We start from the raw sequence: 103958 nt of genomic DNA on the forward strand, positions 1-103958 counted from the left end.
GGAGTTAGCCTCAGGGGGGTGTGTGTGTGTGTGTGTGTGTGAGAGAGAGAGAGAGAGAGAGAGACAGAGACAGACAGAGACAGACAGAGAGGATGAGAATATCCCAGTGAGCTATAGGGGAGCATTAGGTAAAAGTAACAGTAACGACTATAGTTTGGCCGGATGTGGTGGCTCACACCTGTAATCCCAGCACTTTGGGAAGCCAAGGTGGGTGGATCACCTGAGGTCAGGAGTTCCAGACCAGCCTGGCCAACATGCCAAAACTCCATCTCTACTAAAAATACAAAAAAGAATTAGCCAGGCGTGGTGGTGTGTGCCTGTAATCCCAGCTACTCAGGAGGCTGAGGTGGGAGAATCGCTTGAACCCGGGAGGTGGAGGTTGTAATGAGCCAAGATTGTGCCATTGTACTCCAGCCTGGGTGACAAAAATGAAACTCATCTCAAAAAAACAAAAAACAAAACAACAACAACAAAAGCTTTAGCTATGCCAGGCATAGTGCTAAGCAATTTCCTAATATCTCATTTAATCCTCTCAACAACCTTACAAGGTAAATACTATTATCCTCCTTCTGCAAATAAACAATCGAAGCCAAGTTAAATGGTTAAATGACAGTAAGTGAGGGCTGATCATTGATTCTAACACAAGACAGTCTGACGTCAGAGCCCAAGCACTGGATGGAGGGCGAGTTGCAGGAGAAGGGAGGTGGGATTTGCGTGGTGCGTGCAGAGTCTGAGTGTGAGTGAGTGTGACCGCATGCTTTGTATGCTATGGGGCGTATCCCTGCCATTCCCCTCACTCTTCCCACCCCCAGCCCCAGCTCCATCTCACCCCAGACACAGTCCAGACAGGTTGGAGTGAAAAGAGGGCCTTGAAGGCCGGGCGCGGTGGCTCAAGCCTGTAATCCCAGCACTTTGGGAGGCCGAGACGGGCGGATCACAAGGTCAGGAGATCGAGACCATGCTGGCTAACACGGTGAAACCCCGTCTCTACTAAAAAATACAAAAAACTAGCCGGGCGCGGTGGCAGGCGCCTGTAGTCCCAACTACTCGGGAGGCTGAGGCAGGAGAATGGCGTAAACCCGGGAGGCGGAGCTTGCAGTGAGCTGAGATCCGGCCACTGCACTCCAGCCTGGGCGACACAGCGAGACTCCGTCTCAGAAAAGAGGGCCTTGGAATGATAAGAATGTCCATGCCTGTTGGAGCAGAGAGCCCCAGACAAGGGCTGGCCACCACACGGGTCCCAGAGCTGACTTCCCATAGGGTCAGCACTGCTCCCCCACCCCCTGCTGGCTATGTCTATAAGCACCTAGAAATGGCATCTGGGCTCAACCCTGGGGGTCCTTACCGGCTTCCGAGATGTACAGGATAGGCAGAGGGAAATGCTGATAGACACACTTCCAGGTCTAATCCCAGCTCACCTGCTGGCCACCGCTGGTCTAGGCAGGCCCCTCTGACTCCCTGGGTCTCAGTTTCTCCATTTCTGTAAGGAGAATTGGATGTGTTTGGGAACAGGAGAATAATGCAGAGAAACAAAGTGAGCTGTGTGTGTATATGGAGTGATGGGCATGGAGAACTGCAGACAACCTCCAGGCCAGGCAACTTCACCCCTTCCTGCTTCACTCGTTGGAAGCATTTTTGAATTCTGCTGTGGAGACACTGGGATCCTGAGCCAGCCACTTAACCTTTCAGTGTCCGTTTGAACCCTTCCCCTCTTTTGGGGGTTAACCTAATGTTTTGATTTGAATGATGTCAAAAGTGTTAGTTCTAAAGTGAAGAGAATCAGAATCGCAGAATGAGGAGGTCAGATGGTGGAGGAGTGGATGAGAAATAGCCTGTGGTGAGGGCAAGTCCAGGGCAGAGCCCCTCTGACCAGCGGCTGAGAGGATGGGTAAGAACAATCACTGGACAGCCCTTCACACCTACCGCCCTGACGGCACCTGAGCCTAGCACTCTGCTCGCCAGGCCTGGACTCAGCCCTGGGCCCTGGACTAGGCCTTATCCTCAAGAGACTTTGAACCTCTAGATGATAAGGTCGTTTAAAGACCGCTTGTGCTTGGGAGTGTTTTACTTTTGTCAGGTTGTAATTGGTGCCTTACAATGAACACAGTCAAAGGGAAAATGAACTAATTGACATTTATTTGTAGAAGCTGTCATCTTCTCTATGTGAGGATTTTGTAGATCTTTTGGCCTTCATTCCTGTTCTCTTAGTCAAGCTAAATGGTCCAGGGACTGAAGATTCCAGTTTAGCCACAACTTGGTTCTTTTGCAAGGTAAGGGGATCTCCTGTGGGTAGGCCAAAGCTTCATTTTCTCTTCTGCACAATGTGGGTGAAAAAAATCTCAGCTGTGTCTACCTCTCAGGGTTGCTGTGGGGCACTGAGGAATTGATGTGCAGAATGAGAAAGTCCTTCCTTTCCTTCTCTTTCCTCTTTTCTTTCCTTCCTTCCTTCCTTCCTTCCTTCCTTCCTTCCTTCCTTCCTTCCTTTCCTTCTTTCCTTCTTTCCTTCTTTCCTTCTTTCTTTTCTTTCTTTCTTGTCTCGCTCTCTTGCCCAGGCTAGAGTGCAGTGGCACAATCTTGGCTCACTGCAACCTCCGCCTCCCGGGTTCAGGCTATTCTCCTGCCTCATCCTCCCAAGTAGCTGAGACTAAAGGTGCCCGCCACCATGCCCAGCTAATTTTTGTATTTTTAGTAGAGATGGGGTTTCACCATATTGGTCAGGCTGGTCTTGAACTCCTGACCTCATCATCCACCCACCTCGGCCTCCCAAAGTGCTGGGATTACAGGCATGAGCCACTGTGCCTGGCTTCTTCCTGGTTTTTAGAAAAACCACTTTCTGTCCAGGCACTGTGGCTCACGCCTGTAATCCTAGCACTTTGGGAGGCCAAGGCTGGCAGATCACCTGAGGTCAGGAGTTCGAGACCAGCCTGGCCAACGTGGTGAAACCTGTGTCTACCCCCCGCCAAAAAAAACAAAAAAACTAGCTGGGCGTGGTAGTGCGTGCCTGCAATACCAGCTACTCAGGAGGCGAAGGCAGGATAACTGCTTCAACCCGGGAGGCTGAGGTTGCAGTGAGCTGAGATTGCACCACTGTACTCCAGCCTGGGCAACGAGAGTGAAACTTCGTCACAAAAAACAACAGAAAAACCAGGAAGAAAGTGCTCATGTGAAATGGATTGTGCTAGCAGCTCCCAGGAGTGAGGGATGTAGGTCTGGGGAAGGCATGACATGCATCTTTAGGCTCTGCCTGAAACAGGAAACCTGGACCCCAAGACAGCACTGCTTTGGGAACCCACTGGAAGTGCTCTTCAAACAGGAGCGGCGCTGATGAAAGTGGTGTGTAGAAGGAAAGGGCATGAGGGAATCTCGTGGAAGTGAGGGAGGAGGCACAAAGACCAGGTAGTCTTGGCCAGTTTGGGGGCTTATGGCCCCTGGGTACTGGGAGGTAGCATAAGTAGTGACAAGCACTTCATCTTTTAGTTGGATGGACCCAGATTTGAAATGTCTTCTGCCACCCCTGCCTGTGTGTCCTGGGAGAAGTTGCTGTACCTCTCTGGGTTGCTGAAGTAACAGATACAAGAAAGCAGGTGGCATGCATCAGAGTCAGTAATTAATTGCTGTGAATTACCCACATCCCCTATATCAGATAGTCTTCGGTTTCCACATTTTATATCCATTGTGTGGCTGAAGCATGGCCTGCCCATTTTACAGAATTTCTCTGCTGTTTAACAGATATCAAGGTCTGCCAGGAAGCAAATAGTCCTAGCACTTGAAAAGTTCACTGTATGTGTGTGTTGGGGGAAGGGCGGGCACAGTGGGGGGCGGAGGGAAAGAGAGAGGAAACTGTTACAGCATGTGGTCAATGCTGTAATTATGGTGACCATGTTCTCCAAACCACAGATCAGGTCACGTGGTCTGACAGAGGCTATTTTCTGCCTCCGCTGAAGTCCAAACATGAAATCACATGTAGTTACACATTCATTGAATCACCTTTTCTTTTTTTAAAGAAGCAAATGACATGAAATTTGGATTGTCCTTGACAAATCCTGCTATATTCCCAGAAAATCACTAGAGCTGTGACCGGGGCCCATACAGACCTCTAGCAGGAGCAAGAAGGTTTCCTGGACCAAGTGCTACTTAAGTAGCACCTTGAAGGCTGAATAGGTTTCCAGGCAGAGAAAAAGGTGTTGGCCTGGATGCCCCTGGGACAGGACTTACTCTTCCTGCTCTAAAGACAGCCCTGGCCGGGTGTGGTGGCTCACACCTATAATCCCAGCACTTTGGGAGGCTGAGGTAGGAGGATCACTTGAGCTCGGGAGCTCAAGACCGGCCTGGGCAACATAGGGAGACCCTGTATCTATAATTCTTTTCTTTTTTTTTTTTTGAGACAGAGTTTTGCTCTTGTTGTCCAGGCTGGAGTGCAGCAGCGTGAATTTGGCTCACTGCAACCTCCGCCTCCCGGGTTCAAGCGATTCTCCTGCCTCAACCTCCAAAGTAGCTGGGATTACAGGCACCCACCACCATGCCTGGCTGATTTTTTTGTGTGTTTTTAGTAGAGACAGGGTTTCACCATGTTGGCCAGGCTGGTCTTGAACTCCTGACCTCATGATCTGCCCACCTCAGCCTCCCAAAGAGCTGGGATTATGGGCGTGAGCCACCGCACCTGGGTTTTTTTTTTTTTTTTTTTTTTTTTTTTTGGAGATGGACGGAGTCTTGCTCTGTCACCAAGGCTAGAGTGCAGTGGCGTAATCTCAGCTCACCACAACCTCCTCTTCCTAGGTTCAAGCGATCCTCTTGCCTCAGCCTCCCGAGTAGCTGGGATTACATACGTGCATCACCACGACCGGCTAATTTTTGTATTTTTAATAGAGAACAGGTTTCACCATGTTGACCAGGCTGGTCTTGACCTCCTGACTTCATGTCATCCACCCGCCTTGTCCTCCCAAAGTTCTGGGATTACAGGCATGAGTCACTGCGCCTGGCAATTTTTTTTTTTTTTTAAAAGACAAGATCTCACCCTGTTACCCAGGCTAGAGTGCAGTGGTGTCATCATGGCTCACTTTAGCCTCGATCTCCCAGGCTCAGGTGATCCTCCTACCTCAGCATCTCAAGTATGTGGGACTACAGGTACACAACACTATGCTTAGAGTATGTATGTATGAAGAGACAGGATCTCCCTATGTTACCCAGGCTGGTCTTGAACTCCTGGACTCAAGTGATCCTCTCGCCTCACATGAGCCACTGTGCCCAGCCTCTGCAAAATTTTTCTTTTTAAATTAGGTGGCATGTGCCTGTAGTTCCAGCTACTCAGAAGGCTGAATTGGGAGGATTGCTTGAGCCTGGGATGTCAAGGCTGCGGTGGGCCATGATCACTCCACTGCACTCCAACCTTGGCCACAGAATAAGACCCTGTTAAAAAAGAAAGAAAGGGACCAGGCATGGTGGCTCATGCCTGTAATTCCAGCACTTTGGGAGGCCAAGATGGATGGATCATGAGGTCAGGAGTTCGAGACCAGCCTGACCAACATGGTGAAACGCCGTTTCTACTAAAAATACAAAAATTAGCCAGGCCTGGTGGCACACCTGTAATCCCAGCTACTTGGGAGGCTGAGACAGGAGAATCGCTTGAACCTGGGAGGTGGAGGTTGCAGGAATAGAGATGGCCCCATTGCACTCCAGCCTGGGCAACAGAGTGGGACTCCATCTCAAAAAAACAAAAAAACAAAAAAAAAAAAAAAAAGGAAGAAGGGAGGGAGGGAGGGAAGGAGGGAGAGAGACAGAAAAGTAGCATGCTGGGAACTGGTGGTGCTGGCTAAAGCAGGAAACAGTATTTGTTTTCGGTTACTTTTCACTTTCACTGTTCCAAAGACCAGCCCCAGCCTCCTAGGAAACAAAATTGTTATAGACTAAAACAATGTGGCTGCACTGCACTGTATCTTCCTATGTATTACAGCACCTTCTCACAGTGGACTGTAGCGTCTTTGAGGACAGGAACCACATCTGTCTTATTCATCTCTGTGTTTCCCTATTTCCCTTCTGCCACCAGGATGGTGTGAGGAAGACTATAGAAGAGGCACTAATAATTGTTGAATGAATGAGTGAAGTACCATTGATGGGCATTTTGTTAGGTAGACAGTGTCCTCTGTTTCATGATGAACCTGTGAACTTTCACTTCATCTGTTTATTCAGCAAGTATGTGCTGGTTGCCTACAATGTGCCTGGTGCTGTTTGGGGCACTGGGGCTCAGGGCGTCTGAGAGAAGCACAGTTCTGCCCACGTGGAGCTCACAATCTAGAGGGAGAGAGTGGCAGCTGACAGGTAACTATGAGGGTGATAAAGAGGAAAATGTGAAGTGTATACAGGAAGCCTGGTTTGGATTAGGGTCTGAGGGAAAGCCCAGGAGGAAATTAAGTTTACTCTGAGACCTACAGCTGGGTATGGTGGCATGCACCTGTAGTCCCAGCTACTAGGGATGTTGAGATGGGAGGAATGCTTGAATGCAAGAGTTCGAGGCTGCAGCAAGCTGTGATCTTGCTCACTGTACTTCAGTCCGGATGACAGAGCGAGACCTCGACACATTAAAAAGAAAAAAAAAAGGCTGGTAATCCCAGCACTTCGGGAGGCTGAGGCAGGCAGAGACAGGCAGATTGCTTGAGCCCAGGAGTTCAAGACCAGCCTGGGCAATATGGTGAAACTCTGTCTCTATACAAAATTTAAAAATTAGCTGGGCTTGGTGGCATATGCCTGAAGTCCCAGCTACTTGGGAGGCTGAGGTGGGAGGATTGCTTGAGCCTGGAAGGTAAGGCTGCAGGGAGCCGTGATCATACCACTGCACTCCAGCCTGCAGGAAAAAAAGAAAAAAAGATATCAGACCTAAAGGATCACAATGAATCATTCATCTAACATTTAAACAGTCAACCCTCTGTACCCACAGATTCTGCATCTGTGGATTCAACCGACCATGGATCGAAAATCTATTTTAAAAAATTGTATTGAACATGTACAGACTTTTTTTGGGTCATTATTCTCTAAACAATATAGCAACTCTTTGCATACAATTTACATTGTATTAGGTATTATAAGTAATCTAGAGATGATCTATAGTATATGGGAGGATGTGCATAGGTTATATGAAAATACTAAGCCATTCTATATCAGGGATATCCATGCATTTTGATATCCATGAAAGGTCCTGGAATCATTCCCCCATGGATACTGAGGGATAACTGTAACTGTACAGTGCTTGTCCTGTAACAGATAACACACTGAGGGCTTTACATATTTAACTCATTTAATTCTCATAACAGCCCTGGGAGGTATGTTGTACTATTACTATCCACACTTTAGAGAGGAGGACTGAGCACAGAAAGCTTGAAAAACTGACCCAAGGTCACATAGTTTATATGTGGCAGAGTCGGGATTCAAACCCAGGAAGACTAGCTTGAGTCCATACTCTATTTTATTTATTTATTTTTATTTTAAACTCTAATCTTATGGCATATTATGGCATCCATACTCTACATGGGAAATTAGGTAAAGGGGAAGGTAGAGTATATTTCTGAGAGTGGTGGAGCCAATAAGGCAGGACAAGGCAGATAATTTATCCTGGGAACTATGGGCCATTCTTGTGGTTTTAATTAGGAAATGGTCATGATGAGGTTGCAATAGAGTCAGAGAGAGGGACAGACACAGTGAGGAGGCTGTAAATATGGTCAGGGCAGACACCTGTGCAGCTTGGACTAGGGTGGTAGTGATAAACAAAAGGGCCGGGTGTGGTGACTCACACCTGTAATCCCAGCACTTTGGGAGGCCGAGGAGGATGGATCACGAGGTAAGGAGTTCAAGACCAGCCTGGCTAAGATGGTGAAACTCCATCTCTACTAAAAATATAAACAAATTAGCTGGGCGTGATGGCAGGCGCCTATAGTCCCAGCTACTCGGGAGGCTGAAGCAGAGAATTGCTTGAACTCAGGAGGCGGAGGTTGCAGTGAATTGAGATCACAGCACTGCACTCCAGCCTGGGCAACAGAGCAAGACTTCATCTCAAAAGAAAAGAAAAGATGGGGTTGGGTTAGAGAAAAAAACTGGACACAGGACCTATGGGACTGGCTCATGGATGGGATGTGGGGACGAGTGGAGTGTCAGGTTTTAGGACTGAACATGTGAATTGGACACACTGGGGAAGAGGAGAAGCAGGTTGGTGAGTTCAGCCTTTGACTTATTGGGTTGGAGCTGACTTTGGGACAGCCCCAGCGGGGGTGTAAGTGGGTAGTGGGAGCCACCTGGGGTCGAGGATGGAGTCTAGGCAGGGGATGGTCCTATGGAGAGGGAGGAGCCAGGCCCTCAAGAGCAGTCTTCCTCAGAACCTCCCAGGGTGTGGCTAGAAATGTACGTCCCACGCTTCACCTGGACCCGTGGCAACCAGCTCCCTGGGTGGGGCCTGGGCCTTGCCTCCTTATAGGCTCTCCGGGTGACAGCGAGTTGGAAGGATTTGGGCCCAGCTCAGTGATGAGCAACTCAGAAGTCCTGAGAAGAGGAGCAAGGGCTGCCAGAGACATGAAGTCACCCCAACTCACAGGCTGCCTCCAAAAGCTGTGGATCTGCCCCTCCCCTAGTGAGCCAGGGAGCTCGGCTCCCTGACCTGACTGACCTGTTGGCTTCCAGCCCTTCCCTTCCCCTCTACATTCCCACAGGTTACTCTTATCACCTCTTTCACCTGCCCACAGTCTGCTCATTCTGCCAGGCCCTCAGGATAAGGTCCAGTCCGTGGACCTTGTCACACACAAGGTCACCCATCATCTGCTCCTGACCACCTCTCCAGTTTTCTTGCTCATTTTTTTCCTTCCTGTTTCCTTCATCCCCTTCCCCCATGCAACACTCTGCTTTTCCTGAGCCTTCCACGTGGCCTTTGTACAAATTGTTCCTTGTGCTGGGAATGTCCATCTCCCCACCCTGATCCCATCCATTCTTGCTGACCCTGCTCAGAAGCTGCCTCCCGTAAAAATCTCCCTCAATATGCTCCCCTCTGGCCAGGCACAGTGGCTCCTGCTTGTAATCCCAGCACTTTGGAAGGCCGAGGTGGGTGGATCACTTGAGGTCAGGAGTTTGAGACCAGCCTGACCAACATGGTGAAACCCTGTCTCTACTGAAAAACAAACAAACAAAAAAACAAAAATTAGCCAGGTGTGGAGGTACATGCCTATAATTCCAGCCATTTAGGAGGCTGAGGCAGGAGAATTGCTTGAACTCAGGAGGCAGAGGTTGCAGTGAGCTGAGACCATGCCATTGCACTCCAGCCTGGGGGACAAGAGCAAAACTCCATTTAAAAAAAAAAAGGAAGGCCAGGTGCGGTGGCTCATGCCTGTAATCCCAGCACTTTGGGAGGCTGAGGCAGGTGGATTGCTTGAGGTCAGGAGTTCAAGACCAGCCTGACCAACATGGTGAAACCCCATCTCTAATAAAAATACAAAAATTAGCCAGTCCTGGTGGCAGGCATCTGTGATCCCACCTACTCTGGAGGCTGAGGCAGGAGAATCACTTGAACCTGGGAGGCAGATGTTGCAGTAAGCTGAGATCTCATCATTGCACTCCAACCTGGGTGACCAAGTGAGACTCTGTCTCAAAAAAAACCAAAAAACAAAAAACAAAAAACAGGGCTCCCCTCTTTTCCCTAAGCCACAGCATTGCACTGTATCTCACCAGCAGGCACTCAGCTCCCCCAGCCTCTGGACATAAGGAGGGACATGCAGGTCATCTCCAAACAAATATGGACAGTTACTGAGAGTGCAAGCTCCTGTCTCTTTCAACTCTGCATCCGCCTTACCAGGATCACAGTGCCTGGCACAGAGAAGATGCTCAGAGGGCCTCAAGCAGCTGGAAGGGGCCCTCTAAGGCAGAAATTAGCATGAGAAAGACCCAGGCCATCTTCAAGGATTTTAGACTGCTGAGCACAGGAACACAGATCACCAAGGAGAATTTGCTGGTCTATGCTAATTTCCCTCACCAAACTGGTAGAGTGACAGGACCACGTTCTAGGAAGTCACAAGCATATCTCTGTATGTGGCCTGCAGTTTGGGTTCATGGCCATCACCATCAGGTCCAGTCCTATCTGACTATACCCAGTCCAAAGGTGTCACATGGTCACATATGGAAGTCAGAAGCTTGGTCCCATCCCCCAGCATCTCACTTTGTTAAGGCCTCCACTTCTTTCCCTCTCTGAGATATGAGTAGGCTGACAGAAAGCCCTTTTCCTCAACACAAGGAGGTTGGCTTTTGGAGGAAACAGGAGTCTGTCCCACCTTCACGTGTCTGACGTGGCTTCTCTGTCCTCCTCTGCTTTGCTCTGGTGGCTTGTATATTTTTTCAGCTTTGTTCCTACAATTAGATAATCTTTTTTTTTTTTTTTTTTGACAGAGTCTCACTCTGTCGCCCAGGCGGGAGTGCAGTGGCCGGATCTCAGCTCACTGCAAGCTCCGCCTCCCGGGTTCACGCCATTCTCCTGCCTCAGCCTCCCGAGTAGCTGGGACTATAGGCACCCGCCGCCTTGCCCGGCTAGTTTTTTGTATTTTTTAGCAGAGACGGGGTTTCACCGTGTTAGCCAGGATGGTCTCGATCTCCTGACCTCGTGATCCGCCCGTCTCGGCCTCCCAAAGTGCTGGGATTACAGGCTTGAGCCACCGCGCCCGGCCATAATTAGATAATCTTGAGCCTCTGAAGGTCCTTAGGATTCCACCGATACACTGTTTTCCAAATTTGCCCCAGCCTTACCTCAGACCCAGAGACTCAGGGACTCCAGGGACCTGGCGATCTGCATCCTTAGCAAGCCCCTTAAGGGATTCACTCATCCAACCCCACCCAGTCTTTTTTTTGAGACGGAGTCTCACTCTGTCACACAGGCTGGAGTGCAGTAGTGTGATCTCAGCTCACTGCAACTGCAAGCTCGCCTCCTGGTTTCACACCATTCTCCTGTCTCAGCCTCCCGAGCAGCTGGGACTACAGGCGCCCGCCACCACACCCGGCTAATTTTTTGTATTTTTAGTAGAGACGAGGTTTCACTGTGTTAGCCAGGATGCTCTCAATCTCCTGACCTCGTGATCCGCCCGCCTCGGCCTCCCAAAGTGCTGGGATTACAGGTGTGGGCCACCGTGCCCGGCCTTTTTTTTTTTTTGAGATGGAGTCTCACTCTGTTGCCCAGGCTGGAGTGCAATGGCGTGATCTCTGCCCACTGCAACTTCTGCCCACTGCGACCTCTGCCTCCCAGGTTCAAGTGATTCTCCTGCCTCAGGCTCCTGAGTGGCTGGGATTACAGGTATGTATCACCACACCTGGCTAATGTTTGTATTTTTAGTAGAAACAGAGTTTCACCATGTTGGCCAGGCTAGTCTCGAACTCCTGACCTCGTGATCCACCCACCTTGGCCTCCCAAAGTGCTGGGATTACAGGCGTGAGCCACCACACCCAGACTTTTTTTTTTTTTTTTTTTGAGACAGAGTCTTGCTCTGTCACCCAGGATGGAGTGCTGTGGCACGGCTCACTGCAACCTACACCTCCTGGGTTCAAGCGATTCTCTTGCTTCAGCCTCCAGAGTAGCTGGGATTACAGGCACCTGCCACCATGCCCAGCTAATTTTTTTTTTTTTTTTTTTGAGACGGAGTCTCGCTCTGTCGCCCAGGCTGGAGTGCAGTGGCCGGATCTCAGCTCACTGCAAGCTCCGCCTCCTGGGTTTATGCCATTCTCCTGCCTCAGTCTCCCCAGTAGCTGGAACTACAGACGCCTGCCACCTCGCCCGGCTAGTTTTTTGTATTAGTAGAGATGGGGTTTCACCGTGTTAGCCAGGATGGTCTCGATCTCCTGACCTCGTGATCCGCCTGTCTCGGCCTCCCAAAGTGCTGGGATTACAGGCTTGAGCCACCACGCCCGGCCTTTTTTTTTTTTGTATTTTTAGTAGAGACAGGTTTCACCATGTTGGCCAGGTTGGTCTCCAACTCCTGACCTCAAGTGATCCGCCCACCTCAACCTCCCGAAGTGTTGGGGTTACAGGCATAAGCCACCACACCCGGCCTTGTATATTTTTTGAGCTTTGTTCCTACAGTTGGATGATCTAAAATTTTTTTTTTTTCTTGCTCTGTCACCCAGGCTGGGGTGCAGTGGCACGATCTCAGCTCACTGCAACCTCCACCTCCAGGGTTCAAGCGATTTTCTCCTGCCTCAGCCTCCTGAGTACCTGGGATTATGGACGTGCGCCACCACCCCCAGCTAATTTTTGTATTTTTAGTAGAGAGGAGGTTTCACCATGTTGGTCAGGCTGGTCTTGAACTCCTGACCTTGTGATCTGCCCAAGTCAGCCTCCCAAAGTGCTGGGATTACAGGCGTGAGCCACCGCACCTGGCCCAGTTGGATAATCTTGAGCCTCTAAAGGTCCTTAGGAATCCACCAATCCATTGTTTCCCAGATCAGGATCTCCAGGGGCCTGGTGATCTGCATCCTTAGCAAGCTCCTTAAGGGATTCACTCATCCAACCCCACCCTGCTCATTTTACAGGCTGGCTCATGGGATGGCAGAAAGCCATCCACTGGGAGCAGGCCGATCCGAGTGCCAGCCTAGGCTCTCATTAACCTGCCAAGCCATCTCATCTCTCTGAGCCTCATTGTTCCCATCTGTTTAATGGAGACAACCACTGTCATCCTGCCTAATTTGCAGAGTCCTTGGGATGGTTAGAATAACAGGGGGGGTGGGAGACAGGCTCGGCGGGAGAAGAGATTAGCACAAGGTCATTTACCTCTTCATCTGCTTGTTTTGTGCCAGGAGAGGGGATTCTGCTGGGAACAACTTGTTGGGAGAGATGACATTCTAGTAAACAATGAAACCAGTAAATGAACCAGATAATCACGATAAAGGGGTTTTCGAGAGTCAGGGCAAAGGTATGTGTTGAGGGAGGGAGGGTCTGCCCAAGAGGGGTCACTCTGGCAGAGCACTGGTGGTCCGGGAGCTGTCCCAGGAGGTCCTGGAGAGCTGTCACAAGCCCAGCGGTGGAAGAGCCTGGAGGCCCTCTCGAGCCTAGCCAGAGCGCTCCCAGGGCCCTCGGAGCCGCGGCGGGCGCGGGTCTTTGTCTCCCACATTCTCTCTGCCGCCTCTCCCGACCCCCAGCGCTGTTTCGTCTCTGACCCCGAATAACTTGTTGGTTTCCCCCCGGGCTTTGTTTCCCGGGGTCACCACCTCGGGGACGCCGGACAGCCGCCCCGGCCCTCGTGGGTCCTTCATCTGACACCCCCTCCGGCCCCCGCCCCCTACCCGCTCGGAGATAGGGGTCAAAGGCAGCCCGCGTCACGTGGTCGCCGAGCAGCACCGAATCGGCCGGGAGGGCCGAGGGAGAATCCGGGTGGAAGTCGAGAAATCCAGCCCCGATAGCAGCGCCCGGTCCCGCCCCAGCCCCCGCCCCGGGGCGCTCACCGCACGCCCGCCGGCCGTCCCGGCCCCCGGAACCCTTCTCTGGCCGGCACCCACGCGGCATCACGGAATCGAACCCCGCTCTCAGAGGCCGCGATTCGGGGAGGTAGGCGCTGGGCCGAGGAGGTAAGGGGAGACGGGCTGGGGGGGCTCTCGGCGCACGGGTACGCCCCTCTGGGCTAGGGGGCGAGGCAGCGCGCCCCAACCTCCAGTCTCCAGGGAGACCCCTCCCCGCCGCGGGACGAGGGGGAGGCTGCGAGCTGCCCCGGCGCAGCGCCGGGCCGGGACTGGGGGCTGGGCACCGGGAGGGAGCGGGAGCGGGAGGGGGAGGAGAGCGGGCGGGAGGAGGAGGCGGAGGCGGCAGCGTGGAGCGGGGGTGGGAGCGGCAGGAGGCGGCCGCGAAGGGGTTAACCCTGGCCCGGGCCGGAGCCCGGAGGCGCACGCACGGCCCAGGGGAACCAGGCGTCCCGCTCTTCTCCGGGAGCGCCCCTTCCCCCGAGTGGCGCCCCAGCCGTGGCAGGTAAGAGGCCAGGAGGGCCCGGGCCTGCCAGCCCCTGTCGCCGAGCCGGCGGGGCCCGAGCCCGGCGTGCAGGCCGCGCGGGGCCCCAGCGGCCGCCGGCGCAAGTTTGGTGCGGGCGGGCGCCGGGCGGGCACCGGGCGGGCGGGTGGAGTCGGCCGGGCCCCGCGCGCGGGGGTGGGAGGACAAAGGGGTGGGGGGCCGCGCGGGGCCGAGGGCAGGCTGGGGTGCGGGCGAGGGCAGCGCGGCAGCTGTAGGTCACGGATAATGTCACTCACGAGGAATGCCCCCTCCCCCTCCCCTGCTTCCGAACAGGGGAAACTTTTGTCTAGCGAGGGAGGGGGTTAGAGGCCGGGTCCTGCTTCGCGAAGGCTAAGGCAGCCGGACCGGTTTTCTGCGGTCTCTGAGCGGCCTGGTCTCTAACTCCCCTCCTTCCTCAGGGTCTCGGGAGCAAGAAGTTCTCCCTTTGCACGCAGCTCTTTAACGCCCTGGGACAGGGGTGAGGAGGGGGCACCCGTGGGACGGGTGGGCTCTGGGACCGGCCGGGAATCCGGGGACTGGCCACTTGGCTCTTTGCAGACTCGAGCACCCCAGTGTGCCCTGTGAGGCTCAGGGAATACAGAGCCCCACCCCCTGAACGCCCCATTGTCGCCCTCCCCACCTGGAGAGCTTTCAGAATGGCCTGCAGGCGGTTTTGCCCCCTGGTCTGTTCAGAGCAACCTGGCTGTTTGTCAAGTTTCCAGCGGTGTGACCTTGAGTGGGTTCCCTACCTTCCCCTAGCCTCAGTTTCTTCACCTGTAAAATGGGGAGAATAGTATTTGCTAGAGTAAGGATGAGAGGAGTGTGTGGTACCTCAGCAAATGGTGGCATGCTTATATTCAACAAGTACATTTCACGTTTACCGTGTGTTAGGCGCTGGACGAATTCATTGCTTTACGTACATTCGCATTTAATTCTCCCACATTACTGTTAACCACATTTTATGGAGGGGGAAACTGAGGCACAGGGTTGTAAAGGTCACACAGATAGAAAGTGGTGGAGCTAGGATTTTACCTCCGTCTCTCAGCCTGTGTCTCAACCACAGATCCCTACAATGTCTTGCTGTGACAGCTCACAGTTTATTTCTCCCTTTTTTTTTTTTTTGACTTTGACCTTGTACAGTTTCATTTTCAGTTGAAATTATGGGGACATCTGTCCTCTTCACCATTTCCCCCACCCGCAGGTAATGCTCCCTTCTGCCTGGTACTTGTTCCAAGTGAGGTCTTATGCCCTGGCTCTTGTTAGCATAGGCAGCTGGAGCAGGAGGGAGGTCAGTTGGAGACTGGGCCTGGAGCTCCGTAATGGTCCAAGTGCTGTTGCTGGCTACTGGGTCTATGGTAGTGCCAGTGGTGCAGGGAGAAGCCGGTCTCCCTGGCTCTGACTGGAGACAGCTGGTGGCTTTGTCAACAGGCCTCTCTCCCTAGCACCCAGGGACAGCCGAATCTTTACTTTTCATTCAGATCAGGTTACTTTCAGATCAGCGGGGGGCAGAGGTGGGGCAAGGGTGTTCTTGTGTAACTTGGCCATGGCAGGGGTCCTCACTGCTAACTAATGGATGCCCCAGCCCCAAAGTCCTTGAGGGTAGTAATAGTGTCAGGATTGCAGAACCCTAATGGAGAATGCATGTGTGTACAGGTTCCTGAGCCTAGCTAGCTCAGTACTGGGCACCCTGCAGGCCCTCAGTAAATATCCCACAAGTGAATGTGTGAGGTGGCTTAGACTTCTGCTGGCTTTCACACCCTGGGCTGGCCCAATCATTTGGTGAGGGTGACATCTTATGAGTACTGATCAGGCTCTGATTGAGGTCCTTGAGTAATTACTTTAAAAATGGAAAACAAATTGCAATTTAATTAACAACATCTTAAATCTAGGGCTGAGAGACAGTGTGGTGGGTGGGGGTAGATAATGAGAGAAGTTCTTGGGGAAGGGAAGTTTGTGCATTTCAGCCTGCTCCGAGCGGTGTTCCGGCACTGTGTCTGGTTTTGCAGGGTTTGTAGGCTTTTTGAGGGCCCTGGGAATAGGGAACCCTGCTGGGCCGATAGCTTGTAGGAATAAATGTGGAAATTCCGTTGCTTTGCTGGACATTGAGGGGACTCAGAAAAGCAGGGCATTGAATGGAGGAGTTGGAAGGCTGACTTGTCATATGGTCAGACTGTCCCTTTCATAGTGGTCAGAGCAAGAAGAAAGGCCTCTGGGGGAACCAACAAGTAAAGGGAGGACCCCGGCAAGCAAGAGAAAATGGATAGTGAGCCTCCTGTCACAAGGAGGTATGTGAGGAACAGTTTTGTAATCACAAGTTGAGGATGTGGTCAAGAATTTAAGATCATAGACTGGGGGTTGGCATCTGAGAAACTCACAAATGGGCTCTGGTCTAGGCAGCCCAGAGCTCTCTCTGCCCTGGGCTTTGGACCTGCTTGGCTGGGCTTTTTCCACCCTTCCATGCTTCGGGACCAAAGCCAGGCCTGCAAGTCTCTAGAGGCTGGGCAGACTTCTACTGGCCTGGAATTTGGATTTGAATATGGCTTGAAATATCTGGACTGTTTGGAGGACTTGGACATTCTTTACTTGAAATGGAACATTAGGGTAATTTGTGAAATGTGTATGGAAAATGTCTGTGGCTGAGGGTGACAGGGGACATGAAATGGGGTACAGTCCTGCTGGATTCTGGAGAGGCTGTTCTGATGGGGGACAGAAGACAAGGATTCAAATGATGGCTATGGGGCAGGATCTGATCAGTTATAGATGGGTTTTGGAAGGCGAGTGGAAGGAAACGCTCTCTGCTTATTCATGTCAGCAAGGCTTCCTGGAGGAGGAAGTATTTTCGAGGGTGCAGACTGTGGGAAATGGGACAATAGGAGACAAGATTAGGTCATGGGGAGCCTGCAGTGCCCTGCTCAGGAGTTTGGGTTTTACTCTGGAGCCTATAGAGAGGACAGAGGGTTGTAAGTAGCTCATTGACTCGATGCCTGTTCCTGTGCCTTGTGTCAGGCACCATGCCAGGCTCTTTACAGACACCCCATTGAAATCTCACAATACCCTGCAAAGTAGCTGCTGCTGCTCCTGCTGCTGCTGGTAACCCCTACCCCTGTCCCATTTTCAGATGGGGAAATAGAGGCTCAGACGGGTAGAGTCACTTGTAGAGCTGGAATTTGAACCCAGGCCTGAATTATTTCTGCCTTGCTGTGTTGCTTCTCAGGGGTCTTTTGACCCAAGATGGTAGCAAGACTGGCAGGGTTAAGACCAGGCCAGAGATGGCACTCATCATGGTCCTGCAGAAAGCTGACCACAGGCTGACTCAGGCAGTGGACTGAGAGGAAAGGAGGGGGAAGCTGCAGGACTTTGTAGCTGTCTTGGCGTTTGGGGTCGTCACAGGTCGTCTTAAGGTTTGGTGAATAACCCTTAAGGGGCAGTATTACTGCTTTCAAATCCCTGAAAGGCCCTCTACAGGTAGGGGCCATAGTCTTGTCCTTCAGGGTTCCTGAGGATGGAGAAAGCAACAAGGGTGACAGCTCCAAGGAAGTTAGCCAGGAAGTAAGCTGCCCAGAAAGAAGGCGAGAACAGCATGGCTGAAGGTATGCAAAGAGCCTGGAGAGCTGCAGAGGTGGCAGCAGGATGCACCAGCAGGGGCAGGCCTGGGTGGCTACTCTCAGTTCCCTTTTCACCCAAGAATCTCAGCATTTGAATGGTGCCCGGCCCACTTCCACCCCCTGCTTTTCTCATAGCTTTGGAGCTGCCCTTCCTGCACGTCCTGGGGAGTTCCATTTGGCCTGGCCTGCAGAGCTCCACTGGGAGAGTCCTTGCCCTTTGGAATACACTCAGTCCAGCTGACTGTCAAGGGGCCCCTTGGGGATGTCTGGAGCAGTGGCCAGAGCTAGGCTAAGGACTGTGCTTTCACAGAGGATTTGAACCCTCTGCTTCCATTTCTCATCTGTGAAATGGGGTCAGTCTCTCTTTCCTCACCTGTGAAGAAATAAGGCTACGTCATGAATCAGGCTGAATCAGTAGGGCTTAGGGCAAAAGGGCTGGTGAGTTTGTGGATTTGAAAGTGAAGACGGGGCGGAGGGGAGGGGTTGTTCCCCTCCTTCCCTGCAGTGAAGGTTAAAGGAGGCTCTCTTGGTTTCTGGGGGTCACCAGCAAAGCTGCTTTCTGTGTCTGTGGGGCTCTTACAAAGCTCTGCCTAGCAGCTTCTGTCTTGGAGATGTGGAGCGCAGTGGAAGGGGTGGATGTTTGGGGCGCAGAGGTCCTGGACCCTGTGGCCTCAGGGCTAAAGCCAATTTGCCGTCAAAATCCTTATCTAGATGGAGGAGAGTTTGTGCTAAGTTGCCTTCTGGCCCTTTTTATTTCTACTCACCTTACTTCTTTAATACAGATTGGATTAATCTAATTTTAAAATGTGCATGAATGAGCATTTGTTTATTTGAGGGCAATGTATGGGAAGTGCCTGCTGTGTGACTGCAGTGCCCCCTCTCCCACTCCTCCTCAACCCTCAAGCAGAACTGGCCTCTTTCCCTCTCCCTGGCTATGCTCCTGGCCCCTCCTGCCTCTACACATCTGCTCATGGTGAACATGCTGCACTCCAGTCACTTCCCCTTGCTCACCCCAAAACCCTCCCTACCAGTACCCAGCTCCAGGGTTACCTCTTCCATGCAGCCATCCCTAATTCTCCAGAGCCGGCATTGCCTGCTCCCTCCTTTACATGTGCAGAACCTGTTACCTGGACCTCTCATGGGCCCTTCGGCTCCTAGCTTTGAACTCTAGCTTCCTAAAGACAGTCTCCTCTCCTCTGGGCTCTGTGCTCTGGAGGCAGGGGCGACACGTGACTGATTTCCAATGGGGGTGGGCATTGTTGTAGAGTGGAATCAAAAGTCCTGGGTTCAAATCCCCATTCTGTCACTATTAACTGCATGATCTGGGGTAAATTACCTAAATCTCCATGGACATCAGTTTCCTTAACTTCACAATGGGGGTAATAATAGTTCTGTTTTGTTAGGGAGGTTACGGAAATCAGTGCTTTGACATAGTAAGTGTGCAGTAAGTAGAAGCTGTTCAAAGATAACAGTTGTTGTGATCATCGTTTGTAGCTAGAGGGGATCTGTCCTTTTAGAGGTGAGAGAAAGAATCCCTGAAATTTGAGTTTCTGAACTTTCTGCCTAATGGCCCGAGATGGCATGTGCAGATGAAGAAACTGAGGCCTGGAGAGAGAGAGCAATTTGCATGGCATGTGGGAACATCTGGTCTTGTCTAGGAAGCTGGACAGGATTTTTTTGTTATGCCTCTGTTTTTCCTCTTCCTTCCTGTCATCAAGCCTAAGGTGCTCAAATTCCACGGGCTCAATCTCCTCCCTGGTGACCATGTTGAAGGATGTCTAAAGCTTACACCAGATAAATTGGTCTGGCTGGGAAGGTGCCACGGGGCTGGCAGCCCTGTGGCTGTCCTTGTAACCAGGGAACCGTGCCCCAGACTGCATGGGCTGGAGCTTTTTGAGGCCTCCCACCCAGTCTCACTTTGCTTGGGAAGGGGAAGAGGATGGTGGCAGAGACAGGTGACATGGGCTTGGTCTTGGGGCAGGTGACTAGGAGATCCAGACAGAGCAAAGGTTGAGAGCCAGGCTCTGGAGCCAGGTGGCCTCTGTTCAGGTCCCTGCTGGGCTGCTTCCTATGTGTGAGAACGTGGGCAAGCTGTTTAGCTCTTCCTCTGTACAAAGGGGATGATAATTGTCCCCATCTGACAGCATTTAGAAAGATAACACACTGTGAGCCCAATCTATGTGAGTTATCATTATTATTGTAGTTGATATTATTGACTAAAGAGCTCATTTAATCCTCACGACAGCAGTAAGAGATAGGCACTATTATTATTCCCTTTTAGCAGATGTAACAACCAAGGCTAAGAGAGGTAGGTGGCTAGCCTGGAGCAGTTTAGTCCCAGGGGATGACAGTCAGGGCCCGCTGCTGGGGTTGCTCTGGCCAGAAGAAGTAGACTTGTTGTATGAGGTGCTGGAAGGCGTATCCAGTGGGTAGATGGGCCAGGAGAGGCTGACTTCAACTCAGTGTAATGAGAAGACTTAAAAAAAAAAAAAAAAAATTAGAGCAAGCCAAGATGGAAGGGATTGTGTCTGCAGGGAGCGAGCTCCCTGTTTCTGGAGGTGGGAGCAGAATCCTGGAGCTCATGTGATTAAGATGTGGTGAGGATTCTGGCCTCGTTCAGACCTGAGGTCTGGCTTCACGAGGGAGGACTTGGATTCTTATCATCCCAGTCTGTCCAAGGGATTGGCCTGTCTGGGCAGGTCCCAGGGTGGCATTAGGCGGAGGTTTGCTATAGTCATTGCTGCACGGCAGCCACCTCTGGTTTATACTACCAGCCTTGCAAATATGACCTGCCCAGGCAGAGGCCAGATGAGGAGAAGTGAGTGTTGTCATAGCAGGGCCTTTACTCATGCTGCATGCTCTGCCTGCATTCATTCCCTCCCCCTCTCCTTATGCCTGGGCAGCTCCTGTTCATGCTTCTATGAGTGTAAGCACCATCTATTCACGGAAGCTCTCCCTGATCCACCTGCAGGCTAAGTCAGTGGTTCTGAAAGTTTGTTTCTGGACCAGTAGCATCAGCATTACCTGGGAACTTGTTAGAAGTGCGAATTATCTAGCTCTATACTGGACCTACTGAATTAGATACCCTGGAGGGTGGGATTCAGCAATCTGTTTTAGGAACCCTCCCAGTGATTCTAATGCATGCTGTGTGGTTTTTTTTTTTTTTTTTTTTTAGGCAGAGTTTCGTTCTTGTTACCCAGGCTGGGGTGCAGTGGTGCGATCTCAGCTCACTGCAACCTCCACCTCCCGGGTTCAAGTGATTCTCCCGTCTCAGCCTCCCAAGTAACTGGGATTACAGGTGCCTGCCACATGCCCGTCTAATTTTTGAATTTTTAGTTGAGACAGGGTTCCACCATGTTGGCCAGGCTGGTTTTGAACTCCTAACCTCAGGTGATCCGCCCACCTCAGCCTCCCAAAGTGCTGGGATTATAGGTGTGAGCCACCGCGCCTTGCTGCATGCTGAATTTCGAGAAACACTAGGATAGGTCATTAAAAAAAAAACTGATGCCTGTTTCCTTGGGCTCTCTTGTTTTCAGCATATTCAGTCACCCAGCGGATGTGGGGGACCCAGAGTAAAGCCTAGCTTCTCACCACCCTGTCTTCAAGGAGCCCCCATCTTGTAACAGCTCCCTATCCCCCAGGAAACAATCTCGTGACACAATGATGGGATACAACAGAACCCCAGCATGATTACAGGAGCCAGTGCTGGGGCAACATGAGGAAGGCAGGATTGGGGAGCTGGAAGAGCAGGGGAGATTTTGTGGGTGGCAAGCATGGGTGCCAGGGCAGCTGTTTTCTGGGGCTGGGGCCAGGGCAGGGGTTGGGCAGAGAGCATGGGCTCTGCCTTAAAGAATAGTGTGCTTAGAGCCAGGCGTGATGGCTCATGCCTGTAATCCCAGCACTTTGGGAGGCTGAGATGGGTGGATCACCTGAGGTCAGGAGTTTGAGACCAGCCTGGCCGACATGGTGAAACCCCATCTCTACTAAAATACAAAAATTAGCTGGGCGTGGTGATGGGTGCCTGTTATCCCAGCTACTTGGGAAGCTGAGGCAGGAGAATCGCTTGAACCCACAAGGCGGAGGTTGCAGTGAGCCGTGATTGTGCCACTGCACTCCAGCCTGGGCAACAGAGCAAGACTCCATCTAAAAAAAAAAAAAATAGTGTGCTTAGGTGTATATATGCAAACGTGTGTGTGTGGGATGCACACATGTGCGATTACAATGGTCATATGTGGTCTGAGAGGGCTGAGGGGACTTAGCTGCTATCAATCCATTGGTTTTAAGCATCTCAATAATTTTTTTCCTTTTTTTTTCGAGACAGGGTTTCACTCTGTCACTGAGGCTGGAATGCAGTGGCGCGATCTTGGCTTGCTGCAACCTCTGCCTCCCAGGTTCAAGGGATCCTCCCACTTCAGCCTACTGAGTAGCTGGGATTATAGGTGTGCACCACCAGGCTCAGCTATTTATTTGTGTGCATTTTTTGTAGAGATGGGGTTTTACCATGTGCAGGCTGGTCTCCAACTCCTGAGCTCGAGTGATCCTCCCACCTGGGCCTCCCAAAGTGTTGGGATTACAGGCATGAGCCACCATATCCGGTCAGCATCTCAATAATTTCTTTCTTTCTTTCCTCCCCTCCCCTCCCCTCCCCTCCCCTCCCCTCCCCTCCCCTTCCCTCCCCTCCCCTCCCCTCCCCTCCCCTCCCCTCCCCTCTCCTCCCCTCCCCTTCTTTTTTGACAGTCTCACTCTGTTGCCCAGGCTGGAGTGCAGTGGTATGATCTTGGCTCACTACAACCTCTGCCTCTCTGGTTCAGGCGATTCTCCTGCCTCGGCCTCACGAGTAGCTGATATTACAGATGTGTGCCACCACACCTGGCTAATTTTTGTATTTTTAGTAGAGATGGGGTTTCACCATGTTGGCCAGGCTGGTCTCAAACTCCTGATCTCAAGTGATCCACCTGCTTTGGCCTCCCAAAGTGCTGGGATTATGTGAGCTACTGCACCTGGCCTCAATAATTTTTTTTTTTTTTGAGATGGAGTCTTGCTCTGTCTCTGTAGAGTGCAGTGGCGTGATCTCAGCTCACTGCAATCTCTGCCTACTGGGTTCAAGTGATTCTTCTGTCTCAGCCTCCCGAGTAGCTGGGATTATAGGCACATGCCACCACGCCCAGCTAATTTTTGTATGTTTACTATAGACAGCGTTTCATCGTATTGACCAGGCTGGTCTCGAACTCCTGACCTCATGATCCACCCGCCTCGGCCTCCCAAAGTGTTGGGATTACAGGCGTGAGCCACCACGCCCAGCCTAATAATTTTAATCATGATGATCATAATTGCTGCTCACATTTATTGACAACTTATAAATGCTTGCTAGACACTTCCATGTCACCTTATCGGAAGTAATCCCCAGGATAATCCTATAGGTAGGCTCTATTATCACCATTATTGTCCCCGCTTAATAGATGAAAATACTGAGGCCACACAAGAGGGTAGATCTAAGAATTCTATGGAGATATATAGAGGTGCTTAAAGGCATGATCTCATTGGAAGGAGAGCAGTAGGGGATTGTCATGGAGTGTTTGTATCGCAGGCACAACTTATGGCGGTTTTCTAAAGATGTCTCCAAATGTGTGTGTTGTCAAATGAGTGAGTCAGCCTTTGGAGGAAGGTGGATGGGATTGTGTTGGGTGGTTAGGGCTCCAGCCTCCAAGCTGGGGCTTCCACTGCTGATGTTGTTCTCCTGTTTTGTGGATGGGCTATCTGAGGCCCAAAGAGATTCAGTGGTGAGTTCAAGGTTCCGCTTCTAGGGCAAAAGAACAAATCAGAGAGATAAAAGTAGATCTCTAGCTGGGCATGGTGGCACATGCCAGAAATCCCAGCTACTCGGGAGGCTGAGGTAGGAGGTTCGCTTAAGCCCAGGAGTTCAAGACCAGCCTGGACAACATAGTGAGACTCCATCTCAAACAGCAAAAAGAGTGGATCTCCTTTGGTTCTAACAAGAGGGGGTGTGAGATTCAAGATCAGAGCCCACTGTCCACTCTGCTGTCTTTTCCTGCCTCAGTGTCCCCAAGCTGCTGCCCAGTAGCCCAAGGGTGGGCAGTCTTTCTCTAACACAGGAACCCCTTCACTTCACATTTAGGGGATTGAAGCCTAGTGGAGCAGGGACTCACCCATGGCCACACAGGGGGTCAGAATTACTGTTGAGGCCAGAACCCAGGATTGTCTCGGTTACAACCAGGAAGGGTTTTGTTTCCCAAAACCTGTCCCTTCCCCACCCCTTCTTTGGCAGGCTGAGTAGCCGTTGCCCTCAGGGTGGCCCAGAGCAGTGCTGGGGGTAGAGATGAAGGTGCCTTGTGAAGAGGCTGCCAAGAAGGGGTGGGGCAGCTTCCAAGAGGAAGAGCACTAAGAAGCCCAAACCCCAGACGGAAACCAAATGTATTTTCTGGGCCCTAAGAGGATATTTGGAACAATGGAGGTGGGATGAGGGAAGTTAAAAAGGGCTTCTTGATATCCTTAGAAAAAAAAAATATAGAGGCTTTAGGTTTGACTTTTGTTTCTCTGAAGGATGTTTGTGTAACTTTCTGAAGGCAGGATCCCAGCACTCTGTGAGGCTTGTCAGGTACTGGTTTTTTTTTTTGAGATGGAGTCTCGCTCTGTCGCCCAGGCTGGAGTGCAGTGGTGCAGTCTCGGCTCACTGCAAGCTCCACCTCCCAGGTTCATGCCATTCTCCTGCCTCAGCCTCCCGAGTAGCTGGGACTACGGGCGCCCGCCACCATACCCAGCTAATTTTTTGTATTTTTAGTAGACGGGGATTCACCATGTTAGCCAGGATGGTCTCGATCTCCTGACCTCGTGATCCTCCTGCCTCGGCTTCCCAAACTGCTGGGATTACAGGCGTGAGCCACCGTGCCCAGCCTTTTTTTTCTTTTTTTTTTAATTTTAATTTTTTTTTTGAGACGGAGTCTCATTCTGTCGCCCAGGCTGGAGTGCAGCAGTGCGATCTTGGCTCACTGCAACCTCCATCTCCCGGGTTCAGGTGATTCTCCTGCCTCGGCCTCTCGAATAACTGGGATTACAGGCGTGTGCCACCACACCCAGCTGCATTTTTTTTTTTTTTTCTGAGATGGAGTTTCACTCTTGTTGCCCAGGCTGGAGTGCAATGGCGCGATCTCGGCTCACCGCAACCTCCGCCTCCTGGGTTCAAGCCATTCTCCTGCCTCAGCCTCCCAAGTAGCTGGGATTACAGGCAAGCACTACCATGCCCGGCTGATTTTGTATTTTTAGTAGAGATAGGGTTTCACCATGTTGGTCAGGCTGGTCTCAAACTCCCGACCTCATGTGATTTGCTCGCCTCAGCCTCCCAAAGTGCTGGGATTATAGGTGTGAGCCACTGCGCCCGGCCTTACTTTTTTTTTTTTTTTTTTTTGTATTTTTAGTAGAGATGGGGTTTCACCATGTTGACCAGGCTGGTCTCAAACTCCTGACCTCAGGTGATCCGCCTGCTTTGGGATCCCAAAGTGTTGGGATTACAGGCATGAGCCACCATGCCCAGCCATCAGGTGCTGTTTTTATAGATTCAGGACTTTGGAGCTGGGAAGGACTCAATCAAGTAGTCTGCTCACTTTATAGTTGGTGAAATGGAGGCTAAGAGGTGGGGGGCCTGCTTTAGGTCACACAGTGAGGTAGCCGAGGTCTTGGATCTTCTCATGTGTTGCAAGAGGCTGTCCATCTTGACTTACCACCTCCTGGGACGAGGCTGGCGTGGGGGCTGAGCAGTCGCTGATGAGGGGTTCCCTTTGAAAGGCTCATTGCTGCTGGGGACGGGGTAAGGCCAGGTCTAGTCTTGGGCGAGATGAGCCCACTGGTGGGGAGAAGACTGAGATGGTGCGCCTGGTAATGCCACCCCCGTCCAGATGCCAGGCCCAGCTGTGCACCGTCTGCTCAGCAGCTGGGAGCTGTGAGTCACACCCAGTGTATACAGAGGCGCAGGCCATTGTGTGCCGTGATTCATTCTGTTCTCCCAGCCCCGAAGGGATGACGAGGCCCTGAGCACCGATCCATGCCCACGCCTGTGGATGAAAGTTGATATGGGGAGGCCCAGGGGACCTGAGGGGGTCGGCTCCCTCTGCTACCTCCTGTCTCTTGAGTATCCTGTGATTGTGACCTGTCTATTCCCACCAGTTCAGGGGTCCGTGAGCCCCCAAAGGTGCAGTGTGTTGTAGGCATTTCTGTGCTTTCTTTTTCTAAAGAAAGAGTTTGTTGGTTTCATCAGATCATCAGAAGGCTGGGTGTCCCTGTGGAGTGCTAACAGGGGGCTGTGCGCACTGCAGGCTTGAGAAGCGGTGGCAGGCAGCGTGGTGCAAGGAGAAAGTAGCCTGGTGGAGTGTGGCATCGTGGCTCAGGGTGTGGTCTTGGAGACAGGCTGTTGGCTTCTGAGCTGGCTCCTCCACTTAGGAGCTGTGTGACATTGGGTAAGTTACTTTGTCTGTGCTTCCTCTGTAAAATGGCAATAACAGTATTTATCTCCTGATGTTATAATGAGACTTTTAGATAAGATAATGTGTGTAAAGGACTTACCTCGTGCTTGGTACAAAGTAATCATATGGTAAAAGTTTGCTGTTGGTAGTTCTAGCTCTGCTATGAATTTGCTGAGTGATCTTGTAAGTACCTGATCCTGGGGTCTTAGTCTTCACCCTTGGCTCCGCACTCTGTGTTGGGCTTTCTAGGAGCTGCAGGACCAGCTTGCAGAGCAGGAGTGGGCAGGGGAGGCAGGGGAAACCGTTTCTGCATTCGGGGACTCCCTAGCCCAGGCCCTTCCTGGCTTTGCCCTGAGGTAGGGTTATGTAACCAGCCAGGTCTGGCCAGGCAGGGTGTGATTCTCAGCCTCCTTTTGTCCCTCCATTGTGTCTTCCTCTCCCTTCCCCCCACGGAGCTGTTGTTAGCTGACCTGTTCCTCAAGCTCCGAGGATGAAATTGGACCCTTGCTATTCTGCCACCGATTGATTTAGTTGAGTCCAGAGGTTTGCTGGGCTGGCGGCCCCCTCCTCCCGCTACCTGGGGACAGAACTAAACTGATGCCTCTATGCCTGCTTCATGCCTCCTTTTTGGGGAGGAAACGCAGGAGTCTAGATGGCTTGGGCTCTTGGTCCAGCTTGCCGGGTTGTAGGGCCAGGATGTTCCTGCCCATGGCCTCTGCAGTTCTAGAGGTATGCCCCACACCCTACCCAGAATTCCTTCTCCAGAAGAGCCTTCTCCATCCTTGCAGCCCAGCACCAATGCCTCCTGTTCCAGGAGGCCTTCCCAGGTACCTCAGCTGCAGGGAAGTTGGCCTCTACTGAGCTCCACAGTGTGTTCTCTGTCCATTTTAAGAAAACAGGGGTCACAAACTGGCAGGCCACATTTGCCCTATGGGCAGACTTTGTTTGGCCCATGCCAAATATTGAGCTGGTTGCCAACCAGAGGTTTTACATAAAAACTCAGACTTCTGGCTTTATTTCAAAAATTGGAAGATAGGAAAACCTTGAGCCTATATTCTCCAGGGGTCATTGCTAGAGGTGAGGCGTGTACACTTCACCCCATCCCCAGCCAGCCATTTCATATGCTTACATGATCTTTCTGGTCACCGGAGGCATCTGAGTTTGCAACCCTGTCCTTAAGCCATGAGCCACTTTGTCTCCTACATTGTTCCTTTGTGGGCTCTTCTAAGGCAGGGGGTGAATCACCTTTGTGTCCCTTGAAGCATGAAGCATTGGAGCATCATGCTTAGGCTCAGGACGGTGTCCCCAGTAGGAGCGTAACAAGTGCTTCCTGTGTGAAAGCAGGTGTGGCCATGGTCTGTCCCTGCCAGCTGTGAAGGTTCCATTTGCTAGAGGCCTCTGGGTCAGCCTGCTCTGTGGCCCTCGAACCCTCCCCCAAGATAAGCTCTGCCTGCTTAGCCACTGACCCAGGTGGCTTCTTAAGCTTCGCATAACAGTCCCTGAAAGGGCGGGCCCCAACCTGCAGTGTAACCAAGGAGAGGAGCATCCACCTGCAGCTGTCCCCAGGTCTCACTCTCATGGTGGGCTTGGAGGAGTTTAGGGAAGGGAGGACTGCGCTCAGCAGCCTTCAGAGCGTACCAGGTCCAGACCTCTGTGTGCTGAGGCCAGCAGGGTGAAGAGGGGTGTGGACCAGTTCAGATGTTTACTGGCCTGGGCTTCCTCTCCACTGGGCCTCTCTGTGCTTTCTCCTCCTAGAGTATGTTATTTTATCTGACAGCTCCCTTGTCCAACTGTCTGTCCAGTCAAAGTTTATTTAACTCTTTCAATTGAAAGCTTAAGTATTCCCTAGGGCCTGCTAAGATGACTTCTCCTGGAAGAGGTCTTAGCTGAGAGGTTGCAATTGTTCTGGCTACAAGAAAAACCTGGGAAGCTTGTAGAAATGAATGCAGATTGCTGCCCCCACCCCCTGTCTCCTGCTCTGATTCTTTCATTCTAGGGTGTATCCTTCCCCTCCTGAGAACATTCAGACCAGGGGGTCTATAGACCACTCTTCAAGGACTCTGTCTTAGTGCATGGAGCCCAGGGCAGGTAGGAAGGAGCCCTGGGTGACTGTTGTGCTGGGCGACGTCAATCATGCCCCTTTCTCTCTCTGGGCTACTCTTTTGCCCCCTGTGCCAATGTTCTGGGCTTCCCCAGTTGTCGTGGCTAAGTGCAATGTGAGCTATCCTTGGAGAGGATAACACAGAGTGGATCGGGGCAGGTGCCAGTGTCTGGGTGTGGTGAGGGCTCCCAGTCCTGGCCCCACCCTAGCCAAGCCCAGAGGAGTTTCACATTCACATTAGGGAACAGATCAGGAGAGGAGGCAGGCTGGAAGCCTGGCTGAAAGTGGGCAAGTGCTGTGCCCCTGGTATCAGGCCCCACAGGGAAAGCCTGGCCTGGGTGGCCCAGTGACCTGGCCACAGGCTGAGGGGCTCTCCTGCTATGTGGTCCTGTGGCAGGCAGGCTGAAACATCAAGTGCAGGCATGAACAAGCCATATACAGCTGGGTAAACTGAGGTACATAGCGGGAAGACACTCTCCTAATGTCACATGAGTGGGTGGAAAGCTGGGCTGGGACCCCAGGTCTTCCAATGCCAGGCAAGGCCACACTCTTCCATCTCCACCTCCCTCTGCAGGGCCAGTGGCAGATCACCTAGCTGGGACAATCATCTGATTGTCTATGACGACCTAGTTAGAGCCTGGAAAAATGAACCATCGTCACAGCCACCCCGGAGGCATGAAACCGGTTGAGTGTGCAAATTACCCCTCAAACATCCTCCATCCCATTTTTTTGTTGTTGTTGTTTTGTCTTTCCTTAAACTGTCTGATGGGCCAGCTGCCTCTGTGCCCGCTTCCGCCTGGCACTGGGCTTCATGCTCTTCATTCTGAGAACAAAGCTTCCTTCTGACCGTCCTCCTGCTGACCACAGGAAAAGGGCAGGCGTAGCACCAGCCTCCCTCCTCTGCCTCCTCTTGCTGGGAGCATGAGGTAGGCAGCCTTGGGTGGATGCTGGAAGGGTCCTGAAGGTGGGTGGCGGCAGTCCAGTCCACATTCCCTCTGGCAGCCCAACTCTCAGGACTCAGAAGTTCTCCCTCATGGCCAAAAAGAGAGGCCAAGGCACTGAACAGGGACAGACGTAAAGTCTTGTCGTCCGTTGGTCCAAGCACTCAGTTGAACTAGAACAGGACTGGGGATTTGGCTGGGAACTGGCCAAATTGCTCAGGGTTTTAGCCGGCCCAGGTAGAGTCTCGTATCGGCCTCTAGCCCCTGGTCTATAGGGGCTGTGTAAGCCTAAAGGTGTGTTCAGATGAGGGAGACAATAGTCCCTCATTCAGCATTATTTGTATTAAACATCTGCTTTGGTCCAGGCTCTTTTGTGGAACTCGGATGCAGCGGTGAACCAAACACATGGAGACCCTGTTTTGGACGTGGGGCTGACATTGAAGTGGTGGGATGAAGTGAACAGCCCAGCAAGCTCACTGCCAGGTGGTGGGATGTGCCTGGAAGAAAAATAAAGCTGGCTTGTAGGTCAAGAGTGTGACTTGAGGGAGTGACTTGCCATGTTAGGTGGTCAGGATGGTCCCTTGGTGAGGGGCAGTGGACTCCGGGAGGGCAGCCCACGGGAAATTGAGGGAAGAACTTTCCAGGCAGAGGGAGCTGCAGGGCAAAGGCTCTGGAACTGGAGGGCACAGGTGACCAGAGGCAGGGCTGGAAGAATGAGAGGATGGTGGAGGAGAGGGGCCAGAGGGCGTGTGGAGACAGGTAGGGCCTCTTGGCCATGGGGAAGACTTTGTTGTTTGAGTCTGAGTGGAGGAGAAGCTGCTGGCAGCCCGGTGTGAGGACTGACTGGTTTGGGTACACATTTTAGAGAGACTGCTAGGGGTGAGGGGTGGACACAGGATGACTGGCTGGGCTGGGAGGCTGCTGCATCTTGCCACGAGAGAGGTCGGCCAGGTCAGTGGTGGGTGGGGACGGTGTGGGAGCAACCAGGGGTTGGCTCTGGATTTATTTTGCAGGATGAGCTGATGGGATTTGCTGATGGATTAGATGTGGGGTGTGAGAAGAGAGTGTTGACCACAAGGTTTCTGGCTTGAGGAACTGGAAGGACAGTTGGACAGTATTGCTATTTACCAAGACAGAGAAGGCTGCGGGACAAGCAGGTTTGGGGAGAGCAATTAAGATTTGGGGTCAGCTGTGCTGGGTTGGGGCCTATGCTGGTGGGGGTGGGGCATGGTGCACATGGGTCCTGGGACGTGCATGTTCCTGTTGCTGTCAGGAATAGCAACAGGGGTTGTGTGAGGGGACCCCAACGCTAGGAGTCTGTTCTCTAAGAACAAATGTTTCATGGTCCCTTCACGTCCTTTTCTGTCTCTGCAAACCTCGCTCTGCTTTTCTCTTCCTTTTGGACAGAGGAAAAAGGCAGATTCTGAAGCCTCGTTGTCACTGTGATGGTCCTAGCCTTTCTGCCTGGCACGCCTTCTGGCAGGGAATTCCTTCCTGGGTAGGCGAGGTTGGGGGCGGAAGGTGGGGTAGAGGTTCAGGCCTTATCCTGGCTTTGCTACCAACAGAGCTCTTTACCTTGGTTTCCCCTCCTGTATGGAGAAGGGTTGAGGTGGCCCCAGGGTTCTGAGGGTGGCAGGGAGTATTTGAGGAGGCCACATGGCACAGTGGTTAAAAATCTGGGCTTGGGGTCAGGCAGGCGTGGGCGTGAATCCTTGCCTGCTGCTTGGCTGTGAGACTCTGGACAAGTAACATAACCTCTCTGAGCCTCAATTTTCTCATCTGTAGAAAGGGGCCAATGATAGTACCTGCCTCACAGGGTTACTGTGAGGTTGAATGAGGAAATGTCCATAAAGCACTAAGTGCCGGGTATGGTGGCTCATGCCTGTAATCCCAGCACTTTGGGAGGCTGAGGTGGGCGGATCACCTGAGGTCGGGAGTTCAAGACCAACCTGACCAATATGGAGAAACCCTGTTTCTACTAAAAATACAAATTAGCCAGGCATGGTGGCGCATGCCTATAATCCTGGCTACTCAGGAGGCTGAGGCAGGAGAATCGCTTGAACCTGGGAGGCGGAGGTTGCTTGTGGTGAGCCGAGATCGCGCCATTGCACTCCAGCCTGGGCAACAAGAGCGAAATTCTGTCTCAAAAAAATAAACAAAACAAACAAAAAAAGTAAAGCACTTAGCAAGGCCCTGGCATATAGCACACCTAGTTAACAAAGGCCTCTGCTCACAGTGACCCATGCAGGCAGGCAGGTAAGGAGCTTGGCCTAGTGAGTGGGAGGAACCGTGGGAGGTTATTGAACAGGAGCATGCCAGGCATGTGGTTTGATGGGGCAGTTGTGAGTGTGGAGACTTGGGCTGAGTTTTCTTAGCAAGTCCAAGAGCCCCTTCCATTTTCCAGAGTGAGAGCTGCGGGCCGGCCCTAATGGACCATCTTCCTTTCCCTAGCCAAGGGTCTTCATTGGCTTGGCATAGGCAGCCTCTGTTTTGCACAGGTCCCTTGGGGTGAGGTAGTCATTTTCCTTAAGGCCTCCTATAGGACCCCTTGTCTCTATATCCCAGTGGCCAGACTTGGGGAAATGTGAGGGAAGGGCTTTGCAGGTGAGTGACATCAAAGGGACTTAATTTACATGTAGGTAGGGCTCTGGACAAGGGCTGGTGGGTCAGGCGGGGCCTGGAGTGGCAGCCCACTGGGCACTGGGAGTGACCTCGGTTTCTGATCTGCATCCAGACGGGGTGGTGCTTGCTCCAGCAGAGCTGTGGAGAGGTCGACAATGGGCGGAATGTGGCCCCTTCAGAACCCACACTTCACTGGTGCCCAGGCATGCCAGCCAAGCCCTGTGCTTCTGCAAGCCTGTTTCCCAGCAGTTGAGCTGTGCCAGGACAGCCAAGAACATTTCAGAGTCCCCAGGGCTCATAGCCAGGCTGTCACCGAGCATTGCTTATTTTCCCAGGGCCCAAGAGTCTTCAGGGATGGAGGGGGTTCTGGAGATATTCCAAGCACTTTTCTTAACAGCTTGGTAAATTGAGGTCTGGAGAAAGCAAGGCACTTGACCAAGGTCTCACAAGGCCGCCTCCCTCATATCTGTCACTCCCCTCTGTTCCCATGTCCTCTGCACAGACTCCTGGCCTTCTGCCTGGACGTTTGTAACAACCTCCCTCCTGTGGGCTCCCTGAGAGCTTTGTTTGTCCTCCATTATCATAATCTTGCCATAATCTGCCAGATGCGCACACTATTTGATGTGTCTACCTCCCGTCCCCTGCACTGACAGCCCGTGACAGAGTCTCCCCGACGAGCTGTGCAGCATGAGGTTTAGGCCCCAGGCTCTGGAGCCAGTCTGAACTCTGGATGCCAGCTCTGCCCCTTCCTGGCCTGGTGACCTTGGGCATGATACACTACTTTCCTGAGCCGCTGTCTCTGTGAAATGAAAATAGTAGCAATACTTAGTTTACAGGAATGTCAGGACAGTTAAGTGGAATAACGCGTGAAATACAGAGTACAACACCTGGTACCAAGTAAACTCTCAGAAATGGTCATCATTGTCCCAAAGGCCCATCAACTGGTTGAACAGAAAGTCGTGAGCATGGAGGAGTAGACCCAAGCTTGGACTGGAAGGCAGAGGATGTGGTCTCCAAGTTCACCTCCAACATTGCATTCCTGTGTGCGTGTTGGGAAGCCACTTATCCTCTGGAAACCCCACTTTCCTTTTCTGAGAAAGGGGGAAGAAATCCCTGCTATACTTTTATAAAGTTGGCATGTGATGCCACAGCAACGCCTGTGAAAAAGCTTTGCATCTGTGTAATGATTTAAAAATGGCACAGCAGTGGCTGTGGTATGCTGATGGTGATGAGGGCATTGTAACCAGAGTGGTGGGCAGCTGACCGGGCTGGAGGCTGGTTCATCTGTGGAACGCTCAGTGCCCACACAGACTTCCCCGTCCCTGCCGACCTGCTCCCGGCTGTCCACCAGCCTGCCTTCACATTAGCCCCGGCATTATATGCTAGAAAATGTGGGAGGTGCAAAGAGCTCATGGCATTTCCCCAGCCCTGGTGGGTTTTGTATTATCTGTGGCTGATGCCATGGAATGTGGGGATTAAGAACCAGGCAGACGGTGGTTCGAATCTCAGCTAAGCACTTCCCAACGGGGGCCTTAAGCAAGTTGCCTAATTTCTATGGACCTCAGGCTCCATATTTGTAAAATGAGGCCATGATCAAGTAGAGGCCAAGCATTTAACAAAGATTCTGGAACATGGTGGCATCAGGTGGTTGTATAATGTGTATTCTGCCTGGGACATGGTGACTGACAACGTGGTGACTGACAGGTTATTGATGGCAGGGAGCTGGGGCCACTGTGCCCATTTCTGGGGATTTGCTGCAGAGTTCGGTTATGCTCCCTACAGAATAACCCAGCTTAGATTTAGGAGGGTCTATGGAATCATATGGTATGATTCAATTTTTAAAATTAATTTGTTTTTTAAAATTTTATGTTTTTTAGAGATGGGGTCTTGCTGTTTCTCCCAGGCTGGAGTGCCGTAGTACAGTTGTAGCTCACTGTGGCCTTGAATGCCCGAGTTTCCAGCAGTCCTTCTACCTCAGCCTCCTGAGTAGCTGGGACTACAGGCACATGCCACCATGCCTGGCTTCATGATTCTGTTTTATGTGACCAAACTGAGGCCGAGAAAGGAGCGGTACTTGTCTGAGGTCACAGGCAGGTTGTGTAAGGCTGGGCCTAGGATGAGGCAAGTGAGGCATCTAAGTGTAGTGTCTCAGGAGGTGCCCGCTGTGTGCTTGCACATTGTGGAGAATAAGAGGCTTTGTTTTTGAGAGCGGGTCAGCTGTGTTGCACAGGTTGGAGGGCAGTGGCGCGATCTGGGCTTACTGCAGCCTCAACCTGCTGGCTCAGGTGATCCTCCCACCTCAACCCTCCCATATAACTGACTACAGGCACACGCCACTACGCCTGGCTAATTTTTGTAATTGTTTTTTGTAGAGAAGGGGTTTTGCCATGTTGCCTAGGCTGGTGTTGAACTCCTGGTCTCAAACTCCTGGGTCAACCTGCCTTGACCTCCCGAAGTGTTGGGATGACAGGCGTGAGCTACCACACCTGGCAGTGAGTGCCTTCTTAAGGGCTCCTTGCTGGCCTCACCTGATCCTAGTCCTGGCTGAGTCCCAGATCTAGAACTGGAACCCTGGTCTCCTGGCCTTGTGAACTGTTCTGGACCCCTGCGAGATACTTTCTAGAGTCTCACAGAGGCCCCCTATTCCCCTTTAAAAGGAGCCTCTGTGAAGTAGGTCACCCAGCGCTTTTTGCTCCGTGTTTCTGCTCTCTAGCTGTTGTCTGTGTCCTGGAGAAAGCCAGGCCCACTTACCCCCACCTCTCCCCACCTCCTGCCCCCTCCCCCTGCCAGCTGCGCCTCCATGTAAGTACTTTGAGACCCTTAACACCCCAAGGCGTGTTGGTGGCTAGCTTTTGTCTTGATGACAAGCCCCAGCAAGTCTACAGGGACTGGCTGCTTTCATGTGGGCCCTCAGTGAAGCCTCCTTGGTCTCAGCAGGCCCTGTGTTGTGCCCACCAGGCCTCTAGGAGATTAGGGGGCTTCTGTGGCTCCAGATGGCTCAAAGCTTTTCCCTTCCTCTGTGTTATCCCTAGCCCACCTGGCTTCCGTCCTCACTGGCCACGGGGTTGGGGGATTTTCACTCTCTCCAAGGCTCTGGCATCTTCCAGAGTGGACTAGTCGTGGGGTGTCCATCTGAGCCTTTCTCCCTGTCACCACTGCTGGACCTGCCTGCTGGGCCTTAGGTGACTTCTTGAGAGGTGGCCAAAGCTGCTAATCCCTGGAAGGGGCTCCTAGGATTTCCCTGTGGCTGGCAGGACCCTTGGCCACCCATGTGGTGTGACATGAGGAGCCTGGAAAGCCAGCCCAATCTCCATTCTTAAGCCCCACATATAAACATGCCATGTTTTTTTTTTTAAACTGCAGCTCTCAGAGCCTGCAATTCTACCATTGTCACGTTGCCTTGTGCTCTCCTTGGCATCCTCTAAGAAGGCAAATACCTTTTCAGCTGGGTGCGTTTAAGCATTTGCTGTCAAGAAGCAAGACCTGGCCAGCCTGGCCCTTTTCCAGTGTTCTGTGTGACCGTGGCCAAGTTGCTTCTCCTCTCTGGGTCTTGTCTTTGTAAGACCCTTTTCAGCTCTAGCACTTTGGGGCTCCAGCATGGATTCTCACACCCTCCACACCGTTGCCAGTCACCTTTCTTCCTCCTCTGCAGGGTGGGGCACAGGGAAGGGCCTGGGAGCTGAGCTGGGTGGGGCCAGGGGCCAAAAGCCAGCATCATAGACACTTTTCCCACCAGCTGGGCATACCAGTCCTTCCTTTTCTTCTCAGGACAGGTGGGGAAACTGAGGTCTGAGAGGGAAGGGCCAGGGCTGGAACTGGGACCCAGTTATCCTTATTGCCAGTGAGCGCTCCTCCTGCTGTTGGCTGCTACCTCTCTTGAGAGGGTCAGAAGACCCACTGACATGAGGGTCAGGGACATACTTTTTCCTTTCCCATGGAAGGCTCCTCCAGGCAGGGCTTGGGTGAGACAAGCAAGGTGCCGGTGGTCCCCTGGGCATGGGGCAGAATCGGAGGAGGACATCCTCTTTCTGAGGTTAAGGAGGTAGGGGCTGGAGGCCTTGACAAGGGAGGTGGCATGAAGGGGCGTGGAGGTTTCTAGGAACGTGGTTGGTGGCGCAGGGTGCTCTAGGGCCACCTCCCTCCCTTCTGCCTTCCCTTTCTCCTGGGGAGGGGACTGGGCCAACAGTAATGCCATTTTTCCTGGCCCTGGGATTAGGTGCGGCCGTGTTAAGGAGAGGACGTTCGAGAGGACGTGGCGAAGTGAAGAGGAACCGCATGCCACTGCCTGGAACTCTGGTGGGTCTGGGTCTGGTTCTCTCCCTGGCTCCTGTCCCCTCTGACCACTGTCCCTGGCCCCCTGCCCTGTCCCGTCCTTCCAGGTCCACCTGAGTGTGTGTGTGTGTTTGTGTGTGTGTGTTATGTGTGTGGTATGTGTGTGTGTCCCCCAGGAGGGGCCTGGGGTACAGGTTGGCCCTTGAGCCTGGCACTGGGTCCTACCTTCATTCCAGATCAGAAGCAGCTCCCGGAACTGCCCCAGGGAGAGGTCGAGGCTGACCTGGCAGATTCCTGATGGAGGAGAAGGAGGAGGAGGCTGAGGGATGGGAAGGAAGGGCTCAGTTTCTCTTGTGGCTTCTCTAGACAGCTGGGCACGTCCACAAATCCACCTGAAGCCAGCAGGCCCAAGAGTTAAAGATTTACTTCAGGGCCACGGGGGAAGCTGGAATGGTGAGATCCCGGGGCTCTCTGATGTGTTTGTGGCTTTGGTCCTGTCTAGACTGTGAGAGCCATGGCTTGTCAAAGCCAGAGGGGCCCCTAGAGAATTTCCATGTTCTTAACTTGGCTTTTGATGGGGGCCAGTCACAACCACTCTGAATTTGTGTGTCTGGGGAGAGAATCTGCTGATAGCCATCATTAGATTCTCAAAGGGTTCTGTAACCCCCAGAAAGTCACAGACGTCTCCTCTAGTCCATACCCCTCACTGCAGTTGCCGAAACTGAGGCTCAGAGAAGGGAAGGGACTTGCCCAGAGACTCACAGGCAGCAATGGAGGCTGTGGCACCCCCCGCCTCTGTCTTCCTGGCCACATTCTGCCTGACCTCACAGGCTGGGGGAGCTTGGCTCATTCAGGGGACAATGACCTCTCATCCCCTGAGTGTTCACGGCCTCAGGAAGGACTAGGAGGCTGTTGTGGTTTCCAGGCCCGCATGGATTTTGGCTTCTGCATCCATGAGATGGAGGCCCCTGAGTCTGCCTGTGCCTTGGAATCTCTCAGGGTGTATTTGAGGCCTGGAGTTGGGCATGAGGAGGGTGGGGGCTGGTGGTGACCCACATTTCCCAGCTCCTCTGCAGGGGAGGCAGATAGGGGAGAAGCTCAGGGTGTGATAAAATTGTTTTCACTTCACTGGGCATAAATGACAAATAAGTGAAGTGAGGGTTGAGAGTGCTTGGTAAAGCGCCTGGCATGTGCCAGGCCGTGAGGTGAGGTGCTCGCCATTGTCCTTTGCGGTGCCCTGCTAGCTGAGATCTCCTGCTTCTGACCCTTGCTCTTGTCTCTTCCTTAGCATGAGGCCTCTGCCTGGGGCAGGAGGTGCCCCCCCCGCCTTTTTTTTTTTTGAAATGGAGTTTCGCTCAGGCTAGAGTGCAATGGCGCCATCTCGGCTCGCTGCAATCTCCACCTCCTGGGTTCAAGCGATTTCCTGCCTCAGCCTCTGGAGTTGCTGGGATTACAGGCATGTGCCACACATCTGGCTAATTTTGTATTTATAGTAGAGACGGGGTTTCACGGTGTTAGCCAGGATGGTCTCAATCTCCGGACCTTGTGATCCGCCCTACTCAGCCTCCCAAAGTGCTGGGATTACAGGCAGGGGCCACCGCGCCCAGCCACCCTCCCCCTTTCTTGTATTGGGGTACCTGATGGGGGCGTGAGGACCCTGTGGCTGAAGTCCTGCCTTGCTGGGTCCCATGGTGCACCTCTCTGCAGTGCAGGCTTTCCCAGGAGGCTGAAGCTCAGCTAGAGAAGTGGGGTCAGCAGCCCTGGGGCCGGTCGCCTGCAGGAAGCCTTTCTCCTGGGCTGCAGACCTGACTTGGGAATGGTGTGGAAAGTAGGACTGCAGAGTAGGTCTGGGGTGGGCTGGGAGGGGCATCCTAGCTCCACCTCTGCCCAGCTGTGTGACTTCGAGCAGTTACTTACCCTCTCTGAACCTCCATTTCCTTGTCTGTAAAGTGCTCATAGCAGTGACACCTCTTTCAGGGTGTTAGGATTGAGCGTGCTGGAGCAGGGAAGGCTCCTGGCACAGCCCCAGATGTTCGCAGGAGCTTAATGTTGGCCACCAGTGAGGGAGGTTATGATATGTGTTTGGATATGCTGCTTTGTTCCTTTTGAGTGTCTGTGATCTGAGCCTAAGAAAAAAATAGTTCTGGATGGATTTGACTCTGTCATAGGCAGATTTGGGGATAGGGTGGGCAGAGAGCCCCGTTTTGAGAAGCTTTGTGGCTATTGCATAACATTCTGTGTGAGGGACCTGACAACCTTGGTGTGCGTGAAGAGCCTCAGTAGGACTGTCAGGACTGTCCTGTCCTTGGGAGGGGAGGGTGGCAGGTGACCTGCTGTGTTTCCCACATGGCCCCGCCCCCGGGCTGTCTGGTATGTTTGCTCGGTAAGCCCTTTTTTTCAGAGCTGGTACAAAGGTAAACTTGCAACTCAAGCCCTGTTGGAAGAAGGACACATTCTCAACAAGTGAGGTCTAAGTTCCTGAGGTTTTCTGTTGGGCCTTCCCTGCCAGGTAACCCAGAACAGATTCACAAGTTGAGAACCAGGGAGTGAAACAGTAGTGCTTAATGCTTTGTTTCCTTGTTGATTGATGGGTATCTGTGGGCTACTTCCAAGAAAGATCACTAGAGGCTGCTTGTGATACTAAAACACATATAAAATGGATGAAAACAAACACAGAAAACTATTCAAAGGGAATGGAGAATGGGATGTGCAGGGCATCAGGCAAGTGTTAGCTGTCTTAGGTGATCACAAAGGGGCTGCGGAGATGGGGGATGAGGGGCCCAGGCTCTAGAGCCCAGCAGCTGTGTGCTGAAGTTCCCATTCGCCCTCTTATTAGCTCTGGGGGCTGTAGCAAGTGACTGGCCTCTCTGGGCCTCAGTTTCTCATCCGTATAATGGGGGGAATCTAGGTCATGGTGCTGTGGTAAGGTTGAAATAATGGCACGTAACACAGACATGGCATGTCTCATAAATGGAAGTTAATGTTATTAATGCATTTAGCTTGGAGATGCTGTGTAGCAGATTCGCAGAGGGAAAGGTAATTGGCAAGGGCACAAGGCTCTTGAGCACCTGCTGTGGGTAGGAGACGGCTTGTGCCTTGCAAAGCTTTCAGTGAAGTTGGGAGCCCCGCATTCTAGTTGCAAGGACAACTGATACCTGGTGTTACATGGTGGGATGTGGAGCAGGGGAGCTCAACCAGGACTTTAGAAATCCAGAGCAGGCTTGTTCACTTCCCTGCTGAGGCTAGCATTGGAGGAGGAGGGACAGGGTTTTCCTGGGCAAGAAAATGGACCAAGGTAAATGAGAGTGGGGCACACCAGATGGCACAAGGCCAGGAGGTCCTTTCCTCTCTCTGGGTCTCAGTGTCCCCAGGGGCTTACTGCAGGGCAGACTGTGCTCTCTGTGGCCCTGCGACTCTGAGCCAGACCTCCAACAGCCTCTTTCCTGGTGGTGGTGGTCCTGGACTCTGGGGTGACAGGCGGCAGCTTGGCCCCCAGCCAGGCAGCACTGTGGGAGTGATGGGGGATGGGGCATGCAGCAAATTCCAGCAGAGGAAGAGATTTGCTTCTGGTCTCGGCCTCCCGGGGGTGTAATCACGCGGAGAAACTCCCGCACAGCTGGGAAGCAAAAGTGGAGGATTTTCCTTGCTGGGCTGGATGTGGTGGGTGGGGCAGGCTGTGGTAGGGTGGCTGGTGGAGCTAGGAAGCTGTGGGGTGTGGCTGGGTGGGGGGTGATGATGTGACTGTGCTGGGGCTGTGACCGGCTAGGAGGGGCTGGATCACCTATGGGCAGTGGCCCTGGGTGCATGTGGGGCTACCTGTTCCCAGGCCTGCAGCCACTGCTATGCTCTCCCCTGCTCAAGTCCCTGCCCAAGCCCAGGTACCCATTCACATCCTTCTGAGGCTGCTGGCAGAGTTCTTTCTACACTGACCTCCTCTCAGCCCCCACCCCCTGTGCATGTGGCGCAGATGTCTATGATGATGCCGTTTGAGCCTGTCGTGTGCATGTGAGTGTGGTGTGTGTGTTGAGGGAGTGGGGAGAGGTGTGTGGTCCACAGAGGGCATTGTCAAGAGTGACCTAGGCTGGAAATAAAATGTGGGCTGGGTGAGCATTCAGGGCTGTGGGCATCTTCCCCCATTCACTACAGCCATGTCATACCAGAGACATGAAACCTTGGGTTCCAGATACCTCTAGAAACCCTTGAGGTAAGGTCATGGTCGCCACTGCATTTTCAGTGCCTAGTGGCATGCTTGGCACCTAGTGGTGCTCAATAAATACAGGATGAGGAAACAGGTCCTTTGCTTGTTCCGCACTCCCAGAGAGATCTCAGACCTCCTTCCTGGATCCCATTCTCTTGCTCCTTCCCTCTGGCGTCAGCCTGGCCTCCCTTCCTCTCTCTTTCTCAATTGACTACTAATTTGATATGTGGCCTTGGGCCAGTTCCTTCCTGAGCTTCACTTTCCAAATCTGTTACTGAGTAATCATTTTATTAGCTTATATTACCGTGTGCCAGGCACTGAGCTCAGTGTTTTACATGCCTCATCTCTCTTTGTCTTGGCAGCCGCCCTGCAAGATAGATAAGTAGTATAAACCCCATTTTAGAGTTAGTGAAACTGAGGTTCAGAGAGGTTGAGAGATTTGCTCAAAGGTCATGAGGCTGGTAAACAATGGAGCCAACATTCAAGCCCCAGCTGGGTGCAGTGACTCGTACCTGTAATCCCAGCACTTTGGGAAGCCAGGGTAGGAGGATTGCTTGAGCCCAGGAGTTCAAGACCAGCCTAGGCAACATAGGGATACCTTGTCTGTATTAAAAAATTAGCTGGGCATGGTGGCGCAGGCCTGTAGTCCTAGCTGCTTGGGAGGCTGAGGTAGGAGGATCACTCGAGCATGGGAAGTCAAGGCTGCATTAAGTGTGATGTGCCCCTGCACTCCAGCCTGGGCAACAGAGAAAGACACTGTCTCAAAAAATGAAAATATGCTGGGCACAGTGGCTCATGTCTATAATCCCAGCACTTTGGGAGGCCGAGGCAGGTGGATCACTTGAGGTCAGGAGTTCGAGACCAGCCTGGGCAACTTGGCAAAACCCCGTCTCTGCTAAAAATACAAAAATTAGCTGGGCGTGGTGGCAGACGCCTGTAATCCCAGCTACTCAGGAGGCTGTGGTTCAAAAGTCGCTCGAAGCTTGAACCCAGTAGGAGGAGGCTGGAAGGAGTGTGGGCAACAGAGCAAGACTCTTAAAAAAAGAAAGAGAAGATTCAAAGATTCAAGCTCAGGCAGGCTAGCCCCAGTCTGGGCCTTTAACTGTTATGCTAGCTGTCGCCACTAGAGTGAAATAGAAGGGTGTGCACAGCCGTTCTCAGGAGGCCTGCTGGTGCACAGTAGGTACTGTGTACATGTGAGTTGGGTTACTGGGCACAATTCACCGTGAAAGGCATGGCTTGCTTTGTCTCCATACCTGCTCTTACGGAGCTCTTGGGCTCATTCCTGGAGCCCACGCATTCATCACAGGCCCAAGCTGGACCCCTTTCCCTGGTCCCAGTCTCTCGACAGCTTGCTCCTGTAAGAAGGCCCTTGTACCTCTGCCCCTTTTCTCTTATGGGTCCAGGGGAGCGTTTTCAGGTGGGGATGTTAGATAGAGTGACTTCAACTCCAGAGCAGTGGCCACGGTTACCGTGGTATTTCCCGAAAGTGCAGCGTTGCCATGGCATCTCCATGACAACCAGAGCATCTCATTCATTATCCTCAGCACCTTGGCAGGGAAAGCTGGGGCTAGGGCTAGGGGAGTGCAGTGGGAGCCTGGCTGAGGACTGTGGGCCACTGGCCTTTGTGGCTGAGGTTCCCCTCATGCCCCTGCCTACCCCAAGCCAAGGTTCCTCTGAAGGCTGTGGAGTTATCTCCCCCACCCATGGGGTCTGGGTTCACATTTCAGCTCTGCCACTGACTAGATGTGGGGCAAGTGACTTAACCTCTCTGAGCCTTATTTTACTCAACTGTAAATGTGGATAACAATATTAGTTGTAAGGATTACATGAAATGAGGTATAAAAAGGGCTGGCTGGAGTGGTGGCTCACGCCTGTAATCCTAGCACTTTGGGAAGCCGACATGGGTGGATCATCTGAGGTCAGGAGTTCAAGACCAGCCTGGCCAACATGGCAAAACCCCATATCTACAAAAATACAAAAATTAGCCGGGCATGATGGTGGGTGCCTGTAATCGCAGCTACTCGGGAGGCTGAGGTGGGAGAATTGCTTGAACCTGGGAGGTAGAGGTTGCAGTGAGCCAAGATCATGCCATTGCACTCCAGCCTGGGTGACAGAGTGAGACTCCGTCTCAAAAAAAAAAAAAAATAAGTGCTTAGCACAATGCCAGGCTCACAGTATGTGCTGAAGGTATGGCGGCAGTATTCATAATGATGATAATTATAACGTTGTTGGTGTTACTTTTATTGTAGAAACCCTTGGGTTTCATGGAGGAATGAAAGACCAAACTCAAAGTCAGAAAGGAAACCCATTTGAGTCAAGATTTGGTGGTTTCCATGTGACTGTGGCCAGTCACTTCACCTTGAAGTCTTTGTCTTCTTATCTGTAAATTGGAAATAATAACAGCTGCTCATTCATTCATATCCTGAGTATTCAATAAGGACCTGACCCTGGGAAAAGTGGGAGCTTCCACGATGAATCAGACTTGGTTCCTGCCCTTGAGTGGCACCCGGGCATGGGGGGAGGAAGAAGAAAGGACATGTTTTGTGCTGAGGGCTCTGTGCCGGGTGCCGGTGAGGGCCTGTGCAGAGGTCAGTAAGCCCTGGTCTTGCCCCACAGATCTGCAGGCTACAGGTAGAGCCATGTGTAGGAATGCCCCCAGTTTACTCTGCACAGACCACATGCTCAGGTACACCCAGGGCCTGGGCAGGAAGCCAAATGAAGGGAAGAGGTTGGCTGTGAGACTGTGCATAGAGATGCTGATGGTGTTAACTGCAGGATACACGGCCCATTTGAGGCTGGCACTCTTAAGTGCCTCAGCTGATGGTGGCGGGTGAGGATGTGTGCCCAGTGTCACCAGAACTTGCCCTCTTTAGAGAAAAGTTGGAAGTTCTGACTTTTATGTAAAATCTCCTGATTTAACAATGTTGCTAACAAATCCCAAATTAAAGAAAAATACTGTGCAAGCCAAAGAGCACAGTCTGCATTTTGTTTGGGCTCCACGGTCCTGGTTTTCAGCCTCTGCACTGTGGAGCAGGGATGAGGCGGGAGCCTGAGGAATGAGACTTAGGAGTGGGAGAGGGGGCAGTGGTTGGAGATGACTTCAGAGGGGTCATGACTTTGGAACTGGGATCTTAAAAGATGAGTAAGTGTCCCAAGGGGTCGGGGGAGGCATTCCAGGCAATGGGAATTTCATCAGCAAAAGCCTCGATGCTTGCCCGAGATTGGTGACTGTCTGGGTGAGGCTGGAATTTAGGGGAAACTGCTGGTGATGTCTGTGAGGCCCAGAAGGCCCAGGGTGGTGGGGGTCATTGAGGCCTCAGCCCCAGCTGTCCTTGAGGCCTTGGTGGCTCCGGGGGGATTAGGAGCCCCTCAGTTATTTATCCCTTGAGCCTTGGGAGCTCTGGAGTGCAGGCGGGTGAGGAGGGCCTTGGGTGGAGGGTGGCAGCCTCTGAGTGGGTTGCAGAGGGGCTGTGCTGGAAGTCCTCTTTGCCAGCAGGCTGAGTGGCCAGCACTTGCTACAAAGCAACTGACTTCCCTCCGCCCACCCCCACCCCAGGGTATTTGGCCTTCTCTGAGAACAGGGGCTACCTTGCTCTCCCTCTGCCCTGTGTTTTGCCATGGCCTTATCTTTAGCTTCCTGGCTTCTATCCAGGCAGCCAGCCAGCTCCCAGTAAGGGCCACAGCCCACAAAGATAGGGCTGCTTTTCAGGCATGCTGTGAGAGGAGGACAGCAGCCCTGGCTGCCTGGCCCTCTGTGTAATAAGTGTGTTTGGTGCCTGCCTGCCTCAGCCCTTGCTCTCCCTCTGTGAAATGAGTTGCCCTCCCCTGCCTGAGTCCTAGGGCTGTCAGACTCTCAAGAGAGGGATGAGCTTGAAAGCACTTCGTGAGCTAAGCTGTGATCCGCATCGTGAGGGATTGTCATAAGTATGTTAAATAAGCAACAGGGGTGCGTGATAACAGCAGCTGTGTGCCGGGCATGGTTCTGAGCATCTTCTGTATCAACTCATTTAATGTTCACAACCGTGGGAAGTAGGTAGAATTTCCATTTTACATGCTAGGAAACTGAGGCACTGAGAAGTTAAATAACCCGCCCAAGATTACACAGCTACTAGGTGGTGGAGCTTAGTTTTGAACCGAAGCCACTTGGCTCCAGTCTGCATGTGTAACCAGTAGGGTCCATTAGTCTAGGACTTTAGGTCTGTGGATGGGTGACAGGGAGGCTCTGAACTCCTTGAAATTATTATGATATATATTTTTTTGAGACGGAGTCTTGCTCTATTGCACAGGCTGGAGTACAGTGGCCGGATCTCAGCTCACTGCAAGCTCTGCCTCCCGGGTTCAAGTGATTCTCTTGCCTCAGCCTCCCGAGTAGCTGGGATTACAGATGCCTGCCACCATGCCTAGCTAATTTTTATATTTTTAGTGGAGATGGGGTTTCACCATGTTGGTCAGGCTGGTCTTGAACTCCTAACCTGAAGTGATCCGCCCACCTTAGCCTCCCAAAGTGCTGGGATGACAGGTGAGAGCCACCACACCATTATGACATTTTCTAGCATATGTGTGTGTGTGTATATGTGTGTGTGTGTGTGTGTGTGTGTGTGTGTGTATGACTTTATTGTTTAGATTTTTAGTTTTACATTCACAGCAAAACTGAAAGTAAGGTACAGAGAGTTCCCATATGCCCTCTTCCCCTGTACACACACACACACAGCTTCCCCTATTATCAACATCCCCCACTAAAGTGGTACTTTTTTTTTTTTTTTTTTTTTTTTTTTTTGAGATGGTGTCTTGCTGTGTCGCTCAGGCTGGAATGCAGTGGCACAATTATGGCCACTGTAGTCTTGACCTCATGGGCCCAAGTGATCCTCCTGCCTCAGCCTTCTGAGTAGCTGGGTCTACAGGCACATTCTCTGACACCTGGCTCATGTTTTTTTTTTTTCTTTGTAGAGATGGGGGTCTTGCTATATTGCCCAGACTGGTCTTAAACTCCTAGCCTCAAGTGATCCTCCTGCCTCCACCTCCCAGGGTCAGGGTACTACAGGTGTGAGCCACTGTGTCCAACCCAGAGTGGTAAATTTGTTACAACAGATGACCCTGCACTGACACATCATTATCACCCAGAGTCCATAGTTTACTTTCAGGTTCAGCCCTGGTGGTATGCATTCTGTGGGTTTGGACAAATGTATAATGACATGTATCCACCATCGTCGTCTCATACACATAGTTTCACTGCCAAAAAAATTCTCTTTGCTCCGCTGATTCATACTCTCAACGCCCAACCTCTGGCAACCATGTGCATTTTTTAATGTGCATATTTTTTATGTCTGAAAAATGTCAGATTCCCACAGGGGTTCGTGGCTCCCACATTCCTGAGACTCTGAGCTGCATAATTCACACTCTGGAAGGTTGTTAATCTGATAGAGGGTCACTGACCACCGCACTCAGGCCTGCGAGGAGTGGCTGGTGGCTGCTCTCCCCCGCTTCCGTGGGGTTGGGTGGCCAGCGTGGGCGGGGCACCATCAGGGCATCCCCGCCTCCTCCCCACTGTGCTTCTGTCCTGGCCCTAGGCCAAGAGGTGGGGCTGGGCTGCTGCCACAGGCTGTCCTTATCAGTGGTAAATGGGACACCTGGGTACCCTGAGTATAAACAGGACCAGTCACCCCAGCCTTCCTGGCTCTGCCCAGGACACCTGCTCCTTCTTGCCCTGCTCTCAGCTAGAATTGCAGGGAGTCCCTGGAAAGCGCCACACATGCTCTTATCTCCAAGCTGTGGTATGTGCCATTTCCTCTATCCACCCCTGCCCAACCCTTACTTATTCTGGTCAGCTTAGGTATCCTTCCTCCAGGAAGCCTTCCCTGTCCCCTCCTTCTCCCTGCCAGAAGAGTTAAGGACCCCTGAGTTCTTCCGAATACCCCTTCCATCCCCGCCTGTCACACTTATCCCACTGCATTGCAGGTGCCCATTTTCTTGGCTGCCTCTGGTTCCTCAGGGTACTGGCACTGAAATGTAGAATATCAGAGGTGAAGGAGCCCCCAGAGATCACCTGTCCCAACCCCCTTCTAACATGCAGGAAGCCCAGAGGGGGTCACACAGTGCATCATGGCAGAGCTGAGACCAGACCTGTTATCCTAGTCACCTCCTCATTTCACAAACAAAAAACGGAAATAAAAATCACCCAGAGATAATCACTGTTAATGTTTCTTTTTCTTTTTTTTTTTTTTTTTTTTTTTGCATTTAGCACCGGTTTCTAGCCTATGCACAAAAGTGTTTAACAAAATTGTGACCACACGTACAAACCGTTTTATAAATTTTTTTTTTTTTTTTTTTTTGAGATGGAGCCTCGCTCTGTCGCCCAGGCTGGAGTGCAGTGGCCGGATCTCAGCTCACTGCAAGCTCCGCCTCCCGGGTTCACGCCATTCTCCTGCCTCAGCCTCCCGAGTAGCTGGGACTACAGGTGCCCGCCACCTCACCCAGCTAATTTTTTGTATTTTTTAGTAGAGACGAGGTTTCACCGTGTTAGCCAGGATGGTCTTGATCTCCTGACCTCGTGATCCGCCCATCTCGGCCTCCCAAAGTGCTGGGATTACAGGCTTGAGCCACTGTGCCCGGCCTATGAATGTTTTTGACTTTGACAATATATATGGTAATTATATTTCTATGTCAGTACATGTCCTTCTTCAACATATTGTAAATGGCTGCCTAGGATTTCATCGTGATGCTTGTATTATAATTTCCCTCTTTTGTTTTTTTAGATGGGGTCTCGCTCTGTCACCCAGGCTGGAGTGCAGTGATGTAATCTCGGCTCACTGCACCCTCCGCCTCCCAGGTTCAAGTGATTCCCCTGCCTCAGCCTCCTGAGTAGCTGGGACTACAGGTGTCTGTCACCATGCCTGACTAATTTTTGTATTTTTAGTAGAGATGAGGTTTCACCATTTGCCCAGGCTGGTCTTGAACTCCTGACCTCAAGTGATCCGCCTTCCTCGGCCTCCCAAAATTCTGGGATTACAGGCATGAGCCACCACGCCCGACCCTTGTGTTACAATCTCCCATTGTTTGGGATTTGCTGTTATAAGCAGCACTAGGATTTGTGTTCTTGTGCAGACATCTTTACACACTTGTGCAGTAATACCTCTAGGATAAATTCCTGGAAGTGCAGCTGTTGGGTCTGAGGCATGCTGTACCCATGCCGAGCACATCGTGTGGTCTTGGGGCTGGAAGGGATTTCAAAGATCTTTACCCCCTAGGCTGGGCTCAAACCTTGAAGTCCCCCCGGCCTCTTTAGCCCTGGCTCTTACACCTTCCATCTAGACCCGGGCAACTCTCCTGCTAGCTTTGAGCCGCTGTGACTGATAGAAAGTTGCTCCTTGGGGACCAGGTGTGGTGACTCATGCCTATAATCCCAGCAGTTTGGTAGGCCAAGGCGGGCGAATCACCTGAGGTCAGGAGTTCGAGACCAGCCTGATCAACATGGAGAAACCCCATCTCTACTAAAAATAAAACATTAGCTGAGCGAGGTGGTGCATGCTTGTAATCCCAGCTACTCAGGAGGCTGTGGCAGGAGAATCACTTGAACCCAGGAGGTGGAGGTTGTGGCAAGCCGAGATCACACCATTGTCCAGTCTGGGCAACAAGAGTGAATTCTGCCTAAAAAAAAAAAAAAAAAAAAAAGAAAAGAAAGTTGCTCCTTAGGTTGCTGGGAAATCTCACTTTTTGTGACTTCATTACTATTTAAGGGAGACTGGAAGGCTGTGCTTGGGGTTGCTGTTTGGGATGAGAGAATTGGGGCCTTTGTGTCGTGTATGTGGGTCTTCATTAACTCTTTCCAGTGAGATGAGTCCAGGAGGCATGGCCTGGGTGCGGGGGATTCAGGCTGAGGGGGAGGCTGGAACTGAGAGTTTTGGCTGCCTGGGTGGACAGAAGGTCCAGGGCAGGGGAGGCCTCCCCTCTGCATCCTGTGGCAGTATAGCGATCCTCAGGAAGGCTGTTTGGTCACCTGTTGTCCTAGGCTGTTGTGTGCACCTGTGGGTATGTACCCCGAGGATGAGAGATGCCTGGTTACATGAGGGGCAAATATGACAGCTGTCATGTTTCTTGTGTCAAGCTCCTCAGACACATTTGCTTAACGCTCAGCTATAGCCATGAGCTGCGGGGGTGCTGGTGTTACAGATGAGCTCACTGATGCTCGGACGGTGTAATGGTCACCTGGGGCCTTCTCACACTGATAAGTCACACATGCCCCGCAGCCCGCTAATGAATCCTGGCTTGGCTTCGTTCTGAGCCTTCATTCCTCGGATGGAGACTCAGTCTTTCCATCTATCAGATGGGGCTGCTGGGCTCATTCAAAGAGAGCAACAGGTTAGGAAGGGAATGGAATATGGCGAGGATGTGGTATTCAGTCATGATTTAGAATTCTACCTCTAGTTCCCAGGCTGTGCAAATGTTTATTATCTCTCCCCATCCTTCCTGCTCTTGGATTTTCCTTGGCCTAGTCTTGGGCTCTGATAATGATCAAAAATAGCAACTCCCATTTGTGGATACCATATGCTAGGTACTGCTCTAAGTCATTTACAAACGTTGTTGGACTTAATCCTCCAACCCCTCGTGAGATGGGTTCATATTATTTATTGTCTGCCCCATTTTACAAGTGGGGAAACGGGGGCTCAGAGATATTAAAGAGCTTGCTGCAAATCATGCAACCTTGGTTTAGCAGCCGTACTTGCACTTGGGCACTGTTAGGTCAGCTCCCACGTGTCCACAGTTAGCTGAACCCTGAAGCCCACACTCTGACGCTCCTGTTCTCTCCACTCTCCACAGCCTTAGTCCCGTGGTCCTCACGGAGTGAGCGGCATGCGGCACCCCCAGGCCTGCCCAGTGTCCTCTGGCCTGCTGCCCTGCACCCCCAGAAGGCCCTGACGCCCTGGGGCACTTCTGCTCTGCACAGGACCACGCGGGGGTTTGCCATGGTGACATAAAGGGGCGCGGAGGAAGGAAGGAGCGTGACCAGCCTGTGGACTGCGCCCCTGGCTGGGAGGAAGGACCGGGGGCCCAGATCCTCCACTCCCAGTGCCCCACAAGGGCCTTGCTTCCTAAGTCTCTGTGAATTTGTTGGTCAGTGGACGATTCTCGTGTCTCCTCCTGTGTGGGGCCTTGGGGTAGCCAGGGCAGGCCGGGCCTCCGGTGGCCAAGGTCTCGGAGGCCAGGATGCCTGCCCTGGCATGCCTCCGGAGGCTGTGTCGGCACGTGTCCCCGCAGGCTGTCCTTTTCCTGCTGTTCGTCTTCTGCCTGTTTAGCGTGTTCATCTCGGCCTACTACCTATATGGCTGGAAGCGAGGCCTGGAGCCCTCGGCGGATGCCCCCGAGCCTGACTGCGGGGACCCGCCGCCCGTGGCCCCCAGTCGCCTGCTGCCGCTCAAGCCTGTGCAGGCAGCCACCCCTTCCCGCACGGACCCGTTGGTGCTGGTCTTTGTGGAGAGCCTCTACTCGCAACTGGGCCAGGAGGTGGTGGCCATCCTGGAGTCCAGCCGCTTCAAATACCGCACAGAGATTGCGCCGGGCAAGGGTGACATGCCCACGCTCACTGACAAGGGCCGTGGCCGCTTCGCCCTCATCATCTATGAGAACATCCTCAAGTATGTCAACCTGGACGCCTGGAACCGGGAGCTGCTGGACAAGTACTGTGTGGCCTACGGCGTGGGCATCATTGGCTTCTTCAAGGTACACAAGAAGCAGGGTCCTTGAGCAGTTCGGAGCCCCCTCTCCAGACTGACAGCTCAGTGCCTGACTTCTCATCTGTGAAGTGGGTGTAATGGTAGCACCCGCCTCCCGGGGTTGTTGGGAGGGTTAAATGAGTGAGTATAGGTAAAGCACTGGGAGCCTGTGGTGCCCACTGCCTGGCAAGTGCTTCGTAAGTATTAGGGGAGCGTGCCAGGGGGATCGCCTGCTGTGCATGGGGTCCAGCACACAGCAGGTGCTTGTGTAAAGGAGGCCACAGGGATAAGTGTGAAGTCAGAGGGGCATGCTCTGCTAGGTGCCCCAAAACCTGTCAAGGCAACCTCCCCTAGGGAGGGCGTGTGCACCCATATTTCAGATGAGCGAACCAAGGCTCTGGGGGTTAAGTTACTTATGTAAGGTTATGCAGCCTGTAAGTGGGGAAGCCAAGATTTGAACCTAGACATGGATAGTTTGGGCTCTCTATCCCATGCTCTTTCCTCTTGGTGGTGGTGGAGTACGGCGTTAATGTACCTCCTGACCCAGAGCCATTTTGCATGAGGAGAAAGAGAAGAATGAAATCCCGCTGGGCAGATGGGGAGCTGCTCTGGGCTTTATGGGGCTCCCAGAATGACCGCTGGGATTGGGGTCCTTGTAGAAAGGGTGTCACAGAGAATCTGTCCTTGGGGCGGCGAGGTTGGGAATGGCGGGGGATCCAGAGGCTGTGGTCAGAGAAGTCTGACCTGCAAGATGAAAACAGACACTAGCTGGGACTCTAGTTGAATGCTTTGGAGGTGGCAGGGAATTTGTTCCTTCATTCAACAAATATTTACTGAGCACTCACAGTGTTTGTGGTCCTGTGCTAGCGGTGATCGAAGTAGTCAAAGTCCCTGCTGTCATGCAGCTGGCATTTCAGTGCTGTGGGAGTGGGTGGGTGACAGGCAGTGAGCAAATAAACACAGGATGGGGCAGGTGTGATCAGTACAAAAAGCAACAAAGCAGGGAAAGGACACAGAGGGCAGCGGGGGTGGGAGCTTGACGTTATTTTGGGAAAGTCGTCTTTGATAAAGTGACCTGAAATAAGTGAAGGGAGGAGCTGTGTGGCTTTCTGCGCAAAGAGCCTTCCAGGAAGAAGGGACAGTAAGTGCACAAGTCCTAAAGCAGCCTCTTGCTTGGTGTGAGCCAGGAGAGGAGAAGCGGGAGAGGAGGAGCGGGAGATGGGTCAGAAGTGGCCTGTGTCTGCTGCTGGGTGCCCGTTTGTGCCAGGCCTTCCTGGTGTGCTTGTGCACTGGGCCTTGTCTCCTGCAGGGTTTCTCATGGCATGTTCTTTTACACACTAATACAGCAGGAAGCTCTGCCACTGAAAGGTGTTGTGAGCCAAGAATTTGAAGGCCCTTAGAAGTCCTGCAGTAGAGCAACCAGTGAGATTTGTTCTCAACTGGCTTGATCACAAAACCCTTTCTTTTACAGAGTGCCCTCAGGGGAACGCTGGCCTGATTTATGGCTTTACAATGACATCAAGTCAGACTATCTTCATTGTCTGTTTTTCTCTTTTCTCTTGGACTCTGTACCCTTTCCTGCCATGAACTTCATTAAGTTCTATTCAGAGCCCCAGGCCTGAAAAGCGTCAGGACTGCTGGCGTTTATTGAGTGCTCACTCAGTGCCATGCACCATCTACATGCGTCATGCAGATTCACACACTTCACACCAAGGCAGGTGGCTAGCAGCCTGATTTAAGATAGGAGGAAACTGAGGCAAAGAGAGGATAAGCAGTGTGTCCAGGCTTACGCCTCTGATGAGTATAGGTCTGGTATTTGAACTCAAGCAGTCTGGCCCCAGAGGCCTTAGTCTTAACCACGATGTGACGAGTCCAGGAGCCTCACATGCCATTTATTCAGGAGAAGTGGCATCAGAGGTCACACCCATTGCACAGAGCTCCCACTGTTTCTGGGGACCAGGCAGTGGGCTATGGTCATTGGGCATAATTGGTACAGTGGAGCTGGGTGCTGTCTGGCCCCAATTCCTTGCTCTGCAGAAGGTGAACAGGAGACCCAGGGAGGGGTGGGGACACATTCAGAGTCTCCCTGTGGGGCCAGTGGTAATTCCAGGACTTGGTGCTCTTCCTACCCTGTTGCCTGGGACAAGACTATCCTTGGTTTTGAGCAGAGGCCTGTGATTTTCTGCTCAAATGCATGCCCCCTGGTGGTCAAGGTACATCTCTCCACTCTTTCCTCAAGACCAGCTTCCCCGCTGTGTGCTGAACTTGCCAAGTGGGGAGTGTTTGTGGGCTCCAGGGATCTGGAGACTCATTTTCCAGTTCCCACTGATGCTGGATTCCCAGGGCAGTGTGAGAGCAGGGACTTAAAAGTCCAGACAGGTTCAGATCTCTCTGTCACTTAGAAACAGAGTGACTTTGGGTAAAAATGCTCAACTCATCTGCAAAGCGGGGCCAATTACAGCTCCTGCCTCACTGGTCTGTGTTGAAAACAAGATGGTGGGTGGGGAGCACTGAGCCCATTGTCTGGTACCGGAGCCACTCAATAGATGGCAGCTCTCATGCTTTGTCATCTCCAGGTTCCGCATACAGCGGTGGTAGCGCTGTGTCTGTCTTGTGGTCCTGACCAATGTGTGCCCCTGTGAGATCTTGGAGGGTGGGAATAGGGTCACCCTCATCTGGATCCCTACTTCCTGGCACTGTCATGCCTCATCCTTGAAATTCCAGGTGACCTGGAGCTAAACACACCCTGGCAGGGGTCTGGCAAGGACTACCTCACCTTTTCACTGTTGTGTCCCAGTCACTGAGCTCAGTGCTTTGCAGGCATTTCATGGCTAATTCTCATAGCTATTCTGTGAAGTAGGCATTTTATTTTCAGATAAGGACCTGAGGTTCAAAAAGTTAAATGGTTTGTGCAGAATGACATAGCTACAGGTTGAATGTCTCTTGTCTGAAATACTGGAGACCAGAAGGGTCTCAGATTTTGGAATGCTTGCATTCTACTTACCAGTTGAGCGTCCCTAATCTGACAATCTGAAATCCAGAATGCTGCAATAAGCATTTCCTTTGAGCATGACATTTGGGGGTCACACTGGTGCTCAAAAAGTTTTGGATTTTGGAGCATTTTGGATTTTCAGATTAGGGATGCTCAACCTGTGGTAAGTCATAGAACCAAGATCTGATAGTCAAGCTTGTTGTTTCTAACCCAGCCACAGGAGATAATATAAGAGCAAGTGGACTGACAGGGAGCCTGAGGCTCAGAGAGGAGATGTGGGATTCCCAAGGTCCCCCAGGTAATGGTGAGGTCTGTGCTTGGCCTCCACCTCGGCATTCCCGAATCAGGGCTCCTCCTCCCTCTGCCTGGCGGACCCCATTGGAAGATTTGGTGTCTCCGGAGTGGGTCCTCAGTGGTGAGGAGCAAGAGGGATTTCCAGTGCTGTGGGGTGAGGCCTGCAGTGAGGCCAGCCTCTCGGTGCTGAGGCCCTCCATTCCCTTCTTGGCTGGTTCGTTTCATTGCCAGCGGATAGGCCATCAGTGACTTGGCTTTCTGCCTTCCCGGATGGCTGGGCAGCTGACTGAGCCGCCAGCACCTGGCAGTCAGCTCAGGGTCGGGACTTTGAAATGGGATCCCTCAGCACCCGCGGTCCTGTGTGGCATCCCAGGCCTCAGCAGGCAATGGACAAGGCCTGAAATGTCTCAGGGCCCTACCGCTTTTGTCCCCACGCAGCCCAAGTAGTTCCCATCCTTGGTCGGGGCTGTCTTAGGAGTCGTGAGCAGCCTGGAGCTGGGGAGGTAGCTGAGGATTGGGCTGTGTGCTGGGCCTCAGCACCTGAGGCTGGCTCAAGACAGGGTGGGGAGGTACTCTTGATGTTTGGAGAATCACATGCAGGCTTCTTAATGTGGTTTATGGGGCCAGGGCCCTGCAGAGCCTTTTTGGGAATTAGAGGAGATGAGTGAAAGGCACTCTTCTGGACAAGTGCAGCTCTGCAACGGGCACAGGCTCAGCCGAGACTTTACCCCGTGCCCACCACTGACCTGCACGCCCCTGTGAGTGCCCCCTGAGCAGCTCTCCTCGGGGGCCCACACGTGACCCCATCTCCCCCTCCAAAGTCATTTTGCTTTGCCCTGCGCCACTCACTCTCCACGCAGCAACCACATGGATCTTTTTAAAATGCAAATTGAAACCTATCATCCTTTGATGGAGTCTTTGAGGGCTTCCTGCTGCTGCTTCAAGCCTCCAGCACCCTGCAGGTCTGGCTCCAGCTGACCTAACTGCCTCAGCTCCTCCGTTCCCTCTTGTTCACTCTGCTGCCTTCTTGCTATTCCTTGGCCACGTTAAGTCCTGTCCTACCTCAGGGCCTTTGCACTTGCTATTCTTGGCCTCTACCTTTCCCTTTGTTTGTGCTCATTTGTTCTTTAAATGTTAGCTCAAAAGTCCCTTTCTTCAGGAGACCTCCTGAGCCCACTAACTGTGCCCAGTGGTCTACTGTTCCACAAATATGAACCTCCTCTGTGTAGCATGTGCCACACTGAAGTTTTATATTTATTCCTGTGATTTTGGTGAATGTCTCTCTTCCCTCCTTGATTTTAAGGTTCATGAGAGCAGGGGCCAAGTCTTTGTTTTTCTCACTGTATCACTGGCACTTAAAACAGTGCCTGACACAGTGAATGGTTGTAGAATGAACAGATGAAACCTGTATTGAGCATCTATCATATGCCAGGTACTGGAGAGCTGGCTGTTCCTCTTTTATTCCTTTTAAAAATCCAGTTCTGCATTAAATTGTGTGTGTTCCTGCTGGGTATCAAGCTGGGCACCAGGGATCCAAAGGTGAAACATCATAGCCCCTGAACTTAAGGGGTTGCAGGCTGGTGGGAGATAGAATGCTGAAAATGTAATATTGCCGCTGAGGTGAGAAATGCTGCAGCTGAGGCTTTAACATGGTCTCAGGGAGGCCAGTGCAGAGAAGAGGATATATGCATTGGGTTTGAAGTATGAGCAAGGGTTTGTCAGGCCAAGAAGACAGAATGGAATTGGCACAGGAACAAGGACAAATTGTACCATATTCAGGGGCAGGTAGCTGAGAGGGTGAGGAAGGAACAGGGGCTGTGAGCCTAGGGAAGATGGGACTGGGGCACACTGACTTCAGACTTCCAGGGAGCTGGGCAGCCGCATGCCTTGAGAGAAGGGAGGCAGAGACTTCACCACTGATGGCAATGACCAGGCAGGCACCATGGTGGGGGAGTGGCCTCTGGAGTGCTAGGAGCATGTGGGGCACCCCCAGCAGAAGCCTCCTCTTTGAGCGTCCGCATTGGCATCCACGTGAAGATGTCTCCTGAAGAAAAGGTTGCGTGGCCAGAGCCGGTTTGGAAATCGCAGGCAACCACACCTGGTGGTTAGGTGTGTGAGTGCTAGGGCTCACCTCTTGGCAGTGATTCATAGCTCCTGCCAACCACTGTGCTACTGAGGGCAGCGTGCCCCTCCAAGCCTCGGTTTCCACACCTGTGAAGTGGGATACGCAGGCTGATATGAGGACTGAATGAACAGTTTCTGATCATGCCACAGGCCCTATTCTGAGTACTTTGCTGGTATTGATACTGATCATCCTCTACCATCCCTGGAGTTATTTTCTGTTCTTAGCCACATTTTACAGCAGAAACTGAGGCACAGAGAGGTGATATAACTTGCCCAAAGTCAGGCAGTCTAGCAGGATTCATGTTCTCAACTGCTAGATTTTCTTCTGTGTGGTTTAGCCTCTCTAGGCCCCATCTCCTGTGTGTAAAATGGGTATGAGAGCAGTGTCTCCATCATGGGGTCATTGGAGGATTAACAGCATTCCTGTCTGCAAAGTGCACAGCACCGAGTGCCTGACTTTGGTACGTGAGTCATGTGTGTTTGTGAGTATATTATTGTGCAGGGTGGAGTGCAGGGCCAGGGTGGTGAGCCTTCCATGAATGTTGGTGAATACTGATACCACTGTTATGGTCCACATGTGAGAGTCTGTGTCCTTTAGGTTCTGGATATGACAGTTCTGTTCCCCCTCCTGCCCCCCGTTGACTGCAGGCCAATGAGAACAGCCTGCTGAGCGCGCAGCTCAAGGGCTTCCCCCTGTTCCTGCACTCAAACCTGGGCCTGAAGGACTGCAGCATCAACCCCAAGTCCCCGCTGCTCTACGTGACGCGACCTAGCGAGGTGGAGAAGGGTGTGCTCCCCGGCGAGGACTGGACGGTGTTCCAGTCGAACCACTCCACCTATGAGCCGGTGCTGCTGGCCAAGACGCGCTCATCCGAATCCATTCCACACCTGGGCGCGGACGCCGGCCTGCACGCCGCACTGCACGCCACTGTGGTCCAGGACCTGGGCCTGCACGACGGCATCCAGCGTGTGCTGTTTGGCAACAACCTGAACTTCTGGCTGCACAAGCTTGTCTTCGTGGACGCCGTGGCCTTCCTCACGGGGAAGCGCCTCTCCCTGCCATTGGACCGCTACATCCTGGTGGACATTGATGATATCTTTGTGGGCAAAGAGGGCACACGCATGAAGGTGGAGGACGTGAAGGTATGACCGGGGATGCCAGACTGGGCAAGGCAGGCAGGGCCTGGCAAGCTTCAGCCTTCAGGTGCCCCGTGGTGGATGTGCCCTGTCTGTATCTCCCCTGTGCTGAGAGTTACTTAAAAGACAGTCCCACCCTGCTTCCTATCCTGCCAGTTGGTTTTTATTAATTGTCTTATTCGAAGCAAGTATCATTTAAAACTTGATTGAAGCATTGGCCAGGCGTGGTGGCTCACACCTGTAATCCCAGCACTTTGGGAGCCTGAGGTGGGCGGATCACTTGAGGTCAGGAGTTTGAGACCAGCCTGGCCAACATGGCGAAACCCCATCTCTACTAAAAATACAAAAAGAAGTAGCCAGGTGTGGTGGCGTATGCCTATCATCCTGGCTACTTAGGAGGCTGAGGCAGGAGAATTGCTTGAACCCGGGAGGTGGAGGTTGCAGTGAGCCGAGACTGTGCCACTGCACTCCAGCTTGGGTGACAGAGCGAGACTGTATCAAAAAAATTTAAAAAAATAAACCTTTATTGTATTGGAGTACTGAATATAGAGGAATTTTGCATCTGGAGTGTGGAGTTTAAGTTTGTATAATATCTATGGAAGAAGACGTCCAGACAAAGATGGGAGCTATACAGTGCTGTTTATCCGCCTTTAATTTAAATATGATTTTTAACTCTTAAAAATGTTTATGTTAATGTCAGAGCGCCTACAAAACTCTTAAAATAAGGATGAGAGCTTGAATCATGCATGAGGCAGATTTTAACTGAGATGTAAGTAGACAGTAGAACGCATGTGTTTAATTCAAAAAAGGTTTGCTGGCCGGGTGTGGTGGCTTGTGCTTGTAATCCCAGCACTTTGAGAGGCCCAGGCAGGAGGATTGCTTGAGCCCAGGAGTTTGAGACCAGCTTGAACAACACAGGGAGACCTTGTCTCTACCAAAAGAAAACATTAGCTGGGTGTGGTGGTAGTAGTCCTGTAGCCCTAGCTATCTGGGAGGCTGAGGCAGGAGGATTGGTTGTGCTTGGGAGGTTGACGCTGCAGTGAACCATGATTGTGTGTGGCATTCCAGCCTGGGTCATAGAGCAAGACCCTGTCTCAAAAAAAAAAAAAAAAAAAAGTGTTTACTAAGCAAAACTATGTAAAAGCACTTTGCAGACCACAAGATTTTACACACATGTGAACAGTCATTGTGACAAAGAGCCTACAAATTAAGACCATTAAACAATCTTTAAAATATAGTTTTCAGGCCAGGCGCGGTGGCTCAAGCCTGTAATCCCAGCACTTTGGGAGGCCGAGACGGGCGGATCACGAGGTCAGGAGATCGAGACCATCCTGGCTAACACGGTGAAACCCCGTCTCTACTAAAAAAATACAAAAAACTAGCCGGGCGAGGTGGCGGGCGCCTGTAGTCCCAGCTACTCGGGAGGCTGAGGCAGGAGAATGGCATAAACCCGGGAGGCGGAGCTTGCAGTGAGCTGAGATCCGGCCACTGCACTCTAGCCTGGGCGACAGAGCGAGACTCCGTCTCAAAAAAAAAAAAAACAAAAAACAAAAATAAAATATAGTTTTCATCTACTCACTATTTTACTTAAAGTTATTTGCAAAGGAGATGGCATCCTAGTGTAAATAGGAAATCCGGATCAGTTGCCATAAATAGAGGGCAACCATAACAATAAATCCAGTGAAAACAAAACAGGGGGATTAAATTCTAGAGACATTCTGCTGTCTGCTGATAGCCTGTCCTCTCTTATAGGAGATTAGCAAGTGTTAGAAACCTATTAACACCAAACCCAGGCTTGACTTTGATGTTAGCAGGAGGCTTTAAAAAGAGACTTGTAAGAGGAATACTTTTCTGAGTAATTCCAAAATCTCTGGTAGGGGTTGGCCCTGGGGCCTGGAAGGAAGTTCCTGGTGGCATTCATCCCCCTGCCTTGGTCAGGAGTGAACTCTGCTTCTCCTTACACCTCTAGAGAAGAGCAGAATGGATGGCATTCGGGAGCAGGCACTGTCTGGGGAGTTAAGACCTAATTTGAGTCGAGTCCTAATTTGACCCTAATGGACTAGGTGACTTGGGCAGGTCCCCTCCCATGCCTGAGCCTCAGCAGTAAAATGATGAGATGGGGTGGATGGGAGGTTTTCAGGCTGTTTCCTGGTACCCCAGGGGTCTCCCACAGGTGCCTGGATAAGGGGATGTTTCAGTGCCAGGTTCAGCCCTCCAGGCTTTGCCTCAGTGGCACCAGCAGTGCTGCTTTGGGCTGCTTTTACGCATTGTGTTTCCTCCTGAGATTCTATTCTTTTAAAGGCTGTCCTGTTTAAAGACCATTTTAGCCTTCCCGTCTAAGTCTTCATGCGGTGCCACCACCTGCCTCTGGCAAGGTAGATTGCTCTGCGTTCTACTTGAGGTGTTCTTCCAGTGGCCCAAGCTCGTTTTCTCCTGCAGGAACCTGGGTTCTTGCTGCCTGTCCAGTGGGTTCTGGAGAGACTGTGGTCCAGAGTCAGGTTGAGCCTGAGGAGATCAGGCTCCTGGGCTCACTGTCTTCCTATAAGCCCTGAATAGCTCTCTCTCATTTGTTTTCCCTATTCTAATTTTTTTTTTTTTTTTTTTGAGATAGAGTCTCACTCTGCCACCCAGGCTGGAGTGCAGTGTCAGGATCACAGCTCACTCGAGCGATCTGAGCACAAGCAATCCTCCCACCTCAGCCTCCTGAGTAGCTGGGATTACAGGCACATGCCACCATACCCAGCTAGTTTTTTGCAGAGGGCAGGTTTCGCCATGTTGCCCAGGCCGATCTGGAACTCCCAGAGTCAAGTGCTGCGCCCACCTCGGCCTCCCAAAGTGCTGGGTTTATAAGCATGAGCCATCGCACCTGGCTCTATTTTTTGTATTTTTAAAGTGAGAGGAATGATAGCAGTCTAAGCCATTTCTATAGAACAGTAGAAATAGAAAAATAGAATACAAACCAAAAATACAAATAGAGGCACCGTCTTTCATGCACTCAGCTCAGTTCAGATTGCAAAGTGCTTCTCCAGCCATAATCCTACTTGCCTTAAACATTTTTGTGAGTCAGAAAGGGCAAAGTTTTTTTTTTTTTTTTTAATTCCAAGCACAGCCTACAACAGAGCCCTTCTTTCAGAGACATGAATGTTGCCTCATTAGCTTGTATAGCACAATTTAAATAATACCAATAGCAGCTGCCTATTCAGGGTTTGGTGAGTCCCTGTGCTTAGCCCTTTCTGGGCATTGCTTCATTGGGTCCTTATAGCAGCCCTGTGAAGTGGGTATTGTTCTGAGTCCCATTTTACAGAGGTGGGCACTGAGGCTCAGGGAGCTGAGGTAATTTGCCTAAGGCCACACAGCTGGAGCATGCGTGTCCACCAGGCAGTGCACGGCCCTGGCAAGATGCTGGTGGTGACTGCATTGCCTGGGGAGGGCCAGGACTTTTAGTTTGTAAAGTGCTCTGATAGCTGGCTCTTACAGGTTTCTTTTTTCTTTTCCTTTTCTTTCTTTTTTTTTTTTTGAGGCGGAATTTCTCTCTTGTTGCCCAGGCTGGAGTGCAGTGGCGCGATCTTCGCTCACTGCAACCTCTGCCTCCTGGGTTCAAGCAATTCTTCTGCCTCAGCCTCCCGAGTAGCTGGGATTACAGGCGCCTGCCACTACGCCTGGCTAATTTTGTATTTTTAGTAGAGACGGGGTTTCACCATGTTGGTCAGGCTGGTTTTGAACTCCTGACCTCAGGTGATCTGCCCGCCTCGGCCTCCCAGAGCGCTGGGATTACAGGCATGAGCCACTGCGCCCGGCAGCTCTTACAGGTTTCTGAGCCGCTTTGTGGCTCATGTGTCCTAACCCCAGAGTACACCTGTATGTTTGTTTTATAAGTGTTAGTGTCCCTTCATTGACTTGCAAAGTACTCGGTACGTGGCGCATGGGAGGACTGCATTGCTGGGCGCACAGTGTCCCATCCTTGGAAAGATCATGGCCCTTTTAATGTCAGCCTTGCATTCCATCAGCAAGGAGAAATCCTCCACATTTGATAGATGAAGATACAGGCTCACAGCGGCGGTGACCACAGACATAGCATTGGCCACCATTTTTCGTCACTTACCAGATGTCAGGCAGTTTTACGTACAGTATCTTTTTTATAATTGTTTAATCTTTTTAGAGCAGGGTCTTACAGTTGGACCCATGTTGGATTCTAATTCCTGGGCTCAAGCGATCCTCCTACCTTAGCCTCCCGAATAGCTGGGATACATGCGGTTATCTTACTTGATTCTTCCAAGAACCTTATGAGGGAGATAGTATCATCCCTGTTTTATATTTGACGAAACCGAGACCTAGAGGAGTGTGAAACCTTTTCAAGGACGCATAGCAGAGCTGGGTGGGAGTCTAGGTTTTCCCTTGTCAGAGGCCTGGGGGAAGGCAGCGTAGGGCTGGCTTCAAGGGTATGTGTGATCTGTGCAGCCACACAGAGCCCCATGCTCAGAGGGAGCCCATTACGAGGTTTAATGCCTGCTGTTGCCTTCTTGACATTCTTTTTTTTTGTTGAGGCGGAATCTCGCTCTGTCACCCAGGCTGGAGTGCAGTAGTGTGATCTCGGCTCACTGCAACCTCCGCCTCCCGGGTTCAAGTGATTCTCCTACCTCAGCTTCCCAAATAGCTGGGATTACAGGCTCGTGCCACCATGCCCGGCTAATTTTTGTATTTCTAGTAGAGACTAGGTTTTACCATGTTGGCCAGGCTGGTCTTGAACTCCTGACCTCAAGTGATCCACCCGCCTTGGCCTCCCAAACTGCTGGAATTACAGGCATGAGCCACCACGCCGTCCTTGACATTCTTTTTTTTTTTTTTTTTTTGAGACGGAGTCTCGCTCTGCCGCCCAGGCTGGAGTGCAGTGGCCGGATCTCAGCTCACTGCAAGCTCCGCCTCCCGGGTTCACGCCATTCTCCTGCCTCAGCCTCCCGAGTAGCTGGGACTACAGGCGCCCGCCACCGCGCCCGGCTAGTTTTTTGTATATTTTAGTAGAGACGGGGTTTCACCATGTTAGCCAGGATGGTCTCGATCTCCTGACCTCGTGATCCGCCCGTCTCGGCCTCCCAAAGTGCTGGGATTACAGGCTTGAGCCACCGCGCCCGGCCTGACATTCTTTATAATTTTTGAACAAGGGGCTTCCACATTTTTTCACTACCTTCAGTGGGAGGAGCAGGGAGGTCCTGGCTTTCCCTCACTTCTTCCTTTCTCCCCTGCCTGTCCTAGGCCCTGTTTGACACACAGAACGAACTACGCGCACACATCCCGAACTTCACCTTCAACCTGGGCTACTCAGGGAAATTCTTCCACACAGGTAAGTGGGCCTGCCTCTGCCCTCACTAGCAACTACCAGGATCCTCAGCACCCAAACCCTCAAAGAATCCATCCATGAGGGCAGCAGGTGGGCTTACTGGCCCACATTAGGGGCAGATGTGACCCCTTTGCCCCCCTGGAGCCAACAGCCTACAAGAGCAGTCACAACCCAGGCAGAGGCCATCTGGGGACAACAGCAGCGGCAGCAACAGCAGCTGCTTGTCCCTCCCTGGCCTTTCGGGCTGTGCTGGCCTGGGTGGGGTATCTTCTCCCTCTTACCTCTCCCTCCTATCTTTTAAAATTATGTGTATTATTTCTGCTTATGAAAGAAGCTGGTTGAATTTTAAGAACATTACAGAAACATGTAGCATAGAAAGTGAAGATGCCCTGTAATTGTACCCACCTTAGATGACCAGTGTCCTGGATTTATTTTAGAGTCCTAAGGGTTGAGGGTGAGGGCTATAGGTTGCTTGGTGCACACTTTCCTTCCTCTTTGGGGCTCTCTCACTTACTGTTCTCTCCTCATCTGCTGTCCTTCAGGGACTGGGCAGGAAGGAACAGCCCCTGAGCTGGTCATCTGCAGTGACCGTTTCCCCTAGCTGCCTTCTGCCCAGGCCTCAGTGAGACAGCCTCTCTTGAATTCTAAGAAAACCATTTTAGTCAGTAATTCAGCAGATGGAGGGGTATATGCAACATAGCCCCAAAGCCAAATAGGAGTGATCCTGGGTTGTCTGCATTTTTTATATTCTTTTTAAAAATTTTTATTTATTTTTGGCCAGGCGTGGTGGCTTATCCTGTAATCCCAGCACTTTGGGAGGCTGAGGTGGGCATATTATTTGAGGTCAGGAGTTCAAGACTACCCTGGTCAACATGGCGAAACCCCATCTCTACTAAAAATACGAAAATTAGCCAGGCGTGGTGGCATGCACCTGTAGCACCAGCTACTTGGGAGGCTAAAGCAGGAGGATTGCTTGATCCCAGGAATGCAAGGCTGCATTGAGCTATGATCGCACCACTGTACTCCTGCCTAGGTGACAGAGTAAGACTCTGTCTGAAAAAAAAAGAAATTATTTATTTTTAGAGACAGGACCTCCCTCTGTCACCTAGGCAGGAGTACAGTGGTGCAATCATAGCTCACTGCGGCCTTGAACTCCTGGGATCAAGCAGTCCTCCTGTCTTAGCCTCCCGAGTAGATGGTACTACAGGTGCATGCCACTATGCCTAGCTACTAATATTTTAAAAATTTTTGTAGAGATGGGGCCTCGCACTATGTTGCCTAGGCTGGTCTCAAACTCCTAGGCTCAAACGATCCTCCCACCTTGGCCTTCCAAAGTGCTGGAGTTACAAGTGTGAGCCACTGTGCTTGGTTGTTTTTTATGTTCGTAACCCTTAGCATATCAGAGGTGGTTGTAGTAAAACATCTGAGACAGAGGGTCAAACATCCTGGATATATACAAAGAGCTTCCATAGATCATTAGATAAAAGACAAGTGACCTGATTTGGATCATTGGAATAGAATCAGAGCAGGTATGTCAGAGGTAGAAGAAACCCTTGAGATCATTGACTCCAGACCCCGAATTGTGCAGATGGGCCCAAGGATCTAGAGAGGAGGTAGTTTTGGCGTAGGTACCCCATTGAGTCAAGGGCACACTTTAGACTAGAACTCAGGGCTCTGGGCTGGGGCTCTGTCTGCTTCTGTGCTGTAGCCCAGATAACTCTTCCAGGCAGCTCCTGAGTGGACTGTGGCCATGTGCTCCCATCCCCAGGCACAGGCCCAGGTTAGAGGGCCTCATGGCCCAATGGGCGGGGCTGAGCTGCCTGTGCTGCTGCAGGTACCGATGCTGAGGACGCTGGGGATGATCTGCTGCTGTCGTATGTCAAGGAGTTCTGGTGGTTCCCTCACATGTGGAGCCACATGCAGCCCCACCTTTTCCACAACCAGTCCGTGTTGGCCGAGCAGATGGCCTTGAACAAGAAGTTCGCTGTCGTGAGTAAGATTCCCTACAGGGCAGAGCGGGGTGGGTTAAGGGTTGGGCTGGAGGTCCAGACTGCTGGCCTCTTGCTGCTTTTGCAGTCTGCTGTGATGGATTTTTACTAACACCTGGGCCAGGGCCCAGGGACAGCTGCCTTTATAACCACTGTCTCCTTGAAGCCTCAGGAGAATAACCCCTTCACAGACAAGAAACCAAGACTCAGGGAGGTCACATCAGCTACTAAGAGGTCCAGCTGGGACTTAAACTCAGGCCATTTGTTTCCTGCGCCTAAGCTCTTATTAGAATGGGAGGCTCTGGAAAGCTGGAAGAGGTGCTCAATGAGGAGGGAACGAGCCCTGGGTGCTAGGTAGAATGAAGAGAAGGCAGGAAAGGCCCTCATCCTTGTCCCTTACTACAGGGTACTTGAGTCCTTTGTGCTAGAGGCGTGTGCACCGGACCGAGAGTCGGGAGACCTGGGTTCTAATCCCAGCTCTGCCAGTTGCCCACACTGAGGTTCTGGGCACATTCCTTGCCCTCCCAGGCCTCAGCTTCTCCATCTGTACCATGAAGGCTCAGACCAGCGGCCCTGCTGACCTAGCCTCTGATTTCTCTCTCCCATTCTACAAAGGGGGAATAAGGCCCAAAGGGGAAGGACCCCTATGCTCATCCTGGCCTGGTCATCCTCTCCCTAGGAGCATGGCATTCCCACAGACATGGGGTATGCAGTGGCGCCCCACCACTCGGGCGTGTACCCCGTGCACGTGCAGCTGTACGAGGCTTGGAAGCAGGTGTGGAGCATCCGCGTGACCAGCACGGAGGAGTACCCCCATCTGAAGCCAGCCCGCTACCGCCGTGGCTTCATCCACAATGGCATCATGGTGAGTGGGCCCCTGAAGCCCGGGAGGTGGCAGAATGGAGAGCACACGCTGTCCTGGGAAGCGCGGCTCCGGTTTGCTGGCTTAGGGGTTGCAGATCAGCTTCTGCTGCCTCCTCTGGCACCCGAGGCTCTCTGTCCCAGGGAAGGTGGGCTGCCACTCGGGCCCCTTTCATGAGCTCTTTCTTAGCTTTTGTGACAGAGGATCAAGCAATAGTGAGCATTCTCGAAAGAGGTTTCTGATGAGGACATGGGACAGGGCTCTGTTACAGTCTTTTTGCTGATTAAAAATTTTTTTCTTGACTGGGCGTGGCAGCTCACACCTGTAATCCTAGCACTTTGGGAGGCTAAAGAGGCAGATTGCTTGAGCTCAGGAGTTTCACAGCAGCCTGGGCAACATCGTGAAACCCCATCTCTACTAAAAAAAATACTAAAAAAAAAAAAATACCTGATGATTAGCCAGGTGTGGTGGTGCATGCCTGTAGTCCCAGCTACTTGCAGGGCTCAGGCAGGAGGATCACTTGAACCTGGGAGATCGAGGCTGCAGTGAGCCAAGATTGTGCCAGTGCGCTCCAGCCTAAGTGACAAAGTGAGACTGTCTAAAAAAAAAAAAAAAAAATCCTCCCCCTGGGGCTTCTACCATGCATCTATCCCTTTTTTTTTTGTTCTTTCTTTTTTCTTTTTCTTTCTTTTTTTTTTTTGAGACAGAGTTTTGCTCTTGTTGTCCAGGCTGGAGTGCAATGGTGTGATCTCAGCTTACCACAACCTCCTCCTCCTGGGTTCAAGCAATTCTCCTGCTTCAGCCTCCCGAGTAGCTGGGATGACAGGCATGCACCACCACGCCTGGCTAATTTTGTATTTTTAGTTGAGACAGGGTTTCTCCATGTTGGTCAGGCTGGTCTCGAACTCCTGACCTCAGGGGATCCACCCACCTTGGCCTCCCAAAGTTCTGGGAATTACAGGCGTGAGCCACTGTGCCCAGCCTTGCATCTATCCCTTGGCACTGGGGGCACAGAAATGCACAAAACAGAGGAAAGTTCCTGCCCTTGTAGACCTGACATTCTAGTGGCAGGAGACAGACCATATGCTCATGCGTGTGTAAAGTATACAGTGGTCAGATGGTGATGAGTGCCACGGACAGAGTTAAGCAGGGAATGGAAGGAAGGAATGCTGGCAAGAGGAGAAGCTGGTTTAAATAAGGTGGCTAGGTGGGTCTTCCTGGAATAAGCCACGCTGCCTCATGAGGAAGAGCACTCAAGACAGAGAACAGCAAGTGCAAAGGCCCTGAAGCAGGCTGTGCTGACTGTGTTTGAGGGCCAAATAGGAGGCCAGGATGACTGCAGGGGAGTGAGGGATGGTGGTAAATGAGGTCAGGGGTGGGTGACGGACCAGATCGATAGGGCTATGTAAGGCCAGCCATTGGATGGCCATGGACTTTTAGGCTGAGGTGGGAAGGTTTTGAATGGAGCATGATCTGACTCATCTTTGAAAGGGATTTCTATCATTCTGGCTGTTGTGTGGAGCAGAGACTGTAGGGGTCAAAAGTGGCAGCAGGGAGACCAGTTAGGAGGCACTGCGGTCTTCCAGACCAGAGCGGGCAGCAGCTTGGACCAAGGCCCGGTGTTGGGACTTGGCCATACTCTGGGCTTAGAATAGTTAGGCCCGTGGTTAGATGAGTTGGATGTAGGGTGTGGGAGGAAGAGAGGACTCCAAGATGACTGCAGGGTTTTTAGCCTAAGGTGCTAGAAGGATGAGTGGTCATCAGTTGAGCTGGGGCAGCAGTGGGTAGGCAAGGTTTGTGCATTTGTCTATCAGTCCATCCATCCATCCACCCACTGACCTCAGCACCAGGCCTTTGTGCTAAACTCTAGGCACTCCTTCAGGTCCTTAACCCTGAACTTCAGGGATGAGGTGGTGACAAGGCAGGCACATTCCCTGCTCCCTTGGAGCTCACAGTTTCGTGAGGGGAGACAGATGACAAATGGCTAACCCAGTGTGTGACAACGAGTGTTACCAGGTGAGGTTCTAATATTGCAAGAGGGCTTGCAGAGTGTGTCCGGGAGAGCTGCTTCAGAGAGGGCCAGGCAAGGACCGTGGCTGCAGCAGTCCAAGTTTCCAGAAGCATTCCCACTCTGTTACTTTGAGGTCTGCTCATTTTGTGCAGAGAATAGCAGTGAAGTTTGTAAAATGGCAGGGGCCTGTAGTTCACCGGGGGGAACGCTGTGCTGTAGGCTGCACCCAAGGGTCGGGGCTGTGCAGCCACATGGAGACGGCCTTTCTGAGAAGCAGCTAGGCCTTCTTCTGAGGAAAAGTCCTCCCACCACCATCATGCCAGAAGGCACCATAGCTCCTCTCCCCGACCCCCTCCTCAGGTTCTCCCGCGGCAGACCTGTGGCCTCTTCACACACACCATCTTCTACAACGAGTACCCTGGCGGCTCCAGCGAGCTGGACAAGATCATCAACGGGGGCGAGCTCTTCCTCACCGTGCTCCTCAATCCTGTGAGTGCCCCACAGCCTATGACTGCTGGTGAGAAGGGGCTGCTGCACAGCCCGCCTGCAGCTGGCGCAGTCTTCCTGGAGCCAGGAAAGGGCGGAGAGGCGTGAGTGAGTGCCTGGCAGTTGGGAGATCCACTCACCAGTGCTGGCCCTGTCCTGCCTCGGCTGTGTGACCTTGGCTAAAGTATCCGAGCATGCTTTTTTTTTCCTTTCCTAATCATGTACTTTAATACGGAAGTGTTGGCATTTTTATGCATGTTCCCTTTCAGTCTTTGCTCATGTGTGTATCCACACATACACACACACATACACAGATACACACACATATATAAATGGCATTTGAGTTTTCTAGGTCTCGCTTTCCTTATTTGCAAAATGCAAACAATTACCTCTACTTTAATAATATGAAATAAACTTCAAGTGGTGGTTGTTATTCAGCTCTGTGGGCTGAGTACTCTTCATCCTCCATGCACCCACCCCTAACATTTACAAAACAAAACCCAAATAGCTCCCACATTTGGGTCTGCTTTCCATTTCAGGACTGTAATATTTGGGGTCAGTCAGACCTGGTTTGTCTGTTGCCTCATCTAAATACTCGCAGCAGGTTTGTTGATAGCCCCAGCGTAACTTCCGCTGGTCATCAGGGGCCTTGCAAGCTGAGGCAGGGTCAGAAGGATCAGAGTTGGCGGTGAGGGTGGCTCAGACACTGATGGGCCTTGCCTCTCTCCTCCCTTCCCCTGGAGCAGATCAGCATCTTCATGACGCACCTGTCCAACTATGGGAATGACCGCCTGGGCCTGTACACCTTCAAGCACCTGGTGCGCTTCCTGCACTCCTGGACCAACCTCCGGCTGCAGACGCTGCCCCCTGTGCAGTTGGCCCAGAAGTACTTCCAGATCTTCTCTGAGGAGAAGGACCCACTGTGGCAGGTGGGGGGCTGGGCAGCCTGGGCACCTTGCTGCAGGGATGGAATGCCACCACGCACAGGCATACACTCCAGATATGGACTCAAGGCTCAGCCATCATGCCCTCACACTCTCGCTCGAATGTAAACTCAGGTCTCCATCTACTCACCAGTATGAGTGCATTCACTCCTGTGCCCACATGCATGTTCATACATGTACATACCTCCCCATGCAGACCTACATGCATGCAGTCATACATAGCCTTGGAAAAAACAGTGTTAAAAAAAAAACGAGTGGGCTGGGCGCAGTGGCTCATGCCTGTAATCCCATTACTTTGGGAGGCCAAGGTGGGCGGATTGCTTGAACCCAGGAGTTCAAGATCAGCCTGGGCAATATGGTGAAACCGTGTCTCTACAAAAAATACAAAAATTAACCGGGCATGATGGTGCATGTCTGTAGTCCCAGCTACTCGGGAGGCAGAGGTGGGAGGATCAATCGAGCCTAGAGGTTGAGGCTGCAGTGAGCTGTGATCATACCACTGCACTCCAGCCTGGGCAACAGAGTGACACCCTGTTTCAAAAATAAAAAACAACTCCAAGTGAACACAGTGCAGACAAAGTATAGAAAGTGACTGCCCTGTCTTGGTCAGACTCTTAGATAATCTCTTGTATCTCTTCTAACTCCAGCAGGCTCTGAGTGGGAAAAGGGACTGATGGGAGGGTTTGGGGGCCAGTTTTGGGTAAAATCTGCTCCTATGGGTTGTTAAAAAGTGGAAGCAGAAGCTGGAATTGGTGACAGTCTCATAGTTCAGACCAGGAGTCCACAAACAATGACTCATGGGCCAAATCCAGCCTGAGACCTGTTTTTGTAAAGAAAGTTTTATTGGCAGACAGCCACGCTCATTCTTGTATGTACTGTCTATAGCTGCTTTCATGCTATGACGGCAGAGTCGAGTAGTTGCAATGGAAACTTCCATACCCCAAACCTAAAATATTTACTAAACACTTACCAAAGATTTACTAAACTTTATGGGAAACGTTTATTGACCCCCTGGTTCAGACCCAGCTTGTCCAGTTAAATTCAACAAGTGCTTGTGAGTTCCTGTTACGTGCTAAGGGGCATTTTGCCAGGCTCTTTGGGGGACGTGAAACTGACCAGAAGTGGAGCCTGCCTGTCAGCGGCTCAGTGTCTGGGAGTGGGGATGTGACAAGGACACATGTAGCATGTAGGTATTATGCCTGTTGGGCTGTAAGGGCCACATATCCATGCGCAGTGAGAGTCCGCTGACTGGGTTCTGGGGCGCCCCACACGTCCCTTCCACTGTTGTTTTAGGACCCCTGCGAGGACAAACGTCACAAAGACATCTGGTCCAAGGAGAAGACGTGTGACCGCTTCCCAAAGCTCCTCATCATTGGCCCCCAGAAAACAGGCAGGTTTCTCTGCTCTTGACCCAGCTTCCCCAACTGCCTGCTGTCTCAGCCACAGAATTCTGAGGACTGCCTCGCCCTGGCCCCACTCCCGGATAATTTGCTCCCTCTTTCCCAGGAAGTAAGAGTGAAGTTGGGGTGAACACAAATTGCCTGTCAGTATGGAGTGGAAAGAGGTGGAGGAGGGGCCTGGAGTTCTCCTATTTATCCTGAACCATAGCCTCAGGGAGCTCTCTCTGCATCATCCTGGGAAGTCTCCAAGTCTAGTCAGAGAAGCCCAGATCAGTTGCTCTGTAAGTTTGAGTAGTGCCAAGCAAAACTGGTATAAAGACGACTGTGATCAATTAACCATGTCTGCCAGAGGTGCAGTAGGGAGAAGCAGTGACATGATGGCTAAGCATTTGTCATTCATACAACCCTGCAAGGCACAAATAGGCACTCCCATTTTATGGACAGAAACTCAAGGTTCAGAGAAGTCGTGACTTCCCTTAACACATTCAGTTAGGTAATAATGGCAATTCCTGGTCCTGAACTCTGGTCTCTGTGACCCTGAAACATATACTCTTAATCGCCAAACTCTGTAGCTTCCTTCTCTTCTGGGCTCTCTCATTATAGCATGTAAACTATAGATTCATACCACAGAAAGTGAACGAACTTGCGGAGGAGGAGGTAGGGCAGGGTGCGTGAGTGAGGAGAGGGTATTGGGAAGAGGAGACATGGAAACAAGATTTGTTAGTTCTTTAAGAATTTCACATTAACAGAACTGGAGAGTCACAAACTCCCTTTTCCCTGAGCTCCTACCAAGTGCCAGAGGACAGAGGACCAGAGCTGGAAAGGGCCAGCTCTTCTGGGATGCTGAGGGGACAGCAGTCAGATAAACATGGCTACCAGAGTGCAGTGGTGAGGAGGATTCTGAGGCCAAGTCCTTGTTTAGTGAAGAATGCTGCGATAGATTAGTGATGTCTGCAGTAGATACAGGAGTTGCGGTGTCCACATGCATGCCATATATTTACCACCCTGGATTTAGTAATTCCTTCATTGCACTGATGAAGAAGCTAAGACCCAGAGAAAGGCAGAGACCTTCCCAGGATCCCTCAGTGGGTCATGGGGAGCTAGGCCCAGAACCCAGACTCTATCTTTGGCTGGGGACTGGGCCCTGGGTCTGAGGTGTCTACCCTCCCCACAGGCACCACTGCCCTCTACCTGTTCCTGGGCATGCACCCTGACCTAAGCAGCAACTACCCCAGCTCTGAGACCTTTGAGGAGATCCAGTTTTTTAACGGCCACAACTATCACAAAGGCATCGACTGGTGAGTTGGCCTTTCTGTCCACAGCAGGATGGGAAGGCCATCCTGGGGCCTTCCGGGAGTCTGCTATGGCCACAGCAGGAAGCAGCTGGAGCTTGCTCACACACAGCTGTAGTTCCTGTAAACAGGGACAAAGTGCGGTGACCCTTGAATCATGGTGTGAAAGCGTTGTCATAGAGAGGACACTCGATGAGGAGGCCCTTTGCCCCTTTGCTCTACTGCCTGCAGTCATACGCTGAAGTTGAAGTCCACCCCTCCCTTGCTCGCAGAGAAACATCCTGAGTCTTGGGGAGGAGAAGGGTTTGCCCAGGGTCTTAAGGTCTGAAATCCAAATGTTCTGGCTCTCCTCACTGCGTGTGGCTGACTGTGAAGCAGAGGTGTTCTTGCGCGCCCTTCAGGGACAGGTCCCTGGTCTTCAGGTATCACCTGGGGAAGTCATTAAGATTGCCGCTTCCCACCAGAGCCTGCAGAGGTTACCTTTTAGAGGTTCCCAGCAGAGGGTCCTAGTAGAGGTTCTCTTAAGGGTGTGGGGATCAGAGCAGAGATGGTTTTACTCTCCACCTTTTCAGTTGGCATCTTTCTCTATTTGACTTTTTTTTTCTTTTTTTAAAAATTTTCATGTCAGGCAGGTAATGTGCCAACATCATAACAAGGTTCGAGGTGGGTACACCTCACACGTGTGTGAACACCCAGTCATCACGTGCATGGACTGCAAAGTTTGCCTTTTTAAACCTTGTCCATGTATTACCATTATTGATTATTTTTATGTCAGTGGGTTCCCTGGGTGGAGATGTTATGGGCCTTCTATCTGTTTTTTAGTATTTTTCTGTGCATATTTCTCTTTTTTATCTGTGTATCATCGTTTTGTCTGTCTGCCTTTGTGTCTATTCATCTGTCCATCTGTCCATCCACCTACATTTCTTTCTTTTTTTTTTTTTGAGCTGGAATCTCGCTCTGTCACCCAGGCTGGAGTGCAGTGGCATGATCTCGGCTCACTGCAACCTCCGCTTCCTGGGTTCAAGTGATTCTCCTGCTTCAGCCTCCCAAGTAGCTGGGATTACAGGCGCCCACTACCATGCCTGGCTAATTTTTGTATTTTTAGTAGAGATGAGGTTTTACCATGTTGGTCAGGCTGGTCTTGAACTCTTGACCTCGTGATCCGCCTGCCTTTGCCTCCCAAAGTGCTGGGATGACAGGTGTGAGCCACCGTGCCCGGCCCATCTCCCTGCATTTCTAACATGTCCACAGTCTCTTATCTAAAATCTATTGTGGCCAGATGGATTATTTGAAGTCAACATTTTTCAGATTTTAGAAAGGTAATGTGCGAAACCATATATTTAGTAACATCTTCAGCGATGCCTGGGGCAGTACCCGGTAGCAAATTCATTACTATGTAGCAAAGTATGTGAATATTTACACTAAGTAAGAGGAATAAGTCAGGTTTTGTTGCTACACGGCTTTGCTACAAACCTAGGAAACAAAGCTGTGTTTTCAGAGCTTTCTCAATTGAGATATTGTAAACAAAGGACTGTGGACATGCAAAGAAAATTCAGAAAGATGAGAAAAAGCGTGATTCCTTGGCCTGATTCCCAAGAGCTGGATTTTGTAGGTAGGTCTAAAGTGGGGTGCAAGAATCTAGCAGGCCCCCAGAACGCTCTGATGAAGTGCATCCTTGGGACCACCCTAGAGCAGCCCTACCTCACAGGATAGGATAGGGACCCTGTACCCTTCATGAGAGTGGACTTTGCTTCCCACACGCCCCAGAAGTTGGACTCTGATTTTGCATAGGTAGGTTCCCCTGCGAGGGTCTGGAGTGTTCATTTGGTTTCCAGAGGTTCCTTCATCCGGAGATGGCCATTGCTCTGGTGGGATATGGGCATTAGTCTGGAAAGCCATGCTCACCCACAGCAGACTGGGGAGGGGTTGTGGGTAGCAGGAGGTCCCGGTCCACAGTGATGGCCTAGAAGGTGTTCCCCCAGGTCAGGAAAGAAAGCCCGCCCTCTGGAGGCCTCCTCTGCTCTGTGCCACCCTTCCTGGGGCAGCCCTGGAGCTGTTCTGAGCCCCAGCTCGCCCCCTAGAGGCAGAGAGAGTGACAGCCCTGGGAGTTTAGCCTGGAGCCGCTGAGAGGGCGGGATCCTAGAGTTTAGGGGCATTACCCCCTCCCCATGACCTGCAACTGACGGTGCACCCACAAGTCTTCAGATCCTGCCAACTCCAGAATCTTCTGGAAAAGGAACAAATTTGAAACAGGGAGGCTGCGGAGAGGCCATTCCCCTCCAGAATCCCTACTGGAGGCAAGTCCTTGTTTGGTTGGGAGCAAAGTGTCCTGCTTGCTCTCTGAGGACATTCGACCCCAGTGCCTCGCCCTTGTGCTGCGTTCCCCTAGCCCACTCCTCATGAGTTTTGTCTGTGAGCCCCCTCTCTGGGCTTCCTACAGGTACATGGAGTTCTTCCCCATCCCCTCCAACACCACCTCTGACTTCTACTTTGAGAAAAGCGCCAACTACTTTGATTCAGAAGTGGCGCCCCGGCGGGCAGCAGCCCTCTTGCCCAAAGCCAAGGTCCTGACCATCCTCATCAACCCCGCGGACCGGGCCTATTCCTGGTACCAGGTGAGTGGGACTGGGGTGGAATCCCTGTGTGGGGGATGCAGGGCTACATCTGACACTCAGTTACTCACTCAACAGATGTTAGTAAGCACCTACTGTGTGCTAGCCCTGAGCCAGGTACCTGGAGCATGGTGGTGGCTGAGAATAGAGTCCCTGGTGGAGGAGACAGGCAGAAATGGAAAGCCAGCCACCAGTTAACTGTCCACCCTCCTAGCATCATGCGGCGTCCTGCCTCTGATTCTGACACTGACGAGAGGTGGAGGCTGGTTACACCTTGAGGAAGCTTAGATTTGGTGAACAGCGATGCAGGATCATACTGACTGTAGCTTCCTCGCTGGACACGGGTGGGAGTGGGAGCTCAAGGAAGGACAAGACACAAGACTGCCATTCACAGTGGAGAAGGCGGGCACCTGACCAGGTGAGGCAGTTACCTGGACTGTGATAGATGAAGAGGGTGTGGATCCGAGCCTATCTGGGACATGTATGAACCAGAGCTGTCTTTTTTTTTTTTTTGAGACAGAGTCTTGCTCTGTCGCCCAGGCTGGAGTGCAGTGGCGCGATCTCAACTCACTGCAACATCCGCCTTCCGGTTTGAAGTGATTCTCCTGCCTCAGCCTCCTGAGTAGCTGGAATTTACAGGTGTGCACCAGCACACCAGGCTTATTTTTGTATTTTTAGTAGAGACAGGGTTTTACCATGTTGGCCAGGCTGGTTTCAAACTCCTGACCTCGTGATCTGCCCACCTAGGCCTCTCAAAGTGCTGGGATTACAGAGTGAGCCACCACGCATGGCTGAACCAGAGCTCTCTTTAATGCCTGTGGCCTGACTTAATTTCCTGCATGCCAGCCCACTGAGCCTGCAGGAATGCTTTCAGGCCTTCCCTGGTGGGGTAGGGGGAGTCCCTCCCCTGGCTGCCAGCATTCCTGTGATTATGCCACACAGCCAAGAACTGTGATTCAGAAGTAGTGCCCCAGCAGAAAGCCACCCTGTTGTCCAGGCCAAGGTCCCGAGCATCCTCATTAACCCAGCAGACTAGGCCTGTGCTTGGTGTTGGGGAGGGGGTGGGGCCCAGGGTCTTATAGCCCATGGTTGCCAGAGAAGTGTCCCCTGTCCTGGCTGGGACAGCCTCTTCAGGCCTGGCCTGACCCACCACTTTGAGGCTCTTTTCTCAGCTGTGACAGTGGCTGCCTCCCGCCTGGGACCTCGTGGTCTCCTCCACGAGGCTGGCACCTGCCTCCTCTTTGCTCCCATGGAAGTCTCTCCTCCTGCCACTCGCTGAGGCTGATGGGGAAGCCCCTTCTTACTCTTGTTCTCTAGGGCTTCTGTTTATGCCCTGATGTCTGCTTTCCTGTGGCTTTTTCTTTAGGAGAAGAAAACCGAAAAACCCTCGTCGAGTGTTTCTGTTTTCTGCCGTGCCGTGCCCTCGCCTCCTGGTGCTGTGCAGGGAACGAGCAGTCTGCTTTCATGGGGGAATGTAGGGTGGAGAGGGAGCCGCCACAGGTTGGCTCAGTCCCTGTTCTGCACTGACACTGCTGTACATCTGCCACCTCACTGGAGACGCAGAGGAGGGGTTTCATGTTTGTGTCCCCTTCTCAAAGATGAGAAAACCAAGTTTCAGCAAGTTGCATGTGGTGGCATTTGAATCCAAGTCTTCTAAATCTAAGACCCTATTCCTTTTTCTGTCCATGGTCAAGAGGGGTAAGGGAGAGAGGGAGAAGGGAGACTCATTGTCCCCAGGAGGACCTGGGAAGGTGCTGGAGGAGAGGAAGGGCAGTGGCCTATCTCAGAAGGACGTTGGGATGAGGAGGAGGCTGCTGTGCACCATATTGTCTTGGCCCTGGGCTGTGTGTGATCCTCAGGGGAGGGGATTGGCAGCTGGGGGGTAGTGCCCGTTGCACAGGTGCCCGAGCTCTGGACTTCTGGACTTAGTGAATTCTGCAGATTCTGACCTCCCATGGCATTATTTTAGGTGGTTCAGACCAGCCAGTCTCCCTTTTATAGTTCTTTCCCAATCCTTCTGATTTCCATAAAGGAGAAATGCTCACTTTAGTGCAAGTGGTCTTTTGTCCTTTCTAATACTGCCAACCTCTGCTTTCAACAAAGAAAGCAAGTTCAGGGCCTGTTGCAGACATTTGTGTCTGGCTGGAGTTTGAGAACATTGCTTTGTTTTTATTGCATTTATGAGTGGTTGCCTTCTATATATGACAACAGTGCAGCGGCATGATCTCGGCTCACTGCAACCTCAGCCTCCCGGGTTCAAGCGATTCTCGTGCCTCAGCCTCCCGAGTAGCTGGGACCACAGGCGTGCACCACCATGCCGGCTAATTTCTGTATTTTTAGTAGAGATGGGGTTTTGCCACATTGGCCAGGCTGATCTCGAACTCCTGACCTCAAGTGATCCACCTACCTCAGCCTCCCAAATTTCTGGGATTACAGGCGTGAGCCACCATGCCCAGCCTCAGGAAACCCTGATTTAGTCCAGCTCCCGTATTTCGAAGATGGAGAAATTGGGGCTCTGGGAGCAGTGGCTTCCCCTGACATAGGACACGGTGAGAGGCAGAGCCAGGACTCAGACCCAGAGCTTCTGGGTCCAGCTGAGGATCTTCTGGTCACCTTGCAGGCTGCTGTCCCTCTGAGGCCACTTCCTTTGTGCCCTCCATGTGGCATGCTGACCCTCTTTCCTTGCCTGCAGCACCAGCGAGCCCATGACGACCCAGTAGCCCTAAAGTACACCTTCCATGAGGTGATTACGGCCGGCTCCGACGCATCCTCGAAGCTGCGTGCCCTCCAGAACCGCTGCCTGGTCCCCGGCTGGTACGCCACCCACATCGAGCGCTGGCTCAGTGCCTATCACGCCAACCAGGTAGCTGCCTGTCCCTGACCCTTGTGAGGGCAGTTGCAGTACTGGCTTGCTGTGGTTAGCGGAGAGCCTCCAACTCTTTCTCACCAGCCACGGGGACAGATATGCCCTCCTTGGAGAGCTAGACCCTTGGGTCTATAAAAATATTTTATTATTATTATTTTGAGACAGGGTCTCACTCTCTTGCCCAGGCTGGAGTGCAGTGGTGTGATCTCAGCTCACTGTAGCCTCGATGTCCCGAGCTCATGCAATCCTTCCACCTCAGCCTCCTGAGTAGCTGGGACTACAGGTGTGAGCCACTGTACCCAGCTACTTTTTTTTTTTTCTTTTAAGAAACAAGGTCTTACTATGTTGCCCAGACTGGTCTCAAACTTCTGGGCTCAAGCAATCCTCCCTCGGTCTTCCAAAGTGCTGGGATTACAGACGTGAGCCACTGTATCTGGCCTAAAAAGACGGTAGACCTGTTTACCCCAAGGTTGAGCTCCCCAAGCCTGTGTCCCGTCACCACAGACCCTGTAGCCCTAAAGGGACCCAGAAAGCCCTGAGGCAGGCAGGTGGGAGTGAGGAGCCTGGGCGTGGTGAAGTAGGGAGAGGCTGATTGGAGGGGTGGACAGGAACCCAATCATACCAGCTACGTATGTATTTATTTATTTATTTAGAGACGGAGTCCCGCTCTGTCTCTCAGCCTGGAGTGCAGTGGCATGATCTCGGCTCACTGCAACCTCTGCCTCCCGGGTTCAAGTGTTTCTTCCACCTCAGCCTCCCAAGTAGCTGGGATTACAGGCATGCGCCACCACGCCCAGATAATTTTTGTATTTTTAGTAGAGATGGGAATTCACCATGTTGGCCAGGCTGGTCTTGAACTCCTGACCTCAAGTGATCTGCCCGCCTCAGCATCCCAAAGTGCTGAGATTACAGGTGTGAGCCACCATCCCCGGCCATACCAGGCCTTTTAGGCAAACTTGTGGAGTGTTTGAGCAGGAGAGTGACGTGGACTGGAAGCTCAGAGAGAGGCCAGAGAGGGACGTTTGTAGGGACCTGAGGGGCAGGCAGAGTTTTGGTGAGAGCTTAAACTCTAGGAGAAATGGCATTGGGCAGCAGAAGCTGGTGGAAAGCAGGCATGAGACTACAAGAGGCCTGAGCTTGGGGATACCTCCCCTTCAATGGGGGAGGAGGAGCCCGATTCTAGAGGGTGCAGGGTCCCGTATTTATAAGCAGGCCCGTTCCTGCTGCTGTGGCTGTTGCCCTTGTTTGCCACCGAAGTCAGAGCAGGTCCCGATCCCCTTTCTCCCTTTCCTCCTTTCCAGATTCTGGTCTTGGATGGCAAACTGCTACGAACAGAACCTGCCAAAGTGATGGACATGGTGCAGAAGTTCCTTGGGGTGACCAACACCATTGACTACCACAAAACCTTGGCGTGAGTGTTGCGTTTGCATTTTTGCAGGTTATTTCCCTGATTAGGCACCTGGGCCAAAAAAGCTGAAGGCTTGAATAATTATGAGAGAGGTTAATTAGAATCAGCAAGTATGAAAAGTTATTAATATGACTTAAGTCATATTAATAAAGGTATCACCTTAAGAAAAAGGGAGGTGATGGATCTGTTCTACTCTGGTCAGACCATCCTGGGGTATTCTCTTTGGTCTGGGCTGAACATTTTCAGAGTGTTTTATGTAAGTAAATTAGATCAGTAATGAAGCAGCCCCAGTTCCCACAAGGTTTTCTTAGCATTAGGTTTTTTTTTCTTTTTTTTTTGAGACATGGTCACTCTGTTGCCCAGGCTGGAGTGCAGTGGCATGATTTTGGCTCACTGCAACCTCAACTTCTGAGGCTCAAGTGATCCTCTCGCCTCAGCTTCCCAAGTAGCTTGGGACCCCAGACATGTGCCACCATGCCTGGCTAATTTTTGTATGTTTTGTAGAGAAGGGGTTTCACCGTGTTGCTCAGCCTGGTCTTGAATGATCTGCCTGCTTCAGCCTCCCAAAGTGCTGGGATTATAGACATGAGGCACCGCCCCCGGCCAGCATTAGATTTTGACTTATAATTTCAGGAAAAGGAAACAAATGTTGTTGACGGTTAATAACCTTACTCACTCAGAACGTGGTGCAAGTGCGTTGAGAATGCCCTCCCGCTGTGAGTAAGTGCCTGCCCGCATTGCATGGGCTCAGGGCTGGGAGAGGCTGCTTTCCTGTGCTGTGTCACAGATAAGTGACACACTCAGCTGAATGAGGGGACCCGCAAGAGGAGGAATCAAGTCACACTCCCTGGCTCCATTCTTGGGAAAGTCTTGCAACGAGAATATTCCCTCTTCACTGTCGTGGGAGTTGAAGGTGGAGAAGGGAAGTCAGTCCTTCACCTTGAGGGAGGAAGGGCCACCTGCTGAGGCTGTGGGCCATGGTGTCAGAGATGCCTGGGTTAGGGCCCCACATCCATTTCCTCAGCCTTTCAAGCCTCACTTTCCTCATCTGTAAGTTGGGGATAAAGATAATCCCGGCCTCCTGAAGGTCACTGAATTGAATGAAAGCTTCATGTGGGGCTCTTAGTACATGCTTGGCATGCTCTTAGCTGAGTGCTTGGCACACACTAAGTGCTAAGTAAATGGTAGCTGCTGTTGTTGTCATCATCATCAATATCGTCACCATCATCATCGTCATCGTCTATATCTATCCTGTGACCCATTCAGAGGTCTCTGTTCTCCTCCGCTATTCATGGGAATTCTGTTTTCTTGATGACCTCATGCTCAAGGATCTCCTCATAGTTCCTGATCCGGGGCTAAATTCTGATGTCAGTATTCCTCCCTTCTCATAACAGCTTCGGATCTCATATCCCAAAAATGCCTTTGAAGACAGGATGGTGTTGGCAGTCTTGCTGTGTCATTTCTGAAGTTTACTGCAAAAAATGAAACTCTCCAGTGATAGGCATGCTTAAGTGCAGCTGTGGATACTGCATGTTTTGATAAAGACGAAATTTATTAAAAAGCAAAAGAACCTCCATTAAACGCCCCCCTCCCCCATGGACGCTGGGAGGGGTAAAGAAGGCTTCTTGGGTTAAAAAAAAAAAAAAAAAAAAAGTTACTCAGCATTGAGAATGCTCAGAAAAGATTTCCCAGAACATTGAAGGATGGGAAACTGTTCACGTAGTAGATTGCTGAAGGGACTGTGGCTGCTTGGGCTGGAGAAGAGAAGACTCAGAGTGTGTGAGCTGCCCTTCGCCGGGAAGTAGGGCAGGCACAGTTAGTGTAGCCTAGGACACATTTGGTCCCACTGATGGCACACAGCCACTGACAGTCCTTGTGGGTTCAGGAGCAGTAGATTCCCTGGACTCGGCCATTCCTGGGGTCCATGAACATAGCTTTAAGGTGGGAAGTGGGTGGGCTGAGCCAGCTCCCATCCAGAGACTTTCCCACCTCCACAGGTTTGATCCAAAGAAAGGATTTTGGTGCCAACTGCTCGAAGGAGGAAAGACCAAGTGTCTGGGCAAAAGCAAGGGCCGAAAGTATCCCGAGATGGACTTGGATGTAAGTGATGGACACACTACCTGTGGCACCTGCATAAGCGTAAGGGATCCCTGTATGGGGTTGAGGGGGGTTCTCTTCCCTTTACCATGCACTCAGCACATTCATGGCCTTAGCATTTCTTGGACAGTATTTGTAAGAGGAGGAAACGGGGGCTGAGACATGGTGGGTCAGAACTGATTTCATCAAACAAGTGTTGGTTACCTTCTACTAAGGGCTGAGTGCTGTGGGGTTTTGACAATGAGCCACAGATGTTCTCTGCTTTCAAGGAATTCCTGGCCTTGGAGGGGGATGAGTCGCAACACCAGTAACTAGAATACAGGCAGAGAGTGCTGCGCGCAGTCAGAGAGGGCACACGAGTGCTATGGGAATTCAGAACAGGGGAATGTCACTTAAAGCTGAGAGGGGTAGAAAGGCTCCTTAAAGGAGGGATGGGGGTCTCCGGAGTTGCACCTAGAAGGATGAGATCCATTTTATAGGATTTGGACTTACGGAATGGGAGGCTGGGTAAGAACAGCATGTGTAAAAACATAGGGGAAATTTTAAAAAATATATAGGAAAAAGGTCACAGACTGTGGGTCTTGTTATTTCCTCCTTCTGTTTTTTTTTTTTTTTTTTTGAGACAGAGTCTTGTTCTGTTGCCTAGGCTGTAGTGCAGTGGCGTGATCACGGCTCACTGTAGCCTCGATCCCCTGGGCTCAATCGATCTTCCCGCCTCAGCCTCCCATGGTGCTGGTATTATAGGCGTGAACCACTATGCCTGGCCCTGCCCTGCCTCGGGTTCTGATTATTAATTCTGTCTCCTCTCCCTATCAGAAGAATTTTGACCTGGTGAGATATATTTTGATGCTCCTGCCAACTGGGAGTTCCCGATTGGAGGCTACCATTTAGAAGGATATTGTGGATAAATAAGAGGTGCATAGAGGGTGGTGCCAGAGGCATGGAGTTTTTTTTTTTTCTTTTGAGACAGAGTTTTGCTCTTGTCACTGAGGCTGGAGTGCAATGGCGTGATCTTGGCTCACTGCAGCCTCCACTTCCCGGGTTCAAAAGATTCTCCTGCCTCAGCCTCCCGAGTAGCTGGGATTACAGGTGCCCACCACCTCACCCGGCTAATTTTTGTATTTTTAGTAGAAACGGGGTTTCACCATGTTGGCCAGGCTGGTCTTGAACTCCTGACCTCAGGTGATCCACCCACCTCAGCCTCCCTAAGTGCTGGGATTACAGGCATGAGCCACCGTGCCCTGCCGAGCATGGTGATTTTAAAGAGGAGGTCACTCTTAAGTCAGCACGCAAGGTCTGAGCTTTCCTTCCCGTTACAGTCCCGAGCCTTCCTGAAGGACTATTACCGGGACCACAACATCGAGCTCTCCAAGCTGCTGTACAAGATGGGCCAGACGCTTCCCACTTGGCTGCGAGAGGACCTCCAGAACACCAGGTAGCCGCGGCCACCACAGCCAGACTGAAAGTTTGTGACAGCCGGGACGTCCCGCCACGCGCTGAGCCAGACTGACCTGCAGAGTGCGAAGCTGGGCCCGGGCGGCCACGTACTTACGAGCAATACTCTGTGGAGGCCTGGTGGGGCCGGGGGAGCACCCAGGCGGGTCTGCAAGCGCCTCGGAGCACCCACCGCTGGGTCTGTGGCCTACGGGACCTCCCTTGCCAGCAGAGGTCCATTCCGTTCCCAGCCGCTCCTGGGGAGGCCGCTTCCTGGTAGGAGGGAGTCCACGAGGCTCTTTTCTGTCCCTCACTGTGTTCCGCCGACCGTCCCCTCTCGTCACCCATCACTCCCTGCTTCCGCAGGGCGCCCCTCAGTATTCGCTGCCATATGTCCCTGTCCTCCAGGCTGTAGGGGAGGAGAGCCTGGCGGGGGGAGACAGACTGGACGTTTCTCTTACTGTTTCGAGCCAAGCTCTTCCAAGTGGCCAGCTGGGTCCCCAGAGTCAGTCCTAGGCTGGATGGGAGGGTGGCCACCTCAAGAGGACTCCCAGCCTCCACATCTGGTTCCTACCTTCATATCTCACCCTCCCGTTCTGGGGAAAGAATCTCTGGTTCCTACAGTATCCACCCCATCCTCAAGGCTTCCCATGGGGCCTTGGGGCACTGCCTTGCCATGGGGCCTGGTTCTCTGGGCCCCACCTGCACCCCTTTCTTCCCCCTGGGATATGACATGTGTGGTGTTTCCTGTGGTAAAAGACTGAGGCAGGCCAGGGTTCTGCCAGTAACATGTTCCCATGTACAGACGCGGTCCCCACACCCTCCCAGCCTCAGGCCCAGGCAGACGTGGACGAGCTGGCGAGACTGCCAGCCATGGCTTTGCTCAACCACCTGTGGCGGAGGGCTCCCAGAGACCCCCTTAACCTCCCAAATACTAAGAAGCTAAAGTATTTTAATATTTTGGTTTTTTTTTTCTTGGTGCCAGAGTTTATACCCTGGGTGCTGGGGTCGCACTGTGTTATATATATATATAATGTGTATATATATATATATATATTCTATTTTTTTTGGTTGGGTTTGTTTTTAATTCAGTCATACAAAGTGGTGGTAAGCCCCAGTCTCAGGGGGCGTTCTGTCTTAGAGCTAGAAATAAGGTGGCAGGGAGGGAGGCTGTGTCCTCAGTGGCCTGGGGCCTGAGGAGACAGTAGGAAGGGGCCCTCCCCAGTGCCATGGCTGCTCTGGGGCTACCCCAGGTGAACAGAGGTGGTGAGATGCGCAGGGAAGACCAGCTCTCTCCAGGACATCGGGCTGTGTGAAGTCCGGTGACCCTGAGGGGATTTTGGCCAAAGGAAACAGCCAGTGCTGGGCTAGGAGAGCTGGGGTCAAAAACTGGCCCACCCCCTCTCCCTCACATGGTGCTAGGCTGGGAGCTGCCCTGAGAGCTGGAATGCCCACCAGGGCCCACAGAACTGTCTCCAGGCTCCTTGGAGACAGTGGGATCTCTGGGCTGATTTCTGGTTGGGGTCTGCTCCTACCCCACCCCGTATAACAATGTGAAGTGACTGAGGCTGAGGTGCCTCTCCCTGGCCCCCTCCAACTGCCAAATTCTGCTTCCCTCTGAACCCCAGGAAATACTTTCTAGAGAGCCTTGTCTTATTCAGAAGACTCTAGCATCTTGGGGCTGGAAGGTCTTTTGACGGGTATGAAACAGGTCCAGAAAGCGGAGGTGGCCTGCTTGGCCGATGTCATGGAGCCAGCTGGGAGCAGGGCTGGGCATTGAACCCAAGGCTCCCGGTTCCAAGTCCCGTCGTGCTCTTCCAATGCCACACTGCCTCTGAGCCCATCCTTGGGACCCTACTCTGTGCCAGGTTCCTGTCCCTTCCTCCGTCACACCATGGTCATTCCAGGATATGGGGACAAACCACTCCTTCCCAGCCAGGGTGCCTTTGAGCCTTCTCATTCCGAGGTCTGCGTTTGCATCCCTGTCGTGTTCTCCCGCGAGGGGTCCTTCCCCAGCCTGTGGGGGCCTGGGTCTGTTCTGAGCTGATTCCCTTTTCTCCAGTTCACTGCTGGGATGAAGAAGTTGGACACTCAGTGGGACCAGCTGCAGGTGGTTTCATGGTGTACAGAGCAGTGTCTCCATCATGCCTCTCAATGGGGCCTGCAAGCCTGGGAACCTTGGGCATCGTTGGGCCAGCAGGGATGAGCAGCAAAGGGTCTGAGGACAGGGTGGCGTGTCTGCTTGTACACTCGTGAAGACTTGCCCATGCCATGGAGCCAGGGGCTTCTAGAGAGGGGCAGTGACTTCCAGAGTCCCATCCATCAGTGAGAGGACCGGGCTGCGGGATGGGTGAGGATCTTACAGCTCCCAGGTTCTGAAATCTACCCTCTGGGCCTGGAGGCCTCTGTCGCAGGGCCTGGAGGCCTCTGTCGCAGAGCCTGGAAGGCAGGAGAGGTGGGCTGGCCTGGGGCAGGAGCTCCACTTATCTCTGCCTCTGGCTGTGGGAAGGAGCAGGCAGTTGGAAATCCTGTGACAACAGAGATCTGGATTTTTGCCTGGGCCCTTCTGTGAGCCTGGGGACTGGACCTGCCATGTGTTCTAAGTCTGTCTGCCTGGGTCGCTGCTGCCACCTCCCCTCCCACTAACAGACCTTTCTTGAAGACCCACTAGGCCCAGACACTGCCAGGACTTGCAGGTATGGGGGGGGGGGGGTAGAAGGAGAGGCAGATAAGCTGCCTGAGGGGCTGTCAGCTAATGGGTACACGGACACCCCCTCCCGAGAAGAGAAAGCCACAGATGAGTGGGGGAAGCGAGACCGGTCTTCAGTGTCCACCAATTCACTCTAAGCATTTGGCCAAAAAAAGGGAGAGAAATAGCTGAAATTAATTGTTCAGGTGGCTCCACCATCTATTCTGTGGTCCCCTCCATGAGCCTTTGCCCCAGGGTGGGTGCAAGTGCGAGTGTCACCTGCAGTTGCCTGTCATTCAGGGTTCCGGAGCCTTCTGTGGTGGAGCGTCCTGCTGCTTGGAGGATGAGTCTGAAGTTTAAAAATGGGCCTTTTCTGAGTCCCCCTGATGAGCAATCAGTGCTTCTGGGCCCAGCTAAGGAAGCCATCTGTTCCCAGCAAAGGAGAACTGCTGCGCTGACCTGCAGAGGTTGGTGGTCCCAGCACAGAGCTGTGCCCACTGGCTTTGTTAGTGGCAGGAGCAAGTACAAAAATGTTTTACCAAACATTTAATTATGATTGCCCACTCCCCAGCATCTATATCTAAAATTAACATTTTGCCACATTTGTTTTTCTCTGTCTGTGTACATATATATTTTCTCTGTCCTAATTTAAAAGTACATTGCAAACACCATGAAACTTGAGACCTGAAAGCTTCAGCCTGCATCTCCTAAGCATTAGGTCATTCTCCTACACATTGGCCCAGTATCACAGCCCGGACAAGAAGTCATTTCCCAACGACGTCTGCTATCCAATCTGTGTTCAAATCCCCCTGGTTGTCTCCCAGGTAACTTATGTCTGGTTGTGGAGTCAGCGTCCAGTTGCGGTGCACACTGCATTTTCTAACTATGTTTTAAAAACCCCTTTGAATGCTGAAAGGTCTTCCCTCAGCTCACTTTGAGGTTTTAAATGATATTGTTTTTGAGGCCCTCGGCCTGCTGTCCTGTTGAAGCCCCACATTCTGAATTTGTCAGCTTGTTTGCTCATGGTGTCACATAACCACTTCTTCTATCTCCTGTACTTTCAAGGATAATTTAGGCTATATGAGACTTTGCCTTTTGTGCTGGATTGACAGCTTCACTTCTGCCTAAGGTGCGCCTCCACTGTCACCTGTACCAAGTGCCAAAACAGCAGAGGGGCCAGTTAGAGCAAAAGCTCTGGGGAGGGCCCGGAAAGGCTCCCTGGAGAAGGCCGCAATATCTGGGCCTCGGAAGGAAGGACTCAGGGCTCTGGAAGGAGGAGGCTGCATGCCTGAAGGCTGGGCCTTCGACCCTGGGGATGGGCCGCAGGGCACCAAACACATCATATGTCTCTCTCTTTCTGTTTTGGGGTCCCAGGGTTCTCATTTCCTGGAGGCCCATGGTCTGTGTGCACTGGAGCAGAGCCAGGCTCTGGGACGCAGCAGGGAAAAGCCTACATGGGGAACTGCCTCCCACAAGCTGTGGTGTGAGAAGAGCCCTGGCTGGCAGCAGGAGCTGTGAAATTTCATCCCAGCCGGGTGCATTTAGTGACTGCCTGACCATCTTCCTCCCAGACCCTCAATTTCTTCATCTGTAGAATGAGCAGATAGGGGCCACGGCAGGGGTTTTCACACATCCAAGGAGGCAGCTCTGCTCTACTTGATGTGAGGATGAGGGGGGCCTAGACCCCCTGCTGCCCAGGCCCTTGAGGCAACACTGGGTTCCTGGCTTGACAGCTCTGGGCTGGCTGCCCTTGCCAGCTCAGCCGGCTGGAGAGTTTTCAGCTCCCCCAAGGAACGGGCATAGGGTTTGTGTGGGGTCAATGCCAAGAACCTGGGGGAAACTGGCTGCATTTTATCCTAAGAAGTTCATCCCTCCTGCTCTTCTTCCTCTTTCTGGCCCTGGAGGAGAATGAGGGAGGAGAGGCTTTTCTATGACTGTGTTAGCTTTTATTATTAGCAAGAGGGCTCCTTTTGTAATTTGTGCATGAAATTCATGTCATTTCCTGGGAGAGGAGAGGGCCAACTGGAGAGGGTGGGGGGCACACTGGGGAAGCAGGCAGAGGTTTCCTTCCCTTGTAGGGGGGTGGGGAGAGTAGGGGAGAGGGGGTGCTACCCAGTTCGCCTGATGAGGGCTCTCGAACCAGCCGTTTTGGGTTGTGTTAAAGGTGAGACCTTCCTCCATTAATGTACAATCTCGAACTAACTGCTAATAAAGTGGGGTTCTGTTTGTACACCTTGGTCCTGTCTGTCTGACCTTTTTGCAAGGCCTGCAGGGGAGGGTGGAGTAGGGGTGTTTGCATGCATGGCCAAAGCCACTTGTCCCCGCCACCTCAGGCATGCACACGTGCCCACACGTGTGCACTCACATATGCACATGGTGACTTGGTCAACGCAGATCATTTCCACTGGGTTATGAATGGAAGATTTCCCAGATAGAGCAGAGGCCTATCCTGGGGCAGCCACAGGGGGCATCTCAGATCATGAGCCCTCAGACAAGCTGGATTGCTCAGAAGCCCTGGGGGTCGGGCACTGGACCGAGGGGAGATTTGGGAGGTGGAATCATTTCTGCTACTAATGTATATGGTAGTTGGGGGGCAAGCCACTTTTACTGTTTTATCCCATTTCCCTTACCTTTTAGATGCATGGAGGGAGTTGGACTCTGTGGCCTCTCTTGAAGAACTTGCCTAAAAAATACAGATTCCCAGGTCCACTTTCAGAGATTTAACTGCAGCAGATGTGGGATGGGGCCCAACATCTTTAAGGAGCCCTCCAGTGCACTGAGGAGTTTTTAACGAGCCCTCCAGTACACTGAGGCAGCCCAGTGTAACTCTGGCTCAGAGTGGGAAACTCTGGCTCAGATCCATGGTTCCTGTGGGTTCTGATTAATGTGGAGAGCCCCACTGTTCAGGAAAACGTAGGGTAAAACAGATGACTTCGAAGCCCTCACAGCCTCATTGAGGGCCAGACTCGAGATTTGCCTGGAGAAGGAGAGTTATCACAGGTAGGGGCCCAGGCCAGTGTCTGCAGTGCAGGTGATCAGACCTGCTCCTTCAGAATCCCCTTGGGAATATTAAAACAATATACATTCCTGGGCTCCCCCAATATCTGCTCACTCAGAACCTCTGGGGTGGGACCCAGCACGGTGTACTTTAACCGACTCCTTGGTGTTCAGGGAAGTTTGGGAACGCCGAATCAAGCCACCATGTATGTCAGAGACGGTACCCAGAAATGTGCACAGGTTCTGAGGGGCAGAGGAGGGGCATGCTGGAGACGCAGCTGGGCAGTCCTGCTTCCCAGAACCCAGTATGTTCAAAGTGAATGTACCACAATGGCACAAGGGCAGCACCTGCAGAGCCCTCTTTGGAGTTCGTCAGCTGGGAGCTTGGTTTGGGTCGGGTGGCCCTCACCAGCAAGAACACAGCTGGAGGCTGCATGGGCAAGAGCAGATCAAGAGGCGTGGTGCAGAAGGGTGACTGTGCCAGCTGAGGGGTCAGCCTGCAACGGGGATTTTTGAATTTAAATACAGCTGAGATTCTGTTTTGAAAGAATCACTTAATTGAAAACCAGGTAAAGGTGGGGGTGCTCTCCGGTTGGAGTGGGAGTGAAGCTCTGGACTCTTCCCAGCTCACCTCCTCCCTGTCTCTCAGCCTATCTTGGAACCTTAGGATTTTTTGAAAAACATTGTGAAAACCCAACCCAGTTGCTTCCAGAGGTCCCAAAATTCCTGCAGTTCTAACAGGCTGAATGAATAGCAGCCCATCAGCCCCTCCTCACCCCCCACGGGGATGTCCACCCAGGAAATCTGGTGCCCCAGGAGTGGTTCGGGCTTCTAGAGGTGGGCAGTTCCCTTGGAGAAGCCTGGATTTTGTGTGTAGGGCAGTGTGTTTCATAATAGCAAAATGCTGGGAACAACCTAGATGTCCATCCACAGGGGATCAGCTAGGTAACCTCCGTTGTATCCATTCACTGTAACGATGATTCAGTTGAAAGTAATGAGCTCAGTCTCCAAGGCCTGCCGGGGAAATTTCTATGACAGACCTATACAATGTGACCGTCATGGAAAGAGAACACTACAGTTTGTATTTTTCCTGGGGTTGTAGATATATGTATCTCACATCAAACTGCTAGTAGGGGAGGAAAGACTGAGAAGGGGGACTTTCAAAGGGGACTTCAGCCTTGGCTGAAATATATATAAGACAAGGAAAATGTATTTGCATATCATTTGTGGAATGAAAACGTCTTAATGAAAAACAGAAATGGACAAAGCGGAAAGGGGGACTCCAAGCAGCTAGAATTCCATGACCATGCGATGAAGGCCAACACGGCTTTACCCAGCCCTTAAGCTCCTATGGAGTTAAGGTCTGGAGAAGGCCTAGGGTGCCGGTGATGAATTTCTTGCCTTGCTGCATTTGTCCTAAGCATTCGTGAAGACCCTGAAGTGAGGAGCCTGACCTTCCTGTGACTGTAGGCCAGTCTTAACTCCTCTCTGGTCCTGGAGCTTGGCTTCCCTGAGCTGACAGACGGGGGAACTAGGGTTAGTATCACCATTGCTGGAACAAACTGACACCATGTGTCTCCCAATATGATGCAATGGGAAGGACCCAGTCCAACACCTGGGAGATTCCTAACAAAAACATGGGACACGAATCCAGCCAAGGGGAACAGACAGACACATCCGTATTGGGGACATTTTGCAAAATAACTGGCCTGAACTCCAACAATGTCAAGGTGATGAAAGATACAGAAAAGCTGAGAAATGGTTCAGGATTAAAGGATACTAAAGAGATGTGGTAATCAAATGCCATGCGTGACCCTGGAGGGTCCCGGACCATGAAACAATTTGCTATAAAGGATACCACAGGGACACCTAGCAGAACGTCAAGATGGACCGTGTGGATTAGATAATACTATTCAACCGATGTTCAATTTTCTGGTTTTGATTATTTTACTGTTATGAAAGAGTATCTAATGAAGTACATGTGAGCTATTAGTGTTTTGCAATTACAAGTAATTGCCACAATTACTTTTGCACCAACCTAGTATTTAGGGGTAAAAAGGAAGAAATGGAACTGAATTTTGACTCCTGTTCTTTCTCTAATGGTACTAGATGATAGGTACTCATCAGATGCAGTCCAAAAAGTGTCCACCAGGGGGCACTATTATCACAGCCTCTCACAGTGTAGTCAGCGTGAATGCCTCCCGGGAAGACTGGGCTGGTGTAATGGTGGTGTGGCAGTAATATTATCAATATTAATATCAATAAATTAAATAATATAAATAAAAAGTATTTCTTATCCTGTATCAGGCAGACCCTCTGCTTATCAAGTGCTATCTTTAAAATTTTTTATTTATTTTTGAGACAGTGTCTCACTCTGTCAGCCAGGTTGGAATGCAGTGATCTCAGCTCACTGCAGCCCGAAGCTCCTGGGCTCAAGCCATTCTCCCACCTCACCTTCTGAGTAGCTGGTATTACAGGCATGCACTACCACGCCAGGCTAATTTTTGTATTTTTTGTAAAGATGGGGTTTTGCCATGTGGCCCAGGCTGGTCTTGAACTCCTGGCCTGAAGTGATCCTCCTGCCTCAGCCTCCCAAAGTGCAGGGATTACAGGCATCAGCCACCTTGCCCGGCCTCTTTTAATCCTCATAACAATCCTCTGAGGTAGGTATTATCATTCCCATTGTATATTTGAGTAATTTCAGTTCAGAGAGGTTAAGTAACTCTACCAGGATCACAGAGCTGGTAGTCATTGGCCCATGAGACTCCACAGCTTGGAGTCCACTAGACTGTCCTGCCCCCTGGGCCTGAGGCTGAGAATGTGTCCTGGCATAGAGAAGTGCCCATGAGGCTGAGTGGGGACAATTCACTGAGCCTGGCCCTGCCCTTTTCAGGGCTGGGGACTGGGTGGTCCTGGGAAGCTGTTAAAGGTGCCTAAAAGTATATATACCTACAAATCTAAAACAGAAGTACAAACAGGGGATGGTGTGAGAAGCAAGTCTCCTTCTACTCCCTGAGCTTTGTCCTCCAACTCGCTTCTTCAGAGGAAACCACCATTAGCAGTTTCTGTGGATCTTTCCAGAAATTGTTTTACATATACAAACAGTTGAGAGCACGTGCATGCCCTGCTGGTGTGTACCCTCAGGCTGTTCTGCACTGGGCTTTTCCATGGGTGCCTCTGGTCAGTGGGTGGAAGGTATTTACTGCTCTGCATGGCAGCACAGGGCTCCTCTGCGTGGGTACTTGGGTGGAGGGTATTTGTTGCTCTGCATGGCAGCAGATGGAGGGCTCCTCTGCATGGGTACTTGGAGAAGCTCTGCTCTATTACACCTTTCAGGGAGTGGGGGTAGAAACTGGAGCTTGAATTCTTTGACCTTTGCCACATTCTGGGGTGTTCTCCCTTGGGAAGGAATAGACTGCACAGCACAGTAGTCAAAATATGCACAGCTGGATAGATCTGGTTTCAAATACAGGCTCAGTATTGGCTGTGTGACCTTGGTCAAGTACTTCATGTCTCTGGGCCTCAGTCTGCTTTCGTGAAGTGGGGATAGTTACAGGACTGAGGTGACAGAGATGTTGTGAGGAGTGAAGAGACAGTGTCTGGAAAGCCCTCAGCAGGAGCCTTCTACACAGTGAGTGCTCAGTAAAGTCTTTGCCAGTTCCTGGTATCACACATATACAGACCCCATTTCTGAGCCTGAGCCTGGGGGTGGCACTGCCACCTTTGTCCTGAGGCTGATGAGGTTGGGCTGAGGAGTCAAGCGGCCCAGTCAATGTGGAAACTCATTACATTTGATTGTTCTTCCTGGGACCTTGAAATGGAAATGGTGGGTGATCTGGGGCACTGAGAATGACTCTTCAGAACACACACACACAACACCAACTTCACAGGAAAACAAGGAACACGAGAGACTGCTATAAGCAGCTGCACGTTAACAAATCAGATGCTCTAGCTGCAATGGACAAATTCCTAGAGGCACACAAACTACCAAAACTGACTCAAGAGGAAATAGAAAATCTGAATAGACCTATAACAAGTCAGGAGATTAAATCGGTAATCAAAAAACTTCCAGCAAAGAAAAGCCCACCACCAGATGGCATCATCGGTGAATTCTACAAAACATTTAAAGGAGAATTAACATCAATCCTTCTCTTAAACTCTTACCAAAAATCTAAAGAGGAGAGAACGTTTCCCAACTCATTCTGTGAGGCCAAGCATTACCTTGATACTGAAACTAAGACTCTACAAGAAAAGAAAATTGCAGGCCAGGTGCAGTGGCTCACGCCTGTAATCCCAGCACTTTGGGAGGCTGAGGCAGGTGGATCACCTGAGGTCAGGAGTTCAAGACCAGCCTGGCCAACTTGGCAAAACCCTGTCTCTACTAAAAATACGAAAATTAGCCAGGCATGGCAGCATGCACCTGTAATCCCAGCTGCTCAGGAGGCTGAGCCAGGAGAATCGCTTGAACCCAGTAGGCGGAGGTTGCCATGAGCCAAGATTGCGACAATGCACTCCAGCCTGAGCGATAAAGTGAGACTCTATGTCAAAAAACAAAACAAAACAAACAAAAATATTATATGCCATGATCAGGTGGGTTTTATTCCAGGAATGCAAGGGTGGTTCAACATATGAAAATCAAAGTAATATACCACCTTATAAGAATGAAGGGGAAAAAAAAAACCACATGATCATCTCAATTGATGCAGAAAAAGCGTCTGACAAAATTCAACACCCTTTCATGATATAAATGCTTAACAAACTAGTACTAGAAAAGAACTCTTTCAACATGATAAATGCCATATGTGAAAAACTCACAGCTAACATAATTTTTTTTTTTGGAGACAGGGTCTCGCTCCGTTGCCCAGGCTGGAGTGCAGTGGCACAGTTGTGGCTTACTGCAGCCTTGACCTCCCAGGCTCAAGCGATCCTCCCACCTCAGCCTCCCAAATTGCTGGGACTACAGGCACGTGCCATGCCTGGCTAATTTTTTATTTTTGTTGTAGAGACAGGGTCTCACCATGTTGCCCAGACTGGTCTAGAACTCCTGGGCTCAAGTGACATCATTCTTAATGGTGAAAAACTGAAAGCATTTCCCCTAGGATGAGGAACAAGACAAGGATGTCTGTTTTCATAACTTCTAGTTAAGATTAGAAACTTCTACTCAACACAATACTGGAAGTTCTAGCCAAAGCAGTTAGGCAGGAAAAAAACAAAACGCATCCAGATTGGAAAGGAAGAAGTAATACTATCTCTACTTATAGATAACATGATCTTAATGCCTAGAAAACCCAAAAGAATTCATACGCATACACAAACTATTAGAGTTAATAAGTGAATTTCGTAAAATTTCAGAATACAAAATCAATACACAAAATCCGTTGAATTTCTATACACTATAATTAACAATCCAAAAAGGAAGTTAAGAAAACAATTCTACTTATGATGGCATCAAAAAGAATAAAATATAGGCCAGGTGTGGTGGCTCACGCCTGTAATCCCAGAACTTTGGGAGGCCGAGGTGGGCATATTACCCAAGGTCAGGAGTTTGAGATCAGCCTGGCCAACAGAAACCCCATCTCCACTAACAGTGCAAAATGAGCCAGGTGTGGTGGCGTGTGCCTGTAATCCCAGCTACTTGGGAGGCTGAGGCAGGAGAATCACTTGAACCCTGTAGGTGGAGGTTGTGGTGAGCCGAGATCGTCCGCTGCACTCCAGCCTAGGCAACAAGAGGTAAACTCCTTCTCAAAATAATAATAATAATAATAATAATAAATAAAAATAAAATATATAGGAATAATTTAATCAAGGAGGTGAGAGACTTGAATACAGAAAACTGTAAAACGTTGCTTGAAGAAATTAAAGATCTAAATGAATGGAAAGACATCTCATGTTTGATTAGAAGGCTCAATATTGTCAAGGAATATACAGTATTTTTTTTGCAATTCCTATCAAAATTCCAACAGGTTTTTTTCCAGAAATGAAAAAAAAATTCCTAATATGAAAATTCCTAATATTCACATGGAATTTCAAGAGACCCAGAATAGCAAAAACAATCTTGAAAAAAAAATGACACAGTTGCAGGACTCATGCTTTCTGATTTCAGAACTTACTGCAGGCCAGGCATGGTGGCTCACACCTGTAATCCCAGCACTTTGGGAGGCTGAGGTGGGCGGATCATCTGAGATTGGGAGTTTGAGACCAGCCTGGCCAACATGGTGAAACCCTGTCTCTACTAAAAATGCAAAAATCAGCTGGACATGGTGGCACGCGCCTGTAGTCCCAGCTACTCGGGAGGCTGAGGCTGGTGAATCACTTGAACCCAGGAGGCAGAGGTTGCAGTGAGCTGAGATCGTGCCACTGCACTCCAGCCTGGGCAACAGAATGAGACTCTGTCTCAAAAACAAAACAAAACAAAACAAAAAAACTTACTGCAAATCTACAGTAATTATAACAGTGTGCTACTGGCATAGGATAGACATGTAGACCCTGGGGTAGAATTGAGAACCCAGAAATAAGCCCTCACGTCTATTGCCAATTGATTTTTGACAAGAGTACTAAGAACTTTCACTGGAGAAAGAATAGTGCTCCACGACCTGGATATCACATGCAAAAGAATGAAGCTGAACCCTTACCACACACCATAGGCCAAGACTAAGTGAAAATTGATCAGAGATGTAAATTTAAGAGCTAAACTTAGAATTATTAGAAACATAGGTGCAAATATCTATGACCTTGAATTTGGTAATTGTTTCTTAAATATGACACGGAAAGCACAGGCAACAAGGAAAAAAAGATAAATTTGTCTTCATTAAAATTTAAAAGACTTTTGTATGTCAAAGGACACCATTAAGGCCAGGCAGCGTGTCTCACACCTGTAATCCTGGCACTTTGGGAGACCTAGGTGGGTGTATCACCTGAGACCAGAAGTTCAAGACCAGCCTGGGCATCATGGTGAAACCCCATCTCTACAAAAACTACAAAAATTAGCTGGGCATGGTGGTGTGCCTGTGGTCCCAGCTACTGGGGAGGCTGAGGTGGGATGACCCCTTCAGCCTGGGAAGAGGAGGTTGCAGTGAACCAAGATTGCATCATTGCACTTCAGCCTGGGTGACAGAGTGAGACCCTGTCTCAAAAAAAGAAAGAAAGAAAAAAAGAATACTATAAAGAGAGTTAAGAGACAATCCACATAACAGGAGAAAATATTTGCAAATCATATGTCTTATAAGGGCCTCATATCCAAAAAATATAAAGAACAACTCAACAACAAAAAGACAAACAACCCAATTAAAAAATGGGAAAATGACTTGAATGGATGTTTCTCCAAAGAAGACAGACAATGGCCAACACACTTGTGAAAAGGTGCTGAAAACATTGGTCATTACTGAAATGCAAATGAAAACCAGTTCTAATCTACTAGAATGGCTGTATTTTTTTTTTTTTTTTTTTTTTGAGGTGGAGTCTTGCTCTGTCACCCAGGCTAGAGTGCAGTGGTGTGATCTTAGCTCACTGCAACCTCTGCCTCCCAAGTTCAAGCGATTCTCCTGCCTCAGTCTCCTGAGCAGCTGGGATTACAGGCATCCACCACCAGACCCGGCTAATTTTTGTATTTTTAGTAGAGATGGGGTTTCACCATGTTGGCCAGGTTGGTCTGGAACTCCTGACCTCAGGTGATCTGCCCACCTGGGCTTCCCAAAGTGCTAGGATTATAGGCGTGAGCCACCACACCTGGCCAGCTATAATTTTTTTTTTTTTAAAGGAAAATAAGTTTTGATGAGGATGTGGAGAAATTGGAACCCTTATACATTGCTGGTGGGAATGTGAAATAATACAGCTACTGTGGAAAACAGTTTAGTGTTTCATCAAAAGGTTAAACAGTATTCACAATAACCAAAAGCTGGAAAGAACACAGATGTCCATCAATAGATGAATGAGCAAATAAAATGTGGTATATAATACAGTGGAATATTATTCCACCACAAAAAAGGGAGGAAGAAATTCTGATATATGGTACAACATAAATTAGCCTTGAAAACATTATGTGAAATAAAATAAGCCAGACGTACAAAAAGACGAATATTGTCTGATTTCCTTTATACTAAATATCTAGAATAGGCAAATTCATAGAGATAAGAAGTAGGTTAGAGGTTACCATGGCTGAGGGGAGAGGGAGGATGGGGAGTTATTGCTTAAGGAGCACAGAGTTTCTCCTTGGGTGATGGAGAATGTTGACAATAGATAGTAGCGATGGTTGTGTAACATTGTGAATGTACTAATGCCACTAAATTGTGCACTTTAAAATGGTTAAAATGGCAAATTTTATGTTATATGTATTTCGCCACAATAAAAATACATATACGGCATTCAAGGCAGCTCTGTTTTCTTAAATTGAAATATAATTTACATACACAAAATAATACTTTAAAGTGTATAATTCAGTGGTTTTTAGCAAATTGTGCAACCATCACCACTATCTAATTCCAGAACATTTCATCACCTCAAGAAGAAACCTCATAGCAGTAAGTGGTCATTCCTCATTCTTCCCTTCTCTCAGGCCCTGGCAGACACTGAACCACTTTCTCTTTCAATGAATTGCATATTCTGAACATTTCCCATAAATGGAATCCTTCCATATGTGGCCTTTTGTGTCTGGTTTCTTTCACTCAGTGTGCTTTCAGGGTTCATCTATGTTGTAGCTTGTGTTAATACTTCATTTTTAATGACTGACTACGATTCCATTATTGGTATATTTGTTTATCCATTCATTAGTTGATGGACATTGGGTTGTTTCCACTTTTTGGCTATTGTGAATAGTACTGCAGTGAATACTCATGTACAAGTATCTGTTTGAAATTCCTTTAGGTATAGATGTAGGAGGGAAATGCTGGGTCATAAGGTAATTCTATGTTTAACTTTTTCAGGAGTCACCAAACTTTTTGCCACAGCAGTTGAATCATTTTGCATTTCCACCAGCAGTATACAAGGGTTCCAGTTTCTCCACATCCTCACCAAAACTTGTTTTTTTTTTTTTTTTTTTCCATTTTATTTTATTTACTTTTGAGACAGAATCTCGTTCTGTTGCCCAGGCAAGAGTGCAGTGACGGGATTATGGCTCACTGCAACCTCCTCCCCTCAGGCTGAAGGGATCCTCCTACCTTGGCCTCCTGAGTAGCTGGGACTACAGTTGTGCACCACCATACCCGGAAAATTTGTATTTTTTGTAGAGATAGAGTTTTGCCATGTTGCCCAGGCTGGTCTCAAACTCCTGGGCTCAAGAGATCTGCCCACCTCAGCCTCCCAAAGTGCTGGGATTACAGGCATGAGCCAACGGGCCTGGCCTTATTATTATTACTATTAAAGAGATAGTATTTTACTCTCTTGCACAGGCTGGAGTGAAATGGTATGATCATTGCTCACTGCAGCCTCTAACTCCTGGGCTCAAGTGATCCTCCCCTCTCGGCCTCTCAAAGTGCTGAGATTACAGGCGTGAGCCTGGTCTTATTTTCCATTTAAAAAAAATTTATAGCCATCCTAATGGATGTGAAGTGTTACCACATTGTGGTTATGATTTGCATTTCCCTAATGACTACTGATGTTGATTATCTTTTTATGTATTTGATGGACATTTGTATGTCTCTTTGGAGAAATGTTTGTTCAAGTCTTTTGCCCATTTTTGAATTGGATCATTTCTCTTTTTGTTGTTGAGTTGTAAGAGCTTTTTATGTGTTCTGGATACTAGACTCTAATCAGACAGTTCATTAGGTCTTTGATCCATTTTGAGTTAATTTTTGTATATGGCGTGAGGTAGGGGTCCAACTTCATTCTTTTGTGTGTGGATATCTAGTAGTCCCAACATCATTTATTTAAAAAACTATTCTTTCCCCCATTGAATTGTTATGGCACCCTTGTCAAAAATCAGTTGACCATAAATGTAAGTATGTACACATATGCTCAATTCTATTTTATTGATCTGTTTGTCTATCCTCAAGCAACTTTCATGCAGTCTTGACTACTGTAACTTTGTAGTAATTATTGAAATCAAGAAGTATGAGTCTTCTAGATTTGTTCTTCCTTTTCAAGGTGATTTTTGGCTGTTTCGAGTTCTTTGCATTTCTATGTGAATTTTTGTATCGACTTGTCAATTTCTGCAAAAAATGTACCTGGGATTTTGATAGGGATGAGTTAAACCTGTTGATCAATTTGAGGAGTATTATGATCTTAACAGTATGAAATCTTCCACTCTGTGAACATGGGATTTTTTTCCCATTTATTTATATTGTCCTTAATTGTTTTCAGTGAGGTTTTGTGTTTTGTATTTTTTTGTCTCCAGTTTGACTCTACTGTTTTTGTTGTTGTTGTTGTTGTTGTTGTTTGTTTTTGAGATGGAGTCTCACTCTGTCTCCCAGGCTGGAGTGCAGTGGCACGATCTCAGCTGACTGCAACCTCCACATCCCAGGTTTAAGCAATTCTCCTGCCTCAGCCTCTCCGAGTAGCTGGGACTACAGGCGTGTGCCACCACGCCTGGCTAATTTTTGTATTTTTTGTAGAGGTGGGGTTTTGCCATGTTGACCAGGCTGGTCTGGAACTCCTGACCTCAGGTGATCCATCCACCTCAGCCTCCCAAAGTGTGAGATTACAGGTGTGAGCCACCATGCCCAGGTGACTCACTATTTTTATAATCACATAGAAAATGTTTAGAGTGTGAAGAAGGGGTATGGGTAGAAATGGCAACTGGGACTGAGTTGGCTTGGGGAGATGTGACCTTGATCAGAGTTGACTTGGCCTCAGAGGCCCCTCTGGAAAAGGAGATTCTGGTCTTGGGGTCAGAGTTGGAACTTGCCACCCTCCCCTGCCCATGCCTGCCTCATGTGATCCCAGATGGGGGAACTGGGAAAGTCACATGGCTGGGCCTGGTGGAGGGGGAGAGTCTCCCCCAGGTACGTGGGGGAGTCCCAGGCTTGGGCTTTTTCTTTGGGACCTTGGGCCAGCTGCCTATGACATGGGAGTTGTGCTCTCTGGTCCCCTGGCCCAGGCTGTTCAGCACATTGCCTTTTCACAGTGCCCAACAGAGAGAGCCCCTGACAAACCATATGACCATAAAATGGTCCCCACATGTTTTTTACCTCTACTGCATCTGCACTTCTCGCTTTTGATTCCATCATCCCCTCCACCTAGCCTGTTTGTTCCTTTCCTGTTCTATCACCCAAATCCTCTCCGTCATTCAGGGTATCTTCTCTAGAAAGCCTTCTGTGGTCCCTTTCCTAGTCCTGCTTTCAGGGGTTTGCTTTCACTCCTCTGGGCTCCTCCAGCATCCACCCTTTGGGCTGTGCCACCTGAGAAGATTCCAACATCCAGCACTGAGTTCGGATGGCTGATATGGGGGTCTGGACCCCTCACTAGGTGATGAGCTTCTCAGGGGTCTCCAAGTCCCATCAGGCCCCAAGCATAGCGTGGCACCAGCTGCCTGGCAATGACTGTACCCTGTGTTGGTTGACCGGACACAGGACAGGATGTGAAAATCATGGGTGACCCTTCTGCCCTACATCCAATCCACAAACACTGAGAACTCTGGGCCAGAGGTTCCCAAACACCCACCTGTAACAGACTTCTAGCCTCAGAATTCACCAGGGAATTAATAAAAATTCAAATATTCAGACACTGCTGTCCTAGATTCTGATTCAGGAGCCCCGGGAAGGGCCCAAGAATCTGTGGTTTACCAAGTTCCCCAGTAGTCCTGTTATGTAACCAGGTTTGGGAGCTTCTGGGGCTGGCAAATCTTAGTCACTTCAGTCCAGTGTGCTTTCTCCCTGCCCTCTCCCGTGCCAGAAGCTTTGTTTCTAGGGTGGAAGATGGACATGGATCCCTTCCCTGGATGACCCTCAACAGCCCTATAAATCCCCTCACACTCAAATCCCTCCCTTCTCCTCCATTATAACCTTTTTGGAGGCTCATTCCTCTTGCCTGTTGAATTCATAGGCTTTAAGTCTCCCTTCTCCCAGGAGGTCTTCCTGGCTTGCCTCCATATACTCTCTGATCACAGATATCCAGAGATGGTCATTAAACATTTAGAAACATAACATTAAAGAGGCTGACATAAAACATGTAATATGTATGGGGTTATAGTACAGATAAACATTTGTTTATGTTCTCGCATAGGATATAGTTTTGTTATATTACAGACAGATACATTACAGGCATTTAGGCCTAGTGCATTGATTTATGGATGGGTCATGATGTAGTAGAGCTGAGAAAGACCATCTAGTCTGTTACTTCTTTTCTTCCCCATTTTCAGATAGGTAAATCGAGGCCCAGGTGCATAGGTAATGGGGCTCAGGTGCCTGAGAATCCTTGGCCCCCAGACCTCTGCTCACTTGCATGTAATCTCACTTAGGCTTGTGCAGACCCTCCATCCTCCAGTTCTCTAACTAGTGATGCCCACCCGGATCCTGGCAGCTCATGGCCTAAGGAGGACAGGCAAAGGGCAATTCCTCAGTGGCCAGCCCAGCCCCCATCTGCCCCCCAGTGTGGCCAGGGCCCATCTGCACAGCTGGAGTTGGTTACCCAGCTGTTTATGGGTCTCTGCCTCTGGTGTTTATAGTTCCGCCTTTGGGTCTGCTTTGCATCCCCACTAATGAGAACAATGCCCCAGGAGGCGGCGGCGGGTGACTGGGGGACCACTGGATGGGGAGCGGTGGGCTGGGCCTGTGTCCTGGCTTCTGCCTTGCCTGGTTCTAACAAGGATTTCAGTCCCTTTACAAGGACACAGGAAGAACAGCAAGGTGGCCCATATGAAAACGGGTGGGAAACAGACACGCCCAGGTGAGGAGTGAGGAGGCGAGAAGGCTAAGAACGAGTCTGCCGTGACTTAGGCACTCAGGGCAGGGGAGAGCTGGGGCCAAATCTTTCCTTTTAACAAAATGCATTTTTTTCTTTCATTGCAAGAGTTATAAATCTCCATCGTGGAAACTTTAGAACATACAGACACATAAGAAGAAAATTTAAATGTCTGTATCCCACCAACCTGGTAACCACGGTTCATGTTTTAGGACGTTTCCTTTCTGTCTGATACATAAAGTTGTTTTTGCAGAAAGGATAATATGCATACACTGTATTTTACAAACCCCCTTTATTTTTATTCTTATTTTTTGAGACAGAGTCTTGCTCTGTCACCCAGGCTGGAGCGCAGCGTTGCGATCTTGGCTCACTGCAGCCTCCGCCTCCTGAGTTCAAGTGATTAGATTCTCATGCCTCAGCCTCCCACGTAGCTGGGACTATAGGTGTGTGGCACCATGCCTGGCTAATTTTTTTTTTAGTAAAGAGGGGGTTTCACAGCTGGGCGCAATGGCACATGCCTGTAATCCCAGCGCTTTGGGAGGCTGAGGTGGACAGATCACAAGGTCAGGAGTTTGAGACCAGCCTGGCCAACACAGTGAAACCTCTTCTCTACTAAAAATATCAAAAAATTAGCTGGGTGTGGTGGTGGGCGCCTGTAATCCCAGCTACTCAGGAGGCTGAGGCAGGAGAATCGCTTGAACCTGAAAGGTGGAGGTTGCAGTGAGCCAAGATAGCACCATTGCACGCCAACTCGGGCGACAGTGCGAGACTCCATCTCAAAAAAAAAAAAAAAAGAAAAAGAGGGGAGTTTCACCATGTGGACCAGGCTGATCTTGAACTCCTGGCCTCAAATGTTCCACCCACCTCGGCCTCCCAAAGTGCTGGGATTACAGGCGTGAGCCACCGCGCCCAGCCTACAAAACTCTTTTAAATCATAATAAATTGTCAACATCTTTATGTGTTATTAGATATTTTTCTACTACATCAAATTGTGTTATTTATATTTTGTGGAAATTGCAATCGTTAGTGAAGTGCACAAAATTTAAGGCTCAAGTGTCCCCCTTTTTCCTGTCCCCCAGTAATACTTCTAACTCTTCGGTGGAAATCTGTCAGACATTCTCCTGTGTACATGACAAACTGGTGTACATGGTAGAGCTGTGTCATAGTTTATTTAGATGATTCTTTCACATTGGGCATTGAGGTTAGGTACACAGCTGTTTGAAGCCCACAGGCAGCCAGTGTGACCAGGGAAGCCTCCTGGTTCTGAGAGCAGATCATAGTTTCTCCCAGAAAATCTCACTAGGGCAGCATAATAAGCAATGTCCTTAACAACATGCCGGCCATTAACACAGGAATGAGTTCCACTGGGCTGTTTCCTTGTAAGGTCATGTTTGCTTTTACTTTTAAGTTAATAAAAGTAATAACATTCATTGCAGAAAAATTTAAAAATACAAATAGGCAAATGTAAGAAAATGAAAATCACCCATAATATGGAAATAAGCCCATGCGTGATGTTTATAATGTCTGTTGCCTCAGTCTGTATGTCTGTTGCTAGCCACACACAGTGTGCTAAGTGGCTAGTATATGTCTGTAGGTACAATACTATCCCACTTGTACAGATGGCCACCTCTGGCTTTTTAGGTTTGGTGAATGGCCCAAAGTCTTTTGGCTGTAAGGGGGCAGAGGCTGCCAGAGGACCCAGGCCTCCAGCTTCCAAGTCTGCACCCTGAAGCACCCCTCACTCTACACCCCTCAGTTTCGCTCACTGAACTGCCTGGAGGTTTTTCTCTTCCAGCGTAAGATGTTGTAAGATGTTATCATCTGCTTTTTTCACTTACAGATAAATTGTGACCATCTCTTGGTGGTGTTAAATAACCCTCTTTATGGAATTCCATTTTATGGATGTATCACACTTTATTTAATTGTTGAATATGTGGGTTATTCTAGGTATTTTTTTAGTGTCATAAACAAAGCTATGCAAAACATTTTTGTGGCTTAACCCTTGAGCATGTTTCTAGTTATTTCCACAGGACTGTTTCCCTAATGGCCCTTGCTGACCTGTCTTACCAAAGGGCAGGGAGGTCAGGGAGACTCTGGGTGAGGGGAGCACCCAATAAGGTGTGCCCACCCGGTTCTTAGCTGGGTCAAGTCAGCTTGAGGGAGACATCCTAATCTATGTAGAAGACAGCAGGATGCCTTATTCTTTAAACAGTGCTCTAGAAATGGCCTCAGCTGAGTTCAGAGAACCACTGAAAGGCTGGGAGCTTAGCTTGGCAAGTGATACCCATGTGGGCATGTGAGTGCAGCCCCCGTGGCTCTGCAGATAATTGAATTTGAAGAGGAACGAGACAAAACCAGTCTGCAAAGGTGATGTCCCCATCTCCAACAGGGGAAAGAGGATGCAATCCTTCCTCTGCAGAAATGGACTCTGAAATTGGAGCAACTCCCAGAGGTCCCAGAGCTCTACTCCCAGAAGTGCTCCAGGGGCTGTTCTAGTGGGTGAGTGGGGAATGGAGGGGCTTCACACAGTCTTCCTAGTATGTGGGGCTTGGTGGAGTCTTGGACCACAAGTTAGCCAGAGTGGAAAAGGAGAGGATACCAGGCAGGGGGAAAGATGAGAGGTGAGGCAGAGCCAGTGCTGCAGAGGAAAGCCTTAGTCCGCAGGGTAGAGGTTAGGGGCAGGGGTGCAGCAGGGGTGACGGGAGTCTGCACTTTACCCCACATGACAGGACTGCCATGATGGCTCAGTGAGGAGACGCGTGACAAGGTTTGGGCCCTCTTTTGACGTTTTCTCCCTCCCTCCCATAATTTCTCAGACACCCAGGAGCCAGGCTGGGTGGGTGCTGGGAGAGAGGCAGGGAGGAGGACACGGCCTGCGCACTGGGAACGGGGCCTTCGGGGGCTCTGTGGGAGGGAAGGAAGGGAGGCTGAGTAGGGTTGCCAGTGAGGGAGACAGCTCCGTCCACTGGAGGCCCAAGGAGAAGGCACTCTCCGCTCCCCCAGACAGGCTGCCCAGTGCAGGCCACCCCTATGGGAAATGCTGCTCCCTCCACAGGACACAGGGTGGGTGGAGTTGAGGCAAGAGCAGGGACAGGGCTCTGCAGCGTCATATCCCAGCTCTGCCTCTCCCTGGCTGTGTGGTCGTGGCCTGGTTGCCTACCCTTTCTGAGTCATAGTTTTGTTATACATAAATGAAAACAATCATAAGAGGAGGATTAGATGAGCTTATGCATGAAATGCCCAGGTGCAGCACCTAGTAAGTGCTCAATAAACATTAATTAGTACTGTCTGAAGCTTTGCCTGCCATGGAGGGAGGCCAAGTGGGCCCTTCAAGGAGCTGAGGTCTGCCCCCCTACCTCTCTTTGTGAGGCCCTTTGAAAGGTGGAGGGAGCAGCGGAGGCCGAGGTCCCGGAACTGAGGAAACCAGAGTCAACCGTAGATGCCACCCCTAGCTTCTTTGGAGGTCAGCCACCTTGCTCCAAGGTGAGTTCTCTCCACTCTTCCATTAAATCAAAGTGTGAGTCCCCTGCCCCTGGCCCTGAGTTGGCCTCTAGGTACAAAGTGCATACTATATGTCAGGCCCACACTATGCACCAAGCACCCTCAAATGAAATCCTTACAGCCCCCCGTAAGGGACTCCGTTTATACGCAGGGTGGAGCCCGGGCTTAGAGAGGTTCCGTGGGTTGCCTGGACGCAGACTGTGGGGTGGCAGAGCCAGAACCCCTGCTCTCTATCTGGCCACAGACCCTGGCTCATGACTGCTGTGCTGGGCTGTCCCCCCTGTCCTCCTCACCCCCAGCCTGACCCCCACATGGGGTCCCCCTCACACTCCTCCCTCCTTGAGGCTGCCCCACCTGGCCCGTCCTGGCCCTGCTGTGGAGGTGAGCCCTGCGGCGCTCTCACAAGGCACCATTCATCCAGGCAGGCTGCTGATTAAAACCATGTGTGGTGTGGCCAGCCAAGGTGGCGGCAGCTCCGGAAGCCAGGCCTGGCCCGGGGCTTGTGGGCCTTGAGAAGGTTGGGGGAGGGATCTGGCTGACCCAGAGGCCTGGCAGGCTGGGGGTGCTCTGGGGCGGGACTGACCTCCCCAAGCCATGTACACACACCAAGGGGACTCTGAGCTGTGATTCTGACTCTTAGGTCCAGTCTGGGGATGTGGGAGGCAGAGAGGCCCCCTCCAGGTGAAGGTGGGAACCGGGCTTGGAATGTCTCAGACCCTTGCAAGGCCCTTTTCAAGGCTGCCTGGGAAGGGCA

At 51.0% G+C, this 103958-nt stretch overlaps 1 protein-coding gene and 1 non-coding gene across 18 annotated transcripts; one reads left to right on the forward strand and one right to left on the reverse strand.

The window, feature by feature from the left end:
• Window positions 1-13324: 13324 nt before the first annotated feature.
• On the forward strand, window positions 13325-86105 carry NDST1 (N-deacetylase and N-sulfotransferase 1). 17 transcript variants are annotated; one of them, XM_078004250.1, is made up of 16 exons: window positions 13325-13569; window positions 35941-36020; window positions 49012-49911; window positions 55963-56457; window positions 61702-61789; window positions 63621-63775; window positions 64454-64639; window positions 67008-67136; window positions 67880-68062; window positions 69371-69467; window positions 70652-70775; window positions 73210-73384; window positions 76074-76244; window positions 77549-77658; window positions 79653-79755; window positions 81072-86105. In XM_078004250.1, the coding sequence occupies exons 3-16, from the start codon at window positions 49399-49401 to the stop codon at window positions 81189-81191; spliced, it is 2649 nt and encodes an 882-aa protein (XP_077860376.1). In that variant the 5' UTR covers window positions 13325-13569; window positions 35941-36020; window positions 49012-49398; the 3' UTR covers window positions 81192-86105.
• LOC114679186 (small nucleolar RNA U13) lies at window positions 71392-71491 on the reverse strand. The gene has a single exon (XR_003730860.1). It is a non-coding gene; the product is annotated as a small nucleolar RNA U13 (small nucleolar RNA).
• Window positions 86106-103958: the final 17853 nt, after the last annotated feature.

The sequence above is a fragment of the Macaca mulatta genome, chromosome 6 (genome assembly GCF_049350105.2).
Source record: "Macaca mulatta isolate MMU2019108-1 chromosome 6, T2T-MMU8v2.0, whole genome shotgun sequence".
In the NCBI taxonomy this organism is placed as follows: Eukaryota; Metazoa; Chordata; class Mammalia; order Primates; family Cercopithecidae; genus Macaca; species Macaca mulatta.

What these genes read in the sequence shown, in the direction of transcription:
- NDST1 (XM_078004250.1), top strand. Translation starts at nt 49,399, where the DNA reads ATGCCTGCCCTGGCATGCCTCCGGAGGCTGTGTCGGCACGTGTCCCCG. An exon ending in TGAAGGTGGAGGACGTGAAG is followed by an intron (nt 56,458 to 61,701) that starts GTATGACCGGGG and finishes TGCCTGTCCTAG; the next exon opens with GCCCTGTTTGACACACAGAA. An exon ending in GACTACCACAAAACCTTGGC is followed by an intron (nt 77,659 to 79,652) that starts GTGAGTGTTGCG and finishes CCACCTCCACAG; the next exon opens with GTTTGATCCAAAGAAAGGAT.